The sequence below is a fragment of the Terrapene carolina genome, unplaced genomic scaffold (genome assembly GCF_002925995.2).
Source record: "Terrapene carolina triunguis isolate 2854851 unplaced genomic scaffold, T_m_triunguis-2.0 Scaffold35022, whole genome shotgun sequence".
NCBI lineage: Eukaryota > Metazoa > Chordata > Testudines > Emydidae > Terrapene > Terrapene triunguis.
In genome coordinates, this window is record NW_020699373.1 from 9062366 (window position 1) to 9204899 (window position 142534).

The 142534-nt window shown below is 44.2% G+C and overlaps 1 protein-coding gene across 1 annotated transcript; it reads right to left on the reverse strand.

Annotated features, from left to right (window-relative positions):
- Positions 1-2593: 2593 nt before the first annotated feature.
- On the reverse strand, positions 2594-88380 carry LOC113405294 (muscle, skeletal receptor tyrosine protein kinase-like). The gene is given in 19 exon segments (XM_026646350.1): positions 2594-4367; positions 8571-9254; positions 11807-11955; positions 17422-17613; positions 19343-19526; positions 20771-20930; positions 21794-21882; positions 25218-25241; positions 26246-26421; positions 30789-31055; positions 34676-34682; positions 36565-36724; positions 45252-45376; positions 66498-66639; positions 67248-67375; positions 74663-74814; positions 82933-83059; positions 88238-88352; positions 88354-88380. Coding segments are annotated over 18 exon segments (2907 nt in total). The 3' UTR covers positions 2594-4367; position 8571.
- Positions 88381-142534: the final 54154 nt, after the last annotated feature.

Sequence of the window (142534 nt, forward strand, 5' to 3'; positions counted from 1 at the left end):
AGCCCAGGCCCTGGGTCAGGGCGGGGCAGCACACAAGAGTCAGTTAGAGGGCTCAGGTCCTTGCAGCAGGCCGAGCAATAACAAAGGCAGTGAGCCCAGACCCTTTGGCAGGGAGGAGGAGAGACTGCCACCCGGCGTGGGGGTGGCAGGGGGGGAACACAGGCCCACCCACTCCACTGTGTTCCAGCCCGGGGCCCTATCCGCAGCAGACCGTCTGCCGCGGGGTCAGTGGGGATCCTGCCCGCAACACACTGACATAGGCTCGGGGTCTGCTATCCCCGGGCCACTTCCCATCTCCTCCTCCTCCATGGGTACCTGCTCCTCGCTGGGCTCGGCAGCGGGGTCCCACACCATGGGCTCCTCGGCGTGTTGAGGGCTGTCTAGGTCGGGCCGCTCCTCCGGTCTCGGGTCAGGGGGATGCTCGGGCCTCTCCTCGGGGTACCGCGCTCGGGGCAGGCTCGGCCAGCCCGCTTCGGGGTACCGCGCTCGGGGTAGGCTCGGCCAGCCTACCTCGGGGTACCGGGCTCTGGGGAGACTCGGGCCGTCCACCTCCGGGTACTTGGCTCTGGGGAGGCTTGGTCTGTCCACCTCCGGATAACTGGCTCTGGGGAGGCTTGGTCTGCCCACCTCCGGGTACCTGGCTCGGGGCAGGCGCGGTCTAGCAGGAGCCGGAGCCGGAGCAGGAGCGTCTGGCCTCTCCGGCCGCTGGGCTCCAACTGAGTGCTGGGGCTGGGCTTTTATACTTCCTGTCCCGCCCCTGGACTTCCGGGGGGCGGGAACAGGTGCCAGTGGCTCCGCCCACTTCCGGGGGGCGGGAACAGGTGCCGGCGGCTCCGCCCACTTGGGTGTCTGTTCTGTCTCCTCCCCCTCAGGGGCCGTCGGGCGCCAGGCCGAGTCACTACAACATCCCAAAATGATGTTTGCTTTTTTTGCAACAGCATTACACTGTTGACTCATATTTAGCTTGTGATCCACTATGACCCCCAGATCCCTTTCTTCAGTACTCCTTCCTAGGCAGTCATTTTCCATTTTGTATGTGTGCAACTGATTGTTCCTTCCTAAGTGGAGTACTTTGCATTTGTCCTTATTGAATTTCATCCTATTTACTTCAGACCATTTCTCCAGTTTGTCCAGATCATTTACAATTTTAATCCTATCCTCCAAAGCACTTGCAACCCCTCCCAGCTTGGTATCATCTGCAAACTTTATAAGTGTACTCTGTATGCCATTATCTAAATCACTGATGAAGATATTGAACAGAACCAGACCCAGAACTGATCCCTGCAGGACCCCGCTCATTATGCCCTTCCAGCATGATTGTGAACCACTGATGATTACTCTCTGGGAACGATTTTCCAACCAGTTATGTTGGATTTCCTTATAGTAGCTCCATCTAGGTTGGATTTCCCTAGTTTGTTGATGAGAAGGTCATGTGAGACAGTATCAAAAGCCTTACTAAAGTAAAGATATACCACATCTACCGCTTCCCCCTGCATCCACAAGGCTTGTTACCCTGTCAAAGAAAGCTAACAGGTTGGTTTGATATGATTTTGTTCTTGACAAATCCATGCTGACTGTTACTTATCAACTTAACTTCTAGGTGTTTGCTCATTGCTTTGCAAATCAGCCCGGTTGCACTTGAAGTGGAGCCTAGGTTCAGCTGAAAGGCTCCCACAAACCTTTTAATGAACCTGCTCTGCGCTAGTAAGGACACCCACAAGCAGGTGACTTGGCGTGGTTTCAGGTTTTGTACGGTTCTAGCCAGGAGTCTTTTCCAAATGAGGAGAAGCCATACAAACCCACTGAGAGCTGTAACTCTGTTATGTGATATGCATAGTCAGACACCACAGTGAGATGGGAATTCCTGCTTCACAACCCATAACTGAATAAGAACTGAGCAGAAACCTGTCATGTAGAATGTAAACTCGTTCGGGGGAGGAAACCCCTTTTTGTTGTGCGTGCATACTGACCTTGCACAATGGGATTGGGGCCTCTCGGCTTTACTGCAATACAAATAATTCATCAGAACAATAACAAACAATGAGGGACTGTAAGCAGAAGTTACTAGAATCCAAATAAACTTAGAGTTCTGGCTGCTTTTAGGCCGGGGGTAAGTATGTTTGGCATTTCATCCATGAAGAAAATGTCATGTACCTCACGTGCAGAACTTCCAGTTCCCTGATGTTCCTTCCTCACAGGGATACTGTGTCATCCTCCTGCTTTTCAGCAGGACCCTAGACGCTCCCCAGTCTTTGCTGTAACTAAAGCCTGCCTGTTCTCTAGTATCATTGCTGTGAAGTTAATATGCCTCTACATAAGAAGATAAATTTAGCCCTGAGTGAGCTCACCATCCCAGAGAGTGAATAACCCTCTTTCATTCATCCAGTGATTCTCAATTCAATGCAGTCCCACTCTTCCATGGAGTTGTTTGTTTACATAAAAGTTTTCTCGCCTAGATAAATTCATGCACGATCGCATCACATTTACATGAGTCCTGGGGGACAGCAGATAAACATACAAAGTTGCATGCATGCTCACTTACACACATTCAGTGCTTGCACTCATGCTGCAGGATAAATTTATTGGTCTATGAACAGTATTTGATTTACAGCACATCAGTAAAAAGACACATGGTTTTCAAATGTTTGTAAAAAAAATTTTTTTTAAATAAATGGCTCTCTGGTGCATTTTTTGTTGATTTATTCTGGCTGTTAGATGCTGATAGAATGTTTGTTTACTTAGTCCTACATTTTGGAAAGGATTACAAAATAAGGTATTAGAAACAAAAATGTACCCTCAATATAAAGTGCAACCTTTATTTCAGGTAGTACCTATGTGCTCCGGATACAGGTCGTTAGCTCCATAATTAGTGCCCTCCATTAACATTGAACTATAGTTTTAATATAAACATAATGAAAATAAAGCTGTAATAAACCCTCTGTTCTGACATGAAATAGATCCTGTTTCAATAACTTACCCAGTATCAAAACTCCAAAGCCACGAATTTAGGAGGCGGGGTGGATAAAAAGAGTACCCCATTTCTTTTTTCCCCATGATATACCTTTATTTTATAAAATACTACACACCAGAATTACACAGGCTGTACCAGTGTGCAAAATTTGCTGTGAAATATACATTGCTGCTTGGGATGTCATTCAGAAGCATCATTCATGAAATGCATATCAGATAATTACAGGAGATTATAAAACCAGAACGTGTCTATAGCCTGTTTGGTTAATCTAAATCAGATTCTTTCGATCAGGTTTAGTCCGTGATATGTCTGAGGCACTTCTTCTTGGCCAAGATTGCATCATGTTGCTGACAAAAGACCATTAAAAAGTATGAAACCAAGCATGCAAAATGTATTTAATTTTTTTAAAAAAATCTATAAAAATATGAATAGGTGGATTTCTGTATCCCTTGGATTTTCTGGTTTGTCACTTCACACTATATGTCCTCCGTGGTAAAGCTTCATATATGCTATGAATGTTTTTGTCAAACATGATGTGAAATCAAATCTACTTGAAATTGTACTATCCTCTTCGTGAACACTTTTAAATCCAAACAAGAAACAGCAAAACAAAAAAAAATTGCTTTCAATTTGTTTTAAACAAGAGACCACTCCCCCTTCAACCCACATTAAAAACAATTTGAGTTTAATAAGTAAATTGTTAACAGAACACTGTATATCCCTCTTAGTAGCAAACATACGGTAACAAAGCTGAAATCTCAAACAAAGGAAAAAAATGGAAATAATGCAATTTCTGTACAGCAAGCTGAAAAATATACAACAGGCGGGAATCCTCAGGATAAAAGTCACTCACGTGCACGGCACCAGCACTAGGTCTATGCACCACTTACATCCCCAAAATAGGGAATCATTTAAACGACCTAGGTACTGGTGGTCCTCAACACAAGGGTGAGTTCTACCCATATCATGGGAAGTTTTTGCATGGGAGTGGAAAAAAATCTTTTCCTAGCAAAAGGGTGGAAACATTCTTTGTTGCATTTAAAAGAACAATTGCTAACTACCATAGATTTCAGGTTCACTCTTACATTGCAAAGGCTGGAATGCTGGACAAGGACAACCAAATTCTCCTCTTGTTTGCACCGGTACATCCCTATTGACCTTAATGGGGCTGAAACAGTGTCACTGAGCGAAGGACTTGGTCAGGAAAGTGCAACAAAAAGGGGTAGTATTCCAATGAGAATCCGCTTTTTCAGTTGCAGGGTGAGGAGAGATTATGAGCTTTTAACTGGGCGGGCTGGAAATATCATGAAAGCCGCATGGAAACTGCAGTCAGAGTTTCAGGACTTCCTATGCCAGGTGAGGGGAAAGGAGGAGGGGTGATCAGCTGAAGCCAGCACTGGAATCATAGAAAGAGAAAATGCAGGTTCAATCTCTCAAACTTTAAATGTATTTATTTGTTTAGAGTACAGCCGCTCTTTAAATCTAAATCCGCTCTTGAGACCTTTAGGGAGGAGTGGTACCTGGGATAGATAGAGGTGCTTGTTTCACAGAGGTATTTACTTAGAAGAGAGGATACTGACTGTCACGCAGGAAGTGTATGACAGAGCCAGGGACTGAAATTAGATTACCTGAGTCCCTGTCCAGTGCCTTCACCACAAGACTGTCCTTCCTTTTTAGAGCAGGAAGGATGGTCCAGCGGGCGGGGTACCAGCCTGGGTCTCAGCAGACCTCGGCACTAGTCCCTGCTCTGCAGCAGACATCCTGTGTAACTTGGAGCAAGTCACTTAGTCTCTTTGTGGAGTCTGCGCCTCAGTTACTCTACTATAAAATAGGATTATAGCACTTCTCTAGCCTCAAATACTACGGTAATGAAGACCATGTAAGTAGCAGAGATCGTTCTTCTACTGGAGCAGCGGTTCTTGATATTATATCAGTGCCCTGACCTATGTAAGCAGTTCTCGGTCAACAGGGTGGCTGTGAGACTTCTGGGCATACACACTGCAGTGTTGGTAACTGTGTACAATTTACATGTGCCCTCGCACTCTTAACACAACATCCCGTAGCAGGGACTGCAGCTCCCTACTATGGCCAGAGGAAGCAGCTTATTTCTTTGCACTGTTTCTGGTAATGGCGGGCTCCTAGGTTGGGTGAAATAAGCAGCCGTGGTTTATAAACACTAAGCCACGCTCTTGTGGCTGTAACCAAAATGTTTTGAATGATGGTTATGTAAGAAAACGTGTGACTACGTCATGAAGCAGAGCTGAAACTGCAGTTTATAAAAACCTAGAGCACTGCATTTTGCTCTTCTGCATCGCTTTCCTTATTGCTGGCTTTATTTCTGGTTATTTTCCAACTAATAAATCCCACTTTTGAGACCCCTTAGTGGCCTGACTTCTGTGGTGACTCCTAGATGAAAGCAAACAGCTTGACAAAACACAGAAGTCACGCTGGCCCATTAATTACTACTCTAGAGCTTCCATTTTGCTGGGCTGAACAATATATCACTTCCTGATTACATATTAGATACAACTATGGGATCCTGGATTCTAAACTGGATAATTTTCCTCTCTGTCTTCTCTGGGAACCAAGAGATAAAAACTGGTTCAGAAAATATTAAATTTTCCTCAGGAAAAACACCACCTGCAGGGGTTGTACTCATTCTTTTTACCAGAGAAGAAACTCTAGGGCTATGTCTATGCTAGCACTTACTGTGCTATAACGTATGTTGCTCAGGGGTGTGAAAAAGTCACCCCCATGAGCGACGTAAGTTACACCGACTAAACGCTGCCCACACCCGCGCTTATGTCTGTGGGAGAGCTTCTCCCGCCAACACAGCTACTGCCGCTTGCGGGGCTGGAGTCGTTAAGCTGACGGGAGAGAGTTCTCCCGCAGGCTTAGGGCGGCTACATTAGAGAGTTTATGGTGGTGCAGCTGCATCGGTGCTGTAAACTCTCTAGTGTAGCCATAGCCTAGGTGAGAGATGTCTGCAGGCCGGATCTGAACCGCAAATAACTGATGCAGTGTTGTCTTCCTGAGTGTGCAGACAGCCTGAAACAATAGCTGCCAAAGGTGTGAACTCCCTGGCACCCCAATTCATCTGTTGTCTCCTAGTGACACTCTGCATATCAGCACTAACTATTTCCTTGCTGATAATTTTAGCACAAGGAACGTCAAAAGGGTTGGGAGTGAAGCCTACATATGGGAACTGGGATCTGCAGCAGAGAAGGAAAAATAGAGACGACACATAGACTGGGAAGAGGGAGAGAAAACAGACGGGGATGAGAAAACAAGAGGAAACAGTGGCATTGCTAAAGGAGAGGGTATTTTCTTAGAGTGATGCTGGATGTGACGAGAAGACTCTGAACCAGTAATGAATGATGATAAGTAAGAGTTTAGTTACTACATTGCTACATATTACCCTTGATCTTGGTGCAATCTAAGAAGTCGGTGGGAGTTGTGCTGCGGATTGAGGAGAGTATTTAGGCCTAAACTTACACCCCAGCCCTTGAACCATAATTTAAAATTGAATGAATCCCTCTCCACAGGATGACACTCTTGCTCTATAGCTGCTTCCACTAAGGGTGAAATTCACCTCTATGCACAAGGCCTATGAATCTGGGGTGTTACTTTTTTTTCCACAAGCGCTCAGCATTTGCCTAACTTCTGTCATTGTGATCAATGAGAATTGCACCATTGATATCAACAGGAGCAGGAGCAGAATCAGGCAAAAAACTGAGTGCTTGTGAAAATCCTTCACCCCCCATTCTTGGAGATTAGATTTGAACACCATCATTTTTGATCCAAGGCATTTAAAAACGTAAGGTGAGCACCTCTAGTGTATAAGTACAGTTTTTAATCTGAGTGTAAAATTAGGAAATATCTTACTGGGAACAGGTTTAGAACCTAATCCTGCACTTTTTCTGCATGTAGAACTCATGAGCTCCTATTGAGGCGTATAAAAGTGTGACTCAGGATGAGTTTATAACTCCAAGGTTAACACTAATTATACAACCATCCAGTATGCATTGACAAAGATTGTAACATCATCAGAATAATATTTCAGCATTACTTGTGCACATAACAAAACTGAAGAGTATTTCATAAGGGCTTAACAGGGCCCACTGGGACAAAGACTGAATAGAAAATTTCCATCCTCCACTCCCGAGTCTAACTATTGTTCTGTTTGAGCTATCATTCAAATTGCCCTTGGCAGACAATACGATGAAACAACTTGGAAGTTCGTTTTTAAACTCTTTCCTTTGCTGAGATAGCCCAGCCTGCTAGAGGGTTCATTTTGTTCCTCAGTTCAAGTGTTCATCATTGGATAAATTTTATGTGAGGCAAAATTTTGAAGGGCCAAATACTAAAGTCCTTACTGAGGGCTCACTTGAGCCTATGAGTCCTTTATGAGCCCTTTGTTGGAGGCTACGTAGACCCATTTTGCCCTACCTGGAGCACAAAGAGGAATTCCACCTTGGAGATGCAGCACTCCTCCCAAAGCAACCCACACGCAGGAGGAATGTTCCCACTGCTGGATCCCTTCAGGGGAGGCAGCCTACTCTGTGTCTGGCCTGCTCCCACAGCCAGTGCATAGTGGTAGGGGAGGGACCCTACCTCGTCTTGAGGGGTTTCTTATCTAGGAGGTACAGAGGGGGGGAGCAGTCCCTGTGCTCCAGGAACTGCAGTGGTGTTGTGCTGTGCAGGGGCAGAGATTTATACCCTTCCTCACCACGCCTCACACATCTATGGAGGAGCAGGCCCAATCTGGCCCTCACTTTTTATGTTCAGCTTTACTCAGGCAAACTCTCATTGACTTCAGTGGCAGCTGTCAGTGCCCATTATGGGAGTTTACCTTCCTGTGTAGCATCATGCATTGGCCATTGCTCGGTGCAGGATGTGACAGGCTAATGGTCTGATCTTGTGCGGCAAATCTTAGAGTGTGAGAGAGAGAAGAAGGAAATTCAAGAGAAAAAACAAATGGGATAAAGAATATGATTTTTTTTTTTAAAGGGGGTGAATATGTACAAAAAAATTAAAAGAAAAAAAAAAAAAAAAGGGAGATTTAAAAAAATGAGATTTGAAAGCAGAAAGGGAAGAGGAAAAGAGGGAAAAGCTAAACACGAGAGAATGGGAAGGCAGGGAAATTAAAGTCAACAGAAAGTTTTGCTTTGAGGGGAGTGTTTTGTTTGTTCCTTAGAAATCATAAACGGAAACTATTGAACTAATTTGCAGTAATAAGGACTGGACTCACTGGTTTTGAAGGGAGTCTAGGCCTTGACTCTACTGCAAATTAGTTCACTAGTTCAGAAGCTAAATCCTGTTTATAAAGACAAAATGAGAACTTGCCCCTTGATTGATGAACAAGATGCTTCTGTTCTCAGCAAAACTGCCCTCCTCTAATGTGGCCACCACTCCCAAAGTCCCATCTGGCACGTACAGTCTCTCCCCTTTACCTTTTCGGTTTAGCAGATTAAACATACTGGTCTCGACCCTGCAGCCCTCACTCAGAAAACTCCCCTTGGGTTCAGCTGGGGAGTTGTGACTGAGGAGTGGGCCAGCGGCATGGGATGAGGATGAAATGTCATACTGCAGTACGCACCTCAGACATGGATAGCAGCCACTGCCCTCTCGTATATACGCTCCAGGATGCGATGGATGCTGGCGAAACTGGGCCTGTCAGAAGGCAGCTTGCTCCAGCAAAGGCGCATCAGGTTGTAGAGCTCCAAAGGGCAGTCGTCGGGGCAAGAGAGGACGTTGCCATCTCTCACGTAGTAAATCACCTCCTCGTGAGCCATCCCATAATAGGGTTGCATGCCATAGGAGAAAATCTCCCACAGGACCACGCCGTAGGCCCACACGTCGGACTCGGTGGTGTAGCGGTTGTAGAATATGGATTCGGGGGGCATCCAGCGTATGGGAATGGCATCGTTTTCATTGGCTTTGTAATAGTCTGCTGAATAGATATTCCTGGAGAGGCCAAAGTCGGCGATTTTTACCACCCTATTCTCGCCCACCAAACAATTCCTGGTGGCCAAATCCCGATGCACAAACTTGCGCTCTGAGAGGTATGCCATGCCCGCAGCCACCTGCTTGGCAATGCCGAGCTGATTGGTGCAGCACAGAGCGAGGGGGTTGGGATTGGCGAGCCTGATCCTGGCATCAAGGTTACTGTGGCTCAGGCTGCAGAGGTTGTGCGGTGAGCGAGTGCGCAGGTACTCATTGAGATCCCCGTAAGCCATGTATTCAAAGAGCAGACACATGGGTTTCCCAACAGCACACACCCCTGAAAGCAAGAAAATACACCAAGTCAGTCTTGTCTTGTCTCTTTTTTGGCATGACAAAACAGAAATAAAACTGAAAAGGAAAATTTTTAAAAAGCACAGATACAAATTAGGCCCTCAAATCCCCCTGGCTTTCATTGACTTTCTTTGTGCCTTTGTTAATCTTCTAATGTTGAACTCCAAGGGGAGGGAAAAAATGTAGTGTGCTTGGCTGATTTACTCTGATACCCCAAAATAAAAAAAATTGGATGCCTTCATTTGATTAAGAACCAAATCTTGGTCAAAGTCATGTTAATAGGAGTTTCGCCATGGACCCCATTGTGCTATAGGTCCTGTACAAAGGCAAAAATAAACAGACAGTCCCTCCCCCTAAGAGCTTCCAATCTAATCTAATATAGTGGAAGTTTCCTAAACCAAGCTTCTGTGCTCCTTCCGAAAATTCTAAGTTTTCCTTGACATTTCTTTATAAAAGACTATATTTTTGCCCAACTCAGGTACACACAACCAATTTCTACTGTTTCACCAAATATCTTATGATGTGTATCCTGGAATAAAAGCAAGTTTCCCGTGTTAAGACAAATATCTGTGAAACACTTAATATCTTAATTTTGTGTTTTCCTTTGGGAGTTATAACTGTTCTTTCAAACAAATTCATAACCAGCTGAGTGAAATAGAGACAAGTATACTATCAAAATGTACTGGGTATCTTTTGTGTCTTAAAGAAAAAAGCATTGTAATTATGAGAAGAACTAGGTGTCAGATGCAAGAAATGATCAGCAAATATTCCTTTGAATTTGAAAGGGAATTATTATTTATGGAGGGCAAGGTTTTGCTATTATTACAATAAACAGCTATTATTCTCCATGGGAACTACCGGATGCTGGGCATTTTTGAAGATCTGTCTCTAGATTCTTTATTCTGTGTTTTTGTTTTTTCAACATTCAATGAATGAACAAATTATTCAATTAATAGATTTCCAAATTATTCACACAGTTTTACTCAATAAATAACAATATTAAACCAATTTTAGAGCTGGCCAAAAAGACACGAGCATTACCAGTATTCTGCTGCTTGCCAGCCACTGAAAACCAGTGCAACCAGCCAGTGTTCAAATCGTACACAATTTGCTTTCTTATGACTGCCATTCAGTACAGTCAATGATATGGCTTATTGTGAAATATGAAATTCTTGCCAATGACAGAGAAAGAACAGACATTTCCCAATGTGATAACATCTGGTTCTGGCGAGAAAAGCAATGTGAAAGGTTTATAGGTCAAATAGTGTTCATTTCCTCACACCCTTGCAATATAAAACCGGTTAATTCCTGTATCTTTGGCCTTTCCAAATTTATCCAATGTGTTAACAATAAACAAAAAGTTGATTCTAATTTAGGGCACTTCCTGTTCCTCTTTTCTGTTGCTCAAGTACATATGTCAGGTCAGCTTTCATGAAACCAGATTGCCTACAGAATTCCTGCACTATGGATAACTTTCCCTGAAAATGTTCCTATTGATATGAACGGAGATTTGATTACTACATGACAAAGGCCAAATCTACCTTCAGGGAGTTTACAGAAGAACCATCTGATGGCATTGGTTAATGACCTCTACCACAGCTGAAAGATGACGTTTGCAGGGATAAAATTCTTGTGGTCAGATTTCTTCATGGAAGAATGACACGGGACCCCCCATTAGCCCACCATGGAGGTGGTTCCCTCTAAGAAACTCAATAAATTTATCAAGCTATTTTCAGACAGTCTGCCAAGGGGGAGGAGGAGAGAGACACTATTCTTGTTGTTTCTATTTTTAAAGACTCAATGAGGTATTCAGGCAACACAATCATGGGAGCCATATGAGTAACAGACAATCTGTGCACTCAAAATTAGCACCCACCGTTTTGCGCCCACAAAATGAATAGCAATTCTGAGTAAATGCATCTCTAGCCAGTTCATTTGTAGATACAGCCAAGGTGTAAGCAATCAGATTGTCACCCACATCTTTCAACTGCAGGCAGAAAAATGTGTATGTACTGGCCTGTAGTCTCCCTGTGCCCAACAGTGAGTTTCACCCTGAGTGAATTGACTCAGTGGTTTGAGTCCAGTTCTTAGCATCATATCCATATTGCAAAAATCACCATAATTTGGAACTAACTGGTGTCTGTGTTAAGAGTCTTAACAAAGAGATACAGAGACTAACGTAAGTGATGATGCTTGAATCCCACTGCAGGATTTGGTTCTTATTTAGATGGCCATATATGAAAACTAGTCTGCCTCAGTGTAACAAAAATGGCATTAGAGCTAAATATTCAAACGTGTGCCAATAGAGAATGCAAAAAACATGCAATGGCATGTACCAAAAAACAAACAAAAAAACCTAGGGCCATGCCAAAAGCAAATTTCAGTTGCCAATTGCTTAATTTGCAATTTCCATATAACTGCAAATCCTGTGCATGCAACCTTAGGTGCATGACGTTTTTGAAAATTTAGACCCAAAATGATGACCAATGGATTCCTGGAAAAATCATACCCCAAGAGCTTAGCATTTTGTTTTTGTACCTAACAGTTTGACGATATTTGGGTGATCAAATTCTGCCATGAGAGCCGCCTCCCTCTGGAAATCAGCCTGCATGTCTGCTGAAGCTTCTTCCTTTAGCATTTTCACTGCCACCATTGTGAATGGCTCAGAAGGAAGCAATCCAGGAGCCCTAGGAGAAAGAGAACATTTCTAAATAGGACGAGCGGTATTGCACTTGCGCAAACGTGCGCACAAACACACACACACACACACACACACACAATGTTAGCCCCATTTCCCATTAGAAATCCCAGACCAAAAAAAGCCGGGATTGGGGAAAGGGTCTCAAAACAGTGACCCACAAGTGGAATTATTTTGCAGCCTTGTTGGGCAATCTCAGGAGAGGGCAAGGACTGAAGGAGCATGAAAATCAAACCCACCTCACCTTTAGAGGTGAGACTCCTCCTTCGCAGGAGTGTAAGACACATGGTCAGTGTGTGGGAAAGGTGGCGCTATTGCTGCCTTTGTTGTGTCTGTTCTGTGGGTCTCTGAGGACTTTAAACCCCCTTTAGTCAGTCCTGCACATTTTGCCAGCTCTACCTTTTGAATATTTTTGAGAGGACAGTAGCATTTGCTGAGCTTTGCTTGCTTACAAGCCTGCCCAGGAACAGCTGTTGTAACATGCTATAAATGGAAGATTTCTACAGCTTGGGAGGCTGCATGGCTTAGGAGAAAGATCATGAGGCTGGGAGTCAGGAGAGTTGGGCTCCATTTCCAGTTCTGTCACTGACCTGCTTTGGCACTTAGGGAAAATCACTGTCTTGTCACTTAGTGCAGCATCAGTAACAATATTGTTACATAGCCCTTTTCATCTTCAGCTCTCAAAGCACTTTACAAAGGAGGCCAGTATCCCCATTTCACAGATAGAGGAAACTGAGGCACGTGGTGGTGTTGTAACTTGCCTGGCAGACTAATAGCAGAACCTGGGATTCCTGAGTCCGAGTCCAGTATCCAATCCACTAGGCTATAGGGCCTCTCATTGAGGCCTTTTTCTGAGTCGGAGCCTCTTGCCCCCACTGTGATATAAATATTTTTCTTATCCATGGGGCACTCTTCCCTTAACACTTTTAATTACAGATGCTGGGTCCTGAGCTTGCCAAAGACTTGGGGATGTCAAACCTATGGGAACGGTGTACGTTTTGTTACTCTAGGTAATTCCTACCCATGGAGATATGGAAGCCATGCCTTCAGCATTATAACACAGTTCCTGGATGTAGCCATCTAATGCCTATAAAAGGTAGCATCCATTTGTGAATTCTGTTACTACGCCTGACCTGCTGATCCTCCACTGCTTAAGTGTCAGGTTATTTTACCGTTCAGTAGCCATGAGAGGTTCTAGTTTCCAAAGCAAACTTCCAGTTTCCTTGTCACCTACTGCAGACTGATGGCATTGCAACAGATGCACTTGGCTACTGTAAATGTCACATCATTGTCAAATGTCACAGAAGGGCAAAATGCCCATCTAAAAAGAAATCTCCCCAGGCAAGCCAGTATTGCAGCTGAAAAGTTTGTCTGTTGAGATCCAGAACCTAGGAGCAATAAAACTGATTCTTCATTTTCTCTACAATTGCCGCCTTTAAAGCAAAATGCCATTTGTGCCGTCTGGTGGGAATCGGAACTTCTACTGTGCTATTAGGGACAATACTCTTTTCATGTACCAGTCAGTGGCACATGTTTCGGTGCTTGAGAAAGTGATCTGTAGTTATTGATAGATAATGTGAGTGTAAGAAAGATCAGGAGGCTCACCTCTTCTGATTAGTATCCAGGGTTCATTACACCTGATCAAAAGCCTAGAAGGGTTTATAGGGAACAGAAATAAGAGGCAACACAGGTTTCACATGGTGTTCTTTTGAGTGAGAAATTCACCCCGGTGCAGAGGCCGGCAATAAACCTAGGTACCTCTTAAATCCTGAAAGTGTAAATTAAGTGGGGCCTAAGCAGTGCATGAGCTTTGTAGGAGGGTTAGGAGGAGGGATAGCTCAGTGGTTTGAGCATTGGCCTACTAAACCCAAGGTTATGAGTTCAATCCTTGAGGGGGGCCATTTGGGGATTGGTCCTGCTTTGAGCAGTGGGTTAGACTAGATGACCTCCTGAGGTCCCTTCCAACCCTGATATTCTATGAATTTCATGCTGAGCAAGTTCTTAGCAGACAAGTATCTATATTGCAAAAATCACCATGATTTGGAACTAATTGGTGTCTTTGTTAACAGTTTTAGCAGAGAGGTATAGCAACCGAGCCCTTTAATCCACAGAGTGCTCTTTCCAGGGCAGTATTCGGAAATGACTTGTTTTAATATTAAACAAAGGAGTTCAGTTTCCAGGGCTGAAAATTGCAGGCCTCCTAACCAATAGATTATTTCCTCCTGAGACTAGGTTGCACCATCTGATGTTTTTGCTAGTACATGTCTCTCCAGTGCTTGGATTAAATGTTATGCTGCCAGTGCACGACAGTGTATGGGGTGGAGGAAGCTGTCTATGCCTTCTGCCCACTATGCATCTGAGCAGCACAGGATAGGATGTGGTTCATAGCTGAAGAATTTAGCTCATAGTTGACAACCAGCACAAAGAACTGACCAGTAATGGAAACAGAGTTACCCACACAGACGGACTCAGGAGCTACGTCTGCCCTTATGGTAGCAAGGTCTATTGTGCCTGAGGAGTGCAGTTGTTGACCGTGGTCTTACTCCCAGAGTTTTAGATGATCTGTTAGATATCCTGGGCCATGGCCGCTGAGCTCAAACTGAAGGAGGCAGCTGCATGCTGATCTGTGTAGAATTGTGGTTTGAGAGCTATAAGAGGCGTGTCAACGATGCATAAAATAATGCTCAAAACTACTTTTATTAGGAGGTCTTGAGCTGGCCCCAGCTTTGCTTATGTGAGCCTGGCTACTGATCTTGTTCTTAAGACAGATGTGACGGTAACTTGTTACATCCTCAATTCCCACTGCAGGAGACAGGTTGCCATTTGTATTAAGAACGTTCAGAGGGAGCCAGTAAATAACAGCCAGTCACTTCCTGTCCTGACATGCTGCTTCACCCAAGAATAAGTAAACAGTGAATCAGAATTTTAAGGAAGCCAACTGGCAAAGAGGTTATTGGCACGGTGTGTAGAATTATGTTTACAGGGATGAAATATTATACAAGGAGAAATAAGAGGCTTACTAAATTTACTCTGAAGCATACATTAACATACATAGGCCAGTGAATCTAATTTTCTTTCTGAGAACGGAAAGATTATTTCTCATGTGGTAGCTTGAGTGCTCCATCCTGGCAGTACTGGAAGCTAACAGAACCATCTTTTTTTTTTTTATCCACCAACCCTGTGCAGCAATGCCAACTGCGAACCTTTGCCCAGGAAATGCTCGGCTTCTGAGGCATTCTTGATGAAGCTGCGAGGTGAGCGGATAACACCAACAATATGGAGGAAACCCATTCAGAAATCAGGATGGCTGGAGCTTCTCCATCAAGCCAAGGCCAACAGTAGTTCCCAAAGCACAGTACATTTCTATTGTGTTCATACACATCACATTCTTTTCTGGTTCTCTTTAAGTATCGCTTAAAAACTTTTTATTTAAAGGAATTGCAAAATGCAGTGAAAATTACAGGTGGGAATCTGGCGGGATGAGGATTATTCTGAGGAAATTCATCATGGATAGAATTCACCCAAGTCAATAGGGCCTACGTAAAGATCTACATACCATTTAAGGCTCACTTAACACACAGCTTAAGTAGGGTTTGAATTGCCTTGTATAGGTGCCTTTCTGTTTGGGTCAACTTCACCCCTGTGCAGAAGGATAGCCTATACCAGGGATCGGCAACCTGGCAGGCCGGGCCGGTTTGTTTACCTGCCACATCGGCAGGTTCGGCTGATCGCGGCTCCCACTGGCCGCGGTTCGCTGCTCCAGGCCAATGGGGGTTGCGGGAAGCGGCGTAGGCCGAGGGATGTGCTGGCTGCCGCTTCCTGCCACCCCCATTGGCCTGGAGCAGCGAACCGCGGCCAGTGGGAGCCGCGATCAGCCAAACCTGCCGATGTGGCAGGTAAACAAACCAGCCCGGCCTGCCAGGGGGCTTACCCTGGCGGGCCATGGGCCAAAGGTTGCCGATCCCTGGCCTATACCCTCAAAATAGAGCTCAAGTGGTCTTAAGTGGGGCATAGTCCTTGTGCTGCCTGTCTGCATAGATGTGAATTTTACCCAGTATGAAATAAAATGATGGGCTATATTCACCAGTGTGTTCCAGATGTTTGGTTTAGCTAGGCAGATACACTGCGTGTAGGGCTGCTTTGCCTCATCAGAGTGGCACTTGGCATCCGGCGCACAGTTTTTAATCTGGTCCCATGTGCTTTGTTGTTGCTTCAAACTCAACTCATCTAGTTTAGCCATCAAAGCTAACAGTCAATCATAAGCTAAGCATCTGTGATTTTGCTGCTGTGTGCCCTTTAAACTGTTATTTTTAACACTGTCTGTATAAATAAATGTGCACTTCCTTCATATCCCTTCGGGGGGGACAAAAAATGTCTCGCATCCAGTAGAAGTATTTCCTTGCTCTAACAAATTTAACCTACTACATAATTCATTTCCTAATAAAGTTGTCAATGGTATAACTGACTATGTCAGTGCAAAGTATTATCATACTATTACCTTTAAAATGTCTGCTCTTGCAAGAGGACTCCTTTGACTTACCAATCAATGAGACTAGTCCCATAAGTAAGGTTTGTGGGCGCATGTCCATGCTGAGGAGCATGTACATTGTTTATGTTCATTTTGTTTCTCTCTCTCTCATACAATTCCACATATAACCTCATTAGCCAGTCATGTTCCATCCTGCAGAGGCGTCCCAAGTAACAAGCACATCACTGAAATTAACCGTGAAAAGAGGAAAGGGAGCCAAAACAAATACACACTGCAGCCTTTCCACTTCTGACTCTGACTCTCTTGGCCATGTGGACTCTGATCACTAGGCCTGACTCCTGCTCTGACCACTAGGACTGCCTATGACCCGGTCTCCTGGCAAATAGGAAAAACTGTTGTCAATTTCAGGAATAAGGACCCGCTAAGCAAGTAAGGGTATTTTTGCAGGATCAGGGCCTAACTGCAAGATCACAGATAGCAGTAGGGGGGTAACTACTAGCAAATGTTGATTTTTTTTTTTTTTTAAATGCTGGCTACCATGTACCAACATCTTAAACAAACATGAAATCCTGGGAAAATCTGAAAAATTCACAATGGACTAGTCGCAGTAAAAACAAGCAAAATTCTTATTTTCCTGAATGCATCATAAACTTAGCTGCCACATTCAGCTGGATTAACAGGAATAAGCAAGACACTCTGTCTAATATACAGAAGACGACTATGAACGTTTGTGACAATGTTTTACCAAATAACAATCGAAAGTGGGAAACCGGAGTAAATTAGCCTGGTTTTTATAATTAGTTTTGTCACGCTTTCACACATATATTTCATTCTGGTTAGAACAATTAATTTCTCCATGTCAGCTGGATTAAACGAACAAACGTTTTCCTGCTACCAGAACTCTAGCCAGATGTTAATGTCTTCCGGGTATCAGTATTAAGGAGCACTTGCTAGCAGGACACTTACCTTGCTTGAAAGACCCTTCCAAACGCTCCTTCTCCAATATCTCTCACGTATTCAATATTGTTTCTTGGGTATTCCAGGCTGAGTAATTTAGGATTCAGGAGAAGGGGTATGCGCTGATACATGGGGTTAGGATGAAGTCTGTCCAATAGGAGCTCTGATGGAAGAGTGGTTAGCGCTGGTGCCTGTGACTCCCTGAAATGATGGATAAGGAAATGATCAGTGGGTTAGAGCATAGTAGGGTACTATGTCAGGAGTGAACATTTTGTTCATCTCATTTGTGGCTTGACTCTGCAAGGCTGGAAAAGGGAGGTGCAGAAAGACTGTCCACAGGGCCTCTTCACACCATACAGAGTGGCTTGCCAGCCTTGCCCAGACAGCCCACCTGCCCTGCTGCTGGAGTAGTGATTATCTATGAAAATAGCTGCCAGGCCATAGCATGCCCTGAATACATGTTCTGCCTCTTTGCTCCCACCGTGCCAACATCCTCATTTTCAGCCCCGTATGCCCTGGTGGAACTACGTGTGGGAAGTGTCCCAGATGGGTGAGCGTGGTGCCCCTTAACACGGGGATATGTGCCTGCCAAGTGTACAATGTGCCTGCCTGGGCATTTTGCGACCTGCCCCCTTCTTACCAGTTGTGCACTACTGTGTGTCTCATGACATTGTATTGTTGTTTCTGGGACATTTCCAGTTTGCCTGTTATTTCCAGGGATCTAGGCTAAGTAGGTTGGTCTGCCAGGTCGGGGGCCATTGGGTACAGGAGTAGTGCTTCCATGAGCAGTTGCAACGGAACTACCCATGTGAACCAGGATTACTCATGTGATTAAGAGTTTGCATGGCCTCAGTCAGTAATCTGGGGCAACAATATAGAGAAAGGCTGGAAAAATTCTTTTCTGGCCTGTTCCACACACAGTGCAGGCTGTTAACCACAAACAGTAGGGTTGGGGCTAAGGAATTTGCTTTAAGGGCATGAGGGTTTTGAGGAGGGAAAAAACCCACAAATATTATTTTCAACCATATTCTTGTCCAGATAACTTTTTATATTTTGACTAAAGTCTCGCCATTAAGAGTTTGTAGCATAATGCTTGGGAACAGAAGAAATTTCATTAAGAGTCTCCTTTTGTTTTGTTTTTGTTTTATTGGAAGGGGATAGGGCTGGAGTTGCTCCTTTTTAATTCCCTTTGACCATTCAATTCTTAACAATGTCTAAATATCTACTGAATACTTCACATCTAATCTCCCCAAGGAGGAAAGTTTCCTACATCTAGATTGTCTAGGAATGGCCTAGGATAGCAGCTCCTTACATTCTAAGCTAAACTTGAACTCATTCTCGAATCTGTTAATTGCCTGAGAAACCAGAACAATTGTTTGCTATTCAGAAAGTTAATCGCACACACATGTTTCCAGATGTCTTTGTCAAGTGATCCCTCAGGTTACATGAGGTCCTATGTAGTTATGAACTTTGCTACTGTTCATGTGATTTTCTTAGTCGTACGGGATATAAGTCACCAGTTTCTTGGTTTAGTGTGATGAGAATTCAAAATGAAACATTGCTATCCTCAACGGGAAATGTGATGGAAAGCTGAAGCACTAGACATGCACCAACCTTTTGTCCCGATTTCTAGGTCTCATGGAAGAACATGAGAATTTTTGGCCTGCATTATTTGTTGTTGTTAATGTATTAATAGTGCCCAGAGGGTCCAGTTAGGATTGGAGCCCCAGGGTGCTAAATAATGAACAGACATATAAAGACACATCCCTGTCCCAAAGAGTTTCCAATCTAATATTTCCCTTTGCCCTATCGACCTTAAGAGTTGAAACAGACATTTGAATTTAGCGAGTACTGGAATGTCCATTCCAAGCCCCATGTCAAAGCTGTATTTGCTGGAACAAATCTTTATTTATAGATCTCTAGGGCTTACCTCTTTTTGTTTTTCCATTGTTTTCGCCTTCGGCAGCAAACAAGAGCAATGATAATGAGAATCACTATCAATGCAAAGCTGGAGATGATGGCAATGATGACAGTCATGGAGTAGGTAGGGGAGAAAGAAGAAGGGAGATTGGGAGTTTCTACACTTGGTTTTTTTGTTCCTGGTGGTATGGACACTGCAATGAAAACAAAAACAATGATTCCATCCCTCTTAAATTCTACAGAACTTATAAGAACATAAGAACGGACGTACTGGGTCAGACCAAAGGTCCATCTAGCCCAGTATCCTGTCTACCGACAGTGCCCAATGCCAGGTGCCCCAGAGGGAGTGGACCTAACAGGCAATGATCAAGTGATCTCTCTCCTGCCATCCATCTCCACCCTCTGACAAACAAAGGCTAGGGATACCATTCCTTACCCATCCTGGCTAATAGCCATTAATGGACTTAACCTCCATGAATTTATCCAGTTCTCTTTTAAACCCTGTTATAGTCCTAGCCTTCACAACCTCCTCAGGCAAGGAGTTCCACAAGTTGACTGTTTTTGTTAAAGGATACTTCTGACGTCCAGTAGTCATGGTAATTATTGTGATGTCTACAAATTCAGCAGTATGACTTCACAGCTGGATCAAACAGGAGAAGGCCGTTTGGAAGGAAGAAGCCCCCTTTTTATGCCAATAACTTTGGTAAGAATCAAAGTAATAAAAGTGGTGGGGAAAAAATCTGATAGGTACAAATGTATTTAAACTTCTTTTTAGTTTAAGTATATCTTTCAAAAAGCATCATGAATATAAATATAAGCATTGGTTTAGCTCTTTCAGGGCTATGCTAGCAATCTCTTGGTTTTACATGTAATGGCCAAGACTAAAAGTAAAGCTAAGTCAGGCTGTTCCCTTCATTCCTTTTCAAGTGCAGCTATAGTGACATAGCTTTGGTTCACTAGAGCCTTACAATGCGTCTGATCTCTGCTTAGTGAAAATGGAAGTAGTGAAAATGGCCTTTGCTGAGGTATATTTTGATCAATACACTTATTTTTGTGATGCTCATTTAAAATCCGGACAGCTGTGAATAAGAGAAATGTGTGCCTGGGCACCAAACTGGGAGGCAGGAACTCCTAAATTTTAATCCTGCTTCTGACCTGGATTTCCCATGGCCCTGGGCAAGAAGTCACTTTGCTTCTTTTCTATCTTCATCTCCCCTTCTCTACCAATCAGGCTGTTATGAGAACGTGCTAGTTTGTAAAGCACTCTGAACATTAAGGCCAAATCCTGTTCCCACTGAAGTCCAACGAAACCGGCATGACTGTCAGAACTATCATGGTAACTATTGGGATATGATGGTCCTGAACAGTTTTGTGGATCAATGTTTAATGTTCTAAAACTAACAGCTACTATGAGAAGTTGTCAGCTGCTGTCCCTTACCCTCGCCACAAAGAGGCACACTGCAGTATTCCCAGTTTACAGAATGGTCCTTTGTGTAACACCAGGGACGTTCGTTTTCCCCTCCTGGATTACGGCAAGAGTTCTCTGCATTTGACAGCTCTGGGAAAACCTGAGGGGTCCTTCTGTGCAAATGGGGTACCTGGTGGGAAGGAGTAAGTTAGCGTTAGTGTTTTTAGAGTGCACTTCTTCCTGATGTCTTTAGAAACAGCTGATGGCTGCAAGTCTGCAACAGTTTGCCAAGAAACGTGACATCTGCATCTTGCGAGGGGGCGGCCATGAGGGTGAAATGCTAACACACTTGACCTTTTTAACCACACTTTCCCTGGCTTTCTGTCTCTGAGGCCCCGATCCTCCAAGATATTTAGGCACTTAGCTCCCCTTGATTTCCATGAGAATTAAGCGTCTAAACAGGGCCTGAGTAATTTGCTGGCCATCTCGGTATTGTTTTCAATAGGTGGGATTTTATTCCAATTACTAGCACATATTACAGGAAAATAAAATTGCTTAAATAGATGGGCTCCTGTATCGTGTGTCTATTGTGCTTCTGGGGGATTCCTCCACTAAGCCTGAGGGGCCAGCCAGGGAATGATTGCCCCAGTGAAGGCAGATTCTTCAGCAGCATGCAGCTAGCTTGTGGCTTCTGTGCCACCATCCTCCCTTTCTTGATGCTGGTCGAGGGACCGAGGAAGATCTGCCCAGTTGATCTGCAACTGCCATAATACCCCTTTGGGGTCATTGGCATTTGGCACTATTTAAGCCAGTTCAGGTTGCTCTAATGCAGGGGAGATGCCTAGCACACGGCTGGCTCCTCAGATGCCATCTTTGCCCCCACCCCACTGTGGACTTGTAGACCCAAGGTAGTATACTTAGGCTGGGATTTTTAGAGGATTTACTAGAGCAGCGGCCCAACTTCCACTGAGTTGCTGTTAGACTCCTTTGGATATCCCAGCATTAGACTATAAATCCAACCCCGACTGTAGCTCTGAATAAAGTGATGCTCACCTGTTCACTCCACTTCTGGCAAGGAATGCCCGAGGTGGTGACATTGACAGAACCCTGGTAGAACCTGCCATTGCCTTTGTAGCAAGTTGCTGTGGGAAAAGGCCATTTAAACAAGTGAAGTGAGACAATGGACTGCGGCACAGTGAATCAAAAATGGAAAAACTATTTCATAAAATAGGAGTAAATGACCACACCAGCAGATTAGAAGCAAAAAAACACCCTTGAGAACATTTAAGGTGTCCAGACAGCTAGTCTGCCATCAAGAGACTATCTAGACTTCTGTTCACACCATTGAATAGATTTTGAACTCAGCTCCACAAAGGTAAATCTGGTGTAACTCCAAAGGAGCTAGTGGAGTTATTCCAGGTTTACACTATTGTGACGTGAGTTCAGATTCCAGTCTAGCCATTCTGTCCATCATCTATTCAATTCACTCCTCCTGTTACAGAAAATGCAGCACAGAACCTCTCTAAACAGCCTAAGAGTATCTTTCTAGTTGTTTCATATGCAGATCTAGTAAGCAAAGCTGCACGGAAGATAAAATTAGTTATTCCTTGTTTCCTGTAAAATTGAGAATAAAAAGAGGGACAGCTTTTAGAACTGTACAATTAAATACTATCCTGTACATCAAAAGGTTTGCCGATCTGATTAGAATGAGTTGGTTCTAAGGAACGAAGGGGAAAATTTTCAAAAATACGTAAGGGATTAAGGTGCACAAGCCCCCCTAATAGTCACTGGGACTATTCTAAATTCCAGGGCCAGATCATGCCAATCGGAGACCAAAACACAGGACCCCCTGTGGATCAGCCTCACACCCCCTTAGACAGGCAGTGACCTAGGGCAGTCTTCTCCCCTCGGGACTAGCAACAGAGGTCCCCACAAGCTCCTGGAGAGGCAAGGTGGCAGCAGAGTGTCCACTGGCTTCAGAGGGGAGAATCAGGCCCTGTGACTGTGTCCCTCTTCTCCAACCTACGTGTGGTGCTTGTCTTATGAGAGTATAAGCTCTTCAACGTATAGTGTGTGTGCACAGTGCCTAGACACTGTAGGTGGTACCTGCACACAATGATACTAAGAATAAAGAATGAATACAGTTCAGATAGATATGCAAAGCTTATTCACGCTGGAGAAAAACTGAGCAGGAAATCTTGTGAGAATAGGCTTAAGTGCAAGGTTTCCTAATCTAGCTGCTTCTGGGACGGCTGGAAGTGCCACAAGGATTACCTCTCACACTATTTCAGCACCATTTCTTCCATTGCTGGCCAGACACCAGAAGTGCCAAGAAGGGACAACATTAGGAAACAGGGTGACAAGTTACATTAACAGTTTTGAACTTCAGGAAAGATTTGTTTGGAGTTCGGGGCAAAAGGTTTGGCCTCTTATTTTGTCTGAACAGATTTTACCCATTCCTCGTCTGTAGGGTACAGACCTAGGTTGCAGGTGTAAATATTTAGGGTGGACATTTACAGTACACGTTCAAAAGAACCAATGGAAGTAGTGCTACTAGAGTAAATCAAACACATCGTAGATGATCACGTATCCCTTAATCTCTTGCATTCCACGCCTCAATTACTATAATCATTTCCTTTCTATAGTCCCTGAACACTTCATACAGGGCTCCCTGCATTACACACTTGGCAGAGGAAAGAAAACACACACCAGACCCTACAACGACAATGTCCTGGCAGCACAGAATGAATATTTTAGGAGTTTCCCTTTCAAAGGCAAGGTGAATAATATCTGAAACTTGTTTAATGACTGATCTGGCACCCAGATGCCACTAAAGCATTAGCCTGTTTCTTGACAAAAATAAAAGCCGTGCACAGTGACCCATGCTCTCTGATTTGGTACTCACACCACATGTCTGAAATAAACATCCATATAATGGCTGTGAGACACTTTCTAGTGACCTTTTGGAGTTGGAAACAATTGCCAAAAAAGTAGCCCCTGCTTTCTGTCTAAGGGTGATGAGAAACTGGGAAACAAAGATGCCACTCATATGGCAGGCCTTCCATAGGAAGGAGCAAGGAGTAACAGAGACTCTGTATTTGGGATTTAGTTAATAGTAGCTCTGTTGATTATGCGTGAGTTGGAATACAATCCAGCTCACTCTCCCATAGCTGTATGGATTGGCAATGATATTGTAATAAAAAAGCACTAAAATCTTACTTTTGTCCCGAAAGCCAGCAGATATGACTGAATGGACGGGGGGAGGGAGGGCGGGATAGCAGCTGAATAAGGTGACCTTTGGTAAAATGCCATTGATACTAGACAGAAAGGTAGCATTTTTACACAGTCTCTCTTCTGACCTGCCACAGCATTTAAAACCTCTGACCCAAAAATGATCAGGAAAGGGTTAATTCTCTCTCTCTCTCACACACACACCCTTCCTCTCTGAGCAGGGCAAGGACTACAGCTCTATGCCTTAAATGCAAGGATTTGTGTCACAGCAGCACAAGTGGAGCAGCTGTAATGAATTAAGCTATTTCTCACAGCACACTATGATAGGGAAGTGCTCTGGGGATTTGGATGGCTGCTTCTGGAAGCCAAACCTTGAGAGAAGCTGTGGGGAGAGAGAGAATATTATCTGGAAAAGCCTATTTTTGCCTCCCAAATTTTTCTTCTATTTGCATTAGGTGCCCAGCACTATAGTATCTGAGCACCTCCCAAGGGTGGAAGCAAAAGTACAAGAGATTAGGCCTCTGGGTTTTGTTTTGTTTTCTTTTATTTTCTCTCTCTCTCCCCACCCTTCTACAGCTCCTCTCTTCTCCCTTCCTCTCCTTTGCCCTTCCACATTCATTCTTCCTCCTGGCTCTGTTTAGTTTGTCTGTGGGAATGCTAAACAGTCAAAGCAGTGAGGTTAACTCGCAGTCTTTATGAAGAGCTTTTGGCATCACACTGAGGAGTCGCATACACACATTTCAACCTATGCAAAGGCCAGACCATCACAATTTATCAAATCAAAAGCTCCACAGAAGGGATGAACAGTCAAAGAGTCATCATGCTGCAAACATCTTGCCTCATCATAAAGAAAAAAGTATATTGCAAATATTTTAAACGTGAAACATCTTTGGATTTACCAACCCCCCACCAAGTGTTCAAAAACCATGAGTCAAGGCCCCCCAAAATCATGAGATTGGCTTTAAAAAAATCACAAGATTTAAAAATGAATTATTTGTTGGTTCTTTTTATTTGCCTCCTGAAGTTGAAAAGTTTGGGGATCACATTTTCTCCCCAAGTCTGAGAGCTATTTTTTTTAAATGAAAACTGAGATTTTCAGGTAATAACCTGATTCCAGTAGGTAGTTGGGGCTGAAAGAACCCCCCCCCCTCTGCTCCCAAATACCATGAGAGTTGGCAACATGGCATCTTAAACAACTAGACCAAATCAAGGACTCTAGTTCTAAACTCCAAGGGAATCTACTTACTGGTTGTATTTTCTGTCTCAAAATCTGGAGGAAAAAAAGACAAACAACAAGTAAGCAACAGATGTTCTAACTGAAATCTTTGTTCAATGGTGCAGCTACTATCAGTGCTCTCACATGTTGTGGGAAAACATTCTTTCCCAGAAGCGCTCTGGGGAGTTTCTCTGTGAATACACCAGTTCTTCAAAGTGGCAACACTATCATTAACGAAACTGGTTTTAGCAACTGGATTGGTTTTGAGACCAGTGGTTCTAAAATAAAGTGGTTGTTTTTTGGGTGGGTTGTACATTGGAATCGGACCAAATAAACAAACTGTTGTTCCTTTCGTTCTTTAATGCACCGAATTTGGCATTTCAAACACAGGGTAAAGTAGAACTAAAGATGTTACAAGGCTACAATTTACTTCAAGAGCCTCTTCCAACTACATAGACTGATACCTAGGAAGCTGATTTCCTACCAGTTCTTATTTTATTAGTAAATTTTATATTTTACAATTGTCTTCTTCCTTGTCAGAGGGCATTTGACATGACACAGTCTAATAAATACTTAAAGGTACCATGGGCCAAATCCAGTGTACCCGATGTGTCTCCAGTGATGAGTGGGATTCTTTTAGCCGGCCCCTCTCCCTTGGAGTCACACTGCCAAGGACTCCCCAGCCTCCTCCTGCCCCTGGTATCCCTCTTTAAAGGGGCTCCCCTGCAGAGAGGGTTTTCTTAGGAAAGCTATTACAGCCCCTGGGTGTATTTGGGTTTACTGCTGGGTCCAAGGGGGATGCACTCTCCCTCATCCATCCAATCCACAGATCCCCAAAACTCTGGAGAATCCACCATGGAGCCCAAGGAAAGGGGGCAGGATTGACATGTCTAATAATCCCCCTTTCCCTGGTGAAGAAGAGAGCTACATTCTTAGGGCATAATCTGGCCCACACTTTGGTCCTGATCACTCACTGGCCTCAGGCCTTCCCCTCTTCCCCAAACGCTTGCTAAGCCTTGACTCCATTTAGCACAGCAGCAAGCAGAATTCTCAGTTACCGAAATATGAAATCCTGGTGCAGGCCTTGGGGTCCTGGTGCAGGCTGGGAAGTCTGTTGCATTCAGGTAGAGCGAGCAGCATTAATCCTGGTTTGTAAATCCCTTTCTGGGAGTTCTCCTCCATTGAGAGCCATTCCTTAAAGCAGTAGAGATCCTTTACCGCAAGGCAATGCTCTCTACATTATTTTACAAAGAACAGTGAAATACACAGTCAATGGCTTGCTGACAAACACTGCATTAACAATGGTGTGCAAAAGTTATGCAGACAGATCCTTAGCTGGAAATCGGCGTGGCTCCACTGATTTCCATGGGGCCACGCTGATTTATACGAGCTGTGAATCCAGCTCATAAACTGTAACGGAAACATTGCATGAAATATAATAATTTGCTCTAGAGAAATCCTTGAAGCTGCACTCTGTTCAAAGCATGTCATTCTGTATCATGGGTTCACACCTGTGGGTCACCTTAACCTCCTCCTGTCCTGCCTCAAAACTCACCTCTCTGCCGTAATGCAGACAGAAAGCTGCAATCTGACACCAGGTGTTCAGCTGCCATTACTACTCCTGATTGGCTGAGAATTGTGCACATCCTTTTTTTTTTTTTTTTTTTAATCTTATCTCCCCGCTCTGGTCTCCTTGATTGTCTCCTCCACCTGCTATGTCTTGTCTTTTTCACTGTAATCTCTTTCGGACAGAGACCTTTTTATAGCACCTAGTCCAATGAAATGCCAACATGGATGAGATCTCTAGGTGCTAAGTCAATAGAAATGTTAAATAATAGATAAAAAGGGGACTGTCTGATGTTTTTCATCCCAGGTGACTCTTTGAAAGTGATTGATAAATTATTGAAATTCATTGACATTTTAAATAATGCTTATGGTTTTTCAGTTGTTTCAGGAATAGCATGCCGTCAGTTTGGGTTTTCTTATAAAGCAGACAGTTTTTCCTGTCATACCCAGAATATTGGGAAAGATTTGGGGGGTGGTAATTAGTTAATTATCAGCCATTCATTTTTATTTTTTTTTTGGAAACCTGGGCTGGAATACTAGCTTTGTGGTTACAAGTGGAGATGATTTTGGCAGACTCAGCCAAGTCTGTGGCACAGGCTTGCCTATTATTCAAAACCAGCACCGGCTTTGGCATCATTAGGAGTTGAGCAGTTGGCACATGATGATAGTAACTGAATCAGTCACCCCTAGAAATGTGTAACCTAAAGCACCACATTGCAATTTTATCCATTTTGTTGCCACCAGTTTCCCTACTACCCAGTGAGGATTAATGTTAATAATAGCTGGGGACATTGTGAATCTTTATAAAACGTTCTGCCCCTGTGGAGTCGCAACTGTTCAGTGATAGCACAGCTGAGGTGGAGTATATTTTACCAAGGGATGGGGCAGGTGCTCTTCTGCAGCTGCAATGAGTGCGCTATCAAAGCTCTATTTAGGGGCAGAGCTGTGTAAGAAGAATGCACAGAGCCTGCCTGCATCGTGCTTGCCTTTAGCCAGTGCTGTCTCCTTGCTAACTCCCATAAGCACCAAGTTCAGCCAGACATATCCATTTTAATTGAACAGCACATTCCACAGGAGTGAGATACGCACCCTGAACTGGGGAAGATTGATGATCTTGGGGAACTGGGCAGGGATTTGGGAGACGCAGGTTCAAGATCTGCCTCTACCACAAACCTCTCGCGTGTCCCTGAGCAAGTTGATTAAGCTCTTTGTGCCTGTGAAATGGGGATGAACATCCCTGTTGAGGGGTATTGTGAGGCTAAAATCGTTCATGTTTCTGAAGTTCTCTGATGCTATGGTGACGGGGCCATGTAAGCAGTCCTTTGTACATAACCTAATTCTGAGGAGCATGAGCTTGATGAGATCATATATAAAGATAGATGACTTCAGACCATTGTTAGAATCCTTATGTAATGTAAATGGGAGATACACAAAATCAGCAGAAGGACAGGTGGACCAGTAACCTCTTACTGACCATTTGGACTAGGGAAAACAGAACCTTATTTAAGAGAAGAAGCAGAGATGCCACCTGGTCATTCCAGATTATTTTTTAACATACAAATGTTACTTGCTGCCTGATCCACCAAGTACTAAGAGCAGCAGTATCTCAAAAGGAATTAACTCATTCTTCTCCTGCCTGAGCTACTGTCATACCCAGCCAGCAATACAGGGAGAAGGATGGAGCCAATCAATAACTACATAAGATGAGAAGTTACTTTTCCTCAAAATATGGCAATTCCCCATTTCTCCCAGTGCTTCTTATCCAGGGACTCCAGAGTCAATTGGAAAGAATGTGAGATTCCCTGTGATTCATGGTGTTCACTGGGTTTTTTTGCAACAAGTCATCCCTTTTGTAAACTACAAGTTAAGTACCTGTACCTGGTAAACAAACGTTAAACCAAGACTACCTACTTGTTCTGAACGGGTATCAGTGATGATCATATAGTCCCAAGGGAACCTAATCCTATAAAAATATACTGTATAATGGATTTGGGGTTTATGGTTTTAGAATGACCTATGAGTCAGCACAGAAGCATGACAACTGCCAACATTCATGACAAAGAGGATGACCAGAACAGTAAGGGTGAGATTTTCCAAGCAGTCTAAACGAGTCCGCTAATGCTCACCAAAAAGAGTAAAGGGAATAAGAAAGGTATTTTTAAAAAAAATTGTTAAAAAAATACTAGAGAGAAAGTGGTCTCTTAATAAAAGAGTAGGCTGGTGATATCTGTTTGAAAATGTCTGAGCTACTAAATTTCTTATTTAAAACTGGAATTTAACAAGATTTGAAAAGTGGTGAGGTCTGGCCAATTGCTATAGAAAGATAAAAAGCTGCTGATAAAGAGCAGATAATATAACTGGAAAAATTAATATATACAAATCAACAAGACCATCTGAAATGCATCCAAGGGCTCGGAACCATTGACAATTACATTTCAGAAATCAAAGACTGCAGAAGTAGTACTGGTATTGCAGTTCTGGAGAAAATCATTGTGGTACTGCTCTTTGATCTTTAAAACAGGAAGAGGGAGTAGTCTCAGGAATTGTCATTGTCTGACTTCAATCCATATTAAAATAATGGAACATATATATAAATTGCGCGTGTATCTACAGAGTGATAATGAAACCATTGGCAATAAACAGCGGGGGGGTTTAAATAGATCATTCCAGACAAATCTATTAATCTCGAATTCTCTTGCAAACCCTTAGGCCCACTGGGCCAGAGCCTCAGTTGGTGCAGGAACTAGGTTGGTTTATACAGCTTAGGCTGTGGCCCATAATTTTTCAAGCCCTCTAGGCATAGAACTTCCATTGAGTCACTAGGAGTTCTGTCCATTTAGGGCCACTTGTGAACGGTGGGGGGAGGGAACACCGTAGGTGTAATATTTAATACAGCACCTTGGAAAGCCTTGCTTGACAAATACATTGTGACTGGCTTGGATATAAATACTGTCACATAAACTGAAAATAGGCTGAGAGACTACTGTGTGGATTGGCAAATCTAGTATACAGTATATTCACCAAATTTAATGCACACTACATCATCATAATTCATACAGGGACTTCCCCTAAATGACTTGTTTTTAGAGATGCTGAGGGAGTTGCCCTGAAAGAGGTGAATGATTTTGGTAGGATGTCTCATTGACTAGGATAGTGGACCCCTATATAACAACAGCGGTAATAGTGATTAGAGAGACCACTTGACTCTGTTTGGTTTGAGTTCAGTGGATCCAGTCCTGACCTCTCTACTTGCCATTTCTGCCAATCAGAGATTTGGTTGAGGCAAGACTTCAGGATTGGCACACAGCTCTGATAAAGGTTCATTTGAACCACCTGGGAGTCATTATCACCTTTCCCCAAACAACCTATATGAACAAACAGGTACATCTGCATTAGCACGGACGCACCAATGGGCACTTATGCATGGTTATCCATCAGAGCATGCAAATACTTATGTTGGCATTTGTGTCATCATACCTGTTCTGTGTTTTGACCTTTTTCTTTTACATGGTCAAAATAATTATTTATTGTGTTTATTTTACTGGGTTGGCCAAATCCTGCAGCCCATACTCTGTCCTTACTTTGAATAATGACTTTATGATGTGACCCAATACTAATAAAATACTTAGCATTTACATAATATAGCACGATTCTTCTTCAGATCACTTTACAGACGTTAACTCATTCATTCATTAAACCTCTTGTGCACTTCAGATGGAAAACCAATGGGATATTTTTGAAAGTGCTTTTGCTCTTTAATGCTGCCTTCCCTTCATGTTACAAAGAGGTCTGGGCCTGATCCTACCCTCACTGCAGTCTAAGTAAGCTTTGTGATTGTGTTCAGTGGGGTGGGTTCGGAACCTCCATGAGCAGATGAACAAAGCTGAAACTGGGGCAAAGAAAAATGCCATACACGTATACCGTTTTAAACATTAAAAGGTAATTTTCTTGTTCTTCCTTACCATCCCCACTTCTTGTCCGGACAAACTCCCCCCGCCCTCACTGAAATCCACCCAGCTGGTCAATGTTTTTTACCTGCACACGGGCTTCGGAGCCGGTCCAACTCCTGAGGGATTGCACTCCTGGAAGATGTAGTTACACAGCAGAGACTCAGCAGCCGGGTGGCAGAATGAACTCACCGTTTTCAGTTCAGTCCAGGCAGTGTGAACAAGCAGCTCTTGGGTCTCCTCTGGGTCAGCATAGGAGGAGTTGAAGAAAACAAGAGCATCCTTCACCAAGATAGCACTACACACCTCACCTCTGTACGTGCTGCAGTAGCCTGTATCACCCTTGTACAGTTTGCTGGTGGGGGGAATGAACACAGGAGTAAGTGTACAGCGGTAATCTGTGCTGAAGTGCATAGTTTCATCAGTAAGACGGTATTTATAAGGCTAATTAGACAGTGAAGAAGCAGCAGCACAAATATAACCATTAAAACAATCAGGTGCTATCCAAACATGGAACCAGGTGCAACTTACACACGATTTCCGCTCTGTCTGGAGCATGAGTGCAATGTACTGCAGGAGACAGCTGTGCATGTGTAACCCATATGCCTAATTGGGAGATATCTCTTTAAGAGAGCCACTGGTGGGGGAGGTAGGAGTGAGTTGTGTCTGGGTCATTGTTGCTAGGGCACCTCCAATTCCAGAAGCTTCTGGATGTGGAGTGCTTAATCTGCCTAGCAACAATGACCCAGACACAACTCACTCCTACCTTCCCCCCCAATGGGTCTCAAAGAGATATCTCCCTATTAGGCACATGGGTTACACATGGAAGCCCTAGTACAGAAGTTCCAATTAGGCATGAGCAAAGTGATTTGGGTATGGTAAGAACCAATCTCAACCATAGCCCAACATTCAAACCGAACCCTGGTCCAATATTTTCTCAGGTCAGGAAAAAAATGTTTAGAGGGAACTAATTGAGCAGCTGCCAGCTAGGCTGGGATTGCTGTCCGGGACTGCAAACATGTGGAGTTTTGTTTTTACGTGAAGACATCCACACCCCCATGAGTCATCCAGTGAAGAGTGGTTACACCGCAGGAGGAGTGTATGAGCACACACCTGGGAGCGTCTGCCTTGACTTTAACCAGAGAGTGTTCAAAATGCAGAGGGATGGGGCCTGGCTGCAGCTGTCCTGGTTGCTCATTCAGTCAGTTTAACAGAGGTCAATGCGGTTCAATTCGCAACATGCAAACCATTTGGAAAAGCCAGTGGAGCTATTTGTATATTTTCCTTTTATTTCTTTCCCCTCCACAAATTACCCATTGTCAGAACAGCTTCAATTTCCTCAAGGGAAAAAAAAAAGCATGCTGACAAGGGAATAAACAAGACAAATGCATAAGCCTTTCCCAGCCCTAATTTGCTATGAAAATATAATCTGAAAATCATTGAATCTAATGACATATTCTGGCTGTGTTACATTTCTAATTGCCCAGCTTTGGGGTCAATATCAAGCTTTTAAAAACAAAAAAATATTTGCTTAAAAAAAAAAGTAAGGAAGGAATGATGACAGCACTGAACGTTGCCACCACAGCATTCCTATGCACGCTCCATGGGCTGACCAGGAGACTTCTGCTTGTGTCAGTCAGCCTCAGCCCATGAATACGCCGCCTGCTGGTAAGTTGTTGCCCATCCAAGAAAGATGTTATGGGGGGTAGGTTTCCTAACCAGCGCTGTGATGTCAGCAGCTATACTGAAGCAATGTTTGTCATAATGAGAAACATGGCAGGGTCAGCTCCTTCTTGGAGTACTTGTATTAATTTTTATAAAAAGTTATTATTTTACTGTTCGGTGGGTGAGGGATGTCCTCCACACCCTTAGCCAGAGAAAGTTGGAAGCAATAAGTGCATGCATAGGATTGCACTGGTCAGCTGTGAAACCAGCTACTATTATGGCAGGCGGCCCACAGGAATAGCTTGATAGCAACAATCAGTGCTACTATCATGTTTTCCTTGTGTTCAGAGACCTCAGAAGAATGTGTATGTGCAATCATCTTAAAACTAAAGTCAATTCTGAACAGCAAATGCTGAAAGGAACAGTTGCTGCAAAGAATTTTTGTGGAGACACGGACTAAAAGATGCACACCTAAAATCTGCGTCAAATGGCACTGAATGACAAATGCTCAAAACTGAACTCTGCTCATAGATTACTAGTGAAGAGAATACGAGGGCTGAATTCACAGAGTAAATGATCAGCTATGAATAACTTGCCCAATTCTGTGGTCAGTGACAGAGGAACCTAAATAGGTTTCAGTCAAATGCGATGAAGGAATTTAAAAAGGCTCAACCAAATATATTCAAAAAATCTTCATTCTGGAAATCAGAGGGGAAATCTCTCCTATTACTTTCTATACTCCTTGGTTTCAACTGGGATGAGTATACCACAGCAATTTCAGTCACTTTATATTAAGGTTCCATTTATGAATAGCTTATAAAGGTTTACTGAATGGTTTAACAGATGGTTTAATAACTAGATATTTTAATAAATGGTAAATTAATTGTGATAGTCCAAGAGGTCAATAGTTTGCACATAACTATAGCTTGTCATCCCCATTTTACAGATGGGGCGACTGAGACAGCATCGACATGTTAAGCGTCTTGCTCAAGATCACTAAGGCTATGCCTACACTTCACACCACTGGTGGCGGCAACATGTAGGATGCATGTAGCTGCACGTCGCCGTGTAAAGCAAGCTGCATCCACACTCCAGTGAAAGACTGTGGCAGACAGGCAAGCAGCGGGGAAAGGCTCCGGCAGTGCGAGAGCTACCAGAGCCTTTTCCCAAGGCCTCCCCCGGTCAAGGTCTTTCCCCACTGCTCGAGTCTTTCTTTAGAAGCTACTGGAGCCTTCCCCACTGTTCTTCCCTGCTGGAGCCTTTCCCTGTGTCAGGGAAAGACTCCATCAGCGGGACACTAAAATAGCAGTGTAGACAGAGGAGGACGTCTAGAGAGTCATCAGGTGTGGCTTTACTCTATTCACTTATGCATTCCTCACCATCCACACTACTATTTATACCCATGCTAGAGGGGGCATGAAATGTATGTATTCTACATGCTGCCATAAGGAGTGTGCAGTGTAAACGTACCCTAAGTAAGTAGGGTGACCAGATGTCCTGATTTTATAGGGACAGTCCCGATTTTGGGGTCTTTTTCTTATATAGGTTCCTATTACCGCTCCATCCCCTGTCCTGATTTTTCAGACATGCTGTCTGGTCACCCTATAAGTAAGACAGTGGCAAGCCAGGACCAGCATCCAAATTTCATGAGCCACAGTGTGTAACTAAGGGTATGTCTACACTACGGGATTAATCCGAATTTAGATAATTCGAATTTGGGAAACAGGTTGTATAAATTCGATTGTGCGCGGCCACACTAAGCACATTAATTCGGTTTTTAACCACATTAATTCTGTGGTGTGCGGCCACACTACCCCATTTATTTTAACCACATTAATTCGGTGGTGTGCGGCCACACTAACCCTAATTCAAATTAACAAAATCGATTTTGGCGCTACTCCGCTCGTCGAGGTGGAGTACAGAAATCGATTTAAAGCGCCCTTTAATTCGAACTAAATGGCTCTGTTGTGTGGACGGGTGAAGGGTTAATTCGAATTAACGCTGCTAAATCCAAATTAATCCCGTAGTGTAGACCAGGCCTTAGAACAGAATTTGGTTCAGAGTATATTTGCTCTATTAGAAACAGTTTAATTTGTTTAGAAGCCAATTCCCAGTAACTACCTGTATAGTAAGAACAGTGTTACACATACGAGAACCTCTTTAAGATGCTGTTCTTACTTTTTGCTGTCAATACACTTCATCCATTAGTTTTGGTAATATATAACAAAACTCTCTTTGTTCATAATTCATCTCCTCTCCCAGCCACCTTGGCCCAAACAAACACCTCAACAGACAAGAAAACATACTTACCTCCATTCTATTGGGAAGGCACATGAGCCAGCCGCAACAGGAGCCAGGTTTGGGAGAGAAAGGGAAAAGTTTGTCAGTGACCTTTTACCCATTCTTCTTGAACGCAAAACTTAAAGGTTCATACAGGAAATGTTCTGCCATTCTCTTTTGTCATTGATTTGTATTTTCTAAGGGAGAGGGAGGCCAAGACTTTGCTTCCTGGATGTGTTTTGGGAAGAGAGGAAGGAGAATGAATTAGGAACAGGAAGGCGTTTTCTGTGAAATTCTTGCTGAAATGGATGGTGGTGATCCAAGTGCCAACGGCGCTGGTTCTAGCAGGCCAGCAGTTCAGCAGTTGATGGTCACATAATGTAGGGCCTTGAACAGAGGCGCCGACTTTCTAATTTCCTGGGGGATGCTTGACCCATGCTCCGTCCCGGGTCCCACCCCCACTCCACCCCTTCCCCCAAGGCCCTGCCCCACCTCTTCCCACCCCCCTTCCTGCTCCCCGCTCCATCCTCGCCCCACATCTTCCCGCCCCATTCCTCCCCAAAGTGCACCATACCCTCACTCCACCCCCTCCCCCCAGCTCCTCCTGCACACCACTGAACAGCATCTGCGGCGGGTGCTGGGAGGGAGGGGGAGCACCCACTATTTTTTTCCCATGGGTGCTGCAGCCCTGGAGCACCCACGGAGTCAGCACCTATGGCCTTGAAGATTAAATTGTGGCTCACCCTACGTGCCTGTGCAGGATACCAGCACAGCATGTGGGGAAGAGTATCCACAGCTGGGCAGAGAGTTAACAGGCGGGGGTCGGGAATGACTGGAGCACTATCTTTACCCCCCCACAATATGCCAGCAAGCGCAGCTGAGCTGGCAGAGAAAGAAGTAATTTGCTCCCGATAAGGGACTGACACAGATTACTTCCCTCCTGGAACCAGGGGGAACCGTGGAGTGAATTGGAACTGGCTTTTATCTTGGGCAGTACAGCTACAAACTGCCCTTTACCCAGGACTTATGGTAATTCTGCCATCAAGCCTGAAGTGTTCTCTTGTAAGAAGCTCTAGGTCTTTTGGGGTGATGGGAAAACAAACCAACTACTTAATAGGGGAGGGGCAAACTATCTTCTTTTGGTCACTAACTGCTAGTGCAGAAATGAATTGGGCCCTCGGTTTATCCTGCAATAATCAACAGTCCCTCCCTGCTTTATCATACCAGTTCACAGCACAGGAGGTCCCCCCACCAAAGTACAGTTCAGTTAACAAACAGAGAAGTCACCTAAGGACCAGTAGCTGCACGGCCCTGAAATCTCGCTCTGTGAGGAGGGGAACCCGTTCTGCCACCAAGCTCCATGGTTTCTTTGATATAACAAGATGCTAGTAGCTCATTGAGGTTATTTTCACTTTGCCGTTAGGTGATATTAATACTGTGACTTCCTCCACAAGGATGAGCTTACACAGCACTTCTGGGACCGAGCATGCAAGACAACAGCAAGTAAGCAGGAAATGACAGCTGTGCCAATCTCTGAAGCATAATGATATACACCGCTACCTTGATATAACGCGACCCGATATAACACAAATTCGGCTATAACGCGGTAAAGCAGTGCTCCGGGGGGGCGGGGCTGCGCACTCCAGTGGATCAAAGCAAGTTCAATATAACGCGGTTTCACCTATAACGCGGTAAGATTTTTTGGCTCCCGAGGACAGCGTTTTATCGAGGTAGAGGTGTATAAGGAAATAGCCCAGCAGGGGGTTGCACTTGTGGTCAAATTTAACCCACTGTAAATTATTATTAAGTAGAGCCCCTCACATCCTCCAAAGCTTCTTCCCCTACTCCTTCCTCCTGACAGGAGAAAGCTAATGCTGGGTGGCAAGATGCTTAGTAAAAGCCTTTTCTTTTCAGCATACCTGACACAGTGATAGTCGCTGCAGCTTTTGCAGTGCCAAAGGTTTTGCTGTGTTTGTTGGTGGCAATGCATGTGAACAAGCCCGGTCTGGTGACGTACGCTTGCAGTCGGGAGTCGATCACTCTGTCTTTCACACTTTCGACTATAGATCCTGCAGAAACCTAAAAGATCAAAGAACAGAACAATGGGTTGGGGGTTGGTTGAGGGTTTTTTTTTAAAGACAATTTTAAAAATAAATAAACAAACAAAGCTGAACCAGGTGGATTAAAGTGGCAGTGAGTTAAAGCACGGCACGGTCAGAAAAGGGACTGCATAAAAATGGCACCTTCGTAACAGCTGACTTTACGGACAAAAGCAAGTTTTAATAGTCTGGATTTTCAAATCACTGGTGATTTTGGGTGCTCCAATTTTGGGATGCCCAATGTGAGACATCTTTAATGAGTCTCTTTTTCAGAAGGTGGGTGTTCCACACTTCCTAAAAACAGAGCCTAGCATGTTTTATCCCTGTTAGCAGTGCAAAGCCAACGCAGTGGGGCGTCTGATTCCTTTCTGTTTCATGCTACATCAATAACTATTAACCAAACTGCAACTTCACAGGGTAATACAGAGTTTTGTAATTGAGTTGAGGATCTGGTCCCGGATCTGTCTTTATTGGTGATGATACACGAGCCACAAAGAACACTGCCTGGCTTTGAGATTGCAGGGCTCACTGGTAGGGAAAAAAATCTTGTTACTTGTAAACTAGCAAATTTCCCTTTGAATTCACTGCATTTCATTAAATATGGCAGCCAAAGATTAGGGATGGATGGAAAATGGTTCAAATTTTAGAGATTTTGAAAATTTTCCTGTCCCAAATTAGGACAAAAAGTCAAGATCTTAAATTTTCACAAACCATTTTTACACTTTTCAGGGTAGACCCATGCTTTAAGGCAGTGTTTGAACAGCACAAGTGCTCTGGCTCCAATGTTATGAAAGGCCTGATAGACTTTTTGACTTTGCACCACCCAGTAACATGTGAAAGAGTTCAGATTTGGTGCTTCTCTTTGCCCATTTCAGAAATCCATGAGTGAGCTGGGAGCTATGTGATTTTAGGCGGGGATCATTTTATGCTCAGTCTTTTCTTGTTGGTACAGCACTGACACTCACTGCAATTATAGATGACGGTCCATTATAGCTCCTGCAGCGTCACATCACAAAGTTAATGCTGAGCAGTTAGCCTACTCCACCACTGAGAGCCAGAGACAGTGTCAAACCATCACGAATAATTCAAGTGAGTCTCATTTCTGGATCCTAGTCGTGCTACCTGACAATGGGAATTAGGGCTAGTGATCTGGAACATCTTTTCGCGGGCCCCAATTCAGCAAGGTACTTAAGCACACGTCTAACATGAAAGACGGGAGTAGTCCTACTGAAGACAATGGGAAAATGCCCATGCTTAGAATAACAAGTACCACACAGTGGAATATATGCTAATAATTCCTGACTCTCAAGAGCTTGTGTATTCTAGTGTAAATGTTTATTCAAAGCTAAGTTATACTGTCTGAACACTTCTGTCTGCAAAATTATGATCCATTACCCTCAACTCCCATTGAACTTTACTCTTCAACTGGATATCCCATGAGAAGAGACTTACTTGGGAGATTCCCAATACCTCCCAATTGCAGTCAGGATGGAAACCTTGTGGGTCCCATTGAAACTATTGGGAAATTTGCCATCAACATCAATGACACCGGGATTTCTCCCATCCTTGTGCTTTGTGAGCACTTGCACGTCTAGAGTTGGCCTGACGAATTAAATGGCTCTTTAAAGGTTAAGGTGTTTGGGTTAGGATTTTGAGTTGGTGCTTATTTTATCAGAATCTGCCCACCCTCCCTAATCTGTGCTGGTTTCTGAGGTCTGTAGATCAGCACTGGATCATCAGGAAAATCCCTTCTTTACAGTTGGCATTTTGAGGCAGATTCATGATCAGGCTCCGGATACTTTGTGATACTCCAGTGCCAAAAACCAGCCATAAACTCACTTTAGCTGGGTGGTTAAGACAGGCTTATGGATTCTTTTTATTGCTTGTGGATCTAGTCTGTCAGATTTTGTACCATATTATTTTTAAATCAAGTGGAAAAATAACAAAAAACTTCAAACCGAGTTTGGATCCATTTTGATTCAGGGTGTGCAGCATCCATGTTTTTAGGATTCATTGGCTAATGGCTAGTGGCTCTCAGTTTCTGGTGTATACCCATATATGCACAGGTACTGAAAGCCACTATGGGGAGGGAGTCAGGAAGCAGGAAGGAGCAAGTGAGGAGGTCTCTGGAGCCAGAATCAAACTGGAGAGAGGCAACGGGGCCAGGGAAGGAGTTGGGCCATATTTAGAATGGCTACTGCCACACGGCAGGAATAATTTTTAGTATCAGTTATCCAGTGTGATGTTAGGAGTGAGATTTCTATTAACAGGAATCAGTTCTGGTTCAAGAATTCCTGTCATCCCAGTCGGAGGTCTTGCCTGTAGAAAATATCTGGCAACAGCTTTAACTAAATGTGTGTCTTCCAAATAGCACAATACTATTGAAACTCAGTTGGGTCACACATATTCAGTTTGGTTGCGCATTGTACCAGCGTTTGAAATCGGCAGAGTGGAGGACTGTGGCAGGATTTACTCACCCCCAGAGTGCAGGATGTAGCTGCTATCTTCGGCTCTAGCGCCTCCTGCTGGTCACCTGCCTCTGGCCCCAGTCTTGTGTGTCTCAGCCCTTCGTCCAAGTCACCTAAGTTCCGACCCCTTCTGGGGTGTTATAAACAAGCCCAAACGAAACTGAATAGTTCTTCTGCCCTCTTGGGCTACTCAAGTCTTCTCTACTTACAGACACCATCTCAGGGCTTCCCTTGCTACCTGTGCTACCCCTGTACTGTGCTGCCCCTGTTGTCTCTGTCTGTGCACCCTAGCCCATGGCTTCTCTCAGTCCAAGAGACCTGTCTCATCTGCCATCTCTTCCTCCTCCCCGAATCAAACTCCTTCAGTTTATTTATTAGGGCTTTTCTTGGCCCCCTTTGGCCATGAGCCAATTAGCTGCTTACCTCCCCAGGAGCAAAGATGACTAATAAGGTGCATTGCTAGCCTTGCAGATGATGGGTGTTAAGCCCTATCACACAGATGCATACTATTATCATTATCATCTATTTTTACTGGGGTAGTGGCTAGGGGCCCAAATTCTGGACTAGGACCCCATTGTGCTAGGAGATGAACAAACACAGAACCAAAAGACATCCCCGCCCCTTACATCCATGAAGTCAACTTCGGAGGAAAGGAATGCATTCTTTCTTAAACATTTACCTTTGTTCATGATTAGGTAAGTGAGCAAAGAGAGTTTTTGTCCTGCCCCCACTTCTTTGGATACAAAACTGCAATCCATTCTTGCTGGTATGGAAAAGGAATTTCTTCAGGATTTCAACCAGGTGTAATAATAGTCGAGCTAGTATGCCAGGCTGACTGGGCTTTAATAAGTTTCTTCCTTGAAATGCTTCTCTTACATCCTTAGACCGTTCTGTTAGCTTCTCTGCAAGCATGGAGCCTGTCAGTCATTTTATTTTTCACCGAAACTCCTGATCCATGGATCACTGTCTCATATGTCTCGATATAAGCCTCCCTCCCTTCCTCTGCACTCTTCTTCCTGTGTATCCAATGAGTGCCAAAACATTAAAGGGTCTGAGTCAAGTCTGGGATCTTCTGTGGAGTTTTACTCAGCGGAATGGGCCTCAGAAAGGAAATCTGAGAACAGTGAGTCAGGACTGTTCCTTCTCAGCCTGGATCACACAATGCAAAATGCTTTGCTTGCCAGGTCAGTTGATAGAACTTTCAGGAACAGGGGGAAATAACCCAATGGCCAATTTCAGCTCAAGGCCTCTTTGTGTGAAAACGATCCCTCTTTGACTTTGCTTGCAAAGTGCGAGAGCATAACCAACTCTCATTTGCATTATGTAAAACAGTCTGAGAAAGCCTGAGGTAGCTTTTGCTGTGTTGTTGTAGCCATGTTGGTCCCAGGATAGTAGAGAGACCAGGTGGGTGGAGGTAATATCTTTTATTGGACCAAAGTCTGTGGCCCAGATCTGAAGAAGCGCTCTGTGTAAGCTTGAACGCTTGACTCTCTTGCCCACAAAAGTTGGTCCAAAAAAAGATATTACCTCGCCCACCTTGGCTTTCTGATGTAGCTCTTGAACATTTCAGGTAATTGTATTTTTAGACCTTACAAATTGGCTGTTAATTTTTCTACTTGGAACCTGAGATTGTCTTCATTAAATGTATTGATTCCCTTTACTAGTTAAAGAAATTGCTTACGTTTTTCCCCCCCGTAGGATTTTCTTTAACTTTTTAAAATTCCATTTTGGAATCTAAGAAAGAAGAGGCTTTTACCATATCTTTGTGTTTAGCTTAATTCTCCCTTGCAGAGAGCTATAGTTCAGTCCCGTGATGTCTTGCAATGACTAACGAGGGGAAACAGAATTGGAACAGTATTTTTGTTTGTTCATTGGGAAGTCAAGACAGCTGTTTAGAGAAACTTTCATCTTTCTGTTCCATGGCAGTTTAATGACTACAGTACTGTCCTTTCATCCTCTTTAAACTTCAGGACAATTACAGGTCAGCATTCAGAGACTATAACAACACAGACACTGCAGGGATCACATCCTCAAATTACTCGCTGTTGCTTGCTTGCAAGTCAGTCTTTAAATACATGTGCTCGATTCCACCTGTTTCCTGGTTTAACTTTACTAGAGGCAGGCACTCATTAAAGAAAGGTCTCCTTACCATATTTAAAGCTATGTGGTCGCGAAGGCATTCCTCTTGGGACTGATTTTGCCTTGGAGGCATAGAGGCTGGAGCGGATCTGACCCCAGCCCAAACAATGCCCAGTTAAGAAATGGATTGAGTATACAAAGTTCAGCCCTTGGCTGGAGGTCAGGTGTGTTGGTCAGACCCTCCTTTCTCTGGGATAAGTTTGTAGTGACTGGATCTACACAGAACAAAGGCACTAGTAAATCACCAGGTCAAGAAAAGGAGCTGGCAGTTGAGGTGGGAGAAGATACTGAGGCCTGGTCTACACTGGGTGGGGGGGATCGATCTAAGATACGTAACTTCAGCTACGAGAATAGCGTAGCTGAAGTCAACGTATCTTAGATCGACTTATTTTGCATCCTCGCGGCACGGGATTGACGGCCGCCACTCCCCCGTTGACTCCGCTTCCGTCTCTCGCAGCGGTGGAGTTCCGGAGTCGATGGGGAGTGCGTTCAGGGATCGATGTATCGTGTCTAGATGAGACGCGATACATCGATCCCCGATAGATCGATCACTACCCGCCGATCCAGCGGGTAGTGTAGACGTACCCTGATACTACAGATAACAGGCATTTAGGATCCTGTGCTGAGAGCTCCTTTGATATATTGAGGCCTATTTAGTGATAAGGGGAGGAGGGATCTTGCTTTTCAGAAGGCTTTTTCAAAGAAGGCAGAGAATTCTGTGGTTCTACTGTTTTCTCAGCTGTTCTGCCGCTCCTCCATAGGAGCGTGATCTCAGACATAAGAGCAGCAGAAAGTGGCTATGAAAGAATATAAGAACACACATTGCCCAGCACCCAGGAGAACACAACACAGAAATCTGGAGAGTGTATGTGAATGAGGGGGACTGCATGTGATTCATACCGAATGCATGACCCACAAGGCAAGCACATGGGAGTATAATGCCCCAAAGATGCCACAACTAGAAAGGTAATGTAGGAGTCATCAGTTAGTGCTGTTACACATGGTCTTGCAAGATCTTTTTCTTAGCATGTGGTCCCTGTTCAGTCTTGGACGCATTGTTGCTAGTTTTGTGATATTAGTACCTTTTGGTGGAGCGGTTGCAAGCAGCAGGAGTTTACTCTCTGTCTTAATCTCTGTAACTCTTGTTAATCCTTGGGACAAATTTTCTCCCTAGGAACCAGGGCTTGGCATTTGAGCTGCGATTCCTGAAAGAGGAGATTTCCTTGTCTGGTGTTTGTGACCGCCTGTTTTCAAGGGCTGTTGTATACAGTGTAAAATTAACAAGTTGCACTAAAAAATACCCAGACTCCACCTTATTGATTTCTCCTCCAACGGAAAACTGATCTGCAAGGCCCAGCATCTGCTAGCATTCCACAGAAGGACGAAGATGCTGCCTACCTTTCTAGGTCATTACACAGTGCTCACTCCCCAAGAGCTTACGCCACCAGAAAGATATACTGTTGGAAATAGGTCCCAATAACATTTGTCCCTGCAAAATGGTGTTAAAACCCAGCTATAAAAAACAGTTGTGCTATATGGTCCAAAAACTGAATGCGGAAAGAGTCTGATTTTCATTAGGACCTCAAGCAAGCTTCCTTGTGTGCTATGCTCATCCACTTTGGGTACTCTAACATGTGCCCCTGCAGATGACAAAATCTGCACATACCGAACCCAAATGGATAGAGGGTATCAATAGAAAAGAATAGGAGGGTGAAAAGTAAAGTGTCCCTAAAGATCTTCTTTCAGGGCTACTAAAGATGAATTAAAGGAATTGAGGATGTATAGAAAAGGCCATTTGACTACTGGTAAGATGATATACAAGTAGCCAACTGACAAAGCAGTTAAGGCAATATTCTGCCCTTGCATCCTTAAGCAGTGGGGTAATGGAGAGCAGACGGTTCCTTGGCCACTCTGCCTGGGGACAGCAAGTTCAGTAGCATTCCTTGTGCATCAGAGGTCTTGGGACATCACCCATAAACCAGCAGAATATGCTTCCTGGGAGTCATGTCTAACACACAATGGAGCTGCTGGACCATGGCTTGTTTTAATTTTCACAGTAGAGGACATTGCTCCCCATGCCCTCATCCTGCTGTGTGCAGCCACTCTGGCAGGCAAAAATTTTGTCCTTAATGCAGAACATGAGTGGGGACAGTTCACAAATTCAGAGAGCATTTTAGGCAGGGTTTTTTGCAGGTTCTAGCGTTATTACTGACATTAATACTGCATTAATACTGCATTAATACTGACAGATCATAAAAAGTCATCGTCAATGGGGAATCATCAAATGGGGCTGTTTCAAAAGGGATCCGTACTGGGTCTGATGCTATTCAACATTTTTATCAGTGATCTGAAATTAACTATTAAATCACTGCAGATCAAATTTGCAGATGACACAAAGATTGGTAGGGTGGTAAATAATGATGAGGACAGGGCGGTCATGCAGAATGATCTGGATTGCTTGATAAGCTGGGCCCATTCAAACAAAATGCGTTTTAATACATCCAAAGGTCATTCATCGACAGACAAAGAATGTAGGTCGTGCCTACAAGGTGGGGGACTGTGTCCTGGAAAGCAGTGACTCTAAAAAGGATTTAGGGGGTATAGTGGATAAGTAACTCAACATGTGTGATGCTATGGCAAAAGAAGGGCTGATGAGATCCTTGGATGTATAAACAGGAGGGCCGTGAGTAGGTTTAGGGAGGTGATTTTACCTCTGTATATGGCATTGGTGAGATTGGTAATAGAATCACGTCTTCTGGTGTCCACATTTTAAAAAGTATGTTGAAAATTGCTCAGGATGCAGAGAAACAAAATGATTTGAGGGCTGGAGACAACGCCTTACAGTGAGAGACTTAGAGCTCAAACTGTTTAGTTCAGCAGAAAGAACATTGAGAGCAGACTTGATTATGGTGCATAAGTACTTTCATAGAGAGTAAATACCAGACACTAAAAGGCTTCTCAATCAATGTAGAAAGGCAGAACAAGAAACAAGGGATAGACGTTAAAATCAGACAAATTCAAATTAGAAATAAGGCACGCTTTTTTAACAGTGACGGAGATTAAGCATTGGACCATATTACCAAGGGAAGTGGTGGATTCTCCAACTCTGAATGTTTTCAGATCAAGATTGGGTGCCTTTCCGGAAGATATGCTTTAGCCAAACACAAGTTATTGGGCTTATTACGGGGGTAACTGGGTGAAATTTAAGGTCCTGTGTTATACAGGAGGTCAAATTACATGATCCAATGATTCTTTCTGGCCTTAAAGTCAGTGAACCTATAAATATTCTGTGTGGGCAGATTGTTTACAGAGAGAACCATGCCATGGGACTGCTGTGAGATGTTAGTACCAGGTTGATGTTCTTGTAGCTACAGTCTGGGGGGAGGGGATAAGCCAGGATATATTAACTCTAGATATCTTTATAACAGAGTCAGCATGTCATCTTTTCATGTATCTTTTTGCCCTATTATTATTGATATATTTGGCTACCAATCAAAGGGATCATTAAAAGGAAAGTCAGAAAAGATGGCGAGAAAAGCCCCATAAAACACTAAATCAGACATGCAGACCTGCTGATGTAGAGCACTACTAATAATAACCGTATTGCACACTTCTATAATGCTTTGCACCTAAAGATTACCAAGCACTTTGCAATCATTAACAGGTCACTCAACACAACACCTCAATGAAGCAGGTAAGCACTGTACAATTATCCACAGTTTACAGAGGAGGAAATGAGACTCAGAGAGGTTCAATGATTTGTCCAAGGTGGCACACCACATCATTTCAGACAGGAATAGAACCCAACTTCCTGGCTCCCACTTCTGCGTTTTATTCATTAGATCATGCTTCTTCCTGATGCCAGCGCTCATTAGTCAGAGGTATCAAAGGGGCACTTACAGCTTTTCCATTTTCAAGCCACGTGACAGTGGGAACGGGAATGCCCGTTGCCGTGCACCGCAGAGTCACCACAGACCCAAAGGTGACATTGTGGGATTCAGGAGCCTTCAGGATTCTGGCAAAAACTGTTAAGACGAAAAAAGGTACTAGTTAAGTGACTATTTAAAGATGAAGCTCAGATACTCTTCCTCTTCAGTAAATCTTGAAAGAGGTGGCAGTCCAAGCCCTGCAGTGAACAAAAACATTGCATAGATTCACAAGTAAATGAGAGACCTTTTTTTCCCCAAGACTGTCATCTTTATGTACATTACACAATACTAGCTAAATTTTGCTTTCAGATTTTTGTGGGCAACTCCAACAAACTGTAGAGGCGAGTGCATGTGCAAGAATTTGGAGTTTGGTGTACTGTGATAAACCCACGTACAGTGCATTGATGTGGGACAATTTACAATAAATGCACAACAAGCTATGTTTCTGCACGGCATAACCTGATCGCTCATCTACAAATAGTGAAAACTATTTTAAGCTATCGCCCAAGGGACCAGCAGAAATCAGTCATGCACACCATTAACAAGGCGTGGGGGAGGTACCTTTCATTAAAGTTCAGACAGAATTGTACTGGGAACCTCCGAGATAAGGTTTTAGCACAGAAGAGCCCCCGACTCCTGAAATTCTCCACTCCCATCATATCATCCACCAAGGGAGGAGTGGCTAGCATTGCACTGAGAGGCAGAACTTGCGGAGGTCAAGGGAAAGCAGGGTCCAACCAGATGGATCCAAAGGCAGCCATGAGCTGTGTCTCTGGCCCCACACTGCTCCATACCCCGTCCACACCCAGTGCTGGCAGCATGTCATCTAGTGGTCACAAAATAGGAATTTTTCTGCAATAATTTTTTACCTTTTTTGGCAAAAAAATCAAAACTGAAATATTTAGATTCTGAAATGCCGCCACATTGCCTCATGATCCCATTCTCCTTGATTGGCCAGGCTCCCTCGTCAGACGAGTCTCCCCTGATGCACCATGGGCACCTCTCTTGGCGAGGGGAGGCAGTGCATCATGGGGGTCCCTGAGCCTGGTGCATAATGGGAGAGGGAGAGCTGGAATGGCCAGATTGCTATTTTTAGCGCACTAGCTTGAGCCTGGCTTGTACAAGTCTAACTACCTGGGCAGGGAGACTCGCTCCCAGCTGTCGTGTAGACATACCCCAACAGTCTGGGCCTTTACTATAGAGTCATTAGTGTGTCTCCATCGTCTACAAACTCTCTTCAGTGAGTGATGTAGGGGTCTTTTCTTCTGAAAGACCACATACATACAAGACTAGCATTGGCATGAAAAGAATTTCCTTATTCATTGTCTTGAGAAGGTAATTTTAACACATTATCTTCCTATATCCTTGAACCTGGTGTTTGCGCTGTATATAGAAATGAGCACTTGTACTACACAGGTTTCATCTAGTTTTACAGGACCTAAGTTAGCTATTTACATTTTGCTCTGGTTATGCAGGCTTGGCAGAATTCGATTTTTTATATATATATATATATATAATATAATTTTTATGGATAATATTGATATTTATTTTTAAGTATTTGTTAAGATTTCTGTCAATTTAAATTTTCACAGTTGTGCAAAATAATAGTTTTTAAGTACTTTTTTTACATTTTTATTGATTTAAATTTTCACAGTTGTGGGAAATTAGGAGGGGAGTGTCAGACAATTATTTAATGACAGTGTATCCACAGAGATTAAAGAAGTTAGCTTTATAATTTTTAGGACTGTCGATTAATTTCAGTTAACTCACGTGATTAACTCAAAAAAATTAATTGCAATTAATTGCAGTTTTAATCGCACTATTAAACAACAGAATACCAATTGAAATATATTAAATATTTTTGGATGTTTTTCTCCATTTTCAAACATATTGATTTCAGTTACAACGCAGAATACAAAGTGTATAGTGCTCACTTTATATTACTTTGATTACAAATATTTGCATTTTTTAAATGACAAACGAAAGAAATAGTATTTTTCAATTCACCTCATACAGATACTGTACTGCAATCTTTTTATCGTGACTTTTTATCGTAACTTACAAATGTAGATTTTTTTTTGGTTACATGACTGCACTCAAAACCAAAACAATGTAAAACTTTAGCGCCTACAAGTCCACTTAGTCCTACTTCTTGTTCAGTCAATTGCTAAGACAAACAAGTTTGTTTACATTTACGGGAGAGAATGCTGCCCACTTCTTATTTACAATGTCATCTGAAAGTGAGAAAAGGCATTCACATGGCACTTTTGTAGCCAGCATTGCAAGGTATTTATGTGCCAGATATGCTAAACATTTATATGCCTCTTCATGCTTCGACCACCATTCCAGAGGACATGCTTCCATGCTGATGACGCTTGTTTAAAAAAATGCATTAATTAAATTGTTACTGAACTCCTTGGAGGAGAATTGTATGTCTTCTGCTCCATGGTTTTACCTGCATTCTACCATATATTTTGTGTTATGGTAGTCTAGGATGATGACCCCGCATATGTTGTTTGATTTAAGAACACTTTCACTGCAGATTTGACAAAACATAAAGATTTCTAAAGATAGCTACATCCAGGGGCGGCTCTATGTATTTTGCCGCCCCAAGCACGGCAGTCAGGCGGCTTTTGGCGGCATGCCTGCAGGAGGTCCGCCGGTCCCGCGGCTTCGGCGTGCCCGCTGCCGAAACCGCAGGACCGGCGGACCTCCCGCAGGTGCGCCGCCGAAAGCCGCCTGACTGCCGCCCCCCACGGTTTGCCGCCCCAGGCACGCGCTTGGTGCACTGGTGCCGCCCCTGGCTACATCACTCGACCCAAGGTTTAAGAAAATGAAGTGCCATCCAAAATCTGAGAGGGACGAGGTGTGGAGCATGCTTTCAGAAGTCTTAAAAGAGCAACACTCTGATGCAGAAACTACAGAACCCGAACCACCAAAAAAGAAAATCAACCTTCTGCTGGTGGGATCTGACTCAGATGATGAAAATGAGCATGCGCTGGTCTGCACTGCTTTGGATCGTTATCGAGCAGAACCCATCATCAGCATGGACGCATGTCCTTTGGAATGGTGGTTGAAGCATGAAGGGACATAAGAATCTTTAGTGCATCTGGCACGTAAATATCTTGTGATGCTGGCTACAACAATGCCATGTGAATATCTGTTCTCACTTTCAGGTGACATTATAAACAAGAAGCGGGTAGCATTATCTCCTGAAAATGTAACCAAACTTGTTTGTCTGAGTGATTGATTGAACAAGAAGTAGGACTGAATGGACTTGTAGAGCCTAAAGTTTTACATTTGTTTTTTTTGTGAATGCAGTTATACGTGTACATAATTCTCCATTTGTAAGTTCAACTTTCATGATAAAGAGATTGCACTACAGTATTTGTATTAGATGAATTGAAAAATACTATTTCTTTTGTTTTTTACAGTGCAAATATTTGTAATCAAATATGAGTATAAAGTGAGCACTGTACACTTTGTATTCTGTGTTTAAATTGAAATCAATATATTTCAAAATGTAGAAAACATCCAAAATACTTAAATAAATGCTATTCTATTATTGTTTAACAGCGCAATTGTGTGATTAATCCTGATTAACTTTTTTAATCATGTGATTAATCACGATTAATTTTTTTAATCGCTTTACAGACCTAATAATCGTTAAAACATCACATGTCAAAATATACAGTGTAAATATCCTTAAATCAAACTCGAATAAGTTCTCAAGCAGCATTTTTCTTACTTTGCCTATCTGTAAGAGTAGATTATCATCTATGGATATATTTTTTGTCGGTTTGTGTGTGTATGGTATGAAATTGGCATTTATCGACATTGACCTATAAAAATCGAATCCTCCCAAGGCTATGGTAATTGCAGTTTTATATATCAGCAGTCTTTTTTTAGGATTCCATGGCAATCTATATGGGATACAAAAGTCTCTTCACAGTGGAGAAATTCCTTTGCACGCTGGAGCATTTAACATGCAGTCAGACATTCCACTGATGCAGTTTGTCCTACTATCCATAAATCTTGGCGCTCTCCCTAGAATACGGTTATTTTGAAAAGCTATTACCTTGCTAAGAAAAAACATGCTTTGATATTAGATTCTAGCTTAGACGCTGAACGCTTATTCCTCTTATTCCTGTGGTTTTATCCCTTCTTCCTGCACAGAAATGGAATTGTCTACTGTTCATCTCAGAGGGATGCTGTACTGCTACTTACACCAGACTGTATCCATACACAACATCCTGATTGACTCAGGGGGGTCCAATTTGCATAATGACAGTACAGTCAACACTACGGCAAACCCTAAATGTTCATAAACCAGGAGCCACAAAATCATGAGATCAATCTTTAAAAGTGTGAGATTTTTAATAAAAATAATACATTTGGATTCTTTTTATTTCCTGTCTAGTTTCTGAACCTTTCAGGTGTGCTTGTGTCACATTTTCAAGCTTTGCTTTGCAACCGGGAAGGCTTACTTTAAAAAGTAAGAAACTTACTTTTTAAATAAATGAAAGCTGAGATTCTCATATATTCTCACACAGTCACTTGCCTCCAGGAGCTGAGACTGTAGGAAAAACACCAAATATCACAAGACGCATATAAAATCGTGAGAGCTGGCAACACTGATTAATAAAATCCTATACTCTGACTGGCTGCATGACATTATTGGTGGTGGGGTGTGTGTAAGAGAGAGAAAGATCAAGCAAATTCCATATGGAATCCATATGATTCATGTTAAATCAGAGTCCACCTCTGCTGCTGCGAGTCACTGATCACGCTTTACTGAAAAATCCATTTGGACTGTGAGTGGGATCTACTCCCCTACTGTCAGCTGTAGAAATTGTGCTTCACTTGACTAGTTCTGGGGATTGGCATGAGATTAATGACTACATGCGTGGCAGTCGTGGTGATGCATGCCGATGCAGTATAATGTATGATGTTTATTCAGACATGGTATTTGGAGAATTATTGGGATTTCATGCAGATTAATTGGAAATGTCAGAGGGTAAAAATGTCATAGTTTACATAGCTGACCTTTCAAGAAAAATCTAACTCCAGGTCTCATTGTCCCTGACCCGTCTCAGTTTAAATTCCTCAGAAAGAATTAATGAATGTGATAGATTGGGATCTAGATGACTGTACTTCTTATTGTCACGAAGAGTGACTGACTTTGCACAATATTTGTATGCTTTTATGAAGCATCTTGTGTGGCAAGCACAAACAAAACCAAAATCTGGAAAAGTCCTCAGTGGAAAGGAGGTGATTTCAATCTATTTATTGCACTTTGGGTATAAAAAGACTGGTGGAAAATATGTGGACATAGGCCAAGATTTTAAAAAAATCAGTGCCTAAAGTTAGGCTCCTAAATCTTTAGTTAGTCATCCAAATAAAAAGCCCCCATGTTGCCACCTCTTGTGATTTTATCCTGAGTCTCATGATTGTTGATGTTTTTTCTTAAAGCCCTAGCTGCTGGAGTCAAGTGATTTCATAAAACTCTCAGCTTTCATTTTTTGTAAAAAAAGTAAATGTTTAGCCCTCATGGTTGCAGACTGAAACCTGAAACCAATCGAACCCTATATCAGCAAAGGGCCAGATCCTGTAGCCCTCGCTCACGCAAAACTCCAATTTGTGATAGTAGGAGCGTTCTGTTTTAAAGGACTGAGGGATCAGATGTCCCACTTGAAAACAATCAGAACTAATTAAAAGGAAAAGGAAAGTCACCTGCAAGGAGTTTAGTCATTCAAATTTGGGAGAATGTGTTTTAGTCATTTCATGACATAAAAAGTTTTGTGGCTGAATTAAAATCCTACTGTTCAGACTGGATGATGTTACTTCAGTCTCAGAAATGAGAGCAGCTGGCCTAAGAACAGATGTCTCCTAGTAAGCCTGCAGTGATACAGTACTTCATTTAGCAGGGCAGTAAAATAAAGGCGGACATTTATTAGGGGGCTTGGGATGAAGCTTAGTGTGCTGGCCTGGTTTATGACCGGCCAGATTTCATTTCTAGTTAATACAAGTAAGGAATTCAGTATTTTCCATTTTTTAAATAAATATGAAAAGTCCTCAAATTAGCACCCCCAGCTTGGCAAATCTCTTAATGTAGATCCCATTTCTTAGAACATGGGGTCCCAACTGGAGGTTGTGTTTTCAGTGGTGATGGCAAACGTTTTCTTTCCTATTAATGAAGACCTTTTTGGTGGAGGGAGGTGTGTGTATGCGTGTGTGCGCGAGCGAGAGGATTAACAGCCTTGGAGATTGAATTCCCCTCTATTTAACTACAGACCTGGTACAGCATGGGGACAGGCAGTGCCAGATTCTCCACCAATACAATAGGAAAAATTCATCCCAGCTGCCAACCGGGGTGCCAGTTACTTCCAATAGCAGTGATGTGTCCACTGTGATCTGGACTGAGATAGATCTAAGAGTGTTCATTATTTATTACGCTAGATTTTCACAACAGCTCCCACTTAGACACCCAAGTGAAGCCGCTCTGTGCTGAGCTCTTCTTGAAAATCTGGCTTCTTCATTTGGCTGCCTAAATGGAAGCTAAGCCCTTTGGAAAATCTATCCTAGTCTGTGTATTTCAGTCGTGCTCAGAGACCCCAATCAGGATCAAATCTGCGCTGAAGAAATATAGACACAGCCCCTGCCCCAAGGCGCTTACAGGTTAAGAAATATAAAGATTTTCTCCCTCAATCCATCTCCTGCTTTGCCCTGGAATTAAGTCATATTCTTCTGGTTATATTCTATTATAACTCCCTAGTTTATTGCCATGGAAATAGTTTTGCTCTCACCACTGTGGGCCTTATTTTGAACTATACCTCAGGTTTCGTGCTCCCAGTTTTGTGTCTGTACATAATTAAAGGAAACGTTTTATGGTTATAAATAATTCAGGTCCATTCTTTGGCATGGAGACGTCGAGGGCAAAATTTTCACACCTGGCACCTAAATCCATACATCGGTTGAAAAATAAGTGGCCTAATTTTCAAAGGAATAATCTCCCACCCATTACAGCCCTTGAAATTAGTGTGAGCTGGGTGCAGAGCACTTCTGGAAATCAGGCTACTTATTTAGATGCCTAGGTATGGATTTAGTTGCCTAACTTCAGGCACCTTCTTTTGAAAACTTGCCCATAACTACCTTGTTGCTAGAAAATGTACTTGTAAGTTTTTGCACGCACAAAATTGGAGGCAGAAAAAAAAAACCTTTGCTGAAGGAACACTAAGAGGAGAAACTATTGGGAGGGAAAATCCTTCTTTAAACAGGAATATATCTGATTTGTTCTAACAGAAATAAGGCTAGTATGAAAGATATGTAACTGTTTATGAAATGTGTTTATTTGTGGCATATTTTTAAAGCTCTCTCTATTTTGGTAGCTTGTCTTTAAGGGCCTGCTTCCCTGCCATTCCATACACAGTCAAAACTGTTACGAAAGCCGATGTAAGATTCTGGTGGAAGTTTGGGCAGAGCTAGTGCTTTGGTGAGGGTATAGATTGGGAATCAGGAGATCTGGGTTCAGTTTCCACGGACTTCACACATGATCTTAAGCAAATCACTTACTCTTTCCCTACCTCCGTTCCTCATCTGTACAATGGAAATAATAATACTTTCTCCTTTCCTTTCTCTGTCTTGGTTGTCTTTTTTTAAAAACATTCCCTTGCTCAAAAATAATTTATGGGTTTGATGCAGAAATTATTGGGTAAGGTTCTCTGATCTGTGTCATACAGGATGTCAGACTTGATCTTAATGGTTCCTTCTGGCCTTAAAATCTATGAATCTTGTCTATTTACATTGTGAGGTCTTTAGGGCATAGATTGCATCTTACTATGTGTTTGTACAGTGTGACAGATGTGAGTCCTGGGAAGTGTAAGGAGTTCAGAAGACTATATTGAAATGTGTCAGAGAGGCATGGAGTTTCGGGACAATAAGTGTTAAGTGGGGGGAATCCCTGAGGAACAGTTAATCCAAATTCCATAACTCTGATTATACAAAAGCACAGCCTCTTTTGTATCTAGGGCTTGAGGAGAGCGCCATCAACTGGAGCGATTGATTATCTGGCGCTGGAGACTGGAGATAAAAGGCCCAAACTGTATTAAGAAACAGCTGAACTGTCCAGTCAGGGTTCTGTTTCCTGATCTAAAAACTGACATGAACTTGTAACCAAGTGGGCAAACCCAGCTGTGGGATTGGAAAGAGTGACATCTACCACCTCTCAGTTGAAGCTGAGGTGGGCTCTGGTAAGCTTTTAGCATGCGTGTAGGCTCTTTTATTGTTTTTAATATGTTTTTTCTGTAATGCTTTTACCTTAAGACTCAATGTGCTTGCCAAGAACAAGCTGTGTGGTAACTTTTAATTGCTGCAATACACTGGTCAGAGCCCTCAGAGAGAAAGCAAGGCACTGTTGGCCTTCAATCGGACTGGCTTGCTGGAGATATCACAGTGCTAGGCAGCCTTAAAACCTGTCAGGAGGGAGAAAGACGTGGGTCTCCATACAAGAGAGGTGATGGCTGAGGAGCCAGAAACCATAAGTGGATGCCCTTCAGGGACCACAGAGGAGAAATACAAGTGCAATTACCCTGAAACTGAGACATACAATTTCTAGTACAACGGGGCAGTGCCTATAGCCACTATGCAATACAAATACATAATAATCAAATGTCATAAGAGAAGGTGAATTGGGCCTTTATAATCCTCCTCCAAAGATAAAAAATGTTTTTCCTGAACTTTAAGTCTTTTCTATCATCTCCAGTGCATTTGACCAAAGAAAGAGGGTAAAGGAAGTAAAACAAGATCATTATTTCGTGAGAAAGCGCTTCTTGCCTTACTTTTGGGGTCTGATCTCTTATTGAATGTCCCTTTGGAACATAGGTAGTTCTTTTTCTTTTTGGCAACAGACAAAAAGTGAACCTGTGCAAGATACAGGTGGTATTTGTGCTGACATGATCAGTTTATTTAGCACAATACACTCCCATCAACTTTATCTGTCCTTCTGATTAAAAATTAGTTCTTCCTCTTGCCACCATCTCCCCTTTGAGAAGTGGATAATTCCTGAACGCTGCCTTTTTTTCCTAGCTGGAAGCACTTTGCAGACTATGGGAAAATAAAAGGTACAAAGGAATGAACATATGCTTGTAGTGGGTGCTGTTGATGGGATGCTATTAATTCATTGCTTGAGTACTAAATGAGCTGTAAAGGCCCAGATCAGCAGAAATACCATTCAAGCGCAGTCCCAGTGGCACACTGAAAAAATAACAGCAACGTGAGAAACACACTGAGATCCATAGTCTGGCTTTGGAAGTGAACGTGCAGCCCTGTATTGGCTTTAGTGGGAGCCATATGTGCACATTCAGAGCCAGTGTATAACCCTGTCAGTTTAGTATATCTCTGAAGAAACTATAAAAGCAATTCTTAGCTTGGCCCACTGCAGTTTGTGGGGGATTCATAAAGGGCTGGTGTTAATGGCCTGAAATAAGGTCCAGGGCAGCAGCTGGACTTTTCTAAGCTAGTCTTTATCCTTTAGAAAGTGCCTTGGGCTACAACGATGATGGTTTCTCCAGTTAACGGCTGTGGCATGTACCAGCTATGTTTATAAGAAGTGCACCATGTGTGTAGCTGAACATGCCATACCTGGCCCATCCTGATACTCGCTTGTTTCCTATTTTAATAAATATCACTGTCGTACAACACTGAGGGAGGGCCTGGAGTGGGTCCGGGAGTGAAGGGATGCTCTTATCCTTTTTATTGCCATGTTTATACTTCATACATAGGGCTGGCCGAGGGAGTAGCTGTGCTCTAGGGACGGACAGCTTTCTCAACTGAAATGTATTTCAATTGTTACCTTTTAATGACTGGTGACGATTGGTCATTCATTATGATGGTGCTTGATTCACAGTTTGGTGTCTCAGGCCAGCAGGGGTTAGGAGAACTGGGTGGAGAATGTACCTTTTGGCCCAGACAACATTATCGGGACAAAGCTTCTAAGCAGCCAGAAAGGGATGACCCAGAGATTAGGGCACTAGCTTGGGATGTGGGAGACCTATGTTCACTTCCTTGCTCTACCACTGGTTTCCTGTGTGACCTTGGGCAGGTCACTTAGCCTCTCTGTGCCTCAGTTCCCCATCTGTAAAACAGGGATAATAGCAGTTCCCTGCCTCACAGGGGAGTTGTGAGGATAAACACATTAAAGATTGTGAGGTGCTCAGATACTACAGTGATGGGGCCCATATAAATATGTAAAGAAAGACAGATAGCTAGGCTAAGAACCCTGAATGAGAACCCCCAATAGAAGCCCCATCCATACTGCCTCTAGTAGAAAATTCCTCTTCCTAGTCACTATGGTCCCCACTGCTGTGTGGCACTGAAGAGAACAGAATGTAGTGATCACACAGAAACTGGGCAAAGGAAGAGTGTCATGGGCTGCACTTTATGCCCCCAATACAGACTTGCAGGTGGCCCTCTGAACCACTCCCATCTGAAAATCCTGTCATGCATTCTGCTCCTGCAACCATATTGTACACACACAATTATCTGGTTTCAGAGTAGCAGCCGTGTTAGTCTGTATCCACAAAAAGAACAGGAGTACTTGTGGCACCTTAGAGACTAACAAATTTATTTGAGCATAAGCTTTCGTGGGCTACAGCCCACTTCTTCGGATGCATAGAATGGAACCTATATTGAGGAGATATATATACACATACAGAGAACATGAAAAGGTGGGAGTTGTCTTACCAACTCTGAGAGGCCAATTAAGTAAGAGAAAAAACTTTTGAAGTGATAATCAAGATAGCCCAGTACAGACAGTTTGATAAGAAGTGTGAGAATACTTACATGGGGAGATAGATTCAATGTATTGAATACATTGAATCTATCTCCCCATGTAAGTATTCTCACACTTCTTATCAAATACATTGAATCTATCTTGATTATCACTTCAAAAGTTTTTTCTCATACTTAATTGGCCTCTCAGAGTTGGTAAGAAAACTCCCACCTTTTCATGCTCTCTGTATGTGTATAGATATCTCCTCAATTTATGTTCCATTCTATATGCATCCAAAGAAGTGGGCTGTAGCCCACGAAAGCTTATGCTCTAATAAATTTGTTAGTCTCTAAGGTGCCACAAGTACTCCTGTTCTTTTTACACAATTATCTGCACTCCCAACATGCATCTTTTTCACACTTATTTTTGACAGTAATTTCTTGTCAGCCAATTTATCTATAATGCAAATTTGTAAACTACACAAGACTCTCAGCTTTTCTGAGACCAGAAAGTAAAGGACTAACATTGTTACGTGTGTCCTCAACCTGTTTGTCAAATTGAAAAGTGACTTTCTGTTGTATCTGCAAGTTCTCAGCTCCCTTGGTTAATGAAGGGGGGGAATTCTCTGCAGATATAGAAATAGCATTTTGCGGGGTTTTTTTAATCTACATTTCAGCTTCTTGCTGATCATCCTCCCTGAAGGAATGATTCGCATAGCAAGCCCTTCCTATTTTTAAGGGCAATGCAGGTCTCACAAGTGGCTTGTGGGGGAACATTTCTGTGGGCTGTGGCAGAGCACTATTTTAGTAGCTATAAATAAGCAATAAATTGCGGGCAGCAAAGGGCTTCTGTCTACAAGGGATGGAACTTTAAAACAAATATCCTCCAAGTAACAGGATGTGAGGCATACTGCTCCTCCTGGTGTGTTGATCGGTTTGCCTTTTGTCATATCAAATAGCAGCAGAGCAAGAAAAGGATTAGGACCATTCTGAATTAGGGATGAATGAATCTGCTTGGATCATGTCTGAGTGGACCTGAACTTTGCCCATCCATCAAAATGAAACATTTTCAGCCTGACCGGAAATAGCCTGTTCTCATGAGATTTTCAGCCCAATCCTTCAGGATCAAAGAAATTCAGGTACACAGCTAGAGCCTGATACCTATTAATAGTATTAATTATTTGTATTATCGTAGCACCTACGAACCCAGGATCCCATTGTGCTAGATGCTGTACAAACACAGCCCCTGCCCTGAAGAGCTTTACAATCTAAGACACAAAGTCCTACTGAAGTCTCCACTGGGTTTTCAGTCTGGCCCCTGGACCTTTGAGTGCTTGTTCCAGCTGAACCACACCTCTGATCCTAGCGAGTTCTGCTGATCACCGAGGCCTGGTCTATACTAGGAAATTAGGTCAGTATAACTACGTTGCTCAGGGGTGTGAAAAATCCACACCCCGTAGCAACTCAATTGAACCAACCTAACCCTTGGTGTAGACAGTGTGAGGTCGATGGGAGAATTCTCCTGTCGACCCAGCTACTGCCTTTCAGGGAGGTGGATTACCTACACCGATGGGAGAAGCCGTCTCGTCAGCGTAGGTAGCGTCTTCACTGAAGCACTACCGTGGCGCCACTGCAGCATTTTATAAGCGTAGACAAGCCCTGATTAACACAGGCAAGCCCTCCATGTCATGCCACCATATGAACAATGGTTCTAGAACTGTAACCACAGCCCCATGTGCTCTATGGCAACCCTGAAATAATTCTGTGGCAAGGCCCCTGGATTCTGCAGCACTGTGGTCCCACAGACGGGAGATTCTGTCTGATAAATGGAAAAAAATGGAGGCTTTTATTGAATTAAATACAAATGTGAACAACAGAATCGGCACTGTGTTCCTTTTGCTATTTCATGTGATATTAAATTCCGTTTATGTGAGCTTTCCCTATAATTTTAATATTCAGTGTGTTGTACTGAAACCGCACAGCTGTGCTGTATGTGAAGGGGGAACGCTGGAGGTTTTGGCAGATAGATGTTAGACAGGTAGGGCTTTTGGCACCCGAGAAAATATGGGAAGCAGTTTGGATAAGCACGGATATGTCTTTCAGGGATTTTACACATTAATTTGTTTTCAAGGAAATACTCTCTTCACAGGCAGTGCTCAGTATATACTTTAAAAATAAATTGGCCCAATATAAAAATACAACAGCAGGTTTGATAGATCGATAGATACTTCTGTAAACAGTTACTTCAACACTGTATTGAGTCCTTAGGCTTTTGTTTTTTTCATGTTGGGAAATTGTTTTTAGAGTGAGAGAGATACAGCACAAGGGGCAGAGTACTCTTTATACCTTCTCCGTGTGTCTAAAGAGGATTTTGAATCTGTACAGAAAGCGATACTCAAAAAATGTAACTGCCGCCACACCAAATGCAAGTATGGCTGTTCTGAATGTGTAATTAGCAGACGCACTAGCTAAATGGCTATATCTATCATTCTAGATTTACTTCCGTAATGCATTAGGTTCAAATTCTGCAGCTCTGTGGATGACTCATCTTTTTTAAAGATTAAAATGACCAAGAGTTGGTTTTTTTTTAATTTGTTGAATTTATTTGAACATGTGACTGCACCTTTAATTCCAGAAATATGGGACTAAAATGGCTTTGCAGCCAGGAATAGATTAAGCCCAAATGAGGCCTGGATCAACTCAAATAGCCTGGCCTAAAACATCCTTGCAAAAATATAAAGAAGGTTCCTGTGGCTCTTTCTGTCTACCTCTCCCTACATTGTGTGGGACCAAGGGAGTTCTTCCTCTCCATCAATGGCCTGGGAAAGAAAAAAAGTCCAACAGCCCCTACAACTCTGTGATCCTGATCCTTTGGTCCACGTGGCATGGAACCCAGGGTGAGGGAAGGAAAAGAGGATATTCACCACCATAGCGCCCCCTGATACCCAGGGCAGATGGAGCTAGTTTGGTTTCTGGTGTAAATTAAAGCAGCCTTTGGGTTACCCAACTGTATTCTGGCTTGCTGCAATCTCTGGGGACCACTAGATCAGATGGGAATTGTTGAAATGTAGCATACTCTGACATACGTAGGATGACTATGCCACTCTGCACCAGCCGGAGATCTTCTGTGCTGCGCTGTATTGGCAGCTTTAAGGTTTCTTTTGTGGCCCCAGGGCAGAGCAAAACAATCTCATCAGAGGCCACAGTCTGTCCCTGGGTCTTTTGGGCTGAGAACCAATGATGAAAAGTCTCTGAGACACACACAGATCAGACAGAGCAGGGAGCATGAGTGGCAGCAGATCCTGTGGTCTACTGAAAGCAGAAGATGGCAACAATTTAGGAGCAGGAGGCTCTGTCAAAACATGGGGCCCACATCATGTGATAAGCTGGCCCTAGCCTGAATCCACCAAAGTAACTGCACTGTTCCATTTTGGTGTTGCCACATCTGCTATTATTTACCGCAGATGTCATGTATTCTATGAATATCAACTATCAGCATCTCGTTTTAAAACATAAACAGAACATAAGGTGGAAAGTTTTTAGAGGGATTTATTTTTCATAAAAATATTTTTGCTGGCAAACTTCAATGTGTGCTTTTCATAGAAAGGGTTACATTCATCCTTGGTGGATCCCCATTGATTTCAATGGGCTTGCACCAGGCATGAATTTGGCCCATGGCTTTTAGCTGATCCTGCCTATCTAATACATTTGGTACATCCCAGCTGTGGTTAATATCATTGTTACAATCACCTTCTTAAGAACATGCATCCTGTTAAACAATGCAAAATGCATGCTCGCAAGATCAGCCTTTAGGACTGCAGAAGGTGTGTGCAGCTGTTTTCAGCTGTCTGCAACAATATGGGCTGGCAGTGTGCTCTACCATCACGGTTTTTTCTGGACCAACCCTATTAGCTGCATCAGCAAAGTAGGACTGATGCTTGGAAAAGTATCACTGCAAATATTAACAGTGCAGTCACTGAGAATACAGCACACACAGTCTGCAAATACTTCTATTGCATTTGTCACATCCAGGCTGCACAACAAGTAAAGGAAAAGGCAGATGAATGTTTCCAATTTTTTCTTTTTTTTTCTTTTTGCCTATGCAAGCTCCACATTTATGCAATTCTCAGAAAAGGGTGAAGGATTGTGTTCTTGACCAAGGTCCATGCCCTGCCCTCGATCTGCACTGATATAAATGAGAGAGCCATGCACGCAAGGACACAACGCCTGCGTATGCATGTAGAGCCCCTCAAAGTTTTGGGCTGTTTGAAACTGAGATTCTCCTTTGGAACCATCTCTACTGTCCCTGGAATGAAACAATAAAAATAAGCTCCAGTGTGCCGTGATGTCTCTAAAGAGAGAGACAACCACATTCCAGTCCCCTTGCTGTGTTATTTTATTACTACTGGCCATGCTCGAATTGTAAAAATAGTTTGTGCCCTTCTAGTTACTATTTCAGCTTATCTAGCATTGTTACTTCCAACGCTCTGCTAACAAATGCTTGCCACTTGTGTTCCTTCCCCCCGGTGAAGATCAATTCCTGTATCTCCTTTGTTCAAACCCATCCATGCAGTTTTTGCTGCATTTAGATGTTTTCCTTCAAGGTGGGGGTGGGGGGGACATTTGAATCCTGCAAGCCCTACTTTAGTGACCTGATTTGCATGCCTGTACTGAGCATTCCAGCGGTAGCCTTTGGATCTGAATGTGATCGTTCATTGTATCAGCCTGAGTCACAATTAAAATCCTGCGTGTTCTTGTGGATGTACCATGCAGTTCCATGGGAATTCCATCATTGCTTATCATTAGTCAATCTCCAACTATTATGAAAGCTGCTGAATTGTGCTATGATGAACTGGATGTATGGCTATACGCTAATATTGATGGCACAACATCCACAGGAATATCAGAGCCAGTAGAATAATGTTTGTGGAATTACTTATTTGTCCAATTTCATGGTATTTTTCAAACAAATTACAGTGGACCCTCGCTAGAACGTGCGTCTATATAGCGCGAATTCGCTTATAGCCCGGAACCGCGCATGGATCCCAAATTTAATTACCTTCATTGGAATCCACGGTAACGCGGGACCGCGCATGGATCCAAAACCCCACGTTCTATTCGGTTAACATTCTTCCCTCTTATTCACCCAGTTCTATAAACTAGGATAAATTTCAAATTTTGTGAAATTCTTCAAATAAAATCAGCACAATTAATTTCATCTCAAGCCAAATTCTGCTTTCAGTTGCATAAATGTAAATCTGGAATATCTCCATTTATTTCAATGGAACTAGTTTGGATTTATGCTAGTGTAAATCACTGCAGAATCTGGCCCAATGAAATAAATTGTAATCAGTGCCTGAATCAGGGTTTTCAAGCTATGTGCAGGAAATGTAACGTGTTATATTGTATTATATATACATTAGTTTATTCTGCTGCTGAAAGCAATGCATTCATTATATATCGAAATATATTTATACTGTAGTCGGAGAAGTAGCAAGAGCTATTGTTAAGGTTCCATAAGCATTTCCATTCTAACGCTCTGTATTTAGTGGTTCAATAACTTAATGAAAGCTTGATCCTCGGGGGGCTTGGATTCAAAAGGCAGGTGAATTTTTTTCAAAAGTTTGAGTGAAAACTGTACAGCCAGTTTTGAAAATAAGAAAAATAAATTAAAAAAACACCGACTTTTTATCTTGTAAAAAAAAAAAAAATTTTCAAACATTTTTTGAATATGTCTAGTGCTGAAATGTCTGGGGGAAGAAAGCTGAGATTTGACAGCAAGCTAGTTCTTGGAAAGTAAAAATACCTTTGTGTGTTCTAGTGAAAACTGGTTTTGACTTGCCTTTGATTTTGGGGTGGGGAGTTCTTGCAAGCACAGTGCAAACGATCTGCGTTTTTTAGTCCTTTTTATAAAAAATATGGGTGAAATGCTGGCCCCATTGAAATGAATGGCAAAACTCCTATTGACTTCAAGAGGGAGGTATTTCACCTGCAAAATACAAGTTGGTTGCACTGACCATGCACAGGCTACGCAGTAAGGCACAGACGGAATGAGGAAGGAACTCTACCTCATCTAGGCCCGTATCCTACTCTAGAGCTGGTTGACATTTTTCACTGAAATGTTTTGATGGAAATAGGCAAAAAAATTAACGTGGGGGGGGATCATTATTTTGGGAGAGGGAGGCTGACAAAAAAATAGAAACCAAAATTGGGTCGGGGGTTGAGGTTCAGATTTTTGTCAAGAAAAACGTCCATAGGTTATTTTAAAAAAGAAGAGTTTTTTTTACATTTCTTGCAAAAAATGATCGGTATTTTTTGGACCAACTCTATCCTGGACTATTGCGGTCAATGAGACTTTGTCATTGTCATTCATTCCAATGGGGGCAGAATCCAGCTCTAAATTCACATCAGCTCGTGCCCCCGAAGTGCAAAGAACATAGTGTTTTCAGTTAACTTTAATTCTTTAGCCATCAAGCACTACAATTTTTCTGCCACTTTGAAAACCTGATGTTCCTTGGTGCTGATTCAGCGGGGTACTTAAGGATGTGCCCAACTTTAAGCAATGAATATTCCCATTGAATTCAATGGGCATGAGATTAATCCCTCAAGCAATTAGAAATTTATATTTTGCGAGTTGTGCCTGAAACTAATTGCAAGCCCAAGACTGAACCCATAAAATTAGAAGCTCGAGAGGAGCCTCTTTTCAAAATCAGGATCTACATGATCTATATTTAGCATGGTATTAAACATATTTGTATTACTTTCGGAATGTGCATTTGCTCTGTGATTAAATGTTGATAGTATTCCAATCATTCTCGGTAACTACATTTTAATATTAATGAATAATATACAGTCCAGTAATTTCAGTGAATGGTTGTATCAAGATATCAGCTAAGAAAAACTATTTTATTTCTTTCAAGGAAAGGTAATATAGAAGAAGTATTTTCATCAGTTTTCTTACATAAGCTCCAATGGACTGTAGTGAATACACCCAAATGACCGAGTTGAGGACTGATTGCCTGCACATGCCATTTTAGATTATTATTCACCTGGAGCTATTTTAAAATTGTGACATCTGGGGAAAATACTAAAAATAGTGACAACTAGTGTGTGTGCCAGGCCATAAATCAGTCTACTGAATGCTTGAGGGGTGTGGTCTATGCACACACAAGTCTTGTTAATGTTTGCTGGAGTTACACCCAAACACTGGAAGGAGAAACAGACTCTTATGCACTGCAGGATTTTTACTTTCAGATTTTGGAAGCTGAAAAGTAAAACAAAACTGAAGCCTGAAATAGGTTGCCAGGTGTTCGGTTTCTGACCAGAATGCCCAGTCTAAAAGGGATCCTGGTGGCCAGTGCTGACTGGGCCGGTAAAAGTCCGGTCGGCAGCGCAGCAGTACTAAGGTAGGCTCCCTGCCTACCTTGGCTCCGCGCAGCTCGCAGAAGCAGTGGCATGTCTGCCCTCTGGCTCCTATGCGTAGGGGCAGTCAGGGAGCTACGCACGCTGCCCCTGCCCCAAGCGCCAGCTCTGCAGCTCCCATTGGGTGGGAACCACAGCCACTGGGAGCTTTGGGGGCGGCGCCCGCAGACAGGGCAGAGCACAAAGCCCCCTGGACCACACCTCTGCCTAGGAGCCAGAGTAGGGACATGCCGCTGCTTCCGGGAGCTGCTTGAGGTAAGTGCCACCCGAAGCCTACACCTCTGAGGCCCTCCCATGCCCCAATCCCCTTCTCCAGCCCTGTTCCCCCTCCTGCCCTCTGAATCCCTCAGCCCTAGACCGGAGCCCCCTCCTGCACCCAAAACCCCTCATCCCCAGCCCCATCCCAGAGCCTGCACCCGCAGCCAGAGCCCTCACACCTCCCGTGCCCTTCCCCAGCCCTGATCCCCCTCACGGACCCTGAACCCCTCAGTCCCAGCCCAGAGCACTCTCCTGCACTCCAAAGCTCTCATCCCCAGCTCTACCCCAGAGCCCACACCCCCAGCCGGAGCCTCCACCCCCTGCCCCAGCCCTGATCCCCCTCCCGCCCTCCAAACCCCTTGGTCCCAGCCCGGAGCCCCCTCCTGCACCCCAAATCCCTCATTCTCGGCCCCACACCAGAGCCCACATCCCCAGCCAGAGCGCTCACACCCCTGCCCCAGCCCAGAGCCCCCTCCTGCACTCTGAACCCCTCAGCCCCAGCCCCTCCTGCACCCCAAATCCCTCATTCCCAGCCCCACCCCAGAGGCCACACATCCCCAACCAGAGCCCTCACTCCCCCCACACACACACACACCCCAAACCCCTGCCACAGCCCGGTGAGAATGAGCAAGTGAATGAGGGTGGGGAGAGTGAGTGACTGGCGGGGGGGACGGAGTGAGCAGGGGCGTGGTCTTGGAGAAGAGGCGGGGCAGGGGCAGGACCTCAGAGGAGGGGCGAGGCACAGGTGTTTGGTTTTGTCCGAGTAGTAAGCTGGCAACCCTGGACTGAAATATTATATGGGTACCTAGTCAGAAGAACCAAAGCAAGAATAGTGAAAAGCATTACTTTGCTTAGTATAACATACATTAATGGAATATGAAGGAATAGTTTGTGCATGAGCACTGAGCTTTCATTAATTAATTAAGCACTCATTTTTCTTGTTTTAGAGAATGGATGCATGCAGAGTTCTTTGCAATGTGATTTTGCTGATTAATTCTCCACTGGTTGAATTAACAGGCACAAAACAAACTACAAATCCAAGCCCCCCAAATTTTGGTGCAGTTCCAATCCAGATTCAGACTCTGCAGTTGGCTCCTACGGTCCTGGAGCTTTAAAATTTAAAACAGTCTGGTCCTGCCCTGTAGGGGAAGTTCCACTGAATGGCACTGCGTTCCTGGAATCAATTAATTCTTCATAGGACCTCATAGACTTTATCTCTACAATGGGCGCAAATCAAACAGACCCAAACACTAGAGAAATTTAGACCTAGTCCCAAACATGTTGGGTGGCCACATGTCTGTAATGTATCCAAGGGGTAGCCGTGTTAGTCTGGATCTGTAAAAAGCAACAGAGAGTCCTGAGGCACCTTTAAGACTAACAGATGTATTGGAGCATAAGCTTTCGTGGGTGAATACCCATTTCGTCAGACGCATGTCTGTAGTGGTTTCAGACCAAAACCCCAGATGTGAACCCTGCAGCAGTCTGGATCTCTAGTTATAACAAAACACTTTTATCTCTGATTCTGTGTACTGCGTCATCTTCTGATATACAAGCAACTTGTCCGGTGAAATATTAAAGGGACTGAAAAATCACGATATTGCAAATGTGTTTGCTAAGCAAACAACAAACCTACATTAACTTGTAATTCAGTGCAATGGACCACATCCTGCTCCCAATGAAGTCCGTGGGAGTTTGGGAGTAGGATTGCACCCTATATATGGAAAAATGTCATCATAAGGCTAAATATAGCCTGCCCTGATGAAAACCATGATATAGCCTGCACTGATCAAAGCCATGCAGCACCAAAACTAGAGTTACTGGGCAAATGGACAGCCCCTTTGCAGCATGGGGGTTCCATTCAGAATGGAAAATGCAGATTGGCTCATCCATTGGATTAATCCTTCCTCCACCACTGACTACCATAGAGCACTGCTTGACCTAACTTTCATTATAGTATCCAAGAGATCAGAATGTTTGCTCTCGGCTCACTGAAATTGGTGATAATTTATACCAGAGGGAAAACACCCTGTATATGAGTAACTAAACACCACAAACAAAATCAATCCGGTGTCCAATTGAGCAGGAGGAAAATATACAAAGAACTGTTCCTTGAAGAGAACTGTTCTGTATTCCTGAAGACTCGACCAATTCAAATAAAAAACAGGAGAAAAGGATGGAAATGGCAGTAATAATAATCATGCTGCAATCCTTTATAGTAAGTTCAGAAGCAATGCTGCAACATTTTGAACTGACGACAGCTCTGAGTGAGCACTTTCCAGCAGCCTGCTTTCTGGAATCAATCTGGAGCTCCAACATTCCCCACCCTGGCCAAGCTCGAAAGATATAGGGTAGAACCACGGTGAGGCTTTACAAACCAACACATGGGAATGGCTAGACAAAGAAAAGGGAGATGCATCAATTACTTATTTCTCTGTAAGGCAAATCCTGTAGTCTTTACATAGCCAAAATTCCCACTGAAGTCAAAGGGTTTGCAGGAGTCGGCCCTCATAAATCATCACTTTCACCATCAGCAAGCAACGGAAAAACATACTTGCTGGTTTGCGTTTCCTTTGCTTTTCCTTCACTCATGGACACAGATCCAATGCTCTCAACCTGAGTTTTTCTTTGCTTGCCCTTCTGTAGGCTTTTGCACCCCCTTTAACATACGCTTTTGAATAACATGTAGGTCCCATTTATTTAACCGGAAATTGGATCGTGTATGTCTGAAAGATCTTTAAATGCTGATAGTCTGGGTCTGAGGGTCACTCACCTTCCACATCCATTGTGACAGGTTTCGAATAGGCTGCGCCCAGGCTGTTCTTGGCTACACAGCGATAATGTCCTGCATCTTCTCTTTGAACATTATGGATCCTTAGACTCCCTGATTCCAGAACAGCAATCCGAGCATTTTCCTGCCAGAGATGGGAAGGTGGGAGTTGGGAAATGGAAAAATGAATATACTTTAACTTGTTGCGTCAAACAATTAGAAACTTTTATTTACAAACGTGGAACCTCCTACAGGATTTGTTAAGTGAATTCCAAAATACCTTTTAACGGTGCTAGAAGTAAATGTTCACCTTTGAACAAGACTTATTTGTACAGTCCTATGAATTAAGGAATTTAGAGCTGGAGCCTCCAGTGCAATATGTTCCGTTCGTACTGTTCAAGCCATTCACGCACCCAATTTTTTTACAAATAAGTGAATAATAACTTCAAAAGCCTTGTGAATGAATATCTGCAAAGCAGATCAGTATGTTTTATTCACAATTAGATTCACAAACTCTTTTTGGGCTATATTAGTTCAGATCTACTATTAATTAAAAAACGAGAGAGAGAAATTCAGAAAAAAAAATTCTATACCAGTAGAATTACCCCTAAACAAAAATCTTGTTTTGACATTTTCTACATGACCTCTGTGTCTCTTTAAATGCTTCTCTGATAGAATTTACAAATACTTGGACTGATTATGTCATCATATTTTTAGCATGCAAGTGATATTTTAATTTCATTCTCTACTCACCTTTAGAACAGTTTCTCCCTTGATCCAAGAGACAGAAGGTTTGGGATTCCCCATTGTAGTGCAAGGAAGAACAGCCTTTAATCCTTCTATTATTTTTACATTTACAGGAAGACGAGTTATTTTAGGTTCTAAAACAAAAAAAGGCCAAAATTAAATCTGAACAGCAGACAAGAGACACGGTTCAGATACATTCAATACTATTCTTTGGGTATGTCTACACTACGAGAGTAGTTCGATTTTAGTTAAATCGAATATGTGCAATCGATATTAGAAAGTCGAACGTGTGTGTCTACACTAAGGACAGTAATTCGACTTTGTCAGTCCACACTACCAGGGAAAGCGTCGACATTGGAAGCAGTGCACTGTGGGCAGCTATCCCACAGTTCCCGCAGTCCCCGCTGCCCAGTGGAATTCTGGGTCGAGCCCCCAATGGCTTCTGGGTAAAAAATTGTGGCGAGGGTGCTTTTGGGTAACTGTCGTCATCCGTCAGTCACTACCGCCCTGCCTCCCTCCCTGAAAGCGCCGGCGGGAAATCAGTTCGCGCACTTTTTGATCAGTGACAGCGCGGACGCCACAGCACTGCGATCATGGATCCCGCTGCGACCATCGCTGCAGTTGTGGCCGTTCTCAACGCCTCGCACCTTATCATACACCTTTCCCAGAGGCAGATGCAGAGAAATCAGGCGAGGAGGCTACGGCAGCGGAGTGAGGGCCTGAAGTCGGAGAGTAGCACAGAGCTGTCAGAAACCACGACACCCAGCGCCGAGGACATCACGTTTGCAATGGGGCATGTGGATTTTGTTGAACGGCGATTCTGGGCCCGGGAAACAAGCACGGACTGGTGGGACCGCATAGTGCTTCAGGTCTGGGATGAATCCCAGTGGCTGCGAAACTTTCGCATGCGGAAGGGGACTTTCCTCGAACTTTGTGAGTTGCTGTCCCCTGCCCTGAAGCGCAAGGACACCCGCATGCGAGCAGCCCTGACTGTCCAGAAGCGAGTGGCCATAGCCCTCTGGAAGCTTGCAACGCCGGACAGCTACCGGTCAGTCGCGAACCACTTTGGCGTGGGCAAATCTACCGTGGGGGTTGTTGTCATGCAAGTAGCCAAGGCAATCGTCAAGGTACTGCTGTCAAAGGTAGTGACCCTGGGAAACGCGCAGGCCATCATAGATGGCTTCGCTGCGATGGGATTCCCAAACTGCGGTGGGGCTATAGATGGGACTCACATCCCTATCCTGGGACCGGGCCACCAGGCCAGCCAGTACATCAATAGAAAGGGGTACTTTTCAATGGTGCTGCAAGCACTGGTGGACCATCGGGGACGGTTTACAAACATCTACGTCGGATGGCCGGGCAAGGTTCATGACGCTCGCGTGTTCAGGAACTCTGGTCTGTTTAGACGGCTGCAGGAAGGTATTTACTTCCCGGACCACAAGATAACTGTTGGGGATGTGGAGATGCCTACAGTGATCCTCGGGGACCCAGCCTACCCGCTAATGCCCTGGCTCATGAAGCCCTATACTGGCGCCCTGGACACAGAAAAAGAACTGTTCAACTACCGGCTGAGCAAGTGCAGAATGGTAGTGGAGTGTGCTTTTGGCCGTCTCAAGGGGAGATGGAGAAGCTTACTCACTCGCTGTGATCTCAGCGAAACCAATATCCCCATCGTTATTGCAGCTTGCTGTGTGCTCCACAATCTGTGTGAGAGCAAGGGGGAGACCTTTATGGCGGGGTGGGAGGTTGAGGCAAATAGCCTGGCTGCTGATTACGCCCAGCCAGACAGCCGGGCGATTAGAAGAGCCCAGCGGGACGCGCTGTGCATCCGGGAGGCTTTGAAAGCCAGTTTCAAGGCTGAGCAGGGTACCCATTGACTTTTAAGTTTGTGGACACAGAAGCTGAACTTGCCCCCGTTTCTTTACCCAGTTGCCGTCGACTATCCTCTCCAATTACATACCCCCTTCACCCCCTTCCCAAAAAATAAAATCTGTTCTGTTTTGTTCATGGACACCGTTGTCTTTATTACTGTTTTCACGGGAATGTTTTAAACCTGGGACGCAGACTGTGGCGGGGAGCGGGTTTAGGGTTGTGATGCAAATGATGCTTCTAAACTCCAGGAATGACAGGCTCCGCGATGGTGGACTGGTTGTTTCAACGGAGCCTGCCAGCCCTCCTGGCCGGGACTGCGTGTATGTGTCGGCTATGTGACTGTCTTGCAGGGGGAGGAGGGTTACAGATCCCCTGCTGCGCGGCTCTGTGATCCAGGGTAAGGACCGCTGCATAAGATCTGTAACTGCCCTCCCCCGCCACCAAGTCACAGAGCAACACCACCGCCCCCACCACACAGAACATGAAAACCACCTCCCAGACTGACCAGGATAACTAGTCACTGCACTGTATATGTGCCCTGCTGCTGCACCTGCCCCCTGCTAAAGGTGACTGTCCTGTCCAATGACCAAGGCCCTTCCCCCCCCTCCAGACAGACTCCCCTCCAAAAGAAGAGGATGGAAACAGAAATGAACAGAAACGTATTCTTTATTAACAACCGCACATGGAACGGGGGGGTGAAACTTGGACGGGGTCTTGTGTGAGGCGGGTAGGAAAGGACTTTTCAAATTTTGGGGAATGAGAGCCTTCTAGTGGTAGAGCAGTCCGCAGGGGTGGAGTGAAATTTTTCCCGGCCCCTTCCACCCCTCCGTGTTTGGACTTTGGGTGAGGGGGGTATGGGACTTGGTGGCGGGGCAGGGCAGTTACAGAGAGACTGCAGCGGGGCTCTCTCCTCCTGCCTCCGGTCCTGCAGAACATCCACAAGGCGGCGGAGCGTGTCCGTTTGCTCCCTCATTAGTCCAAGCAGCGTTTGAGTAGCCTGCCTGTCCTCCTGTCGCCACCTCTCCTCCCGTTCAATGTTTGCCCGGTGCATTTGGGACAAGTTCTCCCTCCACTGTGTCTGCTGGGCTGCCTGTGCTCGGGAGCATTCCATTAGTTCAGCAAACATGTCTTCCCGTGTCCTCTTCTTCCTCCTCCTAATGTGCGCTAGCCTCTGGGCAGATGTGGCTGTGGGAATTGGAAAAAGGGAGTGAATTCCTGAGACAGAGCAATGTATCTGTGAACAGAGAACATAGTCTTTCTCTGTGAACAAGACCATGCAGAGCACCTATCACACGCGCACTGAGGACAAGGTCGAATTTTCGGCCCTCGCCTACAGTGCCTGCGGTCTTGCTGTGGCGAGCTGAGGAGCAGGGCAGGACACCGGACTTTGTCTAGATGGCAAACATGGTAAGCCGTAGACTTGTGGCCGCTTAAAACTTTAAGAGTGGCACTGGCCTCCTTTCACATAGAAAGCAATGCGAGTCTCTGCTGGCAGCAATCCTGCAAGCATGAACTCTGGCCCTGTCCCAGCCCCTCGCGGCTGTAAACCGCGTGGCTGTAAACCGGCGGTTGCAGTTCTGTAAAGGGACGGGCAAGCAGTCCCAATACTAACTTTCCCCTACCTAATTCACAGCAGGGAGTCATGCCTGACATCACCCTCCTGAAGGTCTCCGAGAGCCAGAAGGAGAAGATGCTCCGGGACAGCCTGCAGAAACCGGGGCCATTTGCTGCACTGCTGTGCAAGGCCATGATCCCGGAGTACCTGCTGGCGTTGTGGCAGGGAAACGTGTCCTACCACGGGGGGCCTAATAAGCTGTCCCTGCCCAGGAACCTGCTGATGAGGCTTGAAAAACACCTGCAGGAGGTGTATGAGGAGTTCTCCCCGGAGGATGTCGCCTCGATCCCCGGTTACATTGACCAGTTCTTGGCTTAGGTGCCCTTGGAGGGACAAATGACTGCAGGGTTTTGGGCACTATAATCATGAAGCGGACATTGTGAGATTTTTTTTAAATGGTTCGGACTATATATTGAGGCGCCCAAAGACGGAGTAATCATGATACACTTTGCACTGATTCCCCTTTTGTTTGACTTTCCTGTTTACATGTTTTTAAGCACTTTACCCACTGTTAATATTTTCAATCTTCCTGTTTTGTTGCAAATAAATGTTTACATGTTTTAAAGCACTTTAGCTACTGTTAATATTTTAAATATGCCAGTTATGTTGTAAATAAATGTTTGGATATTTAAAACACTTACTGCTTGATCCTTCCCCTGAATCTGTGTCTGGGGTAACGGCTGGGGAGGGTTGGTAGGGGATCTCTGTCAGGGTGATGAAGAGCTCCTGGCTGTCGGGCAAATCAGCGTTGTAAGCGCTGTCTACTGCCTCGTCCTCCTCATCTCCTTCCTCCTCTTCCCCGTCCGCTGAGGAACCGGCCGCGGACAATATCCCATCCTCAGAGTCCACGGTCAGGGGTGGGGTAGTGGTGGCGGCCGCACCTAGGATGGAATGCAGTGCCTCGTAGAAACGGGATGTGTGAGGCTGGGATCCGGAGCGTCCGTTTGCCTCTTTGGTCTTCTGGTAGCCTTGTCTCAGCTCCTTGATTTTCACGCGGCACTGCGTTGCATCCCGGCTGTAGCCTCTCTCTGCCATGGCTTTAGAGATCTTCTCATAGATCTTTGCATTCCGTCTTTTGGAGCGCAGCTCGGAAAGCACGGACTCATCTCCCCACACAGCGATGAGATCCAAGACTTCCCGATCCGTCCATGCTGGGGCCCTCTTTCTATTGGATTGCACGGCCATCTCTGCTGGAGAGCTCTGCATCGTTGCCACTGCTGCCACTGCTGCTGAGCTCGCCACGGTGTCCAAACAGAAACTGCGCTTCAAACTGCCCAGACAGGAAAAGGAATTCAAATTTTCCCGGGGTGTGGCTGGTCAGAGCATCCGAGCTCGGACTGCTGTCCAGAGCGTCAACAGAGTGGTGCACTGTGGGATAGCTCCCGGAGCTATTACCGTCGATTTCCATCCACACCTAGCCTAATTCGATATGGCCATTTCGAATTTAGCGCTACTCCTCTCGTTGTGGAGGATTACAGAAATCGATTTAAGGAGGGCTCTATGTCGAACTAAATGGCTTCGTGGTGTGGACGGGTGCAGGGTTAATTCGATATAACGGCGCTAAATTCGACATAAAAGCCTAGTGTAGACCAGGCCTTTATAATCAAAAATCCCCTGTCTGCATCTCTGTACAAATAGTCTGTATTGCTGTCACCAAGGCCCAGGCCTCAAAGGTATTTAGGTGCTTAAAGTCTTGGAAGATCTGGGCCTAAATGACAGAAGAACCAAGAGAGTTCTTGATAAGCCATGTTATTCCATTGAAAGAAATAATTATAAACTATATCTACACCCTAAAATGTTAAATTCAGGTAAATGACACCAAATCATTTTCAGTAAGAGTGAAATTTGACACTGATCTGAATTAGTCGGATCTTGGGCAGAGATCCAGATAACAATCTCTCCCATGCTCAAGAATATTTGTCTTCAGGGTTTTTGCTTTGTCCATTGTAAAGAGAGCATTTACTGTGAAAGTTTGGATCTAGATTCAGACTTCCTCAGTGAGTCCAAATGCAGTTTTAGATCCGGTCCATCTGTAATCCAAGAAGAAGGGTGTGTGACAGGAGCATTAACATTGGGATAATCTGAGCAGGCCCACCGATGGGGGGGGGGGCAAAAGGGGCAATTGCCCACCCTCACTCCGCGCTGATCCCGGAAGCAGCCGGAATGGCCCTATAGCCCCTGGAGTGGGCAGGGGGTCTCCGTTGCGCTGCCCCCGCCCTGAGCGCCGACTCCGCTGCTCACATTGGCCAGGAACTGCGGCTAATGGGAGCTGCGGGGGCGGTGCCTGTGGACAGCAGCGTGTGGAGACCCCCTGGGCCCCCTGCCTAGGAGCCGCTGTCAGAGGGGTGTACCGGTCACTTTCGGGAGTCACCTGAGGTAAGCACCCTGACCCCCTCCCACACCCAAACTCCCTCCCAGATCCTACACCCTGCACCCCCTCCCATACCCAAACTCCCTCCCAGAGCCCAACCCCTCACCCCCCCACACACCAAAACTCCCTCCCAGAGCCCGCACCCCCTCCTGCACCCAAACTCCCTCCCTGGTTTGCATCTAACCAACATATTTTTTTCAAAAATAAAAGATAGTGACTTTGACTGAAACTCCTTTGGGCAATATTCGATACATATTTCAAGGCCTCCAAACCTTGTTTGGTCGGTTTGGCTGTATTCTGCTTAGAAAAGTCACCAAATTCATCTAACTTGGGGACTGGAATAGTTCCTGGTGGTGGACATGACTAACTGTAGCAAGACTCTATGATCTCACAGCAAACACTGCCTCATGCATACAGACTCTTCCTTCCAATCTCTTTTCTCCTCTAAGCTGCCGGTTTCCCACCCCAACTCTCAAATAGACTCTTCCTCTCTACTTCCCCTTTACACTAGCTGAAGATTTGGTCCATGACTTTTTTAATCTGATATTGTCCCTTCAGACTAGAACATTGCAGGCACAATCTTTCCATGAGTACACTATATTTCAGGTATTTACTGTAATAAGCTGCTTCAGGTTTTTTTGTCAATGGGATGTGGCAAAATGTGAATTCACATGCCAGTATGAAGGGAAATGATAAACAAGGCCCAGCCTATTGATTAACACAAAAGTTGCTGAAATGGGGGCAGCTGCTTGGATTTCTTTGAAGTCAGTTTTTAAAAAAATCTAACCTGCCGCCGCGGGGGCTGGGGAATGGTGGGTTACGCCATTCAGTGTGGAATAGGGGCACTCCTGTCCCCATCTGTAGTGGGTGGAAGGACTGTCATCACATGGCTGTTGTGTTGGGGAGATGCACCAAAGTGGTAGGGGCATCATTCCCTCCACTGGGGATGGATCTTAAGACTAATAGTCCTCTGCAAGTTCCTAGATGAAAATGTGAAAATGTCAGCCGGGGGGAACAGCCTTTTTGATCTGTGAAACAGTAGAACAGTCTTCCATGGTTGTCAGTCAGGAAAGATAAACCTACCCTACCTCACGGTTCTGAGAGTCACGGGGAACATAGCATGGAAATTTCCTTTGGTGCATGAAGCTTGAGCAGCTAATTGTTTTTCTCTCACATTTTCTGTCCAGGTACTCTAAGGATTTCTTTTATTTTCTGTCAAGAAATAGCTGGGGAACTCATTAGGGATTGGATGGTCAGAACAAAGAACATGGTCAACTCATATGCACAAGCAAACACCCAAACGTGGTCACTTGTATGCAAGAAACACTGACTACATTTGCCAGATGTAGAAGCCCCATGCAAAACCAGAGGTGTGCGTACAGATATGCAAAAATTGAAAGGGCATCATGTGTAAATTGTCTGCCTTGTGCAAAGAAAAGTTTGTTTGTTTTTCAAATAGCAGCAGAATGGAGGCTTAAGCGTCTGCTAGATTCATTCAAAAGGAGAGATCAGCTTTTACCATCCACTCAGTTTAATTGCTTTGAAAGGGTTCCTCCCACTTACTCATTTTCACCTGTAAAGCCCCACAGCTTCTTGCAGGCACTCCAACTCCATTGTCAGCTGAGCAGCAGTATACTCCATCATCGCTGTCCTCTACGCTGCGAATGGTCAGAAGCTGCCCATTTTCTTGTATGCTGTATCGTGTATCAAACAGCCTGCAGGGTACAGTGACATGCTGGTAAGAGCACAAGGTGTACAGTATAAATCTGAACTCATTCTAAGGGTAGGTCTTCACTACAGAGGGGGGTCGATTTAAGATACGCAAATTCAGCTACGCGAATAGCGTAGCTGAATTCGACGTATCGGAGCCGACTTACCCCGCTGTGAGGACGGCGGCAAAATCGACCTCTGCGGCTCCCCGTCGACGGCGCTTACTCCTACCTCCGCTGGTGGAGTAAGAGCGTCGATTCGGGGATCGATTGTCGCGTCCCGACGAGACGCGATAATTCGATCCCCGAGAGATCGATTTCTACCCGCCGATTCAGGCGGGTAGTGTAGACCTAGCCTAAGTCATCAAACCCACTTCAAGTTTAGCTTTGTCTCGTGGGTCCTAAAATGGTGAAACTTCTAAATGTAATGATACCAATTTAGTGGCAGTTCTGAACACTCTTCTGTCTAATCTGTGGTATTTATATAACATCAATCACTGTGAAATATAGGTGTTGAGTATCTAGGACTATTATCCTGAAAAGGGATATACAAGCACAGAACCTTGCATCCACCTGAATCTCCAGTAGTCTTCACCAAACGGAGACATATTTTGTGCAGTTGAGGTGCATTTGACTTCGATGAGGATTTGTCTGTATAAGACCTACACCTGGTTGAAAATTTTTCATCACACCTTTTTTGGACAAACAATGTCTTTTCAAATAAATGGACATTTTTGTGAAAAGATGTTTGTTTTTTATCAAAAATGTTCAGGTTTTGAGCAAGAAAAAGCCAAGCAACCAAACTGTTTCTGGCATCCAAAACAGTTTTTATTTTGTTTTGAACCAGAAAAAAAAAATTATGATAATTTTTCATGAGAAATTTTTTTTACCATCCATCTCTAATAAGGACTACAATACCTGAATGTGGTTATAACTTAAATGACAGCAGGATCTGGCCCACCGACCTAAGAGAAGGAAAGAAAATTCCTAAGGCCACCACAAAGCTGTGAAGATTTCCATGTTTTGGAAGGACAAAGTGGCCTGCTAGATTAAGTATTGTGTAGCAATGAAAAATTCCTAGGGGAGAGGAAGGGGCTGTTTTGTGGTTTTCCTTGCAAAACTGGAAAATATAACAAACTTTGCAGTTATTTTCATGGTGCAAGATTTCTCTGGCTTGCATCCAATATCCCATATCCATCAGTTTGAGTTTTACATCTTTCTGTGACCTTTTACAACTGCGTTAATGAAAATAGCATTTTGCTTCTGACAAATGTTACTGAAATGAGGAGTTCTTCTGCCAAGCAGGTCCAAACCCCCAAAGCCTGATTTGCCCTGTTTTCTTTTAGTGGTAAAACATTTTGCATCATGTCTAAATTCACCATTTATGATTCTATAGGCTCAGCTTTCCAAAGTGAAGTTAGATACTTCTAAACCAGGGATGGGCAAACTACGGCCCGTGGGCCGGATCCAGCCCCTCAGGGTTTTGGATCTGGCCTGCAGGATTCCCTGCACCCCTCCTGCACCCCAACCCCTGCCCTGAGCCCCCTCGTACACCCCGCATCCCTCCTGCACCCCAACCCCCTGCCCTAAGCCCCCTGCCGCACCCCGCAACCCTCCTGCCCCGATCCCTTGCCCTGAGCCCCTTCCTGCACACCGCACCCCCTCCCACATCCCAACCTCCTGCCCCGGCCCTGCATACAATTTCCCCACCCAGATGTGGCCCTCGGCCCAAAAAGTTTGCCCACCCCTGCTCTAAACCCACCTTTATGCATAAGGAGCCCTATCTGCTCTCAATTGCACCTGTGTAAATCCAGACTAACTCTGTTGAAGTGAATGAAGCCCAGGAGTGAACTTTGGACCCCACTGAAGGCAGTGGGAGCTTTACTATAGATTTCAAAGGGATCAAGATTTGATCCTCAGTTTGTAGCTGTGTAAGAGCCTGATCTTACTGATGTCACTGTAAGCTTTGCCATTTATTTCAATAGGTTCAGGATAAGAATCTAAATGGGAGCAAAATATAAACCAAGATTACCAGTAGCATGCAGGAGACACAATTGGGATGGTTGTCACTGCATATATAATATAATATAATTATAATTAATTAATTAGGGCTGTCAAGCAACTAAAAAAATTAAACACTATTAGTCGTGCGATTTAAAAAATTAATAGTGATTAATCGCACTGTTAAACAATAATAGAATACCATTTATTTAGATATTTTTGGATGTTTTCTACCTTTTCAAATATATTGATTTCAGTTACAACACAGAATACAAAGTGTACAGTGCTCACTTTATATTTATTTTTATTACAAATATTTGCACTGTAAAAAACAAAAGAAATAGAATATTTCAATTCACCTAATACAAGCACTGTAGTGCAATCTCTTTATCATGAAAGTTGAACTTACAAATGTAGAATTATGTACAAAAAATAACTGCATTCAAAATAAAACAATGTAAAACTTTAGAACCTACAAGTCCACTCTGTCCTACTTCAGCCAATCGCTCAGACAAACAAGTTTGGTTACAATTTGCAGGAGATAATGCTGCCCACGTCTTGTTTACAATGTCACTTGAAAGTGAGAACAGGCATTCGCATGGCACTGTTGTAGCCGGCGTCAGAAGATATTTACGTGCCAGATGTGCTAAAGATTCATATGTCACTTTATGCTTCAACCACCATTCCAAAATATATGCGTCCGTGCTGATGATGGGTTCTGCTCGATAATGAGCCAAAGCAGAGCGGACCAACGCATATTCATTTTCATCATCTGAGTCAGATGCCACCAGCAGAAGGTTGATTTTCTTTTTTGGTGGTTCATGTTTTGCAGTTTCCGCATCAGAGTGTTGCTCTTTTAAGACATCCGAAAGACACCTTGTCCCTCTCAGATTTTGGAAGGCACTTCAGATTCTTAAACCTTGAGTCGAGTGCTGTAGCTATCTTTAGTAATCTCACATTGGTACTTTACTTGTGTTTTATCAAATCTGCAGTGAAAGTGTTCTTAAAACGAACATGTGTTGGGTCATCATCTGAGACTGCTATAACATGAAATATATGCAGAATTTGCTTAAAACTGAACAGGAGACATACAATCCTCCCCCAAGGAGTTCAGTCACAAATTTAATTAACGCATCAACATAGAAGCATGTCCTCTGGAATGGTGGCTGAAGCACGAAGGGGCAAATGAATGTTTAGCACATCTGGCACGTAAATACCTTGCAACGCCGGCTACAAAAGTGCCATGCGAACGCCTGTTCTCACTTTCAGGTGACATTGTAAATAAGCAGTCAGCAGTATCTCCCATAAATGTAAACAAATTTGTTTGTCTTAGCAATTGACTGAGCAAGAAGTAGGACTGAGTGGACTTGTAGGCTCTAAAGTTTTACATTGTTTTGTTTTCGAGTGCAGTTATGTAACAAAAAAATCTACATTTGTAAGTTACACTTCCACGATAAAGAGATGGCACTACAGTACTTGTATGAGGTGAATTGAAAAATACTCTTTCTTTTGTTTATCATTTTTACAGTGCAAATATTTGTAATAAAAACAATAATATAAAGTGAGCACTGTACACTTTGTAGTCTGTGTTGTAATAGAAATAAATATATTTGAAAATGTAGAAAAACATCCAAAAATATTTAATAAATGTCAATTGGTGTTCTATTGTTTAACAGTGCGATTAATCGCGATTAATTTTTAATTACAGTTAATTTTTTTGAGTTAATCATGTGAGTTAACTGCAATTAATCAACAGCCCTAAATATAATATAATATATATTATATGAATAAATAATATATGAATAATTTATTTTTGATAATTTTTCCTTTTACTGCATTCCTTATCGCTGTCACAGAACAATGGTACATCACAGATTTTTTTACTTATTTTTATTAATCACTCACACAGTGCCATTAGTTCACATGATGCAGTACACGTGCTGTATTGAGCAAGTAATCAAAACCTTATCGCGAGGGCTTAAAATCAGTGGGCACAAGCTGCCCCCGTATGGGATGGTACAGTACAAAGCAGAAAAAGAACAGAGTCTGATGCAGTCAATACAGATGCATTGTAGAATAGGTGTGTGATTTAGTGTATATGTTTTGGAGACTGTGCCAGCCATAGTGGAAGATGTTGTTAGACTAAAGCAGTATTTTTCAAGGATAGCAATTTCAATACTAAGCTTTGCAGTATGATCTGTATGCTGGCCAGACACATGTCATGAGTAGCTACACTTCAGTGGGTTTACTGAGAATTAGACATGTTACCAGAACTGCCCTGGCAGCGTTATAAAACTATCTTGGCTGTCTGAGTACTAGGAAAGCTTCCACACTGCTGCTTAGGTTGGACAATGAAGCAGGAGGTGAGCAAATGGAAAGTTTTTATGCTCAGCTGTTCTGTGTAACCACAATTTAAATAAACCCATCTAGCACACGCTGACATGTCATAACTGCCAATACATGGTCTCAGGATGTCGATTAGTTGCCTTTCCTAGTTCTCCCTAGGAAAATGTAGGAGTTTACGAAGTAGGGTGAAACCCTAAATGGTGCTCAGGAAGGATGGTTTTATGGCTAAAGCACGGGAATAAGAGTCAAGAGATCTGGTTCTGTATGCCAGTTACTGACTTCCTATGTGACTTTAGCAGGGCCGGCTCTAGGTTTTTTGCCGCCCGAAGCAAAAAAATTTTTGGCTGCCCCCCACCCCAACCCTGGGCTCTCCACCCCCCCACCAGTGCCCTCCCCCACCCGCACTCCCTGCCGCCCCAGCCCTGGGCTCCCCCCCCAAACGTGACCACCTCGTTCACCACAGCAATCCCCGTTTACACTTGCCGTGGGGATCAAACCGTTTCTATTTTTATTTCACTTTAGTATAAATCTCGCCCCCACCCGTCCCCCGCAACCCCATCTTTAGTGCTCTAAATGCACATGGAAGGCATAGGGACTTACCCCCTCTCCTCCTTCACCCTCCTCCGTGAGTACATCACACCCAGCTTCTCTGCCAGTGTAGAGCCCCCAAGCACCCCCACACCCGCTCCTCTGCCTGACCCCTCTTTACTAGATCCCCATCCCTTTCCAGGTACAAGGTTTGAGGGTTATCAGGAGGGTTGCGGGAGAAGAGGTGCAGGGGCAGGGGGAGGTGTGGGAGGAGAGGGCTGGGGGAGGGCACAAGGGGAGAGGTGCGGGTGAAGGGAGAGTACAAGGGGAAGGGGTGGAGTGATGGGGGGAGGTACAAGTGAAGAGGCTGCGAGCGGGATGGGGGGTGCAAGGGCTGAGAGCTGACAGCTGCTTCCCCAGCCCCGTGCAGGCAGAGCCGAGAGGATGGACACTGACCCCCAGGTGCCCAAGCCGCGGGATTCCCCCGGCGGGGCAGTATCCCCCGCTGCCCCGCTCGGAGCCGGGCTCTCCCTGCCCCTGGCGCTGTGGGGGCCCGGGGCAAGCAGCGCAGGGCTGAGGCGGGGGAGGTGCACGGTGGGCTGGGTCCGGGGGCAGCTCCTTGGCAGCTCGGGCTGCCCAGCCACTCGCCCTATCAGCGCACGAGCCGGGATCCGTGCCCCCTGCCCAGCCCGGTGGCGCCCTGCACAGCCCACTCAGGCGGGAAAACGCCGCGCCGCCCTGGGGAGACTCAGAGCAGCAGCGGTGGCGGCAGCAGGACCCCTCTTCCCTCCTCGCATCCCGGGCCCCGCTTCCCTCCCTCCTCACATCCCGGGCCCCGCTTCCCTCCCTCCCCGGCTCCTCACACACTCCGGGAGCCCCTCTCACCGCCGCAGCCCGGTCTCGGCTCCAGGGGAAGATGCTCTGGCTCTCCAGCGGCAGGGCTCTGGCCAGGGCCGGCTCCCGGCTTTTTGCCACCCCAAGCAAAAAAAAAAAAAGAGGGCCAGAATGCCGCCCCTTGGAAAGTGCCGCCCCAAGCACATGCTTGGAGTGCTGGTGCCCAGAGCCGGCCCTGGACTTTAGCCTCTGATAATTAAGGCAATGTCTTTCGAAAACGTAACCTTACCAGCTCAGTGCTTCACCTTCCTTACGTATAGAAAGGAAATAATGCCACTTCCTTACCTCACGGGGTTCTTGTGAGACTTAATTCAGTGCAGTTTGTAAAGCACATCCTGATTCTTGGAGTGAAAGTGCTCTAGAAGCCCGGGGCATAGCTCTCCGCTGCTTTGCACCTTGTATCAGCATTTACACATGAGCAAGGGGAGCGGGAAAATATACAAAATCAGAATGGGAGCACTCTGCACTCACACAGGTGTAAACAACCACACGGGGTGCAAAGCAGTGGATTCCTGTTATTCAGGATTCCAACCTATGACCTAGTCTGTGGAGTTTTCTGTTGGAAATGATACCCCAAGTAATGTTGAAGTTGATACTGCAGGTCCTAAAGCAAACATTTGTGGCTTTACACTGTGCTTTACAAATGTATTAGCTACCTTGAGTTAATCGGCCAGCAGCTAACTAAAGGTAGAAAACTCTACTATATATGTCATACATTCGGTGAACCTAGAAAACAAGGAATACATAAGGAGCTGCATGCAATCTAATCTCATCAGTCCTTATTCTGGCATTGTTCCCGTTGAATTCAATTGTTTACATATTGTTTTGTTTTGAAGTTATCTGTGTCTCTAGTGTCCTTGAGCCCTGGCAAGGGAAGAAGTTTTCAAAAATAAAATAATTAATATTTATTGCCTGTACCAATTAGACTCTGTGACATTTGATTTTTTTTAAATCCATTGATTTGGTTCTTTTCCATTTAGCAAATATTTCTCCCTCCATGTGTTTGGAATCTAGTTGAAATAGTTTCAGTTTATATAATGCCCTGTCTTCATGCCAAAACTTTGTATCCACAAGCACCGACCATGAATGTCAGGACTGCTCTGGGGAAAGCTATTTTGTTTCTGCTGCAGAAACACCATGAGAAGAACAAAGCAACCGATGTGCTTGGTCCCACAAAAATAGGCTTTTAGAGGTTTTTTGGCAGTGGTGTAAAACAGGCATGCTCTGTCTAATGGGGAGCTAATATTTAATATCAAAGTGATACACCTTTTGGGAAGGTGATTTGGGTTATTGGAGAAGGAGATAGTGTACCACTTAGTGGGCTTGAAATGGGTCTGCTTTTCTGCATACTCTCAGAGAAGGCATGTGGACCTGTAAGGATTGGGGGTGATGTGACCCCAGTCCTGATGTATAAATGGCATCCCCCAGGCTGTTTCTCCCTTCAATGCTAGTTTTATTGATGGAGAAGGAACTAGAAGACAGGTGGTTTGATCTGGAGATTCCATCCATGAGGGTTTAGGCCCTTGTTCTGCAAGCTGCTTGGCACAGAGTTTGGGGGCTTTAGTACAGTTCTTGCAGGATTGAGATTTGGGCTAAAGAGGACAGTTCTCCTACAGTCACTGAAGCATGAATTCTAAAATCTTTTGTGTGGATATACATACGAAGTTTTAAACAAATTGATGGGGCTTTTATTTAATATTCTAAAATGGTCGCAGTAGTAGTCAAATCTGCCTGCAGTAATGACCTGTCTGGAGTCTCATGAGTGTTTCTCAGAAGTCATCCTCAAGCAGACCCTGAGTAATGTACAAATCACACAATTAAAACAGGTCTCACTTGTTATACACAGATTCTTTTTAAACAAAATGAATTTTCCCATCGCTGAAAGAGAAGCAAGGGAGCATCAAGAATGTGAAACAGAGAATGTAAAGGAATTTGCCTGATCCAAGGTTAAAAGTGGATGAACTATTTTTTACCTTTGCAAGAGATTGTCTGCAAAATGTAACCGTAGCAACAACAGTAATATTCCCTACCCTCCTGAAATGAACAGTTTCCAAAGCACAGCACAGCAGTACTTCTTTAGATGATGCTTTGGCAGGTAGTGAATAATGTGTGACAGTGTACAATACAAAGAAACCTTGTTTTAATCTATTGCTGTGTTCACAAGGCAAGAATAATAATACTTTGCTATTACAGGACATTTTCCATGCAAGGTTCACAAAGTACTTTGCAAAATGCAAATGAATAAAGTCTTGCAACACTCACTTTCATCAGAGAAGTGTCATCCCTGTTCTGTAAATGGGTTTGATTCTAGATTAATCTGCATCCCCTTGAGCTGTTGTAGTATTTCATACTTACCTGATGGGAATGTTGTTACGTGTCCAGGTAATCTCTGGCTCGGGGTAGGAGTCCACTACACACATGAATTTAGCAACCTCTTCTACTAATGCGTCCACGGTTTCCAGAGGAGTGTTGATAAGGGGAGCTACAGAAAGAAGGGGAGAAAACATGCGATTTCAATCCTGGGTTTCTTCTGAGCAATGACTGCTAATTCATCAAACCGCCTGTTGACTTCACAGGCACAAACCAATGGGACAGTGCTGTGAAGGGCCAATGTAAGTGGGGTCACCTCCCGACCCCTTCCCTGGAATTCAGTAATTCTCCGACACGGAACTAGGCCACTCCGGCCAGTGGGGTTGGCAATTCTCTGCACCCCCAGCACTCACAAGTCTGCACACTCTTCCAATACACACTGGACCTCCTGCACTAGCACAGTTGAACTGAGGTTCCCATAGGCATTTATTTCCTAGTTTCTTTGTCATGTTTTTTTCTTAAACTCTCTAAGGGATAGACAGTGAAGTTACCCCAAATCTGGTGTGATTCAGAGAGTCACGGTTTAGTCCCTGCTTCCCCCTCCATGCCCGCTCAGCAGCAGTGGTTGGCATGTTGGGGAGCGGGGTCAGATCCTAGGCTTTGCCCACTACCTGCCTACACAAGGGGACCTAGTCGCTCCAGCAGCAACTGCTCATCTTTGCATGGACCAGCAATGCTGGATCTATCCGTGGGAATAAGAGGGCTCCTTGACACCCCGTGTGAGTGTGATGCGCCACTGATGCCAAAAAATGTGAGCTTCAGGAATCCTTGTCATTAATGCAGACTGTTTCAGTTCTACTGTATTTCTTTATTTTTTAAAAAATGTGTAATACTATTACTGGCATAGGTTAGGGATAATTTATAAATGCCTGTAGCGGGGTGGTTACCCTGCTCCTGCCCGGAGAGGTTAAAAACAGCCTGGGAGAGGGCTGTGGCATGCAGCTCCAAGGCTGACTGGGGAGGCAGCCTCAGCTGGGGCCACGCCCCAATCAGGGCCCAGCTGGCCCTTATAAGAGGGCAGTGGGCCAGGAGCAGTCAGTCTCTCCCTGCCTGTAGAGAGGGAAGGGCCTGGTTGCTTAGGAGCTCACAGGGTACCTAGAGTGGAGCAGGGCTGGGGGAAGGCCAGAGGAGCTGGGGAGCTCTGGCCTGGAAAGCCCCCAGGCTGCAGGCCTTGTTAAAGGCCCAGGAGGGTACTGGGGTTGCAGAGGGCAGCCCAGGGGTAGGCCAAGGCAGCAGATCCAAACCCCTCCTTGCCAATGATGAGTGGCCTTTACAGACTGCAGTCTGCCCCCGTGAACAGGGGCTAGATGGTGACTGGCAGTAGCCACTGAGGCGAGGTGGGGATAGGGGGTTGGGGGTTCCCCTGAGTGGGGGTTGCTGCAGTGGGCAGAACCCCTGGGTAAAGGGCACCGGGGTCTGGGAGGGACACGGAGGCCAGCAGCAAGCGGGACACTGGCTTGCAGAGGGTGCTCTGGAGCTGGAAAAAGAGCTAATTCCCAGGAAACCAGCAGGAAGCGCCGCAGGAGTAAGTCTCGCCCCGTTACAATGCCCGTGAGGTACGGCAATACCACAGCCTGACTGACACACAACCTCGTGTTTCTTTTTCCTTAATAAGCTAGTGCCCAGTGTGATGCAGATAATAAATAACTATACCTTACATTTATTATCGGGCACTCATCATCAACTGAAACGCTGCTTTATCTTTGGAAAGGTATTTTCCAAGCCCCGTGGTAAAAGCTGAAGCATAGTCGGTAGAGATCAAAAGGCACCTCTCATAATTATTTTCCCTCCCCATGGTGATCCCAGCAACCAAAGATACACAACCGGTAACTCTTAATGTATGACTGGTAGAGACACACATCCAGTACTTGGTACACTGGATTTCATTGACAGCTGTGCATACATTTGAACTAGCCGTCTGCTTCTCTGTGAAATACTGCAGTGAACATGAAGAAGCAACAAAAGAAATCCCAGTGACCTTTAAACAGTACAAAGAAAATTATCTTGCCCGTACATAAATTACTAAATAGACATACTGTGTTTACTGCAGAGATGTCTGGTACATTTTGATGTCTCTTGGTGGAAAAAAATCTTGTCTGCATCCTCTCTAGCCAATACAATCAATCTTAAATTTTCCTGAGCACTAAAATGCACCAAAAACATATGGCAATGTGAGGCACTCCAGTATAAATGAGACAGACTATTTAGATGGTATAGTACAGAATTTGTGCCCGATTCTTTTCTCACTTATCTGGGTGTAACTTAGGCCTCCATTGGCGTTATGGAGTCCAACTGGAGTAAAATTGAGGCGAATCAGGCCCTTCATGCTAACTATACCTTTCAAGTTCACGTTATTGTACAGTATTTTTGAAAATTGCTACCAAAACATGTTTATGCTAATAAAATTTCTTTTCAATACGACTGCAAACTGCTCATAGTGATCAGTAATTACAGTTATGTGAAAAACAAATCATAATTCTGCAGCTAAAAGAAACAAGATAGTTGCATCAGGTTATCACTGCTTTAAAGGATGCAGGGTGTTTGTTTATTACTGTGTAAGAAGTTTCTTCCTCATTGTTCGCAAGTGTTACAGCTGGGGTAAAATCCTGGCCCCATTGAGGTCAATGGGAGTTTTATCACTGACTTCAGTGAAGCCAGGATTTCACTCCAGGTCCTATTGAAAAAGACGTCAAGAAAATAATTGTATTGAAATGTTAGAAAACATACACCCAGAGGCACTTTTTGAAGTCCTTTACTATTGCTAGTACGTTTTCTGCCCTAAATCTGTTCATTTTAAAGAGGACTTAATTATTTGTGAATCATATTTTTATGGCTGGGTTCTATTATGGGATGGATTGGTTGCAATGGCTTTCTTGTGTGTGATATTTTAAATAATATCGGCATGCCTAGAACTGTGGAAAGGTGCATTTTGATCTCAAGCTACTTTAATTAATGAATTAGCTAAAATGCATTCTGTATACTGATTGTATTCATGAGATAAATGTAGCTATGTTGAGGGAGAATGCAGTAACAGCTGATATACTGGATGTATTACTGATAGTACTTTGCTCATCAGGCAAAACAAGATCCCCTAAGAGTTAGGTAGTAAACAGATAGAATGGACACAATTAAAGAGTTTTATTTTACCTTTTTACTGGTAGATAAGTTACCATTGGCACTAGCACTATTCTGCTTTATGGGCCTAATACAGCTCCCATTCAAATTAATGGCATAACTCTCAGGGCAAGATTAACCACTATATGTATAGGGAATGGCCTCCAAACAACTAATATTTTACCTATCAGAAAAACAGTTAAAAGAAAACTTGTTAACAGTGCCCTCTGTTGCTTTCTAAGCCTTTATAACAATAATGTTAATAACTGGGGATATCCTGAACTTACCTTCCAATCTTTTTATTTTCCCATATTAAAATTTAATATTGGGATAATAGAGAAGATTGAGAAAGTATTATTTTACTAGGATGAGAGAAAAGGAGGACACAGGTCCAAGCAGTACTTGGTGTGTTTGTGTGACACAGTAATTTGTGGGCTGTGCCACCATTTTGTTTCTGTCCAGGGAGAGATCCCCAAAATGGCAGTGACCGATGCTTATTTAGAGATTGACATCAAAAAACTCCTGGTGTCGATGAGAACCAGTGCTTTCCCAGCTAGAAAATCACATCAAATCAAATGGTGTCCATATTGCCAATGTTTAAATTAATTGAGAAAAATGCACATGCCTAGGTTTGAGAAACCGGCCAAGACTTTTGCATGCTGCAGCACACAGGTCAGTCAGGACTATGCCTCTGACATTTTTAGATATCATTATAACTTTAAATAGCATCATAAGACATATAACTTCTCCATCCTTAAGGCCATTCAGGTGCCATTTTCCTGGGCATCAACTGTAAGTTTAGGAAGTAGTAAAAGGATTCACGGTCAATATTAAAAGTTTCTAGTGTTCATTACTTACAGTGAGAAGATAGTGGACCCTGTTCTAAGTTCAGTCCATCAGTGAGTACTGGGTTGTTTTTTATTTTGAAATTAATCTTTTTTAAGTGAACAAATGAAACAGACAAATAACATTTACCCCCATTCCAGCATTGTAGACTCTTGGAAATAGTGAAACTTCTGTAACTATGACCTGCTCTTGTGTGCATTTCTGACCATTGCTGGTCCAGCTTTGCTGCAAAACCTATCAAAGATATTATTTTGTGGTCTTTTCAGCACACTTGGTTGCATTCACATGTTCAGACTCGCTCATGAAACACGCCAATTGACATGAACATGACGTTTAGCTTTCTTAAAAAGAAAATCCAGTGCAAATGTTTCATGAAAGGGCAGCTGTCTCTTCATTGCATGATGGTATCAGAAAAATCATTTCTGTCTCGTTTTGTTTTCTTGTTTCCACAGTCTTGCTACTATCTACCATGCTCTTCCCAAGCCTTATCTAGTGTTGCTGCCTTAATACAAAACCTTGGGGCCAATTTCCATGTCAACAAATTTGGAAAGCAAACAAAACAGTCTGATCACTGGTTATAGGTATTCATCTTGACTTGGGCAGAGTTATTGGCATAATAGGTGACTAGCAGCTTCCTCTTGGGTTAAATGTCTTTTTCCAGAGACAGTGTAGTTTATGGTATATTTTGATCCGGTCCAAATAATCAATATGAAAAAATAAAAATGTTACATTCGCCTAGCTGACAGTTGGGTTCCCTTATGGTTAATCTTCAGTTCCCATTTCAATAAAGTTGCATTTGCATCTCTCAGAATTTTCTGAACCGATTTTTAGAATCTCATATTGGCTACTTATTGTGGTGTGTGTGTGTGTGTGTGTGTGTGTAGGCATTTTATATATACACATGTATATGCATTATATATACAAATATGATTTATACATCTACATACATAGACGCACCAGAATATCATAAATCTTTTGATCCTAACACATAGTATACCCATCAGCAGTTAAGTCTTAGTAGCTTCCTTTGACATGACAAACACCCATCCTATGCAAACTGGACCCAAAGAACATCCTTGACCTTTACAGTGACACTAAGTGCTATCTGTAAATAAACACCCTTCAGCTTTAGGTAGAAATGCAGGATCATTTCATCATTATCCTCTAAAGACAATAAAGAAATGACCAGACTAGTGAAACTGAAAGCAGTGCATTTATACAGTTTTCAGTAATGACTCCAGGGTCCCGACTTACAAGCCTCGCCTGTCCTTATAAAAACTCCTTAACCAGTCACAAAAGCTAAGAGAAGATGAAGGCTGTTTAAACAAACCTTTTGGAAGTTTTTCAGCTAAACTGAAGGCCGCCAGGGTGAAGATATGTACGAGTGGAATGTTCATTAAGTCTTTCATGGTTAATCCAGAATCATACAACGCTCCTTTAGGCAAAGTGCACGGAGTTCCCTGCCGGTTTCATTTTAAACCATGGTTTGTTACAAAGTGCCTCAGTTAATGACCGTCTCTGCTGCGGAGTGTATGGGATCTAACTATAATCAGGAATTCTCAGACGTGGCTGCAGTGATGGACAGGGCCAGCTGGTGTGCGTCCACTTAGGTCAGTACGAAAATGTGGGGCTCATGAAACAAGAGAAAGCAAATCCCTTTAGAATTCCTTTTGAGCAAAGAGAGTGGAATACAATGGCTGAATGCCTTTCCAAAACAATAACCTGACCCAGTACAGCACAAATTGCCAGGCCTTTACCCCAGCCCAAGGTAAATACACTAGTAATACATATGTTTGTCATTGACACTGGATTTTCTTTCAATTTGGTCCTCTTTCTTTTTCTCAGTCTCTCTCTCTCTCTCTCTTTTGTCATAATCCCTGGTGAGTAGCTGAAATATACCACCTGTTCTACTTCAGAGAGCACTTTTCTTTTGCTTAGTATGTACATCTGCTAGAGCACGAGATGTTTGAACCTGTGAACTGAAAGCTGGTCTTGTTTATCAAGGAGACTGTCAGTTCTCCAGATTGGTTGCTGCAAACTGAGAAAGCAGTGTCATATCCTGCAAATAGACTCTTGAACCCATACAAGCTTTGGGAAAGTGAAAGATTAATAGCTATCAGGGGAAGCTGCTCAATTTGTGCTCTGGAGGACCAAGTGTATTTCATTATAATCTCAGCAACAGCATGGTCAATTCAGGCAACAGTTGATGTATTCATTTTATGAAATATACATGTTAAATCTAGGCATGATTATCTCAGTGATTTCTTATTATTAGCCAAATCTATATTGAAAAACAAAGCACATTTTCAAGGGAACCTCAATACAACACCTACATATGCACCCAATTTTTATGTATTGTATATTTTTGTGTGTGTGCAGATGCCCAGCATTTGCATGTGTCCTAGCCATGCCAGCAGTGCAGATTGGAAAGTTAGTCTCCAAATTTTCAAAAGTGGTCACTAATTTTAGCTGCCTCCCTTTTTTTTAATTTACTTCATTGTATCTTCACTTCCTGAAGATGGGCCCTGAAAAATTGAGGACCCCAAGATTAGTGAAAACTTTTGAAAGTATAGGCCTAAAGAACTATTTGAATTACAACTACCGAATATCTGGGCTTTTCCCACATCCCCCACCTTGTGTGCCTGCTGTAGACAAGGAGTCACTTATAGTGAATGTGCTAAAGCGCTGGTCAAGGAAGGAAGGAAGAGAAGTCCTACCTATCCACAGAGAACTAGCAGGGGCAGTAGCAGTCCTGAAACACGCCTGAAACATCTTATAGAGTGAAGAGCTCAAAGGGGCTAGAGGGAGGAGTAGGGGTGAGAAAGGGGATACATGAGGTTTGGATTCAGAGCACAGATACTGGAAAAACCTGAGCAAAAGCAGGGGACCGCCTTTTTGTTGTGATTGTACTGCCCCTAGCCCAATGGGGTCCTGGTCCATGACCGGGGCTCCTTTGGTGCTACTGTGGCAATAATAATAATATAGAATAAAGAATGGGAAAATCTGAAGGGAGGGAAACAGAGCACTAGGGTTCTAGACAAATTGCTCTAAGAATTATAGATGTCAATGCGTCTGACAAAGTGGGTATTCACCAACGAAAGCTTATGCTCCAATACGTCTGTTAGTCTATAAGGTGCCATAGGACTCTATCACTTTTTACAGATCCAGACTAACACGGCTACCCCTCTGAGATTTCAATAGTGAATGTGGTCCTTTTTATACATGTTTTTAGCCATCCTATTAAATATTTTTAAACTCTAAGTATGGTTTGAAAACCTATAGAAAGCTCACTGTTTTCTTGTTAGTTCTATAGCATTTTACCATAAAGGTAGACAGTAGGGGGTAAGGGTGAAACCTAAGGCATAGGAGAAAGCAGAGGTAAAGGGAAGGAAGAGAGAAACAAGGGGAAATTTGGGGGAGGATGCAGGATCTCAGGAAAGGACAAGAAAGGTCTTTATGAGGAGTCAGGGTTGCAATGTATACAAATAGAGTAGTATCCCTTTAAATAGTTTGTGAGACATCTAGTGGTGCTCACTGTGTTCTTTAGTTTTGGAGCTAGCAGAAGCCAGTCAGAGCAGAAGTGTGTAAGTGTGTGTGTAAATTTAAAAAAAACATGGTTATTTAGGAGCCACTGTGCCTCAAGTACGGTTGGCATCTCCAAGATTGTCCTGGAGTCTCCAGGAATTAAAGATTAATCTCTAAGTAAAGAATATGTCATGTGCTGAAACTTCCAGGAATACATCCATCCAAAACTGGCAACCCTATGAGTCTGTGTAGTTTCTTCATATTGTTTTTGTTGCAAAAAAGCAAAAGACACAACTGGGAGGCTCAGGAACTTGGCGAGGAGAAGAAAGGTGTTGAGGGGAGACAAAGACACAGAAGAATTAGATTCAGAAGGGGAAAATGCCCCCGGAAGATAAATGAGTAAAGGAAGACGAGAGGAATCTTCCTTTTCCAGGCCACCACGCATTCCTTAGGAGAGGCAATAATTATGTTTTCTTATTTAAAAAAAAAAAGGGGGGGGGGGGTGTTGTTCTGCATGTGAGTTTTGTGGTCCGTAGTCAGTAAAACAGGGCAACAGCACCACACGCTTACTGCTGCCACCTTTACTCCAGGAGCTTTCAGTCACCAAGGATTCTACTGTAGACTATCACAGTAGCACCACAATGTTTGGTTAGTTTTCCCTCACAGATCACTAAGAAGCCGGGGAGCAGCCAAGGGATGTGCAATAATATTGGGTCTAAGTTAATGTTGGGCGGAGATCTTTGGAATTTCCAGGCTTTTGCATACTTGGTTTCTCAACTTCAGTTATGCATTGACAGTAGTTCTTGCAATAAACATATGGAATTCAGTGGAATTTTCCCAGACAGGGAAGTGGAGTTAAAGCGGCCAGAACTTCGTACGTGTGTTTGTGAGAGACAGAAAGAGATACAAGATGGTGTGTGGTATTACAACAATGTTGTTGGCACTTGTTTGGCGTTGCAACATTACTTAGGAGTGAAATTCTTCAGATGAAGCACTTTTTTTAAGTGGGGGTTAAAGTTGAAAGTACATATCAGTGAACTGAATATTAAAGTTATTTAAACTAAAACAAACCTTGGGGAACTAAGAAATTCAGAGTTAAGGCAGAATTTACAAAAAAAACCCACAAATGCCCGGAGAGTCCGCATCACTATATACATCACTGACGTCCTACTCCAGCTCTATTTTGAGGACTTTAGGGTTGCACCTTTATGTTAACCCAGGACTGAATTTCATCCTCAGGACCTGCTCAATCAGTTGAGTTTGGTTTTGTAGCCAAGATTTTTATAGGGGCTTGAAGTCCACTGGTATAGGCTGCAGAAATGTGTTATTTGGTGAAGCCTTTATATTTTTAGAGTGACCATATTACTCCTAATCTCTCGTGTGACCCTTCTTTTTTTTTTTTTTTTTTTGATTGAGGCTTTTAACTTTTCCTTAAAATGAAAGAAGATAATATATTTGTTAAATTTGAATGGAAAGTAGTGCACATGTGAACCAAAGACTATTGGCTTTACAGATTTTTCCAGACACATAGATCAGATTACTATTATTGTTTTACAATTGTACCTAGAGGTCCCAGCCAAGATTGGGATCCCATTGTACTAGATATTATACACAAACATAGTAGACAGTCCCTGTTCTGAGGAACTTACAGTTCCAATAAAGACTTAGTGGAAGTCAGTTGGAGTACTTACAGTGCACTAAGTTAAGCATATGCAGAATCTTTTGCAGAATCGGTGCCTATAAAAACAAGATTAGGAAAGGGTTGGCGAGGATACTTCATCACTACTGGAGCATGCTGAATTAGACATTGGCTATAATAATTTAACCCTTTTTTTTCTATTCATGAATTATTTACAAATTGATTTCTGTAAAGAAATTCGCTAGACAAATATCGACTTTGTCAGGAGCCTAGAGGAAGAATCTAAGACTTCCATTATTCTTGTAACACACTTTCGCTATATATTGTACTGGATTTTTTAAGTTACAGGATCTGCCATAGTGGATGTGGTCATTGACCAATCTAATCCAGTATTTTATGTTTGACCGTGGTCATTACCTGACACCTTAATGAAATATGCAACCCCCTTGTAAGGAATCTAGCTAGCTACTATGATGTGTGCAGGGGGCAGAGTAAAGCATGAGATTTAGTTGCCCTTATAGTCTTAACTCATACAGCTACAAATGTTTTTAATGATCATAAAATTATCCAACTTTTAAATGCAGCCCCATGGTATTACTATTAAGGTTCAACAACCTCCTGCAGCACTGAATTCCACTCTCAGCTGTGTAAACAAGTATTTCCATTAAATTTATTCTAAACTTGCTTCCCTTTAGTTCAATCAAGCATCCCACTTGTTCTTTAATGACATGAAGGGATGAAAAGGAGTGATAAATTCATTTTCACTCTGCCATTCATAATGCTGAATAATTCTGTCAAATCCTTCTTAATCTTCTCATTTTGAGACTACATTATCTCAGACTTTGAATTATTTCATTATATTTAGTGGTACCATAGTTCAGGGGCCTCAGGCCCCCAGTCTCTCTTGTGGCCTTGGGCTCTCTGGCCAGACTACATCTCCCATGCTACAATGCAGTCTCCCCTCTGACTGGCATGTGGTGGCTCATTGGAGTCCCAATTGGGGGTGTATCATTGGAGTTGTAGCCCAGCCAGAGAGACTGGCCCATATGGGAAAATAGGGGCATCAGTCACCCAAACTACAACCGCCCAATCTCGTTCCTCCTATTGTGGAAGTGCCGAGAAAGGAGCAGCTATTTCAGCCCTATGGCCTGCATGTGGCTTGGGGCGGGGGGGGGGAGAGGGAATGTTCCCTACACAAAAGTCCAATAACTTAGGCTTTACACGTATATGGTGAGTCTTGGTCTCAGAGAATGCAATTCTGCTGTAAAAGAATCCCTTCAAAGCTAAAGTCAGTTCAGTCCCTACAGAGCCCCCTACCCTGAAACATTTCCCCTTAATTGGTATAATTTGGGAGAGAGATCCATCTTTCATTTACTTCCACACTTTCTCCATCCCCCATGTTCACACAGACATGCAAGCTGAGACCGAGCCATGCACTGCCTTCTGTTACACAGGTCACTGGAGTTACAGGATGTAATTGAGTTTGCAGAGGGATATCTGAGGGAAGAAGATTCACACATTACATTTGAGTTTTGCTAGCAGTGCCCTTTTTCTACAAAGAAGACAGCTAAGATAGTCATGTGGCTATCTTTGTTCCCTAGCAGATCACTACAGATTAATCCTTTACTATACATGGACCTCCCTCAACTGGGAGACCTCACATTTCTTCTCCGTGAAGTACCAGCTTGCCAGTGCTTAACCTCACTCTGCTGAAAATCTTACAGCCTAGTTATCCTCAGCAACAGTGCCACAAGAAAGCTGTTGCTGTGTTTCTGAGCCAGCTGGTGGTGGTTTTGATTTCTCTACAGAATGACACCCCAAGCAGGTGCATAAAGTCTTGGTGTTCACTGTTCTCTAGTTTCAGCCCTTCTGACTCTAAATGTAGTAAGAGGACTGTAAACTCCTGGGCCACTACGCCCATTGATTTATGAAACCCTCACTCTATCACATGGTGCAACAGCTCAATGAGTGAGAAATCAGAGACACATTTAGAAACATTTAGCAGAGCCTGCATGGAAATCAGATAAGTACCCCTTTCACTTTTGGTGGGGATAGAGAACTTCCCAGTACATTCCCATTTGGCAACATTGGCCGTTATACAGAAATGCAGTTACATGGTCCCTTACAAAGCGATGTAGAGTGCATTTTATTATACGGAATCTTAGACTAGAAGATGGAATCTGATGCATGTGATTCCAAGGCATAAAAAGAAAATCACTTATTAAAGCTTGAAGTAAGATTGAAAATTCACATAAAATCTGTCATTGTAAAGCAGAATGCTCTTGTGTCTAAAGCATCGTATGGGAAGACAGACCATCTAGATTCCATTCCCAGCTCCACTACAGACTTCCTCTGTGACTTAGGCCAAACGTCTCAAATTTGGGTGCCTAAAGTTGGATACCCAAATCTACTTTTAGCTATTTAAACAGGGGATCTGATTTTTCAGATGTGCTGAATGCTCGCAGGTTCCATAGACTTTAATGGTAATTGGGGGTGATCTATGCAAAATGTAATAAAGACTATGATGGGGTGTTTAATGGACTGGGATTCATTAAGGCTATACATCATGTTGAGATAGATCCCAGTGTAGTGCCAAAATACATGCACCATGTAGCATTGAGAAATAAAGTAAACCTGAACTTAACCAAATGGTGACGGTAGATGTTATTGAGTGAATACCGCACCAACAGACAGCAGCCAGGAAATAAAGTTCCATTGTCTCTTCCCAGAACTCCTGAGTCACTGTTTAATTACTCTCAGCACCTCTGATAATTCCCCCCACTCTTACGTAGGTGCCTCAGTATGGATTCATGTGTCTAACATTAGGCAGCAAGCTTAAAATGTTGCTCTGTTTCAGTTACTATTTTTAATAGACCTTATTTGTATTGTGGTAGTGCCTGGGGACCCCACAGCGCTAGGCATTGTGTGAACAAATAAGTGCCTCAGTTTCATATGTGTTTGAACGGCACATAGCATAGAGGATCCTGGCCTATGATAGTGGTCCTTAGGCACTATTGCAACACGAAAATAATAGTAATTAGTTTCCTCACTAGTCAGTATTCAGAAACATATTCGCCTTTCAGCAGGAAAGCACCCAGAAACACAGATGTGTCATCACTGAAATATTGTAATATCACTATGGGATCAAATGGGACCTGGGAGCTGTTGCAACATTTTAACATCATGTGAGGAAACTCTATAGCTTGAAAAGTACCGTCACCAATATGGCAGTTTCCTGCTCTATCTGGCTGCAGGTGAAGGGTAATGGAAATGGAACAAGAAATGCTACACCTGAATTGTGGCTGCCCTGTGCTATCCTGCTGTCACCTTTGCCATGTTACGTCTATCAGGTTGCAGGTGACATATCTCAAACCCAAATCGGGGGTATCCCCTCTCCCTCTTTTCACTTCACCGATATGGATGTAAATTGCCACACAATGCTACAGCTGTAAGGCATTCTGCTAGTGACGGTAAGCACGCCTTGATGGCACCCCAGCACAGGAGCAACAGTGCAGTCCTTCTGGGCTATGCATGGCATTTTTAAAAAACGTCAACAGAGCTAAGGATACTTGAATTAAATAGGCTTTTTCATGGAAAGTTTTGACAATGAAATTGTCTTTTCTGTAAATTTTCCATGGAAAACATCTGTTTGCTAAAAATTTCATATAGCCAAAAAAAAAAAAAACCAACCCAGCTGAAAACCAAAATATTTTGGCCAAAAAGCAATAATATTTTGATTTGGAAAAACTGCTATGGTGCCTCGGGGAGTTGTAGTTCAGATGCCTGATGCTCCTGTTCTGCCAGATAGGCCGGACTTCCTGGTCGGCCTATGTCCCATGAGACACCATAATCTCCCCTCTTGGAGTGGGGAGGCAGTTTATCATGGGAATCCCTGGCCATGTGCATCATGGCAGATGTAGTCTGTCACAAGAGCCTAGCCCATAGAAGAAAATGGAGACACAAGGCAACTGAACTACAACTCCCATGAGACACTGCAACTGCATGTCCAAATTGAAATATTTCCGTTTTCAGATGTTTGTGGGGGAGGGGAGGTTTGACAAAAAAAATCTAAATTTTCTGTTGAAAGCAGACACTTTTCACGAACATTTTAGTTTAACTGAAATCACAGTTTTGATGGCAAATTTTCAACTAGCCCTAGTAAACTATATAATAAAAGCAAAACATAGCTCCTTTTGTATTTACTGTACTGTTTTGCATGTCAAATTTAGCTCCAGCACAGGAAAATGCAACTGACCTGAATGGGCTGAGTTTCGCCCTGAAAGTTTGTCCTGTTTGATGTATTGATAGTGTGAATGACAGCAACCAGAACTGTGCAAAATATTCACAGCTCAGCATGAAAGCTCGTATAAGTCACAGGTTTCAGGGTTTGCTACAACCTGTAAATCCAGACCAGGTTTTTCAAAAAGGTACCTGACGCACACATGGCTAGTTTTTTTTTAATGTATTTTGGTGCCTAAAGAGGCAGATAGGTGTAGTGGGATTTTCTAAAGTGCCAACCTCCCACAATGAGAGTTAGGCAACTAAGCACTTTTTTGTAAACTCCCTTAGGCATCTATCTGCATATTTATGAGCCAAGTATCTTAAAAATCTGGCCCTTTGGAGGAAGTTTGTGCACAGTTTTGAGAGAACATGGGCTGATTTATGGGGGTGCATCAAAATCTGGTGAAATTTGCAAGTTTCTCGAGGTGAAATGCTCTAATTTTGACTGAGTTTCACTTTGAGATTTTGAGTTAATCCAAACTCAAACCAAAACATGGGCTATGTGAATCCTCAAGGAACAAAACCAGAGGAAAAAAATGGACACAGACCCCTGTAAAGGGAAACCACCAGGATTTGCACAGCTTTGCTGTTAGTGTGTATAATGATATTTTTCAGTGTGTAGCCAAGAGCTTTTTCTTGTCTAAATTATGTTTATTCTTGGAGATTAAGTAGTAATGCCACACTCTCAATAACAGAAAGTGAAGTACAAATATGAAAGCATTGCTGTGACTTGAAAAGGAGAGCTCTCTTTGTAGGAGTCCTTCCTGAACAATGTGGTAAGGGTCGGCAGACTTCTAGACTCACCCACTATGGCTAACAGATGTTTCTCGCTTCTGTAGCAACTCTTCTGTAGCAACGCTTCAAAGGGAGTCAGGGACTGAGGCGCAGGTATTGTTAATCCAGAGGAAAGTGCTTGTAGCTAACAGGCTGGTGGTGTTAAGGAGCTAACCAGGGCCGGCTCCAGCTTTTTTGCCGCCCCAAGCGGCGGGGAAAAAAAAGACAGAAAAAAGAAAAACCCGATTGAGGTGCCGCCGAAGAGGAAGAGAGGGACTGAAGGACCCACCGCCGAATTGCCGCCGCAGACCCGGATGTGCCGCCCCTTTCTATTGGCCGCCCCGGTCACCTGCTTCCTTCGCTGGTGCCTGGAGCTGGCCCTGGAGCTAACATCTAGTTACCACCAACAAAACTCCCTCATGCTGGAGGCAGGGGGTAACAAGGTGACTTACTAACTAGGTACCCCAAGACCCATCAAACAGACCAACGCCTTTAAGCAAAATGAACCTTCTTGAGGAGCCATGTAACAACCCACATATCTTTGTGATGACAAGGGCAGCAGCACCTTGTCCCAGCAGCCACATGATGAGTGAGTAATGCTGGGTTTCATTTCCCAAAATAGTTTAATATGAACTCGTAGTAAACTGTGCTGCTAAGCGATTCTCCTGCTGCAAGCCTTCGGCTGAGGATTTATCATAATATTTGCCTCTTCTGTGACAGCTTTGCAGTGTCTTGGCATATAAAAAAGCATTGGGCCAAATTCATCCCTGGTATAACTCCATTGACTCCAGTGGAATTACACCAGGGTTGAGTTTTTTTCCCCTCCAGCTTTTAATATGCTCCAGCTGGTGAGCGTGGTGCGTGCATGTGTGTATGTAGCAGGAGGAGGATTTCCTAGTAGCAGATTGATGATTTATATGTCCTCTGGCGCATAAGCCACTTCTGTCAAACTGAAATCTCATGTGTCCCTTGCTGGACATCTGTTATCTGTAAGCTTGCGGCCCAGCCTCTGAGAGAGGCCCTTCCAGGGAGCGTGCAACCGAGGGCCAAGTCAGCTATAGTGACATTTTGGTGAACAGTGATGGGATCAGTGAGATTTTCTGCATGAGCATTGAGGAATCCTACCAGTCAGTAATAGCCATCAATGTAGGAATGACTCGTATAGGTCTTAAGGAACCATGGATGCCACTTGAACAGCACAGTCGCTATCACAACGTAACAAGAATAAGTCTCACGGCTAGCAAAAGGTTCTGTTCTTATTCAGTGGACGAGGCTATACAAAAGGGTGCACTTGAGTAAAAGACAACCGTTCTCTCAATCTGTAAATGAATTTCTGGGTTGAAATCCTGGCCACATTGAAGTCAATGGCAAAACTCTCAGTGACTTCAGTGGGGCCAGGATTTCACCTGTGTAATGTCTGACAGCTCAAGAAAACATGCAGGTAACAGGCGCATACAAGGTGTAAGGGACATCTTGTTTCATTTCATGCTCCGTGGAGGTCTTTGAATGTCAAGGCTGAGACCTTGAACTGTACTCTGGATTCAGCAGGGCACATACATCTGAGCACTAGGGTGATAGGTTTGCGATGACCTGGGAGGGGCTGCTGCAAGTTGTAGTAGCTGGAGCCCTTTCAGGGGGTGTGGCCTCTGTCCTAGATCTAATGAGCTGTAATGATCAAGGCTGGAGGCTGTGAGTACATGAATTGCTATAGCTAGATCTAGTTTCCAATAGGTGGGGAGGGGGGAAATTCTTGGCCATTCAAAGATAGTAGTGGAACTTTTTGGATATCCACTAGCATACAGGAGTCCAGAAAGACCCAAAAACTCTGAACAATGAGAGCAGATCTCTTTCAGAGTTTCTAATTAGTAACCTGATTTAGGTACTCAGTCTGGATTTAGCTGCCAGAGTTAAGACACCCAAATTTGAAAATGTTGATCTGTGTTAAAGATCGAAGATGTTAGATGATGACCAAATTCACTTTAAGCAAAAATTAAAATTTGATGCAGGTATCTCAGAAGACGTAACTATTGCTATAGCCGCTCTTCCAACAGGAGTCTCCTCTGAACAGGATGAGCTGGGGCATGTGATTTCTCTAAGGGTTTATCTACATGGGGAAGGTATTGTGAAATGAGCCAGGGTGTCAATTTCCAAGCGCAATAGCTATTCTGCACTAACTCCCTGTATGGGCACTCTTATTCCACACTGAGTGCCTTGGTGTGGCTTAGCTTAATCCACTTCCAAAGTACTGGATAGCTATTCCAGGATATTTCCCCATGGAGACAAGCCTTAAATCATGACAGCAATATATTTCTTCCAAACTCCTTGAATATGTTTCATGCAGGGCCGGCTCTAGGTTTTTTGCCGCCCCAAGCAAAAAAAATTTTTGGCTGCCCCCCATCCCAGCCCTGGGTTCCTCGCCGCACGCCCCTGCTGCCCCAGCCCTGGGCTCTCCCCACCCACCCACCCACCCACCCACACCCCCTGCCGCCCCAGCTCTGGGCTCCCTCATTTCCCCCCCCACCTCCTGCCGCCCCAGCCCTGGGCTCTCTCCTCCCCTCCCCCACCTGCACCCTCCTTCCGCCGCAGCCCTGGGTCACTGGTAACTCACTCCCACGGCAGGGGAGAAGGGGGGGTTAGATGGGTTGGGGTTTCTGTGGGGGGCAGTCGGAGGGGGTGGATGGTGGCAGGGTGGGGCTACCCTCCCTCCCTGTGGAGTGTCCTATTTTTGAATGTTAAAATATGGTATCCCTACCCTTCACAGTGCAGCTCTCCATTCATAGCAGGCTGCAGCATGAGGTCTCAGCTACCTCACTCCCTTCCCCTTTTTCCTGTTGGTAGTGGCCAAGGGAATGCTGGGAAATGTAGTTCTTTCCCTGCTCCAGGGCTGACTCTATAGGCAGGGAGCTAACCAAGGAACTACAGCTCCCAGGGCCCCCTGTTGGTTCTCAGCTCCCATGCTGGATCCCTGCCGCCCCTGCAAATGGGCTGCCCCAAGCACGTGCTTGCTTTGGCCTGCTAAACCCAGGGTTGTGAGTTCAATCCTTGAGGGGGCCACTTAGTCCCCTCAAGGGGATCTGGGGCAAAATCAGTTTTGGGGGGGAGGGATAGCTCAGTGGTTTGAGCATTGGCCTGCTAAACCCAGGGTTGTGAGTTCAATCCTTGAGGGGGCCACTTAGGGATCTGGGGCAAAATCAGTACTTGGCCCTGCTAGTGAAGGCAGGGGGCTGGACTCGATGACCTTTCAAGGTCCCTTCTAGTTCTAGGAGATAGGATATCTCCATTAGTTTTTTTTTTAGTTTTTTTAGTTTTTTGTTGGTGCCTAGAGCCGCCCCTGGTTTCATGGGGGGAAAGGAAAGAGATGCAGATGGTTGGAAATCTAATCAGCCAGTACCTCTAAATACCTAGCAGCTAAGAAGGCCTCATACCAAGATATTAGACGTATCCTGGATCAAGAGCAATGGAACAAAACTATAAAACTTATTATATCCAGTTAAAGCTACAACTGATTGACATTAAAAACATGTGTGAAGGAAGCTGTAAATGAAATCACTGTTCACTTTTGAGATTCATATCACTGAGGTTAAGTACTCCTTCAGGGGACCTTCAGTGCATATATTGACCTCACCATAAGCAGACTACAAACTGTGGGCCAAATTCTGCCCTTGCTGTGTATTTGAAGCTCTCACTGAAGTTAGGAATCATGGAAATGCAACCATCTCGAAGGTGCAATGTGACAACTGTTTTAACCGTTCCTAGTCATGTAGGACAGAATGAGAGGCAGAATATAACGTGCCACTGAAATCACAAGGGGGGGGTCTACTATGGCCAGAACAACATAGCACCTGAGCTTTTCAAAAAGCCCCTGGGATGCAACAGGTCACAAGTGGCCATGCTCCTTTCCTGCATGTCTAGCCCCCAGAGCTGGTCTGCTCATTCATTACAAACTCTATCCAGCAAATGAGTGTCAAATCCTATTCTACACCCAGCAGAGACAGGGGGACTATCAGGCAACTGGGTTCAGTTCCCTGATTCTCTTCACAGCTCCACCCTAGCCCCAGCCCTGGGGCTACTCCAGCCTATGTCAGTTGAGTAGGTAGAGGGCCACAGGATACTTCCCCCTCCCCCGCATGCTCTATGTCCCATTGTTGTCTCCTTCTCCCTCTCTCCACCCATGTTCTGTGTCCCCCAGTGGACCCCTCCAGCACTGTGTCCCCTCCCCGCATGGCAGCATCAAGGCTAGGGTGAATGTGGGAGACAGAATTGTTTGTTGCATGGGGCCATAGAATGGAGATCTCCAGTAGGAGGATGTTATGCTTACAGAGAGACTTTCTTTCCTTCCCAGCCACGAGGCAAGCAAATTATTGTGTGTGAGGAGGGGAAGGAGGGAATGAATGTTCCCTCCCTTTTCCCCCTCTTCCCTCCACCATGGTTGTGCCTATGATCCCAGACACTGGGAAAGGAAACATTATTTCTCTAATAGCTGTATTGCAACCTAACCAAGGACACTTCATAGAAAACTCGTTAAAACTGACCTTTCTAGCAGTGTGTTTTCTTGTGAAAGAGTGATGTTTTGAAACCAAAAAAGCACTTTAGGAAATGTGTTCATTAAGAAACTTCGCCTGATGGGTGACTCAGGCTTTTTGGGGGGGGGGGGGAGGAGTGGTTGTTTTGGGAATATAAGAAGACACTGTATGACACATTAGAGAAGAAATCCCTGAATTAAGCAATGGCACCAGTCCTAAAAAACTAATCTAGAAACTGAAATAAATTTTTAACTAACTAAATACATTTTTTGAGCGTTCTTGGTCAAAATGTATGGTTAACCACAGTATTACTAACCCCAAATATTCAAACATCGCAAGCCAGGCCTTGGAAAAAATACAATAAGTTGAGGTCTTTTTATTTTCCTTCTGGTGTTTGAGCCTTTAAGGTCGCATTTTCAAGCTTTTCTCCACAACCATAAGGGCTAGAAACTTATTTAATTATATTTTAAGTAAAGCTGAGATGCCCTCCTAATCACATAGCTCCAGGAGCTGGGGCATTAAGCAAAACACCAAATATCACAAGACTCACAATGAAATCACAAGAGTTGGCAACACTCCTGCAATCCTCATTCACACAAGTGGTCATTACTCATGTTAGTCATCTCATTAATTTCAGTGGAGGAACTTGTGTGATTAATTATTGCAGGATAGTGATCTTAGGTGGTGGATTCACTTAAAATTACCTAGCAACTGATCGCCAGGTCCAATCACTGGAACAACTTCCCTTGAATTTAATGGGAATTTGATATAACTCTACAATGAAAAAATTAACGCAACTTAAGGGACAGATTTTCAAAAGTGCCTAAGGGGTTTAGGAGCATGAGTTCAATTGGTGTTCAAAGGGACTTGTGCTCCTAAATCTCTTAGGCATGTCATTCCCTTCAGATGGTCATGTTATGATATTTATGTGTGGGGTGACAGTCAGATTAGTCATGTGTGTGTATATATGGAAACAACTTGGCTTTTAACGTAACAAAATTCATTATATAAGTAAGAGAAGGGGCCAGTTGTCCTGTTTCTGATACTGCCACTAATAGTTACAGCCACTAGTACTATCCCTGGTGTGGATTTGAGCTACTACTACCTCCAGCTAATTGACACGGAGGTCTTCTGGGGCTCAGTGATTTAACTTTCAGGTCCGCTTCTCTAACCACAGTGCTGAACTTGAGAGGGCTCCTGGAGGCCATAGAATCTCCCCACCAGAGTGAAGAGAGGGTTATGATGAGTTCCCAGCCTTTGAGGGAGTCACCCCCTCTCTAGATACTGATAAATTATCCAGCCTGAGACCAGCTTTCGTCATTGAAGCTCATACACAGACTTCTAATGAGCAAATGGTTTAGCCTCTGGGAAGCGCCGGATCGCACCAAGTATCACGTCCTCCCAAAGTATTTTCCTGGGGAAGGATAAATATGCATGATCCCCTGCAAAATCTCCTCTCCCCACACGCCAGGTTAGACACCACAAGTTGCACACCACACCACGCTGTCAATATATACAGTGCGTTTTTCAGAAAGCAAGCATCAACATTTCCAGCAAGTGCACTTCATAGTGGTTTCTTTGCCAAGTGGTGCTGCTTCTAGCCTGGGATATATTATGGGAAAGAGTGAATAGATTCCAGATTCCTTCAACATTCCAGATTGTTTTTGACCCCCCTTTTAATGAAATATTGGTAGACCCTCACTGTAGAGCCTGTGTCCAATGTTGTCATCTAAGAGCTTATATGTGTGACAGAATGTACCCGTGTTCACACCCTAGAGGCTGTTGTAATAATTTTTGTACAAGGCATGTCTTGTAAATTATCCTTTGAAAACTCATAATTTGTTGGTCAGTATCGTCCTGATAAAATATGTGGCAACATCATAACATTTCCCTCCCACAGCCCTACCCAAACTGAGGTTGGCAAATAAAGGAATGTGTGCTCCGCTTAAATTGCATTTAAGCAATAAACAGAGTAATCAAGCAGGAAGGGAAACAAAGGAAACTCAAACAGGTGAGAAAAGCCGGCAGGGAACATTCTTCCACACAGACTCTTTGTCTCCTAGTGCCCAGCTGGTAATGTTTTTCAAGGGAGGGACTGAAACTATAAAAAGGAGGGACAAACACCCCACAGCACCCGTCTCTCTCTCTCGTTACCCATTGCATTCACTGTACCTGAAGTGACAAAGGAAGCATGCGTTGGACTCTGGGGGAAGGGTCCTGACCTACAGGTTTGGTCAGTAAGACTGCTGAAAACATGTGGTGAGAAACTTGGCTTGAATCTGATATTCGTTAAATTAGGCACTAGCAAACACCTTATCTTTATTTTTCCTGTAACCATTTCTGAATTTTATGCCTCATTACTTGTACTCACTTAAAATCTCTCTCTTTGTAGTTAATTAACTTGTTTTGCTGTTTTATCTAATCCAGTGTGTTTAAATTGAAGTATTTGAATAACTATTTGAAATGATTAGCTGGCATATTATTCCTTTAAAGAAATAACAGACTTAAAATATTTTGTGCTGTCCAAGAGAGATCGGGGCAGTACAGGACATACATTTCTGGGGGGAAATCTGGGACTGGAGGAGTGCTGGGGTCACCCTGCAGTATAACCAAGACTGGTGAGAACCAGAGTGTAAGCCAAGTGTGGCTGGCAGGTTGCCGTTACACACAGATACTCAGGGTTGACTTGCATGTTGGAAGGTTGTTTGTGAGTGGGCCAGGTGGGAGCTACTTCAGCAAGGCATTGTAAGGCACCCAAGGTTGCAGGTCAGGGGTGACACAGCTGCTCATTAGTCTGGATTATACCCTGATATGTCACAATATGAAATTGTATTAGCCTTGAGTGCTGGCTGAGCGAGATGTTAGGATTTTACACCCAGGGGCCTACACTTGCCGGGTAAGCACAGCCATGAGTGATGTCTGGTGTAGAGCTGCACTGCCCCAGCAGGGAGCTTGGGGAGGGATTGTGCCACTTCAATCTGAAGGAGGGTTGCATGCAGCACCATCTTCCCTGTGTTCCCAGTCTGCTCTGGAGGGCTGATATACAGGTGGGCAGAGCTTTGGCCCTACATATTCTCTTTGGGGAGCCTGATGGCAGTACTTCCTGTGCGCTCTCAAGGCCAGAGACTGCCACCATGGCTGATCCTAGTGTGAGGTAACAAGGTGGGAAAGACTTCTTGTATCCATCCTACCTTGCACCCATGCAGGGGCCAGTCACAATCTGGCATCAAATTAGTGTTCAAATGAGGACCGGATAGCTCCTGGGTTTGGGAGGATGTTACACTATCTTTTGTCATTACTCCACGCATTCTAATCCAGCCCAGATTGGTAGTCCCCAGAAGCTGGTGACAGACATATTGTCTGTCCAGTGCCCTGTGTGAAAAGAATTAGCTGTTTCTCAGTCCTATTCCTTCTGGTAAAATGGTCAGAGGAAGTTGGAGATACCTACTCTTTTCATGTAATAAAGATGTGGTTTGAAAGGCAGAGGAGCTGGAATGAATTGATCAATTAGGGTCTTAGAACTGTAATTTGACTTTTCTACAATTACAGCCAAGAGGTTTCCTAATGTAGATTTAAAGTCCATGTAAGGCTGTTTAATTTTTAATCTACAAAGTTGTATCAGTCAGTAATCAAATCTTGCAAAATGATTTGATCCAAAGTGTACGAATTGTATGGTTTTTTTTTTTTTTTTAAGCAGATGTTCCATAAATTTTGCTGCAAGTAGACATGTTAGCTCAGGGGTGGGCAAACTTTTTGGCCCGAGGGCCACATCGGCAATGCGAAACTGTATGGAGGGCAGGGTAGGAAAGGCTCTGCCTCCCCAAACAGCCTGGCCCTCGCCCCCATTCAACCCCCTCCTACGTCCCACCCCCTGACTGCCCCCTCAGAACTCCTGACCCATCCAACGCCCCCTGCTCCTTGTCCCCTGACTGCCCCCTCCTGGGACTCCCCCCGCCCCTAACCGTCCCCTGGGACCCACCCCCCGTTCCCTGACTGCCCCGACCCCTATCCACACCCCTGCCCCTAACCGCATCCTGGGACTCTACCCCCATCCAATCCCCCCTGCTCCTTGTCCCCTGACTGCCCCGACCCCTATCCACACCCCTGCCCCCTGCCAGCCACCCTCCCCGGGATTCCCACGCCTATCCAACGCCCCCTGTCCCCTGACTGCCCCCCAGAACTCCCTGCCCCTTATCCAACACATACACACCCCGCCGCCGCCCCCCTTACCATGCTGCTCAGAGCAGCAGGAGCTCGCCACCCAGCTGGAGCCAGCCACACCGCCTGCGCTGCCCGGCAGGAGCAGCGGGCCAGAGTGCTGGTGGCGTGACACGCTGAGGCTGTGGGGGAAGGGGCACAGCGGGGAAGGGGCCGGGGGTAGCCTCCTCGGCTGGGAGCTCAAGGGCCGGGCAGGACGGTCCTGCAGGCCAGATGTGGCTCGTGGGCCGTAGTTTACCCACCTCTGTGTTAGTACTAGATGGATAGAGTACATAGCATAAGTGATATGGTCAAGCAAATCTGACTGGTTTTGGCATTCAAACACTGGAGTATATCAATGTATGTCTCTGTGCTGTGTAATTTAACAACACAGGCATGCATAGTAACACAAGCAGTGGCATGTTAATTTATGGACCGTATGGCCCAAGACCCAAAGCAACAGTAACTGAGAGGGAACATCCATCCGCTAAAACAGAGTGTTTGCCCCAGTGTTCTTGCCCAAAATTTCCCTATTGCGCAGTAGGCGGTGCAAGAGTTCATTGTCACCCTCCACTCCAGAGGTAGCTGCATTTCAGTGATGCTGTGCCTATAGTTTGTACTGTAGTTTGGCCTTCTAAGATGTAATGTATTGTTATTAATGGCACACAAGGAACCACGTGTCACACATTCAAATCCACAGCAAATGAAATGTGAAAAGAAAAGCCCAGAACATGGTATAAACCTCGCTGCTTTGAAAAAGAAGAGGGATGCACCGAAATAGTTTCCTTAGGCACTTTTTTCACATCTCTGACGCTGTCTCCCATTTAGATCTTGAGCAAAGAGGAAGGAGAAAACTACAAAAATTGAAATGCAGTCACCATCTGGAAGCTCCTACAATGCTTTTGCATTTACAGATTTCTTTGGGATGACTGAATGGTTTTAAATTTGCCAGTATGACTCCAAGATCTCCATATAGTCAGATAGATTGGTTCCACAGCTTTCAGTTATTACATGTGTGAAAATGTGTTTTAAAAATAAAGCAACAGTTGAGTGATAAAATGCCCGAAAGGGTCACTTATTCAAGAGTGGTCTCTAAGGTCCTGATCCAAAGCCCATAGAAGTCAATGCAAAAACTCCCATTCACCTTGGTGGGCTCTGGATCAATCCCAAAAGTTTTGGGAACGCTTTTCTGTGTGCAAGTTTTTGTGCATGCAAAATACAGTGCACCTCGGACTCCTGAAACAAGAAAATGCAAGCATCATGGACAGAAATGCAGGCAAGCCTCTTCTGGTTCCTGGTTTCAGTTCAAACTCAATCCTAAAATGATTTTGAATACTTTTGTGGTTCAAGTTGAATAGTTCACAGACAATTAGGAATCATATATTGAAGAGCAATGGGGATTTTCAGGCTAAATATTAGAGAAACTTGCCTAAAAGATTAGAAAAATATTCAGAGACCTAAAGAAAAGAAATCATACTAAGGGACATAAAAATCTTATATACTAAAAAGCCCCAGAGGCATTTTTGGTGTACACAGCAGCAATATATATTTATCTATAGTTTATCACTCTCTGGGGTGTCTAATATGGATAATCTTCATTTATGATTTAATCCAAGTCTGACTGATTTCAAATTACTAATATGAGCTAAAAATAGCCTTGACTTTATTTAATGGTTTTAGAACACCCTCTAAGAGAACACAACAAAATGGTAACTGCACATACAAAATGTGCATTGTGATGGTCAGAATTCTGTGGTGTGTCTTTCACTTTTTGCTGACATGAGTGCCACTGGTACATGCCACAAAATACTGCAGCCCTCATGGCTTTGTTTTGAAATGTAACTGTAGACGTCCGGGGTGGGGCTTGTCCCTCGCAGGGACGAGCCGGTAGCCAAGTCGCCTCACGGCACGAGGCTGGGTGACAGTTCAGTCTCACAAGTCCAAGCCCTCGGTCAGGGTGGGGCAGCAAGCAACCAGTAGTTCAGGGCTCAGGCCCTCAGGCAGGGGCTGAGCAAACAAACAGTACTTCAGGGCTCCTATACCGGAGCGTTGACGTGAAGGTGGGGGGGGGGGAGACTGCCACCCAGGGGGGGACACAGGCCCACCCACTCCACTGTGTCCCAGGCCGGGGCCCTAACAGCAGCAGTTCGTCTGCTGCTGGGTCAGTGGGGATCCTGACCGCAACACACTGACATGGGCTCGGGGTCTGCTATCCCCGGGCCACCTCCAATCTCCCCCTCCGTGGGTACCTGCACGTCCTCAGCCTCCTCCACCGTGTCCCAGACCATGGGCTCCTCAGGGCACCGAGCGCTGGGTAGGTTGGGCGGCTCCTCCGGACCCTCGGCGAGGGGAGGCTCAGGCCGCTCCTCAGGATGCCGGGCTCGGGGCAGGCTCGGCCAGCCCTCCTCAGGATACCGGGCTCGGGGCAGGCTCGGCCAGCCCTCCTCAGGATACCGGGCTCGGGGCAGGCTCGGCCCAACAGGAGCTCGGGCACCAGCATCTGTCCTCTCCCGGGACCGGCGCCCAACTGAACGCTGGGGCCGGGCCTTTATACTTCCTGTCGCGCCCCTTGGCTTCCGGGGGGCGGGGCCAGGCGGCGGTGACTCCGCCCACTCTGGCGGCTGTTCTGGCTCGTCCCTCGCAGGGACGGCTGGTAGCCAAGTCGCCTCATTACAGTAACCTTATGGTGATAGTAAGTGTGAGTCGACAGAGTGCAGCACAGAAGCTACTTCACTGGCTTTATTGTGACATGAGACATTTTCACACACATCTGGAATGATCCATCAGAGAATATATCCGATTATCCCATGGAGGCCCTGCTTTTTCATCACAGATATAACGGTGCTTCAGACAATGGAATTGCAGCTTGCAGAGAGATGGGCAGGGTTGGCACCCGAGGCAGATGAGAGAGTGAATCCAGGTCAATACATTGGAGAAGTACAAGGCATATTGTATCGAAAACATAAAGGCAAGCCGAGAGGGGTTGACGGGAGGCAGGGGCATTGTATAAGGGAAAAGAAGGTGAGAACACTAGTCGTGCTGGTTGGACTGCAGAAAAATCCTCCCACAGCTGCCTATACAGCATCTGCTCTCCCCCAGCCACCTCATTCAGAAACGTGTCCAGAAAAGGCCAGGGTACAGTATATAAATCTCCCCCACCCTAACAACAGACAGAGATACTGCAAAATGTTTCCCTTGTGCCCTCAAAAAGACAAGATTAGGGCCCTGGTAATTACATTGTTAATAAACAGACTAACTCCCGGCCACAGGAACATCTCTTCTCTGACTGAAGGCCCTTCACAGGGACAGGCAGTTGGAGTTGGCTCTGCAGGCCACGTCTTTAATCCGGTGACGGATGTAGCTTCCTGATCCAATGGGTGCACTTGGCAGCACCCTGTGCCCCAGTACCAAAACCTGGGAGGGGGAGGCCACCCCAGTGGTGGGGTGGGGGTGGACTGGAGAGCGGGCTTGCCACACACTCACCCCGCAGTGGCGGCTCCTGTCCCACAGGTGTGGGCTCAGCTCCCAGCTCCAGGCTTTGTGACCTGATGCGCAGGGTCACAGCACCTCCTAGGTTTGGCCCGGCCACTCCTCTATCATGACAGAGGGGTGACTGGGCCAAACCTGAGTGGCACTGCAACCCCTTGCACCAGGGCCTGGAGCAGAGAGCTGGGCCCCACGGAACAGGAGCCGCTGTGGGTGCAATTGTGCCCATGAAACCCTACTGAACCCCTTCCCTCTCCCCCCCCCCGCCCCCCGCTTTATTCTTTAGTATTCGTCATGGTTGCATAACTCAAGTTTTTGTATTGACTTCTGATAGCTGGTTTCCATTCCTGTAAAGGCTTCAGCAATTGTTGCTGACTTTACCTTTGGCAAGACTCTTAGAATGATGATCTCATCCTTTTCCTTTTTAATGCAGCATTGAAATATTTTTTTCTAATTTTCTCTGAGATCTCAGCAAAGCCAAACACATTATGGTCATATTCATTTTGCAGAGCTCTGTGCTTGCGGTGTTTCTAGCTGGGTATATGTCTAACGAATTAGAGATTAGGTCTAGAGAGGTGCTGAGATACTATTGCACAAGTGCCAGAGAAGTGCCTATAAGGAAATGATACAAACACAACTTTATCTGTATCTATAAATATTATTAGGGTCAGGATTGTGACCTGGCCATACAACGCTGCACAGCGGAGGTGCTCCCTTACTCCATTGTGTGGGATAGCAACAGTGAGTCACAGAACAGGGTATATCTTCACTGTAGAGTTAACTTGAGTGAGAGCAGCTACACTGTGAAATGAACTCAAGCTGCGGTGTCCACACTGCACTCATTCCTGTCTGACACTTAGATGTCTGGGGGCCAAGCCTATGGCTCTTTGCACTGCGCTGAGCTGAGCGACTGTATGAATTCTCTCCCAGTGAATTGTGGGAGACCTTGCCTGTCCTTTCTGGGGACATGGGGGGAAGGAGGGAAGGCACTGGAGGACTAGTAGCATGGACACAGGCTAACTGCATTTTAATGCTACAAGTGGCCGCGTTAGCAGCTGAGGAGTTGTACTAACTCAAGCTGTAGCCTAGACCCCCTGACAGGCCAGCCAACGTGAGCAAAAAGCACTGCCACACTTGAGTTAAAGGCTTTTGTTGGACAGGACTCTAGTTAAGGACAACACTCAAGTTAACTTTACTGTGAACACAAGACTACCGAGTGGGAAGCAGCCCCTGAGACCGTGCCAGTACACTTCCCTATGAAGGAGAGCACAGAATGGAAGGGTAATGGGTGGGGCATTGGCTCTTCAACCCTTCCTTCTCCCCTCTTTCCCCCCCCCCCCTTCACTGCACTGGCCAGCACAGCTGAGCTGGTTTGGGGAGGGTAGGGGGGATGTAACCTGCTACTGGTATAGACGAATAGCTCATTACTTTTCATTTGGAGCCAGGAGGAACCAGGGAATTTAATTGTGACTCTCTGAGTCACATTTTATTCTCTGCTCCGCTCCTAGGGCAATATGCCCACACCTTGCCCTGTATAGAGGGCAGATTGTAATGTCACCGCATGGCCCTGTAACAGAGTGGCTTTCCCCCATGGGCCACCCTGCTTATAGAATGAGCCCCACCTGAGGGGAACCAGGCACTTCCCCAGAGAGAGCCAGGCTAAAGTGGTGATAAAGCCCAGCTGGGAAGGAGATAGAGTTGGCAGGTGGGAAAGTTCTCTAGGCAGGGAGGCCTAGGAGAGATCCTGAATAAGCAGGAACGTTACTGGAAGACCAAAGGGCTGGGAATATAAGGAGAGGTAGCAAGCGCCCTGGGAAAAACAAAGCCAAAGTAAAGGAGTAGGGCTAGCTGCTTGGTGTAGGGCTCTAGGCCAGAGCCTAGAGTTGAGGGTGGGACTGGGTTCCTCTACCTGCCCCAAGGAAGGGGGCCTACAAGCCCACTGTAAGGGTTCTGAAGCCTAGCAAGGGGACTGTAGGCTAAGCCAAAGGCAGGCTGAGGAAGAGCCCCAGAGAGGGTGGTGGAATTTCTTTTCTGTTAAAGACATCTTTGGACTCTTAGTTTGGACAACTGTGACCCTTGAAGGGGTGGAGGGCTGACAGAAAAAGCAAGTGAGCACCTGTGGGCAGGCGACTCTCGCCTAATGAGAGAATTGTGATGCCACAAGGGGTCGCGTAGTGGTTCACTCTGTTACAAGCCCTAAGTTATTGATCAATCTGGAAGGTGTTTTAAAATAGTGTTTTAATCATATAGTTTGTGTTGTCAACAAGCTTATCAATTACCTGTAGCATCTAAGGTTTTTGCTGTACAGCTGAATTACTGTAATTAATCGTTACCATTGTAAAACTTCATCAAAAATCAGTTTTGTCTGGGACAATCTCTCTGTCAGGATATGTCCTGTTTTAATTGACTCACTGAATTATTATAAATGCTCTGGTTTGAAACTACACAAAAATCCATCTGCATTCTGATTGGAAAAAGATGTTCTTCCCAGGGGTAGGAGAGAACCTTCCTTGGTGAAGTACAGTATCACTAGCAGTGGTGCACTTTTGAGTATTGGATTGTAAAAAATAATTAGGTGCTTAGGCACCCAATTCTCTTTGCCCCTGGTCCCCAACTCTAACCACTAGACAATACTGCATCTCATAGGAAAATAAAGGGGCTGATCCTCAGCGGGTATAATTAATTTTGGTGGCATTATGTTGATTTATACCACATGAGGTTCTGATCCATTTTTTAAAAAGCCTTTTGTTTTCTGTAAGTCTTGTTTTCTAAATGAAGGACTAAGGGGAAAGGACTGTCTTTTACAGTGCCTAGCACACTGGGACCCAAGTTTGACCCAGCCACCCCTCCGTCATGGAAGGGTGGCACCTGGCTGCTAGGGGCAGCTAAGCCAAACCCGAGTGTCACTGCGATTCGATATTCCAGGTCGCAATGAGGTGCTGCTGGAATAATAAGTTTGCATGTACCACAGCAAGAATTTTTTGCAAATTGATTTGAAAGTCTGGTATAATTCTGACTTTCTTCACTGGACATCCTGACATCTCACGTGCAAAGATAGGGAAAAAAATCCATTTTGTTTTCTAAACAGAGAAGGGTCTGCTTATATTGGTAAACTAGCCATGTTTATTTCCCTGCAGTGTTTGTTGTACGGCATCTTAACAAAACCTGTAAACGTTGTTGAGCCAGAACCATTAGCGATGGAAATAATTACTACTACTTCAATGGCCTTTTTCTGTGCAATGTTGCCAGCACGCTGTCTCGTGAGTCATAGTGACCGGATGGAAATTAATTTTGTGTCCTTGCTGTAGGTCTTTTTTTTTCTTAATATAATCCAGTTTTCCTTTTTTTACATTTATCTCCTCAAGTGTCTGCAGCGTAATAAGCCAGAGTCACATTTGAAAATTCTCCTATATGCCTTTCCTGTGACCAACCTATTTGGCTGTACAAATTAGTGTGCTAACAGAATGAAACAGAAATATACAAACTGAGGGCCTGATCCAAAGCCCATTGCAGTCAATGGAAAGATTTCCATAGACTTGAGTCGGCTTTGGAAGAGGTATAGTGCTTGTAGTGAAATTCATCTCTGCACAATGCTATCAAAAGGCCTTTGTGAGTTCCATTAAGCACTATTTTGAGGACTTCATAATGCATAAATCTTGTGCTGGTCCTCTGCGCAGGGATGAATTTCTTTCTGTAGGTAAAAGAAAACTCTTGGGTGTGTGATTAGTGAAAAGATGAAACTGCTGCTTTTTAGATAAGGTAGTTTGACAGTGTGGCCTAGTGGACTTGGGTGATCTGGGCTCTATTCCCAGCTATGCCACTGGCCAGCTGGGTGACTGTGGGCAAGTCACTCTGCTGCTCTGTGCCTCAGTTTCTCCATCTGCAAAGTGGGGGAAATGATACCTCCTTTGTAAAGTGCTTTGAGATTGGCTCATGAAGAGTACTGTATGAGAGCTAGGTATTATTACGACTTTCTCTGGCATTGCTGAAGGAGCAGCATTAAGGTTGGAAGTTCAATTAACCCACCCAAACATAGTTTCCAATGTGTGAGTGTCTTGTAAAAAATGGATTTCTTAGTTATGTAATGGGTTTTTTCCAATAAATATAAACTAGAATGTTCTTTTAAGGGTTTTTACTCTTAAACTACCACCATGTACTTCTAGCCCTAGCCTCTACTTAACACTCTTCATCTGGAAATCTGCTTTCATTTTTACACCTGCAAGTCCCCTTAAGATGAAGGCAGAATTTGGCCTGTTGTATTTTTTCCATGCTCCTATTGCCCTCACTTGTTGCTCAAATTGTGATTTTCATCATGGCTGTGAATGAGCCCAACCCATCATGCGATGCATCCAAAAATCCATAAATTCCAGCTACAGACAGTTGGTGATACCACTGTTAATCCTAAAACAGCTCAGAGATCTGCATTTTTCAGTGGTGCATATTAAAGTCAGCCAGCCCCAAATCTAACGTACATCTTCTGACAATTTCCTGCCCTGGCTTGTGAGACTACTTTTCACGCTCTTTCACAACAGGGATAACTAGCAGAGCTAATCACAAGCTTTTCATATATATCTGAGAGAGAGATTTCAAAGCTGTTCCCATTTTGCATGGCTTGCAATGGGCTCATTTTCCACTTATGAAATCAATTTCTTTAGATAAGACCTGCCAAACCATGATTGAAATAATTATCAAAATGTTTCATTTACTGAAACCTGGGATTTTGGTAAACAAAAAGTTGATGATTACACCTCTACCTCGATATAACGCTGTCCTTGGGAGCCAAAAAATCTTACCGCGTTATAGGTGAAACCGCGTTATATTGAACTTGCTTTGATCCGCCAGAGTGCGCAGCCCTGCCCCCCTGGAGCACTGCTTTACTGCGTTATATCCGAATTCGTGTTATATTGGGCTGCGTTATATCGAGGTAGAGGTGTATTTTGATGTTTGTAACATTTTTTGATGGAAATTTCTGTAAATTTTTTGAGTCTCACACACACACACACACACACACACACACACACACACACACACACACATCCTCTTTGAAAGTCAATTTTTTGTGTGTGAAATGTTTCATTTTTTAAAAAGGCCATTTTCAACTTTTTTTTTTTTAATTTTAAAAAAAGTCAGCAAGCTCTAATAGTTAGGTCAAAGGACGCCTTACTGAATGTAAGGGAATCTACCCAAACGTACGGGAATCTAACTTGCACCATGCAGGGCTGTCCAGGGGGGGACAAGTGAGGCAATTTGCCCCAGGCCCGGCCCCGGCCAAGAATCCTTTCCCTGGCTACTCACCTGGCGGCAGTCCAGGTCTTCGGCGGCACTTTGGCAGCGGGCCCTTCAGTGCTGCCGAAGACGCGGAGCGAGTGAAGGACCCGCCGCCGTAGACTCGGCGCGCCGCCCGGTGAGTACAAGCGCCGCAGCAGGTGGTGCCTTTTTTTATGTCCGCTCCCCTGCTTTGCCCCAGGGCCCCTGAATCCTCTGGGCGGCCCTGGCACCATGAGGACAACTCTGCTGCATCAGAGCCTGGTCCTTCTCCTTTGAAGTCAATGGGAGTCTTGCCATGGATTTTAAGGGAACAGGACTGGGGCCTCTGTGCACTGGATTATCTGATCCCTTCAGACTGGCTTCAAACTACTTAAACCCGGGGAAGGGGGGGTGGAGTGCATCTGAGAAGACTGAATAAGCCAGAAGCTTTTTTTCATTGCTCAGACCACAACTTAATGTGCAAATGCATCATGCCAGGATGTAGCACATTGCTGAAGCGCCTGGGTAGAGGAAATGACAATGAGTTATACCCCTCTGCATTTTTAGGGGAAATTTTAGCTCTTGAAATTAGACCCTACCGTGTGACCATGTGCGAAGGGCTTCATAGGAGCCTGATGCATATTCTGTAAGTAATTTCTTCCTAACCCATTCAATACCCCCTCACAACACTGTTAAAGTGACACCATTCTACATATCTATCTTTGAAAGTCTGGCTTTAATTAAGCACTGCTGTAATACAAACACCTAAGACCCTTTAATGTACTGCACTCTTAACAATATTGAGTTGGGTAGGACAGTAAAACTTTCTTATTACCAGATGAAGCAATTTCAGCAGAGATGGGGCCCAAGCATAATGTGGGCTGGAACACACTGAAAGTTTGAGGGTGTTTGCAGCTGGGTTTATGGTTTGGCCCACTGCAAAGATGATAGCTACCAACTTCAGGACCCTGTCTGAGCTTCCCTGAAGACTGAGGATGTTTGGGTCTGGGGTTTTGGTTCAGGTTCATTGCTGCTCTTAGATATCACCAATAAAACAATGATAGTTTTTGTTTTTCTAGACAATCACACACGTGAAGCAGTGTGTATCCCACTTTCCCTAGCCAGGAGAACAGTTCCATGATCCCACTGTCAATGTACATCCCACGGCAGTTACATTGGCCACTAGCACATGGTGGGACCACAGGCAATATTTATAAGATACAGATCTGGTCAATCAGATGCTAACCATCAAAAGTAGACTTGAAAATAGCATGTTTTCATAAGCCTTTAGCTGAGTATATTTGAAGTATTGAATGCCACAATTTTGAACAATGTTTATATTTTATTTACATATTATATAAAAATAAAGGAAGCAACCAAAGCTGATCCAATGGATATTTCATATGCCTTGGCATGTGGACACGTGTATGCACTCAAATAGTCCAGTGGTAGAGGCCATGTAAGTACCTGCTCAGGTGGATGTGCTCATATACATAAGAGCCAAATTCTGTCCTCAGCTCTATATATGATTTTGACTATAACTTGTCTGTGAATTGCAAGTACACGCCTAAAGGCAGGGTTTGGCCCTAAAGAAATGCACCAAGGAACATAAACTACATACTGTGCTTCCTGCCTCTGCCAGACCCACAGGAAGTTTCTCATTAATAAAGATACAAGCAAGGAATTCCAAACACTTGGAGTCCTAGAGAATTCCTGAAGCCTTCCTTGCTAATGACTTCACTCTGGCTCCCACTTGGATGCTTGCTTGCATTCCAAACAGTAAGTGCTTATTGAATTGAGTAGGAAAAGCTTTCTGGGGGTTGATCCTACCCCATACAAGTTAATGGGAAATTGCCCATACACTGGAATAGGAGCAGGATCAAGCCTTGGCTGCCTAACTTGTTCTGATCACTACCAAATCTGCTTGCAACTTGTGAGATTTGCTGAATTGACAACTTTGAAAAATAGAGTACAGTCTGTGCAAGTATCAGAGGGGTAGCCGTGTTAGTCTGGATCTGTAAAAAGCTACAAAGAGTCCTGTGGCACCTTATAGACTAACAGACGTATTGGAGCATAAGCTTTCGTGGGTGAATACCCACTTCGTCAGATGCATGCACGAAAGCTTATGCTCCAATACGTCTGTTAGTCTATAAGGTGCCACAGGACTCTTTGTAGCTTTTTACAGCCTGTGCAAGTTTCCCAAACTGCCCCATCAGCGTGCCTGTACCCTGACCTCAAGGGGCAATCTCTAGGGGTAAGAGAACAGTTCATTCTCCATTAACACCTTGGCATCATTGCTGACACTGTCCATGAAGATGCCAGTTCTTGAGCTGGTTTATGTGCTGGGGACATCAGTCCACTAGCAAGAGAACTGAGATCACTAATGCAGGAAGGCCACAAATCAGCTGTCAAATGCTAACAACTTTCAGTCATAAAACTTAGGCCAGATCAGAGCCAGGGACCTAGGAGTGAAAAGCATCAGATCTCATCATTATCCAGTCTGTCTTTTGGCTTGTCATAAATATTTTCATACAGTCATTTGAATGGATGTTTGCTCTAATACTGAACTGATTGTTTATTTGGAAAATGCAGCAGTAATTTTGGCCTTATCCATAGAGTAAAACACAGATGCAGGAGTCCTCCCAGTGTTATCCCCAGCAAACACTGAACTATTTTAATTCTTCAGCAAACTTTTCCTTGCTATGTCATGTAACAGGCACATGTGATGTCATCCAATGTATTAGCCTCTAAGGCAGGGGTTCTCAAACTTTTGTATTGGTGACCCCTTTCACACAGCAAGCCTCTGAGTGCGACCCCCCCTTATAAATTAAAAACACTTTTTTTATATATTTAACACCATTATAAATGCTGGAGGCAAAGCAGGGTTTGGGGTGGAGGCTGACAGCTTGTGACCCCCTCCCATGTAATAACCTTGTGACCCCCTGAGGGGTCCCGACCCCCAGTTTGAGAACCCCTGTTCTAAGGTAAGGCTAAATGTCTTAGTGTGTCATCTGCTCTGTTTTTAAAAACTCCAGCACTGTTGTTTGTGTCAACACTGACATCTTCTGGTTGCATATGAAACTTTACTGAAGAAATATTTTTTCTTAAACAAGGCCAGTATCCCAGATGTAGAAGACAACATAATTTTGAATAGTAAGAAACTATAATTATATAAGCCTTCCAGTGTCCCAGTGTCTCGTGTTATTCCAGGAAAATAGAGCTTTGAGTTGAAGAGATTAGTTGGTTTGAAATACTTTATTCACTGCTCAAAAGATATTCTCTAGATTTTTAAGGCCCGAGGGGACCATTTAGGATCATCTAGTCTGACCACCTGTATAACGCAGGCCACAAAACTTCACCAGTTACCCCTGTATTGACCTCAGTAACTTGTCTGACTAAAGCATGTCATCTAGAAAGACATGTTCATACCACAAGCATTTCCACAGAATATGATAAAACAGGCCTGGTAGTAGAGCTGGGCAGAGGATGGAAATTCACTTTGCAAAGGGAGTTGGGGATTTTAAAAATTTTGACTTCATTTCAAATTGGAACAAAACCTGAAAATTTTAGAATTCTCCCAGATGGAAAACTCAAATTGTTTTGATTTTTAACTTTTTAATGCTATTATACTATATTACAAAATAAAAACCATTCAAAATGAAACATCACTTCCAAATGAAAAATTGAAACATTTTTCATTCTGAAAATGTCAACACAGGAGGCTTTGTCATTGTCAGGATTTTTTTTTTTCCTTTCTCCAAAACTGAATTTCTGAGAAACTGACCAATTTCGAGAAGCATGTCAATTTCAATGGAACTGTCCCTTTTCTGCCAGAAAATAGTTCCATCCAGGTTTTTTCTGAGCAGCTCTACCTAGCTACTTCATAATACTCAATATATTTAGCTGAGATCTTGCTCACAGATCAGTCTGTGTCTTGTAGCAAAATGAAGCTCAGGACTAAAACTTCAAAAAAGAAATAGTTCAGGAAGAAGCTACAGGTTTCTAGAGTTACACAAGAACACACAACTGGAGAGGAGACATGGGTAGCCATTGGAGAAGGGGTTCTGTCAGAAAATAGAAGGGGGGAAAATTACTCTGTTCACACCCGGCATTTATAATATATTGCAGCTTGACACACTTAGAGACATGTCAGCCCCTCCTGTGTTCTTACTCCATCTAGTTACTGTAGAGCAGTGCCCACACATGGGAGGGATTGGCAGGTCACCAGGCCACCCACAGCTCAGATGGCCTCATTGGGTGGGCTCTTTTGATCTGGATGATGGGGAGCAGACGACGAGATGTGCTGAGAGGGGTGGAAGCAATGCAGGCAAACTTCAAATGCTGCTGTCAACAGCTCTGGCTGTAAAGAAAGATTGTGGGGAGAGGATTGATAATGCTGCATCAAGGATATGCTGCCAAATTTGATCCTTTCAGACTTCGAAAGTGGGCGTTTGGGATTCTGAACTCTCTTCCCACTCGGTAATATAGCCTATAATCATTCCTTTCACTGTAGCATCTTATCTTCATGGAGTATAGCTACAATAAATTACTGTCTTTGCTTTGTTTGAAACCACAAAGTTCATGCAAAGGTGAAACGAAGTCTCTCAAATATTTTAGGTAGCACAAAATTAGGGCTTGATCTAAAGCCTATCAAAGTAAATGGAAATGTTCCCATCAACTTCAGTGGGCTTTAGATTGACTCTCTAAAGAGCAAGGAGGATCAGGATAGAAATCCTATAGCACTGTTCTCTTTGAAAGCGACTTGTTTCTTAATTTAAAAAAAAAAAAAGTTCAAACTGGGTGCCACAAGTTAGGCTCCAAACTTCCGATTTAGGTGCTTGAAAAGTGACCTGATTTTCTAACGCACTGAGCAGCAACCAGTGACTTCGGTGAGAGCTGCTTAATGCTTTTGAAAATCAGGTCATTTATTTAGGCACCTAAGTTGGAAAATCTTATCCAGTATAGACAGACTAGTATTTTCTTTTTTCTGAACCATCACTCCTCCAGAAACCATGTTACAGCCTACCCCTTAGCAAGTCTAGAGCAGTTTCTTACCACCATTGTAGGACATACATTCCTTGCCCACCCTAAACTTCCACTGCCATCAATGGCAATTATGGACATGCAAGGAATGCAGGATTGGGGCGCACGCACTTCTGTGCACGGCTGCATACGGTGCTAAAACTGGCTTGTAACTGTTTTCAGTCATTGTTACAACCATACTGTGAATATGGCCTAAAGTCATCATCATCATTTTATGAATTAATACACTCTGTGCAAATGCTAATTCATTGAACATTGCAACAAATTGTAACGCGATTATAGTAACACTGCTACTCCTTCCCATCACCAACTCCCCTTCAGAGCACACTTATTGGGAGCAACAAGTGACTCATGCTTTGGATGTACACTACCCGTTGCCGGTACATTAGCACTTTGAATTGCCATAATAATGATAGCTTGTAAAGTCTCTCTAGCTGCGCCCCAAGTTACCAGGCAGTCTTTCAGTAAAGAATGAAGAAAATTGACGTTTGTCACTCAACAATATTTATAGTGTGAACAAAACAAGATATGACATAATAAATAAAACTCTTACCTTACCAGAATGAGGTATGCAGCCTGAGAGAGATTAACATAGAGAACACCCCCCAGTCAAACAAGTTCATTGCAGCAATGGATTCACTAAGTGGTACAAAGCTCACACCAGGCTACAAATTATTTACTGAGGCCCCAATCCACCAAAACACTGATGCTTAAAGTTAAGCACCTGCTTGTGAATAGGCCCATAGGAATCAGTTAAGCACATACTTAAGTGCTTTGCTGGATCAAGCCTCTAACTTACAGCAAAGGATGGAATTTCCAAAGAAGCCTATGGGAGTTGGGAGCCTAACTCCCTTATTTTCCTTTGAAAAGCCCAGTCCCGATTATTTTTGCACATTGCAGGGAAATGTGTTTATCTTCTCTCTTAAAACCACACCACGTGAATGGGCATACAGACTAAACCTTTTTTCTGTTCTTAGACTCATGACTTGCAACATTCCATATCGCATGGGCTGAGACCGGTAGTTCTTTAAGGAGGAAGGAGGGGTATTTTAATATAGGAATGCATTAGCTATTCAATGTAGGGTTCTTGGGTTTTGGTTTTTCAAGCCTACTAGCATGCTTATGTGGAGTATCGACAGCTTCTGTGTCTTGAGCTTGTACTTCTCTGGCCAGATGCTGACCTCTGTTACACCAGTGTAAATCCAGAATAGGTCCACTTAAGACAATGTAGGTATCCTCTATTTACACCAGTGTAAATGAAGTGAAAATCTGGCCCCTCATTCTTAAATCTCAGAGGCTGGGCCTTCACTAAGAGGAAAAAGTGTGCTCTTAACATGAGTTAACTAATTCAAGGCAGAAACCCTAGTGAAGACAAAGCAGTTTGAGGTAGAGACTATAGGGAACCATGTTAACACATGTGAAAATTACCTTGTCTTTGCTAGGATTTTACCTTAAGTTAGCTAACTGGAGTTAAAGACACACCTTTTTTCTTTCCTCGCCTAGTGAAGACCAGGCCTAAGGGCTGGTCTACACTTAAGTTTTCTGGCATAACTGTATTAGGCTGTGTCTACACATCTCACCTTACAATGGCGCAGCTGTGCCGCTGTAGCCGCTCCATTGTAAGGCGCGTGGTGTAGTCGCTCTTTGTTGCCGGGAGAGAGCTCTCCAGCAACAAAATAAAACCAACCCCTACAAGGGGCAGTAGCTTCATCGACGGAAGAGCAGTTCCTGCCAATGGAGCGCGGTCCGCACCGGCTCTTTTAGTCATTAAAATGTTTGTCGTTCGGGGGGGGAGGGGGGGAAGGGTGTTTCCACACCCCTCAGCGACAAAAGTTTTAACAGTGAAAGTACAGTGTAGACAATCCTTAGTTAGGATGTGTGGGTTTGGTTTGGCTTATTTTTGTGTGTTTTTCCTGACAAAGTTATAGTGGTAAAAGCCCTACTGTAGACACAGTTATACTGGTGTTCATTATGTGGAATAAGCTATGAGCACTCTGATACTGGTGTGACTGCATCCACAATAGGGTTGTTGTAATTGTGTTGGTTCCAGGATATTAGAGAGACAAGGCGGGTGAGGTAATATTTTTTATTGGTCCAATAAAAGATATTACCTCACCCATCTTGTCTCCACAATAGGGGGCTTTTTGCTGCTTCACTACATGGGTATAGTTAAAGCTGCACTACTTTTTATAAGATAAGCCTTAGGTGTTTCAACAGTAGATAACAGTGTTGCATATAAATGAGTTTCTCTTTTCTCTTACTAACATGGATTTTAAAAATCCATTAGCTCTTACACAACAGACCAGCATAGCACTTAAACAAGACATCAGGGTTTAGTGTTAGTTGTGATACATGTTGATATCTTCCCTCTCTAACTACCCTTTAGAAACAAAATGCCTAGAGCAGATAAACACAAATAACTGTTTACCTGTCACCTGAGTGACACAAGCTGACAGATAAAGGTTGTCACTTACAGCTGAGATTTTTTTCAAAGCCTCATACAGGATTTGGTGGCTCAGGCCCCATTAATTTTAATGGGAGTTGGTTGTTGAAATTTCTTAGACTGAGATATTCAGACTATGTTGCTGTTTGAATAGCTCTTGTCTGCTAAGCTTACCATAACCACCTCTGACTTCTCTAGTTTTCAGCTTGTTTCCTTTGTACGTTTTGATAATCCATGGTGTATAGTCAAGGGCTGTGCTGTGGGGAGGATAGGGAAAGCCAGGGCATCTGTGAGGTGGACACAGTCAGATTCGGCCTCGTGTCCTTCCCTTCAAGGCTCCTGACGACTATGCCCTTCCCTACTTATCTACCCATGTTGCTTACTGCATCATGCCCTGAATTCTCAGCTCTATCAGTGCTGCTAACCTTGAATGCCCACTTGTCTGCTTTTTCCACAGCTGTTTCCACACACACTTCCACTTTCTGGGGATGCCACCCCAAAACTCCTCTATAAAGCCACTCCATCAAACGTCGCTTCTGGTGCGAGTGGTCAACCACCTAATGATGGCCAGACTGAGGAGCAGTCAGAAGTAGGTGACATTGGTTCATGTATCTTTGAAATGACTCAGAGCCATCTAGTTATGCACGTTGCCTTCCTATGTGACAACTTGGTTGATTACCATCTCCTCTTCTCCTGTTGTCACACTGTCTCTTGCTGCATCTTGTTTCAGATAAGCTTGCAAACTCTTTGGGGCACAATCTACAGTGCCAACCAAAGTTGGGCCCTGTCACTGACCAGGGCCGGCTCTAGGCACCAGCAAAACAAGCTGGTGCTTGGGGCAGCACATTTTTAGGGGCGGCATGGCCGGCGCCAGAATGCCGCCCCTAAAAATGTGCCGCGGCCGCCCTAGCTCACCTCCGCTGCTGCTGCTGCTGCTGCCTGGGAGGGAGGGGGAGATCCCGAGCGGCCGCGGCGCGCGCCGCTGCTCCCCCTCCCTCCCTCCCTCCCTCCCAGACTTGAGAGCCTGGGAGGGAAGGGGAGAAGCGGCGCCCGCGCCGCGGCCACTCGGAGTCTCCCCCTCCCTCCCACTCTCCCTCCCAGGCTCTCAAACCTGGGAGGGAGGGGGAGATCCTGAGCGGCCGCGGCGCGCGAAACAGCTGTTTCGCGCGCCGCTGCTCCCCCTCCCTCCCAGGCTTGAGAGCCTGGGGGGAGGAGGCAGGGCTGGGGATTTGGGGAAGGGGCGGAGTTGAGGCGGGGCCGGGGGTGGGGTAATTAAAAAACCAGGGGGGGGGGGGGCAGCCAAAATTGTTTTTGCTTAGGGCGGCAAAAATCCTAGAGCCGGCCCTGTCACTGACTGGAACCTCTGGGCACTACTTCAGTACAAGTGATATATAATAATTACAGGAGAGTTATGCTGCACAAATACCCACTAGCCACCCCATTTTCATGACCCCGACTCACTTGCATCCATTATCTGTGGGGGAATTGTAGCACACACAGGGTGTTGAGTCTACCTAGTGGAAGCTCTCTGCTGCTTGGTCTTGATGCAGCAGAAAGCAGCATTTCCACTGCACATTGAGTGTTGGACACCTGGAGAGCATAACCAAGGTTTGCCCCCTTACTTTTGAACAATCCCAGAATGCAGTGTGCTTAAAACGAACAGTTCTTCACTGGATATAGAGGGGTAACTCCATGAAGACTGAGGGGGGAAAAACCTCACAGTGAAATGTGCTTCTGGCTTGCAATAATATGTATTTTAAGAGAATGACCGTAGTTGGAAAGTGCTTATAAGAGTGTGCTTGTACTTATTTTGGGCTTTCTTATGAGTGCCAACAGTTTGTTGTTCATGTGCTCATTTTCCAAAGGAAACTCCTGCAGTTATACCAAAGCACCACTGGAGGGTAGCAAGAATCAGCGTTCTCATTCACATTGGTCAGTTGCGGCAGCTTTTATTGTGCCTAAACATGATAGGTCCAATTCAGATGTCCTTAGGGGGAGGAAATGGACTCTAATGCTTCATAGGAGATATTGGTCTCTTGAATCAATACATGACCTTTGAGTCTTTACTCATTCAAAATTCCTGTTAAGATAGTTTTTTCAGTCCCCCTATCAGCACAACCTTTAGCTCTTCAAACATCTCGCTAGTGTTTGGGACAGGCCCTGCATTTCAGAGTTCAAACTGCTGGATCATCTACCCGATGGCATGTATTACCATATTTGCAGTAGCAATTGTTGTTAATCTATTTGATTTTCTGTGGGTGCCAAAGCTTTGAAAATAATACGAAGAAAATATCTGGGTATGATTCTCCACTGCCATGTATTTTGGAGTCACCTCCGTGCAAAGTGGGAGGTAAAAGGTTGCAATCTTGGCATTTTACAGCCATTTTGTACTCACATTGTTCAATGTGCAAGGCTGTGGAGTATAGGAAAGAGATGCAGAACTTCCCAGAAAGCCAGATCAGTTTCCAGAGGCATTGGTCATGGTACACACATGCACATAAAGGTAATCCATCTACCTATCTTAGTTACTGTGGTAACTGGGGCTATATAAATATTTGAATGCCTCACAAGTTTTAACATATTTATCCTCACAACATTCCTGTGAGGAAGGGGAGTGCTAAATCCCTATTTTAAAGATGGGGAAACTCCGGCACAAAGAGGATACACAGAAAATTGGTGCGTAGCAGGAAATTGAATCCAGGTCTCCCAATTCCCAAGCTCTAAACCTCTAGATATCCCAGCAATAGTTGATCCATAAAAAGATAGACACAGACCCTTCTGCGCTGAGGCACAGTTGCTTCAGCAACCATGGAGCCTCACTGCTTCCCAAACTAGGGCAAAGCTACCAGCGGTAATATTCTTCTAATCTTTCTACAGATTCTTTCTGTACATCTGGTCACTTTTCCACCTTCCTGCAGAGTCAGAACATTAAAGGAGCCCAAAAATCTCTTCACCACAGAGCCAGTAATATGAGTCCCCTCCAAGCAGTGACTTTTGTTTGGTTTCTTTTGTAGCAGCCATTCTCAAATTGTGCTCCGGAGAGCACTGGGTGCTGACCCCACCTTTACTGCTGATTTGACAGGCTCCGAGTCTGAAGAAGCCGTGTATGCGAGGAGAGGAGCAACTTTAGGAGAGATGGAAAGATGGTCTTGCAGTGCCAACACTGGATTGGGTCTTGTGAGGCCTGGGATTGATTCCTGGCTGTGTCACACTTCCTGTGTGCCCTTAGTCTGCTCCAGCTTCCTCCCCTATCAGAAAAGGGAAGAATAGTTCCCTGCCCCACAGGAATGTTGTGAGGATGAATTCATGAATGTCTGAGGCACTTGGATAGCACAGTGATAGGGACCACACAAATAATTGGATAGCATTCACTAGGTGATGCTGCAGCCATATAAGGTAGAGGAGCCCATAACTGCCAGCAGGAACAGACTAGGGGTTGGGCATTACTGCAGAAGTATTACCCCAACCCCCCTGATCACACAAAAAAAACCCTCCAACCCTGGCTTGAGGGTGCTCTGAGCCTGGGTTAGCTGGCAGGGTTGAGGGTATAGGCTTGAGCCTGGGTTTCCTTCAGGCTTATCAAGCCAAAGTGCTGTTAGTCCTTCAAACTTATCCCATATTTCTTGCTGGGCTGTACTTTCTAGCCTGCCTCCTCCCTTCTGCTCTTTTTGCTGCACTTCCACACCATTTGAACAAAGATGCTGCCCAAGAAATCTTTCTATGCTGCCAGTTGGCCAGAAGCTGACACCAGCCTTGTGGTAAAGCTGTGGTGCGACAACAATAAAACCCATAATGACACCTTTATGTTTAGTGGCCAGGAAAGAAACGGAGAGGCAGGAGTCAGCTGGGTGCGCTACAAATTACTCTGTGGCTGGCAGACTGAATTCTTTCATGACATTCTCATTAAAAGTTCTTGCTGCCAAATGTTGTTTCCTATGATCTTCAGAACTGTCTGCATTAATGGGCATATCTATGCTGTCCCCCCACCCCCCAAAAGCCACAGTCAGTCTCAGAGCCTTGGTCTCAGCGGGGTGGGGGGAAAGCTCAGGCTCTGAGACCCTCTTCCCTCACTGGGTTTCAAAGCCTGTTTCCCTCCCCCCCCCCCCCCCCCGCAGTGGGAATAACTACACTACTATTTTCAGCTCCGTAGCATGAGCCCCCGTCAGTTCACAGGGGCTCTGACATTTGCTGCCACTGGGGTTTTTTTCTTGGTTGGTTGGTTTTGCAGCGTAGACATATCCAATAATGAGTAACTCCATTGGGGAGATATTTACAAAAAGTCTTGTTCTCATGTCACTGCCACAGATGGCAGCTCCATGCTAGGAGAAGGGGGAGGGAGAGAGCAGAAGAGCGCTCTGTAAATGAATTCAGAGACCAACCCAGTTTAATACACTGCCAAGAACCATGGAATATCCCACCAGAACCCTGTCCTAACATGTGGGCTAATGGGGTATCACTGTGGACACGGGTCTGGCACAGGGAGGGCTTTGCAGTGGAGATGCTCTATGCAGGCTGGGCTAGCCCAGGCTAGCTCTGCAGTGAAGACATACCCTAGATTTTTTTTTAATGCAAAACAAGCCCTTAAATTGCTGCTGGGTAGGAGTCAAGAGCGTCCTCGTTAAGGTTGTTTGGGAGGGGGGAAGGGCAAAGAGGAGCAGAGGATGGGCAAAAGAGTTGGGGGAGACTGGGCTAGACAGATGCAAGGGGGTGGCAGCTAAAATAAAGAGAAACAGGAGACAGTGGGATTTGGAAAGGGAAATAATTTGATTTTTAAAGCTTAGTAAGTGTTCACTCACCCATGAGATCAGAGACAGGCTTTGATTTCAATGTTAACCACACGTACAAATTCACTTAGTGCTAAAGCTGTCGGAGGGGATGTGAGATCATGGCTGGGATGATGGGTGGGGCAGTGACCATGGGACGCTCATGCTCTCTAAAGAATCTGCCATCCACACACACACAACCTTGGAGAGGCCTATTTATAGTAAAGAAATGATTTTCAGGGAACAGGGGAGCTGCCCAATTTCATTGGGCCTGCAATTCTCAGACTATGATGCTGCTCACCCTCCTCCTCCTACCCCTGGAAACTTAAGCAGGGTCTCTGCCCAGATGATGGTACTAGCCATTTCCCCAAGCAGCTTCCTAGCATCCGGAGTTGCAGAGGATGTCTCTCTGGTTCCCTCCAGCACCAAGTGTGTCATTGGTTCTGCTTTAGAAACCTGCATCTCTGTATTTCCCAGTCCTCTTTATTCCCCTCTGACTGCAGAGCTCTTACTAGCTTTGTATCACTAGTGCTTTTATCTTTTAGAGCAATATTCCTTATGGAGTACTGAGGACTCTGTTGGAATTTCAAGCTGTCACTTTAAGAGTGTTGGGAAGGGGGGTACAGCTTCTGATCCTTTTTGCAGGCCGGGGGGCTCTGTGTCAAAGTGTGCAATTACCAGAGTCAGGCTGGAAAGAGCAGGCTTAAAGCATGGTGGGGTGAGTTGTGCCTCCCCGCCTTATGGAGCAACCTGTTCTTCGAGGAGTGTCCCTGAGGATGCTCCACTTTAGGTGATTATGCGCCCTGCACCGCTAGTCGGAGAATTTTGACAGCAGTACCTGGTCAGGCTGTGCATGCCCTCTCCCCGTCTCGCGCCTGTGTCAGCAGTTGACTAGCCCTGCACGGCCACCCTGCCCCGCAGTCTCCATTCTACCGCCCTTGGTCCAAGTCGGAGCTCCAGCAGTGCGCTCGCCTGTTTACCTCAGAATTAGTTTAGCTAGATTAGTCATGTAGTTTAGAATAGGTAGGTTAGCTGAGTGAGCCCTTTTAAGTGATGTTGTTTTCCCTCAAGTATCAGAGGGGTAGCCGTGTTAGTCTGTATCCACAAAAACAACGTGGAGTCCAATGGCACCTTAAAGACTAACAGATTTATTTGGGCATAAGCTTTCGTGGGTAAAAAACCCACTTCTTCAAATGCATGGAGTGAAAATTACAGATACAGGCATAAATATATATTGGCACATGAAGAGAAGGGAGTTGCCCTACAAGTGGAGAACCAGTGTTGACAAGGCCAATTCAGTCAGGGTGGATGTGGTCCACTCCCAATAATTGATGAGGAGGTGTCAATACCAAGAGACGGAAAATTGCTTTCGTAGTGAGCCAGCCATTCCAAGTCCCTATTCAAGCCCAAATTGATGGTGTTAAGTTTGCAAATGAATTGTAGCTCTGCAGTTTCTCTTTGAAGTCTGTTCTTTGAAGTTTTTTGTTGGTGAAGGATGGCTACTTTTAAATCTGTTATTGAATGTCCAGGGAGATTGAAGTGTTCTCCTACTGGCTTTTGTATGTTACCATTCCTGATGTCTGATTTGTGTCCATTTATCCTTTTACATAGAGACTGTCTGGTTTGGCCAATGTACATGGGCAGGAAGTGGAGCATCTCCTACACCTGGGAGCACTAGAGCCAGTTTTGGTACATCACAGAGGGAAGGGTTTCTATTCCCGTTATTTTTTTAACGCAGAAGAAATCCATCCTCGATCTCAGGAAGTTAAACAAATTCTTCAGAAAGCAATGATTCAGGATGGTTATGTTAGCCACAATCATTCCAGCACTGGAACAGGGGGATTGGTTTGCAGCCCTCGACCTGCAAGATGCATATTTTCACATTACCATACGCCCAATGCACAGGAAATTTTTGATTCGTACTGGGACAGGATCATTTCCAATATACAATACTATCTTTTGGCCTTTCCTCAGCCCCCCGCGTATTTTCTAAAGTTCTTGCTGTGGCAGCGGTGGCCCACCTTTTCAAGCATAGGGTCATGATATGCCCCTACTTAGACAACTGTCTAATCAAGGCTCATATTGGGGAAGAAGCCATCGCAGTCATGCAACAGACTACATTGCTTTTCACCAGTCTAGGTCTACAAATACACCTCCAAAAGTCCACATTAACACCAGTCCAGAAACTGGACTTCATCAGCGTGCACCTAGATTCTCTAGAAGCAACAGCATCATTACCTCCTCAGAGATTTACCGTTCTAATGAACCTCATCAATACCTCGGTGCCCAGCCCCAGGATATCTGCCAGGACCTGTCTCCAACTACTAGGTCACATGACGGCGACCACATACGTGGTGAAACATGCCAGGCTGCACATGCATTGCTTGCAGGGTTGGGTCAAGTCGGTGTTCGCACCACACAAGCACAACTTCAACAAACTTCTAAGCATGCCAATGAAGGTCAAGGACTCACTACAATTGTGGACTCTCCCATACAACATCTGCGCAGGTTTCCCCTTCCTTCAACCTCTTCCCAAATTGATAATCACAACGGACACCTCTTTACTGGGGTGGGTGGCCCACCTAGGCAACCTCAAAGTACAGGGAAGATGGTATCCTTCCAAATCAACCCTCCACATCAAAATACTGGAACTACGTGCAGTTCGCAATGCCTGTGCACATTTCATGCCTCTGATCAAAGACAAAAACATACGGATCATGACAAAAGATGTAGCCTGAATGTTCCACGTAAGCAAACAAGGAGGATCGAGGTCACACTCCCTATGCATGGAGGCCATAACACTATGGACATGCTGTATACATCACCATATCAGCCACATGTGTACTGGAGTCTCAGAATGTCACGACTGATGCCCTAAGCTGGAGGTTCTCTAACTATCACTAGTGAGAACTCAATACCTGCATGATCCAGAGCATATTCCACCGATGGAGTTTCCCTGCTATAGACCTTTTGCTCCAGAGCAGGTCTCGGATTGGGATCCAGAGGTGATGCACCCCTCCTTTAAGCCTTCTCTCCCACCCCATTGCTGTCCAGGGTCCTGCACAAGATCAGAATCGATCAAGCCAAAGTCATCCTGATAGCACCAGCATGGCCCAGACAAACCAGGTACCCATACCTGAAACAGATGCCATCATGCCCCCCACATCTCCTCCCGCTTTTTCCAAATCTCCTCACTCAAGGCACAGGCCAGACTCTGCATCCAAAGCTGGAGTCATCCCACCTCACAGCCTGGCTCCTCGATGGTTCCAGGGTGAGGAGATAACTTGCTCTGGTGACGTTAAAGACATCCTGCTAAACAGCAGGAGGCCCACTACACAGGCTATGTACCTACATAAATGGAAGAGATTCCATGTGTGGTGCCTAAACAAACAAATCGACACCACCACCTCAACTATAGCAGTGTTCCTGGACTACATGCTCTACCTTGAGAAATCCGGCCTTTCAATGAGTTTACTGCAGGTGCATCTGGCCGCCATTACAACATTCCACGACAAAGTGGATGGCATTTTGGTCTTTGCTCATCCAATTACCAAAGGTTCCTCCAGGTAGTGCGCAATCTCTACCCAGAGTCCCAATGCCACCGTGGGACCTGACTTTAGTGCTTCGATCTCTCACAACTGCACCATTCGAACGTCTGGCCACATGTTCCTTTCTACATCTTTCCATGAAAGTGGCCTTGCTAATTGCTATCACGTCTGCGAGATGCTTGGGAGAAATTGGTGCTCTTATGGCTGGACCCCCTATACAGTTTTGCTCAAAAATAAGGTCACTCTCAGACCTCACCCCAAATTTTTGCCTAAGGTCCCTTCTTCCTTCCACATCAACCAGCCTATCCATCTTCCCATGTTCTTCCCTAAACCTCACCAGGACCGACAAACAATTTTCCACACACTAGATGTCAGAAGGGCGCTAGCCTTTTATCTCGAATGGACCAAATTGTTCAGGAAAACTCCTAAATTGTTCCTCTCCACCATGGAACAGTCTAAAGGCAAACCCATCTCTAAACAGAGACTTTCCAGATGGATTTTAGTTTGCACCCAGCTCTGTTACCGACAACATGGCCTGCAACCCCCCTCACGGATCTGAACATACTGCACAAAATCTGTAGCCACATCGTTTGCCTTCTTACACAATGTGCCTACTACTGACATATGCAACACGGTTACTTGGACATCACCACATACATTCATTCAACACTACATCACTGGTCAGGTCTCAGCATCTGATGCAAGACTGGGACATATGGTCCTCTCTTCTGTCCAGAATTAACTCAGAACCCCTTCTTCCACAGAGGGACACTTCTAAACAGTCACCTAAAGTGGAGCACCCACAGGGGCAACCATCTCAAAGAACCTCAGTCATTGCACAAGGTGAGTAACCTTCTCTTTTTGTTTTTTTCTTCTCATCTTGTAGTCCCATCCTCGTCAGAGTTTCTCTGTTAGGCTCACAGCATACACACAGAAAAATTAGATAAAAAGCATAAATACTCTTGTTGGAAGTTGCAATATAACACTACTTCATTTCTTAGGCTTCAGAACACTAACACACAAGAACCCAAATACAGAGAGACAGAGAAGGAAGGAGGTACAACTCATCCCACTTTGCTTTCTGATGGCTCTTTCCAGACAGAGTCTAATCACATGCTTTGCTACAGAGCCCTCACCTGCAAACAGAATCAGGAACCTGCCCACCCCTGATATGCCCACCCACTCCTAAAGCGATAGCTTGCAATTCCAGTACAGTCCTCAATTTGCCACACTGCATTTTCCTTCTGTCCCCACATCCACGCTTCTCTTTGGGCATCATTTCTGAAATTTACTCCTTTCTCCCCACCCCGCTGCGGAAACCCAGCTGTGTGCCTTGGTTGTCTCAATTGGACTGCTCTGCTCTCCCCAGTCTCCCAGAGAAAGAGACCTCTTCAGCTCTTCTGAATACCCAACCTTCGACTTTTGACTAGCCCAGCCCCTGCCACACAGCCCCTCGCTGTTTTCTTTCTGCACACTTTTATATTGTGTTCTCACTTGCAAATTGCTGCACTGCTCCCATTCTTTTAGCAGGGCAAATCCTTCAGCTCTGATTAGTGAATCTAGTCCACTTTTCTGCTTGACTCCCAATCTTGCAAACATGTAAGGGGCATGGTTAACTTTGCATACGTAGTAAGTCCTATTGAAGTCAATGAAGCTTATCAAGTGAGCAAAGTTAAATATATGTTTACATGCATGCCAGATTGGGGTATAGGTGAACAAACATTGAGTCTTGCAGATCTGTACATTCCTAGTCATTCTAGACAATCTAGAAAAACAAATTTCAGCTTTTGGGTTGTTTGTGAAGTGCATTTGTTTTTTGGATTCATTTGTTCACTATAATACTGGGTCAGTGTTGCATAGCAATGTTTCTCCTCCTTGACACATTTTTTTACAATCTCTCCTAACTTAGGCCCTGAGACCACCCGCTTAGTTACGATAAATGGAGAACTTTGATCTGACAAAGGTAAAATTAAACAAAACAGACAAAACCACGCCACTGATACTGCTTCTGCCTTTCTAGCTACGTTCTAAGGGCCTGATCCTATAACATTACTCCATCTAACATCTGACTCTCATGAAATACCTCAGTCCAATTTCTAATTTTTCTCTTTAAATATCATCCCTCAAAACATTTGATACAGTGTTAAATATGGATATACATTAGTGTGTGGTTTCCAAAAGTTCTCTCCATTGGCCTAAAACTGCCTGTGACCTAAACAGGAGCAGAGTTAAGCCAACACTTAGGGTGGGATTTTCAAAAGCTGAAAGTAATTTATGTAAGAGGATGTGTGGTCTAGTGACTAACGCAAAAGAAGCAGAAGGGATGAAGATCCTGGCTGGCCAGTCCAGCTAAACCACTGATTCATTGAGACCTGGAGCAAGTCACTTGACCTCTTCATGCTTCAGTTAAGACCAGCTGTAAAACTAGATACAATGAAGAAGCTAAGTTGGGATCCAAATGCTTTCTATGAGCTGTGTTTTCTTGGGACAAGTACAAACAAGAGGGCTATAAAAGTTTTGTTTTTCTAAGATCCAGTTGTTTGGCTACTCTTACCTGTGTTGCAATGCTATAGGTGTCATTGTGCGCTATATAATTAATACTAATAAAATACAGTGTTTTAATACTATACTTTTCAAATCTGAGTGCTGGCTGTTGAGCACCTAAATACAAGTGGCCTGATCTTCAAAGCTGCTGCTGCCAACATATGAAAAGAAAGACGTGGGAAACACAACACAGTTGTGAAGTATGGGTACAGGACTGGTGTAGGCGCGTGTGTGTATGTGAGGAAGGGCAGAGATGGCAATGAAATCTGCTTTTGAAAGCTGGCTTATGCTCCATAATATTAGATTCATACTGTGCCCTCTCTCAGTAGAACAATGTCCTCGCATTAACTCCTTGAAAGAATAGAAAATGGGATAATTAATCTAATGCAGCTGTGTCACAAACAGCAGAAATGTGACCTGTCACTGCATCGTAAGGATGTGATGATTACCTCACTCCCACCCTCACGCCTTGGGTTGAAAAAGAATGTAACTTAGACTTTCCCTTGGGGAACAGAACAGCAATGAGTGAACTTGGACTAAAAGGCAGAAATGAAAATTAAAGGTTTGACGGATAAATTAAAGGAGGTAGTAAACTGTGGGAATGAATAAGATATAATGCCACCATCAGAGATGATTTTAAATGGCTCTAAGGCAGTCAAAGATAGTGTAGCTTCTTCCAGCCATGTCAGCGTGCAAGTTACATTAACTTACACTCAACTGGTCTTCATTAGATTCACACCCTCTTACCAACATGTCACTTGCATATCCTTACCTGTCACCTATGAACTGGTTCTACCAAGTCGAATTCAATGGCTCTGGCTTGCCTATTCATATCCAAAAATGGAAAATCTAGACACAAGTTTAAAAATATCATAACTTTGCACTGTCTTTCCAAATCTCAGCACCGCTAAGGATTTGAGGCTGCATTTACAGACAAAGCATGGCCAGCCTGCATAACTGGCTATAACTTTGGGGAAAAATAACTTTTCAGATTGCCTGACATTAAGCACTTTGAAGACCTAGAGAGAATATGGCTATTTCAATGGCTATTAGCCAGGATGGGCAGGGATGGTGTCCCTAGCTTCTATTTACCAGAAGCTGGGAATGAGCAACAGAGAATGGATCATTTGATGATTACCTGTTCTGTTCGTTCCTTCTGGGGGACCTGGCATTGGCTACTGTCAGAAGACAGGATACTGGGCTAGATGTACCTTTGATCTGACCCAGTATGGACATTCTTATGGAAAACTTAGTGAGAAATCTAACTTTCACATCTAAGTCAAATATTACGGCTCTGATTCAGGTAGGCATTAAAGCACGTGCTTAACTTTAAGCCCACGAGTTGTTCAGCTGACTTCAGCCGGACTACCTATGTGCTAAAAATTAAGCATATGCTTAAAGGCTTTGCTGGATCAGGGCTTATATTAAGATTTATTTCTTGGAGGAGCTTGTATTCACTTTTCAGTTAGGGTAAATATTTTTGACTGGGAACTCACTTAAAGGATTTGAAGGAGAGGTTATGTAGTTTTGAAATCAATAAGACTGGTACACAGAGCTCATTAAAAGGGGGGGGGGCGGGAAATAGAGCTAGAAATGTCACTGCAAGGCTGACAACTATTTCAAATAATTACCAGGAACTTGTGTGCCATAGTTTCACTGAGGCTCAGTACTTTGCTCATACAGAGAGATTGGTTTTTAGTTTTGGTCTTCTTCGGTTTTTTTGGGAGGATGGCGGGGGGTGTTGTTTGTTTGTTCCTGTTTCTTTCTCTGAAGCCTTTACATCTGATGTCTCCCAATCTCTTCTGCTCTCGGTAAATTGTTCTTGGGCTGTTCATCTCCCCAGTGCGCTCTCTGGGCCGGCCCATAACTCAGAGGTTCCAGTTCAGCAATTGCAAATGTTTAAACAAACCTTTTTGAGAGAGAGAGATTTCTCTCTGCCCTGCTTCTCTTGGGACATCTGGGAAACACAGAAGTTCAGACCTCCGACATCTCTTGCCTCTTGTTCTTGCTGACTCTGTCATGTAAGTGCACCCTGCTGGGCTGCACAAAGCACATGACTCCCATGGTGACCAGCTGGATAAAGCTTATCACAGATTATCTCCTGCTGGAGCAACGGTTTCTTCCTCTGAGACAAAAATTGGAGCACTGCTCTGCCAAGTGCTCCAAAACCCTGCGTTATCTGAGGGCCATGGAAAGATTTAAACCATCAACATGATGCTGTTGGATGTAGTGATAAAGATATGAACCTCCCTCCGCAACAAGCAGACATAACATCAACATAATACCAAACAGTGGTACTCAACAGACATGTGGATTATCAGGGAATAAATTGCTTTATTTCCGACACTCTAGAATCAGCTGGGTTTGGTTTTTATTTTTTGCAGCTTTAAGCTCCTCACTTGCACTCTGCCTGCTAATCCATCACCACCAAAAAAACCCCTCTAACTCGTCAAAGCCCTGAACTGCTTGAAGTCACTGAAACACTGGGATTTCAGGCTCTAGTGATTCACAGCAAGACCCTTTTAAAAAAGTTATGTAATAACCTTTTTCTCAAAAAAATTGCCATAAATAAAATATATAACTGTGTGGCGGCCTAAAGGTTTTATTTTTATGTGAGGAACTTGTTGTTTGCTAGCTACCTGTGACCACTCTGTCACTCAAAACTCTTCAACCACCACACTCCGTTACATATAATGCATAATGGGGCCTGACTCTTCTCATTTATGCGTCTTCTGTGTTTGTCACATCAGGGACTGACGTCAGTGGAGTTGCTTATGATGCACAACACTGAGATGGGAATCAGGCTGAGTTGTTCAGCTTTATATCTTTTGTAGGTGATGAGCTCATTTTTTTCACCAACCATTCAAGAACATTGTCAATAAAATATGTTCCAACCCAGGGGTGGCCAACCTGAGCCTGAGAAGGAGCCAGAATTTACCAATGTACCTTGCCAAAGAACCACAGTAATATGTAATGATTATATATATGCATGCACACGTAATCATTATATAAATTGATAATGTATATTTATTATACATTTATAATGTATAGTTAACGATAATAACAACTTAATCTTTTACTTAGTGGGACTTCTGGCAATCTTTGCTTTCAACAATTCCCTTGAAGTTTGGTTTGTGTTCGGTTGTGCTCACATGCAGCAGTTCTCAAGTGTCTGTCTGTCAAAACGGATCGGTGCTTGGATTTCACATTCGAGTGTTGAGAAAACAGACTCACAAAGATAGGTCGAGGCAAACATCGAGATTAATTTTAGTACTGCACCTTTGATGTTGGGGAATTTATCCTTTGGTACAGATTTCCAGAAAGTAAGGGTCCCCTCTGTCTTCTGAATGATTTAAATCTGTCATCTTCCAAAAGTTCTATTATTTCCATCTGAGATGTTGCTTCATCAGTGACTAAAGGGGGCTTCAGACAATTGGCTTCAGCACTAAAAGGGTTAATCAGAAATCTGATTTGAGCTCTTTTCTGCTGAAAATCTTGGAATCTTTCCTCAAAACTGTCCTTAAGAGCTTTAATCACGCCCACATATCTAGTTGTGCTCCATTTTAGGGGTTCTGCTGCATCTTCTTTTGATCTGGCTTGAAGTTGTGACATTGAGGGAAAGTGTGTCAGCTCTCCCTCAAGCATTTGTCTGTGAAACAACTGCAGTTTGTTCATGAACGCAAATACGCCTTGCACTAGATCAGACAGCAACCAGAATTTTCCTTGTAAGTCCACGTTTAGTTTATCCAAATGCAGCAGTATGTCTGCAAGAAATGCCAAGTCTAGAACCAATCCAGGATCTGTAAGCTCGGGATGTATTCTGTGCGTCTCCTCCATAAAAAATTTTACCGGTTCCAGGCGCTCGAAAAAATGGGAAATAACTTTACCTCTCGAGAGCCATCGAATTGAGCAGTGAAATGGCAAATCGGCAGGGAAGTCATCTTCATCCTGTTCTTCAATTAGATTTTGAAATTGTCTGTGATTGAGTGCATTTGAGCGAATGAAATTCACAATGTGCAAGACAGGTTCCATGACGTGATCAAATTTGAGATTTTTAGACACCAGTTGCTCCCGATGAATAATACAGGGAAATGTCCAAAATTCGGGAAAGCTCTTCTCAGACTTATAAAGCCCTACTAATCCATTCGCAGATCCCCACATGGACGAAGTCCCATCCATTGCAAAGGCAGTGAGCTTCTGTAAAGGCAAGTGGCTTTTCGCAGCTACCAACACCAACGTCTCCTTTAGATCTCATCCACGAGTTCCGTCCTTTAGTGACACGATATTGAGGAGTTCTTCCCTTACAACACAGTCGTCAGACACAGTGTGGACAAATACCGATAATAAGGTTTATCCTGTGCATGGCACAACTCATCCAAAGCGATGCTCAAATACTCACACTGCTGAAATTGTGAGTGCAGTCGCGATTCAATGTCACTGTTCAAGTCGGAGATTCTGCGTTCTATTGCATGGCGTGAAAGCTGCAAGCCAGAAATTTTCTTCTGTAGATTCTCATTCTCTGGTGACAGGATTGAAATCGCATCAGTGAGGCACGTTTTTATAGGCTCTCCTTCAGACTAGGGCTTTTTCACACAGGCTGTGTGCCAGGCCACATAGTAGGAGGCTAACGTTATAGTCTGCGATTGGTTGGCAAATCGGGTGAAGAACTGGGCTTCTACATCTGTTTGTTTTTTCAAAGTTTTCAGTTATAAAGTGCAGAGTTCAGAACCTTGTGGGAATTCTTGATCCATATGTGCATGGCTAGAAGCGAAATGACGCTGCAAGTTTGAAGATATGAACTGAGAGAGACATGTCTGGCAAAGAAGACACATGGCCTGACCATTTATGTTCAACGAAGAAGTACTTATTCTCCCACTCTTGTTGGAAGCCTTGATTTTCATCTGTGTATTTTCTTTTCTGTTTGCACATGAATCCCATTGTTAGATGTTGTAAGAAAAATTCTGATTAAAAATTTCCACACCAGCTAGTCACCGTGTGCTTTATTCAAGGAGACACTGGTGCCGGCCCAGGGGTGCTGGACACCTGGCTCTGTCCCAGGCCCTCACCCCTTTCCCCAAGTCCCCACCTGCATCTCTGCCCCGCCTCTTCCCACCTCCTCCCCCGAGTGAGCCATGTCCTCGCTTCTCTCCCCCGCCCCACCCCCCGAGCCTCCTGCACGTCGCAAAACAGCTGATTGCGGTGGGCGGGAGGCACAGGGAGGGAGGAGGAGGTGCTGGGGGAGGGAGGGGGGAGGCTGTGCACCGTGTCCTCTCTTCTCCCCCCTAGAGCCTCCCCAAAGCCGCAAAACAGCTGATTGCAGCAGGCGGGAGGTGCTGGGGGGGAGGAGGGCTGCACGCCATGTCCTCACTCCTCCGCCCTTCCCCCCCAGAGCCTCCTGAAAGCCGTGAAACAGCTGATCGCAGCGGGCAGGAGGCACTGGGGTGGGGGCTGATAGGGCTGCTGGTGGGTGCTGAGCACCCACCATTTTTTCCCCAGAGTTGGCTCCTAGCAGGAGCCGTATGTTGTCTTCTGAAGAGCCGCATGCGGCTCCAGAGCCACAGATTGGCCACCCCTGTTCCAACCAATCCCATTTGAAGTCCAGTTCATGAATTTTGGCCATCTGTTAAAAGGTAGCTGCACCCTTTTGTACTATGAATGCTAGTGATGCTGTATAAGGTTGTAAGTTCTTCAGCTTCTGAAATTCAGCGTTGGTGCTGCTAATAAATAGTGGATGGACTTCTAAATTTGACTATGAATCCTTCACCTTGTCCTGTGTTCTGTCCAAGATTCTTGTGAGAGAGAGTTCTACTCATCAATTAATCCATCTCAGAGGAAGGCTGCCTCTGATTGCTAGAGATGGGGGAGATCACCCTGCAACTGAGGCTAAATGCACATCCCAGAATAATAAACAAATCCATGCAATGTTCTGGGTTGCTTCCTTGGAGTTGGTGGACTCTTGGGACATTCTCCGAATTAGGCGGGGAAAAAGAAGACCCTCTGAGACACCACAGTGACACCAAAATAAAAGAAACAAGCACTGCAAGAACTGGGTCAACTTCCACAGGCACTATTTTACCTTTGAACCCATCTGGGGGTGAGCCACAGTGTGAGACCAAAATGAAAATGAGGAATTCGAGGAAAATAATCATGCAGGAAGCTTGAAATGATGTGGGTTTCATTTTTTTTAACATAAACAACTTTTCTGTAACCTTGGCTTCAAGCTTCAGTATTTCTGCTGCAAATAACTTGCAATGGTACCACTATGAAAATCCTAGTTTTTTTGTGTGCTATCCAGTTTAGCATGTAGTGAGTCAGGTGTGAAGTATGGGCCAGAGTCTCAGCCAGTGTGTGTTGGCACAGGTCTTTTGAAGTCACTGGGAGCTGTTGATAGCTCTCCTTGTCTCCAATACAGCTGTGTCAAATGTTATGCCCGCTGAGATGCTGGCCCTACATTCATGCTACTATGCAATACCTGCTGCTAGCCTTACAAGATTAATGGGTTAATGGAACTGTGATGAATGAGACAGCATTCCACCCTGACTTTATCTCTTCTCCTGTTTGGGTTTTCTTTTCATGGACTTTATTTTAAGAACCTGTTGGGGCATGTTGAACCTGATAGGCACATTTTTAATATATAGCAATCAAAATAAACAAACAATAAAATCATGAGACATTTCTGCTCCCTACCTACTACAGCCCAGAGCCTGATGCCTTTGAAGTAAATAGCGAAATGCCTATGGACTTCAATGGGGCCAGCGCTTGGCTCTAAATGAAACACTGTACTTCACCCTTAGCTTCAACTTACTTAAAAGTCCCCTGAACACCCACGTAAAGCCAAACCTTCATTCGAATGAAGCCTTATACATTGTCAAGCAATGTATAAACAACGTCAGAGAAGAACAGCATGAAGCCAAGAGACCAGTAATCCTCTTGATGCTGATTTACTCATCAAACAAGTAAACTTCCATCTACAAACATGTTTGGAAAGTTTAATGATAGTAGCTGTTCCATTAAAGAATTTGCAGCTTCAGCAACTGCTTGTATTATATGGAACACGTGTCATTTGCTTAATTTGCCTAATTCGGCCCCCTTGTATGCATGCATTGGGACAGAGTCTCTAATTACACGGTCACATACTCTTTTTTTTGTCCTGAGGCACCCTGCCTTATTCAGTGTACAGGATGAACTCAGAGGCAGAATTAAAGTTGCATGAATAACCATAACTAGGCATTTCCCAACTTTTGAATGCTTGACTTTGCAACCTAAATAACATACTTTTAATATAGTAATTTTTTCCTAAAGGTACCTCAACATTTATATTGCAGAAGCAGACAGACTCCAGTTGGTGTAGGGAGACTCTTTTGTGCCTGGCATTGTGTAAATAATATATTTGGAACGCAAAATTAATAGAGCAGGCTGGAAGACGACAGTTCTATTTTGCAACAGCTTTTGAGGTTTCAATATTTGTTTTTGTTCCAATGTGGAATGAAAACAAAACCTTTCAAGCATTTTTACAAAATGGAATTGTGATGGAATGTCTGTCTTCAGATCAAAAAGCTCAGGGTTTCAATTCAGGGGTCTCTCCCAGATCAGAAGTGACCAGAGAGGCCTACACAACAGAAGCCTTCCTGATGAAAACTTTGTCCAAACAGTTACAGTTCCACACAAATTTTCAGTTTACATGAAACAGCGTATTTTGATGAAATTACACTTTGTCAAAAAGTTCCATCCAGCTCTAAAAGATTAGTGCATAAAACATGCTGAAGTGTAAGCTGGCCTGATGGCTTTAGACCTCCCAGTGCATATTTCTTCTGTTGGATTTGAATGCATTTAGCTTGTATAGGGGGGAAAGGGATGTGTGGATTATTTACTTGATTGCAATTGACCCTAATAATGTACTAAATACCAAATGGGTTAATGGGCTCTACACACACAAGATATCATACAGAATTAGTTGTGTTTTGAAGTTCTCCATATGGCTTCTTTCATGCAAGATATGTTTTTTTAACAACACATTCTATTTTTTAAATTTGGGTGGTTTCTTTTGATTGGATATCCTTCTCACTGTAACTTGTTTTCATAAGAACATAAGAATGGCTATACTGGGTCAGACCAAAGGTCCATCTAGCCCAGTATCCTGTCTTCCAAAGTGATCAATGCCAGGTGCCCCAGAGGAATGAACAGAACAGGTAATCATCAAGTGATCCTTTCCCTGTCACGCATTCCCAGCTTCTGGCAAACAGAGGCTAGGGATACCATCCCTGCCCATCCTGGCTAATAGCCACTGATGGACCTAAACTCCATGAATTTATATAGTTCTTTTTTGAACCCTGTTACAGTTTTGGCCTTCACAACATCCTCTGGCAAAGAGCTCCACAAGTTGACTGTGCATTGTGTGAAGAAATACTTCCTTTTGTTTGTTTTAAACATGCTGCTTATTAATTTCATTTGGTGACTCCTAGTTCTTCTGTTATGAGGAGGAATAAATAACACTTCCTTATTTACTTTCTCCACACCAGTCATGATTTTATGGACCTCAATCATATCCCCCCTTAGTCATCTCTTTTCTAAGCTAAAAAGTCCCAGTTTTATTAATCTCTCCTCATACGGAAGCCGTTCCATACCCCTAATCATTTTGGTTGCCCTTTTCTGAACCTTTTCCAATTCCAATAGATCTTTTTTGAGATGGGGCGACCACATCTGCACACAGTATTCAAGATGTGGGCATATCATGGATTTATATAGAGGCAATATGATATCTTTTGTCGTATTATCTATCCCTTTCTTAATGATTCCCAACATTCTCTTTGCTTTTTTGACTGCCGCTTCACATTGAGTGGATGTTTTCATAGAACTATTCACAATGACTCCAAGATCTCTTTCTTGAGTGGTAACAGCTAATTTAGATCCCATCATTTCAGATTTATAGTCGGGATTATGTTTTCCAATGTGCATTACTTTTCATTTATCAACATTGAATTTCATCTGCCATTTTGTTGCCCAGTCACCCAGTTTTGAGAGATCCTTTTGTAGCTCTTTGCAGTCTTCCTGGGACTTAACTACCTTGAGTAGTTTTGTATCATCTGCAAATTTTGCCACCACTACAAATGTTACCTCTTTTTCCAGATCATTTATGAATATGTTGAATAGGACTGGTCCCAGTACAGACCTCTAGGGGACACCACTCTTTACCTCTCTGCATTCTGAAAACTGATCATTTGTTCCTACCCTTTGTTTCCTATCTTTTAACCAGTTACCGATCCATGAGAGGAGCTTCCGTCTTATCCCATGACAGCTTATTTTGCTTAAGAGCCTTTGGTGAGGGACCTTGTCAATGGCTGTTAAGGCTAGTTCCCCACTCTGGCACTTTGAGTGCAGAAGGTGGGGGCCCGCAAGGATTCTAAAAATTAATACTGGCCACTTCAGGCTTATATTAACTCCCAAGGTTACAGCTTTTCTCTGACCTTGGCTTGGTAGATTTTGCCACCACCCAAGTGCAGAACTCCTTTGAGAGCTCAGGAAACTGCACTTGGGAATTCCTTCGTGTGGGATACCCTCAAGCCCTCTCACACACACACACACACACACACACACACACACACACACACACACAC